A 140,990-nucleotide genomic window follows, 5' to 3' on the forward strand; every position below is an offset into this window, starting at 1 on the left:
AACTGACCTTTTCAGCAAAAACCTCAGTCTCAGGCGCTCTGCAACCATGAAGCCCAGGTAATGTCTTGTAGTTTCGAAATGTGCAATCCTGAAAGGAAGAAAATGCAAATAGATGTCTGAGGTCTTTTGTTTTCTACCAGTTACAGCTACTGTCTGTTTAGGAACAGGGCGAGAGGTCTCCTCCTTAGTAAGAAAGAAGAGTACCTCTGTGGCGGAGCCAGCCTAAACCGTGGAAACTGGGAAGCAGCTACAGATGTTTTGGGGCCCTGCCGGTACGCAGATAACAGCGGTTTGGGCTGGGTGCGACAGGGCTCCTCAGCAAATTCAGTCCCCCCGGTGTCCCCAGTCACCCCTGCTCCTGGAGGATGTGGGGGCTGCTCTCCATTTTTATTTTAGGCCCATTATTGCAGAGTTTGAGCAACTTAACAAGCACTTCCATCCTGCTGATATGCCAGAAAGCAACTGTGGTTGTGATTTCACCTATTTCGGCATTCTCCTTTTTAATTCACCAATAAATCCAACATCACAGGGCTTGGAGTAACGCCTTCCATGCAGCGCCGTGTGGGATTTTGCACTGCCAACGACTTCCACGCTCGCCTCTCTCACCCCCTGCCGCGCTCCTGTCCCCCGCAGCCAGCGGGACGACACCGGAGGGGTCCCGGGCGGGAGGGGGGTCGGGCGTAACTCACCCAACTTCACAGGCACCCGGGGCTTCCCCTCAGGCGGGCGCTGCTCGCCCCGCTGCGGGCCGCCGGCTCCCTCCTGCCGCCCCTCAGCTTCCCGCTCTCGCGGCTGGGCTCCCCTCAGCGCCCCGCGCCGCCGCAGGAGCGGGGCGGCCGCGTCCCCTCGGCGGCGGCAGCGCAGCCGCGGCTGAGGGGAACCGGGGCGAGGCTCGGGGGCAGCGGGTCCCTCGGCGTGCGGCAGAGGGCGCCCCGCATTCCGCCAGAGCGGGGCCGGGAGGAGCCTCCGGCGCGGCGCGGCTCGGCTCGGCTCGGCGCGGCCGGGGAGGGAGCTGCCACGTCCTCTGCGCCGAGCGGCGAGGGAAGCCAGCCCGCGCCGCAGCCCCACGTGTGGCTGAGCGGGGAAGTTGCCGGCGGCCAGCTCGGACTCTGCCCCTCTCCCGCCGCTGCCCGTCCCTCGGCTGAGCGCAACTCCAAGTAAGGGAGCGCGGCGGCCCGCTCCCGCCCGCTGTCCCGGGGGAGGCCGGCGGGGCGGTGGGTGCGGGCGGCAGCGGCGTGCTGGAGGCGCTGGGACGGGGGCGGCGGGGAGCGCTGAGGGGGCAGGGGTCGAGCCGGCGCTACACCGGGGGAGCGGCGGGGCAGCGGGCTCGGCTCCCGGGCGGGCCAACTTCCTGCGGACTTCGGCTCCGAGCGCTCCTTCCCGGGGCAGCGGGAGCGGCCCGGGGTCCGGCGGCCGGGGCGCCGCGGTTAAAACCGGAAAGTTTTAGAAGCCGGTGTGCGGGCTGGGTGCGGCGGCGGAGAGGCGGGAGGCGAGCGTGGCTCGGCGGCGGGCGGGGGAGAGCCGCCGCCTGGCCGTGTGTGAGGCGAGGGGGGGGGGGGGCCCCGGCCGGCGGGCGGCTCGGGGCGCCCTCCCGGCGTCTCTCGGCGGGGCGGCCCGGCTGGCGGCTGGCTCCGGGCCCTGACAGGAAGCGGCCGCGGGCAGAGATGCCGCCGCGGGCGGGGAGCTCAGGTGTGCCGCCGGCTCAGCGGGGCGGGAGGCGGGCCGCGCCGCTGGGGTTCAGTCGCAGCCCCCGAGAAGCGCTGCGGAGAGATTGATGAGGAAGATAACTCTTAAAAAGACCCGCAGACGACTTTCGGGTTTTATGTTTTTGCTTCCTCCCCCCCCCCCCCCCCTTAATTTCGGTTCCCCAGTCGCGAGTACAGTCGTGCTGAGAAACGACCGAGACCTGTGTTTAAGCAGCCTGTTGAAAAAAAAAAATCTCAGGAAAGCATTAAAAGGTGACCCAGGAAAAAAAAAATCAAGATAACGCGTTCTGAATGTAAAAATGTGGCTTTTGTCTCTTTTTTTTTAAGCACCGTGCCTTCATTTGTGCGTGTTTTGTTCCTCCGATGTGCTGGCGTGAGTTTGGTTTGTAGCTTTTTGGTTCTCCTTATTGTTGGTTACCTAAAAAAAAAAAAAAATATTTTCTGTTATGTTTCTAAACCGGTTATGGTTCAAACCTTCTTTTAAAGCACTAAAGAAAATAAATGTTCTCGTGTCACAGATTTCCATCCCGGGGTCCCGATCCTGCCTGAAATTTGTGTAAGCTTTTTTATCTGCCTGTGTGGTACCACCCGGGGCTGGGACCCCCTGGGGTTTCCATGTTTCTCTCACTTCTGAAAATGTGATTGTCGGTTATTTTTAGCTTTGTTAAAAATTTCCTCCTTTAAATGAACCAGAAGCCTCGTAGGAATTCCCTGATGACCTGTTAAAAAAAAGTGAAACGAGTTTCTCATTAGTACATTTTTAATAACTTTTTGCTCTCGCTGTCTCTCTTAACTGCCTTTTAGTGGCCTATTTATAACATACAGACCTCCTAGACTGAAGTTAAGAAGCAAGCTGATTTTAGACCGTTCTCAACCTTTGTATGTAGAAATTTCACTGATCTTTGTCAGATAAATGAACTGCTCCTTGTCACAGCAATTTTAGTTGCTGCTTTCCTTCATGTTTAGTGGGAAACTGAGAAGGGACATCTACCAACAGGAATTTTGGTTGCAGCTGTCAAATACCCCTTATCGCATGGGAAACTCTAGGAACTACCTGTTTCTTTAGTGCTTTTTTCCAGCGTGGACTTGCAGAGGTCTCTTATTCTGCTCCTCGAGAGGGTTTTGGTGGAGCTGTTGACCACAAATGCAGGGTGATACAGAAAAGCATGGACAGCACTGGCACATGTACAGAGATAAAGACAAGCCATTTGCAGAGCCAGACATCTTCAGACACTGCCAAGGTGGACATTGGAAAGCCCTCCTTCTAGGGAGTCCTTAGCATCCTTAGCACCCTTTTGGGATGTGACTGGTGTTCACAGACCGATAGGACTGCTTTGTGTGAGACCTAAGATACTTAGCAGGGACCGTAAAATGTTTAGCAGTGGCCGCATGCCCACAGCTCCTGTCTGTGGAACACCACCTGAGCTTTGGAGCTACCCCGGGGCATGAGGCTTGTGTGGAAGTTGCCCCGTGTGAGGTGACAACCCTCGGTCACACTCCCTAGCTGACCACTGGTTTGTTGCTGCTGGTTTGGAGGTGTGTATAGTAACAGTGAGAGCGTGGGCTCTTTCCTCACTGGTCGCTACTGTATGCTAGCAAAATAATCTCGATTTTTTTTTTTAAACTAATTGTGTTTTTCCGTGCATTAAATAGACAGTGAAATGCTTTTGCATGTAGATAAGATATATATGCTGATGAGGTGATATGAGCTGACTTATGGGATGGTAGATAGACTATACACTAAATCTTTTGGCCCTGGCACTTAATGTGTAATGTAATGCAGTTTCCTTGTTCATTTTTGTTACAAATTTTCCTCCTCCATCGTCTTTCTCCCTTGCCTGTTACTTTGAAGCCCCACAAGGCTTATCCCAATGGTGTGTGCACTACCAAGAAGCAGTGGTGTAGAGGAGCTGAAAGATTTTCTCCATGAAGAGTCACAGGAGACCTGCCCTGGTTCAGCAGGTAGCACCGCTGTCATGAGGACTGCCCTCAGAGAGAAATGCATTGATCTTCTACAGTGGTATCAGGGTTTGATAGAACTGAACACTAATTCTCTCTGCTGAATTGGGCTGGGTTTTGCATTTACTGTTACAGCTGTGCCCCAGCTGCTCCTAAAGCCATCTGAGCCCTTTGAGAATGGATCTGGCATCTCTTGATTCAACTACTTTGGTCCGGGTGCTCCAGAATAAAATGATCTCTGTCTCCGTATTAGTCTCTCTGTCATGCACTGCAAGAAGCATCTATGGGTAGATGTCCATGATGTCCAATAGCAATTTGTGTTGCATGCCAGTCTGGATTTCTCTGTGTTTTGACTGATTATGGAAATTCTGTCATGCTTGGAGAAATGTCCTGCAAAGAGATCTTGGCTGTTGTCTTCTGTGGAGATCCCTTAAAGTGGATTGCTGTACAGGCCACCAGAGCAATGGCAGGGCGGCTCTGTAAGACCACAAGTTCTGTAACCAGGTGGCATTTTTTTCACAGGGTCAGAGATCCTGAGGGGTCTCCATGATTGTGCTGTTCTGTGTTGCTCCCTTTTTGTTTTGTTTTTTCTTTTTTTTTTTTTAATTATTGCAGTATAAGCTTTCCAGTAAGTGCTCAATAAAGCTGAGAAGTTACCTTCCTTTCTGCCCATTATGGGAAAGAGTTATGTTGACAGATGTGGGCTGTGTGAGGATTTGCTGAGCTCTTAATCCTGTTTGTGGCTAATAGGCCATGCTAATGTGGAAGGGCATCTCTTTCAGTATATAAAGGTCTTAACTGCTTGCTACCTTAGGGAAATGTGCTGTTAAAATGCTGTAATTGTCTTAGCAGTGGTGTCAGGTCATGAGGTTGTCGATGTAAAACTCTGCAACGGTGCAGCCCTTCTCCCCCCACTTCTTTTTTTTTTTTGAGAGAGAGAGAGATTTTTACTTGTTAAGACAAACCCTAAAATAATTGCTGTAGCAATAGAGGAAGCAGGCTTTGTATGTTGACTGTGGCAAACAGCCAGAGATCAGACATTTGTGAGCCCTTTAGGCACACGTGTACCTTGAGGGGATGAGAATGTGTGATAATATTCTCTTTGTTGTCTTTTGCCCTACCACTGGTTTAGTTTCAGGCTTTTTTTTTTTTGTCTTCTCCATCCTGCTTCATTTGATTTCTTGTACACCATTTTTAGTTGCAAAGAAGTTAGCCACTCCTTTCTCTCTTTAAAATGTGAGCTCTGTGCCTTTAGATGTCAGCGTGACTAGAAGTTTCTGGCCACTTTTGTAATTAGAAGTCTTGTAGAATTTCTCAAAGTGCAGGGTGTGCCCTAGTTGAATTATTATGTATTAAAGTACTGAAAGTATAAGCATAATTTTAAGTGTACTAGCAACTTGGCAGAGACTTCTCTGTCTAGTCCATCAGTATGCTGGTCAAAACTTAATCTAAATAAAGGGTGTGCACTGGTAGGACTTTCCCCTGCGGTTTCATGTGAGTGGAGGAATCACCACTTTCCACCTCAGATAATTAAGGTATACTATTTAAGCAGCTACTTTATTAAACAGGGGGCTACATTCTCGGGATGAAAGGAGTTACGTTGTATAGTTTGCTGGTGAGATTCTCTGGGGCTGAAAAGCTGCTGAGCAAAGTAGCTGCTTGTCTTCGTGTTTGCTAATATGCAATATTAAAGACATATGCGAGATAGGGACCTTGGCTCCATGTTAACCAAGCGTTTGGTGGAGGATGTTGATAAAACCAGAAACTGGAGCTGGGTTTGTAGATGGATGACAGAGGGTAAATGATTTGCAGTATGCGAGACACTTGATTTTTAGGTTTCTCCTGAGCGGAGGTTGCTAACAGTGTCAAAACACTTGTATTTTCCCTTTTATATCAAGTACTATCTGTAACAGCTGCAAGGGAAGGCTGCTTCTGTGACCATAATGTATTCTCCCTCTAATTGGTGTAGAAAAATTAGACACAATAGTAGGGAGACTGAGTGAAAGTGTCAATCTCGAGGAATTATTTTTTTTCTTTAAACAGGTGGTAACAATAATGCTGGGCTTTTCTCAGTCCTTTCCAGGTGCCTGTGGACTTCCTGAGGTGAAGGGACTTAGGAAAGGAGTCTGACTGTGTGCAGAGTGGGTGGGTTTTGGTCTGCTCAGGTGGGTATTGACTTTCTGCATTATGGCAGAAGGTCAGAGGAGACGAGTGTACAAGGTTTTGTGAAATGGCCAGATGTGTGGTAGCAGGAATGCTGAAACTCATTATCAGACTTACCAATGCCTGCAAACCAGGCTAGAACGTGAACTCATGACTGGTGCCTTAAGCCTTAGTGCCAGCTAGCCTCTTACCTGCTCCCTTTCATGATTTTTGTTTTGTCTTGTTTGGATTGCGCATGTTTTCCATTAGACTTTTTCTAATGATCCTTTTCTTTACACTATAGTTATCTGTATTTTTCTTTCCTTTTTACGCCCAGCTGTTCTTTGTCAGTTTGTCTGATTTTTTTTTTAGTGCATCGTTAGATTTTTCTCCTTCTGTGCACCCCCCCCCCAAGTTGTTTACTTTTGTTCTTCCTTTATTCATCTTATATTTTTCCTCTTTTAACTTTTATCCTTAGAGGAACCAGTTTTACTCTTGGAGACCAGCCCTTCCTTATTGATTGCCAGCTGCTTTTATTGAAACTAATTTGCATTCTCTCCTCTTATTGTGCTAGACAGAGGACTAGTGATTTTGAGTAAAGCTCTTTCCCCAAAGGCTTTGCTCAGAAATTGTCTCTGTATTTCACAAAAAGAGTGGAAAATAAAGAGCAGCATCATGGCAAAAGCTGCTTCTGCCTAAACCAATGTGTTTGTGTCTTTGTCACATGAAGAGCAGAAATGCGGCCTGCCCTGCTGCAGGCACAAATGACTTCTCCAGGCTGAAATATGCTCGTGGGTTGGGGGGGAGTGCAGAATGATGTGGCCTTATATTTACTTATATGGGCAGCCCTTAGACTCTGGCAGTAACCAACCCAATCCATTTTGATTGGGACTCTGTATTGCCTTGGTACTTCTGTTTACAAGCACTTGTGTAACTGTGAGGGGTTTTTTTTATATATTTTTGGCCATAGGCAGCTCTAAAAAAATTATTAAGAGTAAAGATATGCTATGGTTAAAGAGTTGAAGAGCTGTTGATGGTAAACTTGGAAAAAAATTAAATCAGAGCAGGTGGCTGGGGGGGCTTTAATGCTTGAAATACTATCTGCCTTCCGATAGGCTCTTTGACAAGGGTCTTTAATGAGGCTCCTTGAGCCTTCTCAATTGCTAAATATAAAAACCTTGTGTTCAGGCTATGTTGATTTTGGGCTTTGTATCATGCTAGAGGTATGGATAATCATGATTTGGACGTACCAAACCTTAGTGTGCATATCTGTCTCCTTCTCAGGCTGGTTTCTGTTTATAAACTGGTCTCACTGCTTTTTCACCCAATGTCAGTTTGTTTTCGTTTGACACCTTGGCTTTGTTTGTATATTTGGAAAGGAGTTCTCTGACCATGGTGCAGTGCTTAGTATCAGGTCTAGAGAGGAGGTGTGCTATATAAATCTGTTATTAAAACTCCCTGAAGTGCTTTGCCTCTAAAATGTTTGTTCCTAGCATGGCTGCTTACTGGTAGCTAGATGTCAATAGCATCTTACACTTTATATAGCATCGTTGCGTCATGAAAGATCTTGTGCTTGACTTTGACACCTAACTAGAAGGATAACAAAAATAAGGAATCGTTCAGGTGAAGCTGCAGGATACAGCTTTTAGTTATAAAAGTGCACCCTCGAACATAGCTTAGGTACATGGCTGTCATGATACAAATAAGAGTCAGAGCCTTTTATTAGGCCTTACTGGTGCCAGTATAAAATATGGCTCTGAGCCTGCAGCTGTGCCATAAAAAGGCTCAGGGAATTCACCTGTAGTTGTTTCTGCAAACTTAGGGATGCTTAGAAACCAGTACACTTACTTTGCTGGGTCTCATCATCAACCCACTGCGCCCACCATCAGGGTGCAGCCTGCTTTGGATGGGAGAGCGTACAGTTAAACTCTAGCAAGAGTTTAGGACAGAAACTGAAGGATAAGCATCTGTCCTAAGTGGCTTGAGGGGTTTAGGTGGCGATGCTGCATAGCATCAGAAAAACTCAAGTTTACTGAATTGGTAACTGTTTAAAGGAATGGATTGCAGTTATACTGTTATGATCTATGAGGTATGTTTGAAGGTTTGGAGACTTGGAGTTCCTTGTGGTGAAGGACTTCAGCATGGAGGAACGGGGTGCGTGTCAACTTCTTGCCCAAATGTTTGGGTTTGATACCGTTGTTCAGAAGTCTTGATGCTGGTTCTGGCTGCCGAATGGAGATTATTTCAGTCTGCAGAGCAAGCCTTAGCCAGTTTCCCTCCATTGTTTAAGTCTTTCCCACAGTGGTAAGAGAAATATTTAACAGGATAGGAAACCGTGTCTGTAAAAGTAAGATTTGCTCTGAAATATGATTGCCTGAACTGTTTCTTTTACATTTCTAAAAGTTGAAGCTGACTTACTTCTTTCTGTTGATTATTTATTTAGCATGTTAACTCATTGTACAGTAATCTCCAACAAACATGCTTTTGCCTTTTTTTTTTTTTAAATGACATTGCAAATGGGGGAAGAGAAATGGAAATATTTGCATACAGTCATTTTATTGTTTTTTTCCATGTCTTCCAGCTATAGCACTGCTTTCCCCAGTAGGAGAAAGTGAGACCTTTCTGTTCTGTGTCCAAACAGAACAAAATGCAGAAGCCAATAGTAGAAGTAGGAGTGAAAATCCATTTGACTTTTCAAATCCTTGCCTTTGTTAATAACAGGATGGGTTATTACTATTGAACATGATGATTTTTTTAAAAAAGAAAGTTATTAAATTTAGTGTGTGCTTAAGGGGGAGCAAGGAGAGTTCCAAACACCCAAAGAAACCTATAGGAATAAATCTTTGGAGCAAATTCAGTAACAATGAGAAATATTCAAGTTGGTCTGTATGTCTTAACGTTGATCTCCTCCTGGACTAATCATGCCCCTCCTAACGCAGATAGGGTGTAGCTATGCAATGCCTTGCAGACTGACCTATGCTTCTCTGCCCACACTCTCAAATAATTAGACAGGAGTTGGATCTTCTCTGTAAGCCTTCTAGCTTTGTTATTTCAGTGCTGTGCTCAATTTAAAATGCAGTGCTGAGAGACTGGCCTTTTTTAGCTTAGGCACAGCACCAGTCTAACCAATCACTGCAGCTTTTGAACTGGAGCTGGTTTGCATCTGATCTTCTCTGAACAGAAGTGAGAAAGATTGGGTCTGCCTGTGGTGTACTGCCCCGTCATGCCCCATGACTGGTGCTGGTAAATCAAAGCTGTTGACAGCTGGCTTGGCTGTTTTTTCATGTTCCCTTCCTCATTCTCTGTGCATGCTCCTGAGATGCCCAGGTGCCAGTGGGAGGTTAGTCTCGGCTCTCCTTTGTGACTTTGCAAAACTTCTGTGGGGTTTTTTGGGGGGTTGTTTTTTTGGGTGTCGTTGGTTGGTTTTTGGTTTTGTTTTGGGTTTTTTTTGGTTGGTTTGCTTTGGGGTTTTTGGGGGGTTTTCAGAAGAAGGTACCTATGCGCTTGGTGCTTAAATTTTTAATATCTGCATGTGTTTTCTTGGCAAAGATTGGTTTTCCAGTGCCTCTTGTGACAGTGGAAAGAACCCACTTGCCCCTAAAGCTTTTCTACTTAATGCGCTTCCTTGACCTTTTCAACCACTTCATGCCTTTCCAAGGATATAATCCTGGATATTTTACATATCCCATGTTGCTGGACTAAATCACAATTTTGGGATTTTGAGAGGTATGAGCTTTCATGATAAATGGATATTTTTTCCCTGAATAACTTTACCTTTATGCTCTGTGCTGGGCACTCCTGAAGGAGAAATTCGGTGTGAAGAGAAGTCTTCTGACAGTTTTGGCCTTAGCAACCCTTCAAGGCACAGGAGAGGAAGAATTAAAGGAAAGAGCTGCAGTGTGCAGAGTCTGAAGAATTAACATCGGTATTTTCAGTCCCTTTTTCGTATAATGTAAGGAAAGAGGTGACTGGAGGAAGAAATCTTTCCTGTGGTACTAGCAGAGAAGCACAGACAGTATTTGAGAGCCAGATAAGAGCCCAGAAGCAGCAGAAACATATTACACTGCAGAAGCTTTCTGGGCTGTGATCAGTGTTCTAAAACACAGTTTAAGAAACAGTCAACAAAACACGTTTTCCAGGGGTTGAAAAGACTTCCAGGTAGTGATGCCTCTTCATCTGTAAGCTTCAAATGTATTTGATAATCCCCTTATAATGCAATTCAAAAGTATTTTTAAGCTTAACTTTAATTAAAAAGAGGCATCATGGCAGGATATTCCGTGTTGCATGTTTGTTGAACAACATATACTATCTGGATAAATGACTGAAAACGTTGCTATATGGCGTTTATTTGCTGCTGTCTTCTGTGCTGAATTTCAGTTGTTGCTGGTTTTTTTTTCTTTTTTTGTGAAATGAGTGGGTATGAATTTTTGTCTGAATATTTTCATTCTGTTTTTATTCGTTGTGTGAAAACAATATGATGCTGTGTTACTAAAAATAAAGAAAATTTAGGTTGTAGGCATATATTGCAATGTCATCTGCTTTTTTTTTTTTTCCCCTGTAAGAATTACAGTAGATGCTGAAGGTTTGTTAAGCTTGGGGAGGGATATAGTTGCTTTTCAAATTAAATACTACTTATGAAAGTTTATTTGAAGTTATCTACAGGAGAGTGAACGTGCAAGGAGGGGGTATATAATGTTTTCTTTGGAACATACCTTTGCTAAATATATTTTTAAAGGTTGCTAATCTGTTTCCTGCCTAGGAAACCAAGGAAGTCAAAGAAAGAAGGAGATTATGGACATATCTGTTACTTCAGTGCTGTGGCGTTTCTATGACTTCCATCTCCTACGCAGTTACAAGCTCTGCAGGAAAGGGATATGTGACTTGTGTTGAAAACTTTCAGGTTTCCTGTTTCTCTGAGCAAGCTGGTTTCTGGCTGAGCCAGTTAACTTTTACTGCGGGGCCACCTCTCCATATTTTCCATTGCCCTGGAAAATTGGTTGTCTCCACTGTTGCTGACCACCCTGGATAGTTAGTGATCTCTTCCCTCCAGACTCGCAATACCAGCAGCGTAGTGGCATGAGCTATGTGCAAGTCCCTTTGAATTCTGCTGTCAGTTTTATTTCTTGTGAATAAAGTGTTGCTGTTACAGAATTCCAGGGAGCCCTGAATATAAACGTATCAATTATGTGTCAACACAACAGCATCTGTCGTTGAAATTGGGTATCATTTATTTGGCATCAGCATAGCAAAGATTTGGCTGACAGCCAGAGTAAAATATTCCAGCAGAAACTGCTGCAACAGGAGCCATCTCTGAAGTAATTCTCTGAAATTTAGGTGCTCTAACATCATCTTTTAATAAATTCTTAAGACATTAGGGACCTTAAGCAAAAAGCCTTTCAGGGTCCTCGTTCTTGTCTACTTTTATTTCTTTTTCATGTCCAATTTTTTTTTTTTGTTCCTGCTCTCTGAAGAGATACATACAAGGTTCTGGGATGTATATATCCTGTGATTTAATACCCTTTTTTGGCTTTCCATTTCATATTCCAACACTCGTTTACATAAAAATTCCAAATGGATGCAATCAGTGATGGCTTCTTTGGGGAAACTTTGTTTAACTGTGAAAGAGGCAAGGCTTTCAAAACAGGAGAGTAAGAAATTATATCCCTTTTCTTATAAAAGATATGTAGTTGTTTGTTTGGGTTTTTCTATTTTTCTTTTTTTTTTTTTCTGATTAACTTAGTCTCTCTAATGTTCCTTGCTTTTCCTTAGACCGTATCTAAGTAAGTTTCATGTTCGCAGAGATGTGAGTGAGTCAAAACAATAATTTCAGAAAGTTAGGAAAGCCCCAAGTTCTGTAAGACGCCCCATTTGTCAGGGGCACAATTGCTATGGTTCGGTAAATATTTTAGAGTACCTGTGGGAAATTGGAAACTCAGAGCACTTTGCTTTTGTAGATGATCCTTATCATACTTGAAGGAGGTAAAGGACTAACTCTTCTGTTTAATGGTATAGCTTGTAATAGTCAGCTCGTTGATTCTGATGTAAATAACTTTTTAAAAATTAAGATGGGAAGATCAGAGTTGGAAAGCAGAAAATATGGCAGAAAGACTTGGGGTCATGTATCCAAATGCTTACCTCGTCTTTTCACTGACTGGGCTCCAAACAGTCCCTGTCCCTTCATCAAATTAAAGTTTTTCACTTGTGTGCTAAAGAAACTCCTTTCTAGGAAAGCATTAAGAACAATAAGGAGATAAAAGTAGTTGGGAGAAAATATGCATTGAATTTTCAGTGCTGGAAGAAAAGCTTGTAGAATAAAGATAAATAAAATAATAAATATAATAATAATAAATAAATAAATAATAAAGCTCTTTTTTTTAAGGTTTTTTGTTTTGTTGTTTGTTTTTGTTTTGTTTTGTTTTTTTTCCCTGAGGTTTGAAGTCCTGTGAAGTTCAGTTTCTCTCAGAGGGGAGAGAACAAGGAAAGGGAGGGAGGCCTATCATATTCTCTGCATTTTAAATGGGTTGGTTTCTGTTTGGGTAGAAAAGAAATAGTAAATTTGGGTTAACTCTTAACTTCATACTCTCAAAAGAAGTCACAAATCTAGAGTTAAGTAATGAAACCTCTTTAGGAAAATCAATGCTACCTCTATCCAAGCTCAATTTATTCAGGAGGTCAGCTTTGTTGCTGCCCTGGCATAGCTTGAATTTAATGATTAACCTCTTTGTGACTGTTCATGTAACTTCTGGCTTTCCATCTGGTACTTTATATAAGCATAAGCCAAGATGATAACAGAAAGCTGTAGGAGAGTGGTATGTGCTATTTGGGGAAAAAAAAAATCTCTTTCCAAATCCTATATGCAGTATGCATCAGCCCCAGTGAAACTGAGAGAAGCCCATTAAGAAATCCGATTAGCTGTTTGCTCTCTAGATGAGTTAAAATCTCTGTCCAGTGTGGTAATCAGTGATGTCTAACTGGTAGCTTATCTGGTAATAGTGCTGTCGCCTTTTACAGAGGCGTCTTCTCTTGCAGTTCTGCCAGGCACGTGCATTCATTTCAGCCACGTATAACATTGAGCGTCGAAGTGATACCCTGTAATAAATTTTTAAATCCTCTTCAGTGCTGAACCTGGTGCTATCTTGTTCTGTTGTGTCGCCCTTCCATTCAGCAGATTTCCTTGTGAGATCTAAAAGTGTCATGTAAGCAGTAGCATACAAGAGGAGGGAGAGTATGCTTTGTGTGAAAGCAGCACTGAAAAGTGCAGCATTAGGTTCAAAGTTCAAAGCAGAGTATTGTCAAGTACTAGACAGTGTGCCTGCTCTAGCGGTAATCATCTTTGTAATTTTCTGCAGGTTAAAAAAAATCCATATAATTCTGGGAAGTACATAATATGAAAAATATTTCAAAAGTAGCTTTAGTTAATGTAATAGCCTGTAAAGTCTAAATTGTTTTCCTGTTAAAATGGAGTATGTGAGGAAGAGCAATTCTAATGCCAGCAGTCTTTGATGTATTTATCTCCATAAAATACAGATCTGCTGTCCATTCCATATCCATAGATGCTCGTGTCCATGGAGAGACCTGGCTGAAACCTGTGGAGCACTGTAGTAGCAACTGACACAAGTTGCCAGGTGGGACCTGAACTTCTCATCAGCTCTTGCCACATGTACATAGTCCTGTATCTTTTGAAGGTGTCTTCTGTTGGTAGTTGTTGATTCCCATCAGTGTTTGTTCATCTTCCATCTTTCCTTTCACTTGATGGAAGTGAATTTTGACTGTAGCTGTCCTGATGGTTGGGTTTTTTTAAGTGCTGTACACTTTTTGCTCTTGGGTTTCGTCAAGTTACTGTGATCTTAGCCATGCTTTCTACCTTATTTGGTATTTCATTCTAAACTTGCTATTCTGAAATATATTAATATTGTGTCATTTCTGTCTAGAGGTTTATGAACTATTTCGACCTGTTGCTACCATCCCCAGTTGATTGAAATTTTAGCATGCTCTCAAGGAAAATGAGATGATACCTATGGTACAGTACAGTAGATGAAAGGCTATGCTTCTCCCTTCCCCTTCTCAAAAATCTGCTTTGTGGTTGTAGTTCTAGTTTCAAGGCTTGGTTAATTAATGAAAAAAACCTCACTTCTCTGTTGGACAGAGGGGTAAGCAATCATTGATGGCCTGTATGATAGGAGAAGTAAGTAGAACTAGATATATTCTGATATCTCTATATCTTTGTAGGAAAAAGATGGTTCTCGGAGTTCTCCTGGAGGTGCTATGTCCTGTCCTCGCCTCCAAATGCACAGAATGTGCTCGTTGATTCTCTTGGGTTTTGGAGAGCCTATGCTCAAGAGTATGGGTGCATTACACTTGGCTTTATTTAGAATATTCAGGTTCTGGACTGGTTAGTAAGAGGCTCTGCTAAACCACCGCCTCGTTTTCTGTCCAGATATTTGGTTTATTTGCCTCTCTGTGTTGAATGACCATCCCTTTTCTTAGTCTCCTCTCTTTCTCCCAGTTCAAATTATTGGCAGTTTGTGAGGATAACAACATTTTCCTTTTCCTTTATGCTTGCACTAGAAATTCAAAGGACAAAATGCCCCTTCTTCACTCTCAGGAGTGAAGTGCTATTTTATAGTATCCTCAGATTAAACATTGGGGTCGCTGCGGTTCTGGCACCACAGCTCTTGTATTGAGGAACAGCCTGCTTGGAGCAGTGGTTGCAAACCCGTTTCAGTACATCTCACTATCACCAAGTCAGTACTGCAACCTTATATAAGCCTGTCTCCATCCACTTAACTCCAGGACAACTTCGATGATTAATATTTATATAAAAGCTTTCATGTTTCCACAGTGAAATTGTCTTACTCTCAAAAGAAAAGGTGGCTTTTTCCCTGTTGACTCGGTGTGAAAAAGCTTGCAAAGGCTTTCAGCAGCACTGCATCTGAGACTGGCTTCAGCAGAAAAACCAGGGTCGTCTTTAATTTGGTATTTCATTTTGTGAAATTGCCTACTCTGAGAGAAATAAAACATTTACATGTATATTAACCAATGTTTGCCAGCTCTTGGAATAAAGCCAGTTCTCTCAGGGCCAAACAAATGCTCTGAGTGAATGAGTAATAATCTGCTATTGTCACTCCTAATTTATGGATGGGTAGATAGAGCAATGTTTGCCATTTTAGGCTGTCCTATTTGCTTGAAAAACTAAAAATCGCGATTAGCTGTCGGCTTGGAGTATCTGTAGCATGTCTGTTTACAGCTGATTTACTCAATATAGCTGTTGCAAAAGTTCAAAACCTCCCCACGTGATAAGAAGTAATTGTGGAAGAGGATGAGAATGCATGAAGGTTACAGATGTCTTGGGACACTAATTTGGAAGCTGGAGCCAGAGGCTGAAAAGATATATGGCGGCATCTCTTTTTAAATGACATGCGAGGTCCCCGTGGCTCGTTTATTTTCTGAGGAAATCTGTATCACCTCTCTCATGTTAATAGAAAGTTAAAAATCTATGGATTCCCAAAAGAATGGCTGTATCGAGCTTTTGTTGTTGATAGATAAGTAAGAGGAGGGCATAATCCTGAGTACCTTACAATGATGTTTTTCTGTGTCTCTGAGCCTTTTAATTTGCTTAATTTTTCAACAAATGCAGTTAAAAACAATTTTGAAAACTTGGTCTTATGCATTTACGAGTGTGCTTTTCTCTTGAAGTTAACAGGAATCTTGGCAAGACTGGGCTGAATAAAAACAGCAACAAGACTTTCTTTTGTTGAGAAAGATGTTTGTTGTTTGGGTTTTTTTCGTTGGTGTTTTGTTTTTTTTTTTAATGGAAGCACTTAAAATCCCACCCCTTTAAGGCCCATATTAAATGTTGCAGAGAGGCAAATAGCACAGCATCCCTCTGGAGTAGGAGTTTGAGGCACCGAGAGTCACTCTTGAGAAGAAATTGTCCTCAGAATGTCCCGTGAAGTCTTCTGTGCGATCTCCTGGCAGGTTGTGGAGGAGTGTGCTATATCACACCTAAATACATAGGTAGGAGATAGATGAGAAGTACAAACCTTGCTTGTCAGCCACTAAGAGTAAATAAACACAGTGCAGAGATAAGAACGATAATTAATGTCAGTCTTCTCAGATGGATTGACTCTTCCATCTGCTTCTTTTAGTCTTTATTTCACTTCCATGCGGCTTTTCTTCCATGCACTGGTTTCTTTCCTTTTGTTTCGCTTTCTCTCTTGCGCACTAAGGGGGCTTTTCTGCTCTTTCTCTCTGGCCTTCGTTATCTCACTCACCTACTTGTGCTGCATCACAGTTTGGTTTTTTTTTTTCTTTCTTGCCCCCCACTGCATTAAACTTCCTACCTGTGGTCTTGTTAAATGAAGTAACAGCAAGAGCAGTTGGTGTTGATGTTGCAGACACCAGGATGTCCACAGCCCAGGGTGCAGCCATTAATATTCTGTCCATAAGCTGTGGAAGACAGACTCCGAAGAGATGCCTAAGGACATGATTCCTCAGCCCTTCTAAAAGGTCAGACGTAGGACTTAACTTCTGTACTGTGCAGCCTTAGCTGTCACTTGCTGTTCACAGGCACTTAGATAAGATTAAAAACTAATATATCCCTGGTTTGAGAGAAGGTCGAATAATACGTGATCCAAACCCTGCGTCTACTGGATCACGGGCAGGCGCCTTTAAACACCCATTCCCTGCACACCCACAGTTCCCAAACCGTCTGTGGGCCCCAACGCTGACTTGACTTCCATTGTTATGGGTTCAGGGTACAATGTGAAGTGGTTTGATTGTTGAGTGCCTGCTGTTGCATTGACAAGAGGGATCTGCTGAATATGCCAGAAGACATACTATCAAATTTGGCTGATGTGAACAATGAAGCAAAATGAATCGTATTTTTAAGAGCCGGTCAGCAGCATCTTAATAAAAATGGGAGGTGGGGGGGAGAACTGACTGCACCACAAAAGCAACAAAAAACCCCTAAGGACAAAAAAAAAAAAAACCAACCCAAAGACCAAAAAAAGCAAACAACCCACCCAACAGCTTGGAGCAATGTTTCTTGAAATTGCTCTAAAATATGAAACTATTAAGATTAATCTGAATTAATCTATACAAAGTCAGAACGATACCTGCTTAGATCTCAGCAGCAGCAGGTGCTTGCAGTATTATAAATAGAAAGCAATACAAATTGAGGTGCTTATTAAATTTGCCTTTATGATGCTTTGAAGAATTGCAGTGGAACAGAAAAGAAAAATTACCAAAGGCTCTGGCTTAGAAAGGTGACTTAAATAGCTGTGCTGCCAAAGGAAACGGAACATAAACCAAGATAAGTGATAGACTTGTTCAAAAAAGGTTATCTGACAGCAATTTGTCCCTAGCATGGAGAGACTGGCCGAGAGCTTTGGAGAGATGTGATTGAATAGGGGAGGGCTTAATTTTTTTGGACAGTTTTAACACAGTATTGAATTTTAATATATTTTCCAGCAGATTGCACTGTAATCCTTTCTAGTGCTCAGGTTTCTCAAGTTTTTCCTTGTTTTCCTTTTCCCCTTCCCCCAGCTGACAAAAAGTAATTCGTTGGGAAACGTTCATGTTTGGGAAATGGGCTCAATCAGGATTTTTGCTGCCTTTTTGGATAAGGCTTCAGTGAGGATCCTGTATGTCATTAGGCATTTTCTAAAATTCTTGAAACACTGCAGGGCCTCCGCAGAGAGGTGGCTGAGCAGAGCAACTAACAAATCGTCCAGTAAACCAGATCAGAGCAGCAGGCTCAGTTGGCAGAGAGACTATTAAAAATGAATCAAAATCTGCAATGTTTTTTTCTTCAATAAGATACACAAATTGATTTAATTTGGCAGGGAACATACTAGGAAATCGTAGCTTGGGAAAATCGGTGCTTTGGGGAGCAGTGAATTGCCCTGCGTGAGATCCGAGATCCTACTTTTTAATGTAGCAAAACACAAGCAGGCTTGCTGGCGGGCTGGTGGAGAGGAGGTCTGCTCCTGCACCCCTCTTGTCTCAGTTGCTCTCCCGGAAAACGCCTGGCGTACAAGGAGCGAAGGCTTCTAGGTTAGAAATGGTGACAACACACGTGCACACGCAGAACAGGTAGAGTCGTCATCGCAGAGCGAAGGGGGAAAGGGAACGCGTGCGGGCAACAGGACTTCTGGCATCCACGCCCGGATCGCCCTGGCACTGCACACGTGGGCTTACGCAAGCTAAAGTGGCTTGTGTGCTATACCAACCATTTAATATAAGTTACCCGTGATTAGGAATTCAGTTGCATCTGTATGCTTATGAGTTGCACAAAAAGGATGACTTAGTAACACTAGCGTGACTACCCTTGGAAAAGTTTGGATCTGTTCAGCAGGGAATGAAGCTGGTATCTTGCGCTAAGCTTATTAGGATTAATCCACGGTTGTGTATCGTTGGTGACTCTCTGAGAGCACTGTGAATATAGCGGATTGCTTTAAAAATAACCTGAGTGGAAAGGAAGGCTGTACAGGAATAAATGAGAAGGGAGAATATGAGCACTGTTACGTAGGGAGATGTACTGTTTTAGTCTTGATAAGTGCTTTAAAAGAAGGTCACTTGTACTTTGCAGTGGTTGAACTATGGTACTGATCGATAGCTGTTCGCTGAACGTTGTAGAGGAACTTCTGAGACATCCTTCTCCGACTGCCTGGGCGTGCTTGTAATGGACTTCGTTACACACATGGCTCCATGGCGTGTGCTTTTGCTTCTGAGTTTTTGAGCTGGTGGAAAGTCGTGGCAGTAGGACTGTAAACAGGAGTACAGAAATAGGTGGGGCAAGAACCAGTGTTGCAGAACTGATGAGGCAAAACCAGGCTTGTGTTTAGAGGGTGGCTTTGCTGGGCAACTCCCTTCGGTTAGACTGTGCAAAACTTTTTTGCCCTCTGTCCCTGTAATTTTATTAAGTCTTAATTAAACTTTCTGCAATTAAATTAGTTTACATTATTGTCACACTGTCTTATTATGTGTATATTGACAGACACTAACAGGGATTTGATCAGCCTAATCCAGCTGTATGTAATTATGTGCCTTCTCCTTAAATAATTGCAAACCGAGTCTATCAATCATGGCAGGAAAGCCTGCTGCTTTATTATAATGTGGGATTGTTTAGTGAAATGTAATAAGACTTCAGGTTTAAGCTGGGAGGTAAACAGAATGAGATTTTAATGAGACCAGCGGTAGGAATAAAAAACTCTCCCCACCCATCCTGTGTCGCAAGTCTCAGTTCTTATCTTCCATTCCCCCCCCGCCCCCCCCAAAGGTGTCCTGATTGCATTGTTGTCACGCTGATGTTGAGAACATTTCTGTAATTTGAAAGGAATTTGGGAAAGGCACAGATTTCTGGCTGCCGGAGGAAGAGCTCTAGCCTAAACCTGTGGTGCTGTTCCAATGTAAGGTGGAGGTTTTTATTTTATTCATTGATAACTTGATTACCCGGATCAGAGAGCGTGTAGAGGCAACAGAGGTGGGAATGAAATCTGCTAAACTGCAGCATTGCACAAGCTCTAAAACACCTGCCCCCATGGAAAACAAGTAAGTAAGGGAGTAACACCAGCACCCACTTCTGTGATTGTATTTGGGTTGATTTCTGTGTGATCTAGTTACTCTCCAGTGTCATGCAGTCCTCCCCTGGCGCGTGTACGAGCACGGAGAGGCAGGCACAGTGCCAGCAGTCTTTCCTCGGCCTCCTACTGGAAGACCATCCGTGCCAAGAAAAGCTTGAAAAACCAGAACTTTAGAGAAGCCCTGAAGGGGGTGAGTTGGAGATCTGAACCCCTCGTTCAGTGTGCGCTGGCACTGCGTCCAGCTTGCTTTAAATCTGCAAGTACCTCCAAGTTACTTCATAAAATAAAATGCGAAGCGCCGCTGTCGGTGAAGTGCTGTCCGTTTTCCCCTGCAGGGCTGTCTCAGGAGGGGTTCAGCAGTCCAGGTACACACCCATCGTTTCTCCTATTGTAGGTAGTTCTGTGTCTTGAGCCAGAAGAGGGAGATTTCCCTTTGTGGCCTCTGAAGAAACACACTGTTTCACAAGTAGTTTGAGTACAGCATGCACAGATTGTCTTGTGGTCAGGAAGTGCAGATGTTGTTTCTAGATGTTGCTGTGGTGTCTTGGGAGCTGTTCTTTCAGCTTTTCTCTTCTGTCGGTCACTCTCCATCCTTCCCCTCTCTGGGGCACACAAAAGCACGTACACGCACCCCCCTGCTGCCCCAGGCTCATCCCTTGCCTCTGCGTTTTTTGTGGGTTTAGATTTAACAACCCGTTCTTGCTGTGGGCATGGATTTTTTGCCTGCCAGGTTTTAGCCTGGACTCAATTTTCAGTGCCAAACGTTTAATGACAGCAGAATTATAATGAAAAGCAGTGTCAGTCCCTCAACTCTTCTGTTTGCATTACAAACCGTAACATCAGGCATCGGACCTGCTGGCGTTCTGCCGGGCGTGTGTCTCGGGGATCTGTTTCAAACCTGTTTACGGTGATGCTGTCTGACGGAGTGACTGTGCTGGGAACCCGGTAGTTTGAATGGGAGAAGTAACAACCAGACGGCACTCTGGATCGTAGGAAAAGTGTTTCCCATCTAGGTCATCACCAGCTCAGAGGATGAGCGCTGCTACCCTCTGGTGACAGTTCAGCTTGTGGTGTGAGTTAGCAGCCGCAGTCCAGGGCTCGGTGCGCTTGTGACCCTGACGCAGCTGGACTGGAAAACAGAAATGCTGTTTTCACACCGGATTCCTATTCTGCACCTTCTTGCAGATGCCAAATGCTTGGGGTTGGTCTGGGAGAGCAGCACATTAATTTTGAGGAGCTTGGACACCAGTGACTCATTTATTTTTATTTATTTATTTAGCATAGCTATTTAGAAACTGACTGAATTTCCGTAAGTACACTGGAAAGATAAATGTTTTGTATCCAAAGGAATCGTGTCAGGAAGAGCTGAGAAAATTACTTTTTAAGAAAACAGCTGAGCAAACACATACTATGAAGTCATATGCTAGGTGTTGTGGTTTACTGCATTTACGCACAAGATCATCTGCAGCTGTATGGATGGCGAATGGCAAGCTCTTCTCTTCCAGGCTCCCCTAGGAGCTGAATTCATGCAGTGACAGAAATTACATGTTTGTTTTTTGTGTACTTTCAGTAAACATTAGTGGTATTTCTTCATTGGACTGCCTGTTGCAGAAGTTGTCCTGATGCTGGTTCGTTATGTACAAAGAAGAATACAGGTTATTTATCCACCTGTTCGTGGAGCAAAAGGACTTGCCTTTTTTTTTGTTTTTTTTTTTAATTTTTAAATTCTATTCCGTTTCTTTGCTGCATTCAGGGCAGATCGGATTGCACTGCAACGCCGTATGCGCCAAAAATACCGTCACCTCGTCTCTGTTTAACAGTGCCTTCCCAGATGCAGAGATCCGTGGCTTTTTGTTTCTAATGCAGATTACTCGCTATATCAAGGTCCTCAGAATTGTGAAAATCGTATTGAAATAGCTTTTTGCTTTGGCGGCCTTGCTCTCTCTGACTTTCTGGCAGCATTCAGTGCTGGCTTTCATTTTCCAAATGGTGTGTGAGTATTTTGGAGACTCTCAAAGCTACGTTTACAGTAAATGTGATGTTGCAGTAATGATCGGTCAATTCAGATTTAGGTCTGTAATTTGGAAAATAAACCCACCATCCCTCACTAAAAAATAATGTTAAACTGTCTTCAAACAGCATCTTAATAGTTCCATATTGTTACGCATGTAATTAAAAGCTTTTACCCTTGAAAACAGGGTTGTTTTGATTTGCTAATCATAATTCCTTGCTACAGTCAAATAGACTGAGGTAAAGTTTTATGATATTAAGAATTGGCCTCATGCTGTAACGTGAAAATTCATTTTTCACAGAGCAAAAGATTTTCTCTTAATGCTTTTCTTCATTTGTAGCCCACTCTGAAATCATGACAGACAGTGTCACCGAAACATGAACATCTCAAATTTAGCATTGCAAGCATTATCTTCGGCTATGCGTCAATTCTGCTGTGCAACTTCTGTTTAAAAGTAACGAGCTGGGTGACCCAGAGCGTTTGACAGTGCGGAAGCCAAAGTTATTTGTGTGGCTGTTCCTGCAGAGTCCTTGCTCGCTTAGGTTGCTCTCGTTTTGTTAGGGGGGTGGCTTGTACAAATGGAAAGTTTATTTTTTAAGCAGGCAATAATCATTTTCCCTTGGTAGTGGTCGCACAGAGCTGTGTTTCGATACGAAAAGGAACTGTCCTGCAACTGGAATATTCACTTCATCATGGGGCTGCTTTTGTGTTGTTGAAAGTGGGTTGGCTGGGGAGGTTTAGGAGAGGGTGGCTGTGACTGGGATTAAAGTGTTTTGTTAATCCTCCGGGCAGGCTTGCTCTTTAGAGTTCAGCTCTCTTACTCAAATTGGCAAATCTCTGCTCTATCCATCCTTGTCACCCACACAAGTGATTACACAGAACATTTTGCTCCTTTAGAGCCTGTCAAATAATGAAGATTTTTTAACTATAATTTTACATTTAGTGTTTAAAATGGAGTGTAATAATTGTGCTTGAATGCGATGGAAATAGTGCTGGACAATCACTACTGCAGTTGCATAAAAACTGTTACAATCAAGCTTTTTTTGTTTGTTTGTTTTTTTAAAAGCCACCTCCTCCTCTGAGCCAGGTTTGCAAGGCATTAGGTGCCTAATGTGTCTGACACAAACGCAGGAGCAGATTTAGCTTCTGTCTCAGCATCGGAGTTGGGCACGAACCGGTCGAAGTGCTCGTGTAAATCCTACCCAGGTAGCAGCCATCTGAAGGGGTGAAGGCGTTCTTCATAAAAGATATGAGGATTGTTATTTTTCTCTCTTACACCTGCCAAAACTGAAACACAAGTTAAAAACAAGTGATGAAGTTGGACCTGTGTGCATGGAAAGGCTGCATGTAGAACTGAGGTCTCTGGAGACCCCATCTAGAACTCAGTGCACTAATATTCCTGTTTGTAAATCTGTCCCAAGCTCCTACTGAAATACTTCTTAAAATTCCCATTTAGCTGTGTTTCTAAGCTGGCTATATCACCTTAGAAAATGGTGACCTTGCTGATGCTACTCTGGCAATGGCCAGAAATTTGAGCTGCTGGAAATAAAATTCCCTGTCCAAAATGTGGTATTTCACCTCGAGGTAAAATCACGTATGGAGTAATGATAAAAAAAATAAATCTGCGTTCCATGGGCTAGTCTAAAACAAGTCTTGTCCTTTATTAATCGTACCCAGGGTTTGTGTAACAGTGTTACACGCAGTTCAATCATTTATTAAGAAAAAAACCCCAAAACATTTGCATGGTTTCAGAGGTAGGAAGTAATGTGTTATCTGCTGTTTAGATGCCACTGTAATTCAGGGTAGAAGCAAGAATGATATTACTTCAGCCAACTTGTTGGTCCCAGGCTCCTGGTGCTGGCTGGGGCAGCCCATGAGTTTCCTTCTCTTCTGTCAGGAGCTGCCATCTCCTTGCGGTGGCCACCAGCTCGGCCGCAGTGAAGTGGAAGTTGCATGAGGTAAGGGAGGATCAAAGCCTCACGTGCAGAAGACGCTGCACAGCCGCTCCTGGCTGCCCAGAGCCGCTGTGTCCGTCCTGCTGGGACTGTGCAAGCGGAGCGGCCTGGGGCTTCGGCAGCGCTGCAGGGAGCGACCCTCGTTCGCTGGTGGGAAGGCTGGCTCTTCATCAGGAGGCTGGGGAGTGCTCCTGTTGTAACTGCTTAGTTAGCGCTGGTTCCCTGCTACCCAGGCTTCCCCTTGCCCCTTGGGTCCTCACCTTCTCCTCTTTCCATCTCTTCGACTCGACTCTTCTCCCAGCCGCTGTGCAGCAGCACCGGCTGCAGTACCCTGAAGTAAGCAGCCCCGTAGCAGAAGTAACAAGCTGATAAGATTGTTGGGTTTAGTTCTTCTTGACTCGGATGCTGGTGTGTCCTGGTTGTTGGGAACTGCTGGTTTTGGGGCTTTTTAATGCTAAAAGAATCTGAAGAGTATTGTCTGCTTACGTGTCTTGTGTCCTTTTTCCCCACTGCTGGCAGGCAGTTTGAATACAGCGTGTCCTGATTGTCTGCTGGTTTGTTGTCTGGTTTTGTTTTGTTTTTTTTTTTAATGTGTGAGTAACATCCATGGCCCTAGGGGAAAATTCAAATGATAAAAATTAATTCTTGTCAGATTGTTTGAATTTCAAGATGTTTTGCTGTTCCACAAGTGTTACAGTATCAGTAGCAGGTTAGACCAGGTTAATCCAAATTGGCTTGCAAACACTTGTAATTTTGGATTTGGAGAAAAATTATTCAGCTTAAAATGGCTAATACATTCATGCTGTAAGGTTGGTGATAATAAGTTCTTTAGACGTCTAGACGTGCGATTACCCTAAATGCAGATAAACAAAATCTTTTGTGCACGTGTTGCATGTAGAAGGAGATGCAGAACTGCAATACTCGGCAAGCGCTGGTGTAGCCAGAGTCAGGGCTGCCGTTCCTAGCTCGCAGGAACAGCCGTGTGTAGTGTGAGGGGCTTTTAATTGCTGCTTAGTAATGGTCAGGGTTAATTTTACAAAAAAAGGGAGACAGCCGATTGCCATAAATTCTGGTTGGAAGATTGTTGATATATTTTGAAGGATACCAGTCCGCACAAGTTTCACTACAGCCTTCTGGTACAAAATTACCCCTGCTTAACTGTAGCTGACTTGCTTTAAGATGCTGGCAAACGCTTCAGCGTTGGTATGAGTGCCTTCAGCAAGTCCGCCGATGTATGCTCGTAGGTTTTGAGGTTGGCTCTGCAAAACAGTTCAGAGTAACTTAACCCAGAAGACAGAATGAAGAGCACTTTTAGATATAAAAAGCAATTTGGATGATGGGCAAGGAGGAGGAATGTAATTGCTCTAGACGTCAAGCCAGGGTACTAGATTTGTGAATTTTTATTATGTTGAAGAGTGATGTCTTTGCAAAAGCTTGAACTACTTAATGTTTTGTTCTGCTTGAAACCTTAGCTTTTCAGTGTCAGGTTGGAGCACTGCAATGTCAGAGAGAAGAGGTAGTCTCTCTGAAATAGATGTTTCAAACAACTACACCAAGCCAACACTCATTTTCTTGACTTGGCAATCGAGACGGTTTCTTTCTAGCCAGCAGATTCCTGCTTTTGGGGGAAGCTTTGCTATAGTGAACTTTATCTCATCACCCCATGCAATTTTATTATCAAATTTTAAACTGTGCAATTCATAAACAGAAGGTGAAGTTACAGTCTCTGGCTAGTGCCAGACTGCTGTCACACTATTGCGGACTATGGATATTCCACTTTTGTGAGAGTCTGTTAATCCCTTCTATGCTGTTCCTATAAACGTCCCAGTTGAGGGGGTCGCTCACTTTCCAGTAAAAGCAGGAGTTGAACTAGTTTGGTGCTTGTTCCCAGCCTTGGCAGATACTTGGGCCAGGTTGAGCAGTTACTAGAAATGGGAAGCAGCCTTAGGAGGATGAGTACAGTCTGCGGCAGCGAGCCCTCTCCTGTTCAGAGAAGACTAGGAATGGAAAGGAGACTCTCAGTTTCTGTTAGAGGAGAAAAGGTGAGTTTCCAGTTCTGCAGTGGGAGGTTAGCTGATCACCAAGGTTCCAGTTCCCACAAGACTGAAGTACCTGGGGGACATCACTTTCTCATTGCCCTTCTGATAGCTCTTTGCTCTGAGGCATTTTAAATGGGCAGTGCTAACTAGACTGTTAATTACACCCATCCCAATGCTGTATTATTTCCTTCCTCTCTTTGCTTGAGTTTTGCCTTCACAGTGTGCAAGCAGGGTGACTACTGGTTGAAGGAGGGGGTAGCTCAATAACGTGAGACAATTTGTTCTCATGGGCCATGCACGCCACGGGGAACGAGAGCCTAACGTTGTAATCCTGGCCCTGACTTGCTCTGCTTTCTGTATCTGTTTCTTCCTTTCTGTAATTGTCAGTAGTCACCGGCCTTCCAGGGAAGCCCTTGGGCGGCCGGTAAGAGGCTTGGCAGCAGACGGGGATAGCTGTGGCTCTCTTACTCCGCTTGCACAACATGGGCCATAGAATTTCATCTTACGCAGCTGCGCGCTGGTTTTTAAGTGCTGTTTCGTACCAGCGTGAACACAGCAGCACGTACAACACCCCGGACCTGTCCTGTGGGGGAGTGCTGTCTCTTGCAGCAACTGCCTAATGCTGGCAGCCGCGTCCGGGCTCCTAGCGGCAGCAGGGGCCTGGCAGCGACTTGCAGAGATTCACTGCTTCCATTTTATGGTTCAGTTGAGATGAACCCTAAGGCTCATATCTCTGAAAACCATGGGCCAGTTTCTGTGCAAGTCCACCTCTGCCAGTTGCAAAGCCAAGTAACCCAGTCTACTGGAAACGTATTTGGAGATTGATGCCAGATTCCCAAACTGGAGAGCATCAGCTTGCAATTCAAGTGGTGCTGACATTTGCGGGAAGGCTTTCTGTTCTAAGCCATCAGATGTTAGCTAGTGTATGTAATTAACTTGGTATAATTTTGCTTCAAAATGAAATATTCATTCAAAAGAGACTTAAAAAAACATCCTGATGTTTTTAATGTCTGGGTAGCAAGTGGTGCTGCGTAGAGCAAGGCACGCATTTATTGTTAGAGAGATTGGTTTCATGGCAACTCCTGTTTGTTACTATGGTACACAGAATGTCCCAAAGGCTTTTAGTGTCCGTCACTTCTTGGGTCTTGCGAGTAAGCTGGATACAAAACCCACTGATGTACATTAACAGTGGAGACGGAGAACAATATGAAAATACTACAGCCTGAAGTGCCCTGGTTGTCTGGTTACCCCACAGGGCAAATGTAAAACTTTATTTTGCATAGTAGTTTTTCTAGAGTTTGATAATAAAGCTTGTGACCAGAGCAGGAGGAGAATGAAACAGAAATGGAAGGGGTAAAACAGGGTTTTCTTTTGCCCCAGAGGAAATTCAGGAGTTAGAGAAGTGATAAGCAACAAAACCAAACCAGAAACCCATAGCTTGCAGAAGGAGGAATACCAAAGGCTCTGCCCTGAAGCAGTAAGAGAGCTGAGGATTTGCTGAGAAGAAACCGTTTGGAAAGTTTAGAAATGAAGTAGCCCCATTTGGTTAAAAGACTGGAACAGGGTGTCGGGTGTAGTCGCGCCATCCAATTCCTGTTTACCTCCCCGTTACGAAGGTCACTGACCACTTCTGGTCTCTCTAAATCTGTTAGGTATTTCGATTCTAATGCTGCAGCTTGCAGAAGGAATTGGTTCTTTCTAAGACTTGAGCTTTATTGTTGTTTCTTTTGAAAATCATCCCAATCACCAAAATTTATCAGAATTGAAGTGTTTGCCTCAGAGTCCAGGTGGAATTGGCAAAGTTTTATGATCAGAAGAAACCACCGCTTCAAAGGTGTGTGTGCATGGGATGCAGAGTCGGTGAATCCAGCTGAACACTGAGCTCCGGTCACCCGTGATGGCTTTTTTGCTGCTGTTTTTTTAGATTGCATCCAGGAAGGACCATGTAAAGACAGAAATACCGACCCATTGAATTGCGTTTGGTTTCCCAGTCCCACATGGTTGCTGTGATAGTCTGGCCGCTTCCATAAGTTTGAGTTAGTAGAGTTACTCGACATTTTACGCTACCTGATGCAGTATTTCACCAACCTAATTGGCTGGGTGAGATTCACAGCAGGCAGGTCGCTGCTGTTACGAGAAAGGATGAAAACTCCTTTGTAGTTGCATGTAACCTGTAGGCGGGGATTCTTGTTTTGTACGTGAGCGTTTTAGTTTGGTTTTGCTTCTGTCAGGCTCACAAATAAGGTTGAGTGCTAACACCAACAGAAAGCATCCCTCTTTCAGTGAAAACCACTTCTCTTTTCTTAAAAAGTAGTCATAAGACAACTTGTAGTATTGACCAGAGATGACATATCAAGAGGAAATTGTGTCTGTGGTGAACTGAGCGAGCTTTGCTTGTTGACACATGCTCCTCACCTACAGCAGCATGCTAAAATCATCTTCATGTTTTGATACAAAGAAGGAAAAAGACGCAGTCGCGTTAACCCACAAATTTCTTCATACGTTTTCTTCTGAGTATGTTAGGGAGTGATGGAGAAACATCAGTTCATAGTTTACTTTCAATTCAACTCAATATTTGACACCAGTAATGGTTACCCTCCAAATTTGTGTTGAGATACCTCTGGCCTGTATCCAGCTATTGTGCCACTGCAGAAACGGGGGATGTGGCGAGGAGGGAAATAGCCAAACAGTTGGCATCCTCCCTCCTCCCCACACGGTCAGGGAATTACACAGCTGTAGGCAGCTTAGGAGCAAAAACCTTAGGGTATGGAAGTATTAAGCACCTACTAGTTCTCCGTATTTCAGAGAGGCTTTCATATCGTGCGGTGTTTTTGTTAGTCTCACTTTATAGCTACTTCTGCTTTTAAAAATTGGTCTAGTAGATGCTTCAGAGCAACTACCTTATTAATGACTGCTTGTCTACGCCAGTGATTTGTAAGCAGGCTGGTTATCGTTTGGGATCTTTTTCTTATAAAAAAGTGTGACAGCACTGAGTCATGTTATGATTTAGACTTTGTTCTATGGCAGCAGAGCCAGAAGTGTACGTTAAGGAGCTCTTTCTCCACATTTCTTCCTGTTCGAATACCCTTTATTCCAATAAATACCCAGTGAGGATGATAAACGCTTAATGCTTTGCCTTACGGCGGGGTGCGTGCTCGCCCCTCCTTGTGCTGTAGGTTCCTGGGGAGCCACAGACGTTTAGTTGGGAGCCTGCTGCTGTTGCAAGAAGGGGCAGCTGGTGCTCTGTGTTGACGCAAGACTAATTCGTATTATTTTCATGAAGTCTTTAGCTGTGTTACCTTGTTTGAAAACGTATGGTGCTGGGCTTTGTTTCTGGCTTAACAGAGTGCAAGTTCAGTGCTCTGGGACAAATACGCGCACCGTGATGAACCGCTGTAGTTTTTACGGGGAAAGTGTTATTGATGAGCTGAGTGAGTGCAGTGCGATTCCGTTTCCTTGAAAGAAGCTGCATAGATATTGGTGCCAGTTGGATAAAAGACATACCAAGTGGAGCTGCAAATGGTTTTAATAACTAGAATATGTGTAGATCTTGCTCAAAAGAATTGTTTTTTTGCTTCTCTTCCAGTTTCTTGCACAGCCAACCACTTGAAGAAGGAATTCTTCAACCCCTTGTTTCCAAAGACCTTGGACTATTTTCTGCTGCTCAACTCCCTTCGCTCCCCCGTTTCAGTGAACAAAAGGTCCTAAGAGGAGGATGAGGCAGCTAAGAGGAAAACCCAAAAAAGAGACCTCCAAAGACAAAAAGGAGAGAAAACAGGCAATGCAAGAGGCCCGGCAACAAATCACCACCGTCGTGCTTCCCACGCTGGCTGTTGTAGTACTGCTGATTGTTGTGTTTGTTTATGTAGCGACTCGTCCAAATACAACTGAATGATGCAGCGTTTCAGACTTCCTAGCTTTGGGGTATTAATAATTCCGTCAAGAGCCAAAAGGAACTCGCTGCCACTCTTTTAGTACTTTACAAAGGAACTTGCTGGTATTTTCAGTCTTTCTCTTGGTTAGGATCCCGCAGTTTCTCTTTAGGAATGTAACATAAAACGTATTAGTGAATGTGCCAGTACGTTTTATGGTCCAGTTCATGTGCCTTTCAGACTTTTAAAATGGTGGTTTTCTTAAATCTGTTTGAAGCTCTATATTGTAAAAGGAAATCGTGTTCTGCTATAAATTTGTAAAAAACCCAGCTTTCAGCTTTTATCACTGTTGTGGATGATGTTGCTCCCATGAGCTCTTGTGTGTCTATTTCAGAACTTCCAAAGAAGTACATTTCTTCTTTGTACTTCACGTCATATGAAGTGCTTTGATTCAGAAAGGATATATTTATTTTTTGAATAAAAGAGAGAAGTCTTACTTGGAATCTTCAAATTATTTTGCAAAAAATGTGACTTATTGTGAAAGCCTACATTGTGTAATAATTTTTTCATTAAACACTATATAGTTCACTCAAAAAGAATTTCTTCAACATGCAAAGTGAATACTTCAGGATCCGCCGGGAGGAGTCTTACAGAAGTTGGAAAGGGCGATCCTACCAGTTTATGGTGAAGTAACTAATAACAAACTACATAAACACAGAGGCAGTTGTTTATCTGAATGCTAAATATTTAAATCTGTATAAAGTGGCAATAAAAAGGTGATTTTGGATACAGCCCTTGATTTTTTTTTTTTTTTTTTTTTAAAGGAAGGAAAAGTAACATTAGTGTAACTTAGGTCTCTGTTGCTGAAGTGAGCTGCTGTCCTGTGACATCCCCCTCTCCCCCTCACTTAACGGAAGCTGTGAGCACAGCTTGGGCAGTTTATTCTAGGAAATCAAGCTATAAATTCTGATCAACATGCTTCAGTAATCCTCTATTCTTCTACAGCCCTTTATCATCCAAATATTTAAGGCACTCAGTAAGCATTAACCTTCAGAAGACTTTGGGGAGGGAATCTGAGAACTCCTGACTGCTGCTTAAATACAGGCCAAGCATGGCGATGGTACAGCGCACTGAAGCGTAGCAGGAAATATTTCTGTGCCAAAAGTCAAAAGACCCCTCGCATCTTTACGTCACCCTCTGTCTGCCGGCACGGGGACAGTCCCAGGGAAGTCGACGGGACTCTTCATGCAGGTGCCAATGAGAGACCATGCCTTGCTTCCTGCGTTAACCCTGCGCGTTGTTCTGTGCAGAACGCTACTGCCAACCAGCGTGGTGTTGCAAAGAAATAATTTAGGCAAGCAAATGCAATTCCCTGCCCTGAGGCACGTGTTCCCGAAGTGGGACGAGTCTACGGCCAGCTCTAAACTAGCCCACTTCAGAATGAGACCGAGACCCGGTGGTGCTGGGATGGCCGCAGCTCGTGACGCTTGCTGTGCCACCGCTGTCGCTAGTGCCTAGGATTAAACTGGCCCTGCGGACTAGGATGCTTTTGGAATACAAAATTTGCTAAAAACTAAAAGGAAGAGTTTGGATGAACTGTTAGGTTGGGTTTTTGCCCCCCAGCTTGCAGCGTGGTTGGGATATATGCACAACAAACTACGGGGACAAGATGGCCATCGTGGTGTGCCCAGAAGCATCTACCCACCGCGTGACCACCGGGAAAGCTGCTGGGGAACCGCTGTGCTCGCCGTGCCGTGCACTGAGACTTTAAGTTACCTGTGCTTTGGTACTGCGAACCGCCTCCTTCAGCTGGAGAGATCCGAAATGATGCATCGGTAAAAGTAATTGCTCAGTCTGTGTCGTCTCCCAGCTGTTTCTGTTCTCCCAGGCACCAAATCCTTTTTGTCCTCTTGTTATTTTATCCTCAGTGGGGGATGGCTGCGATGGAGCTCTGATAGTTTGCCCCTTTTCTGCAAGGAGGTGTTCAGCTTGAATGAAATTGGTGTCTGAGGAAGAGAACAAAAGCGTGTGCGGTTTAAATAAGTGTGTTCTGCAGGGTACCTGGCGTCTTGGGCGTCTAGAATAGAAGCAAACTTTCCACTAACCTCTTCCATAGATTCCTCTTCCTCATTTTCCTCTTCCCCAGATCCTTAAGGAAGGTTTTCCTGTCCCTGCTCGTTCTGTGATATTTTCTGACGGCTCTAACAAAGTCCCTGGGACTTTCCCATCTCTGAGGAGCGGATTTATTTCAGTCTGTTCCACCTGCAGGGCTTTTTTATCAGTCCAAGCAATAACTTTAGAATTCGGAAAGCCTTCCCTGAAACTGTTCAGAGTCCTTACGTGAGGTTTTTTCCCTTCATTTTCTGCAAGAGTGGAGTCTGTGACACATAAGAGCAATTAACTGGCTGATAACATCTAAATAGGTAAAGGTCAGTTGGGTTCGATAATATTTAAGATTACCTCTCTAATGAGATGTTTCATTTCTGCTGCTTTTTCTTATGTCCTCCCTTTGTCTCTTGTCATCTGCAAATTCTTCAGGTGGCAGTAATCACCCTTTCAGAGCCGAATGTTTATTAATATGAACCTATGGCTTAATGCTAATAAAAGACTGTGTATTTCAGTTCCCTGAAATGTGCAATTTTACTGAGTGCTAATTGAGAGGAAAATAGCGTTACACATTCTGAATTGTTTCTTATGCAGAAGCTAGAATTGATTTCACAGTTTGAATCTTTAAAAAAAAAAAAAAAAGAATATATTTTTCTCTAGTAAACAGGTTGGAGTCTGACATTTTCTACCAAATTCCCTTTTACTAGTATCGGATGTGCGAATGCGCAGTTGGGAGGATGGTATGAAGCCTCTGTAGACAAAAACTGTCAAAAATCACTGGGAAATAATCGGGAAGTAAATTAATGGCAGTTGCCCAAATGTCAACTCCTGTGAACTTCTCAGCCAAAGGTATAACCGTGTCTCTGGTTTTTACCTGTATGTATTACTTCAAGTGTCAGTTGCCTTCAAAAATGTTTTAGAAATAGGGTTTCAAACCTTTTCCCAGCATACAGTAGCTTGTGGGCAAAATGGAATGATTTATTACAAGCGTTTTACCAGAAAACTCATGCTGAGATACTTCTTCAGCAGTGTCTTAAGATACGGTTTCCAAGAGTGCTCATTATCAGGTGAAGTCATTAAAAACCTGCCATTGCCCTCTGATAAATCAAGTTACAGAAGCAATTTTTTAAAACCAATTTTTCAACGCATAAATCAAATCTGAGTCAAACACTTCAAGGTTTGAATGGAGTTTTAGAAACGTCTTCGAAGTGCTAAGAAAATAAAGGAGCCATGCCAAGTATTCTCACCATGGGGAGATGCCCGTCTGTCTGCTGAATGGCCCCAGCCCCCAAAACCAAGCGAGAGAAGCCAGCGACGCTGCCCGTGGGCTGAAGGAAGAACTACACGGATTTTCAGAGCTCAGAGAAATCGGTTCTCGGTCTTCTGTTTCAGTCCATCGACCAGAAAATGTTTACTTATTCACGCTGATGTTCAGAAAACAGCGCTTTTAAATACGAGGCAGAGAAAACGCGCCATTCTTTTTTCAGATTATTTATGTTCGGTGCCCGAATGGTGCGCGTGCAGGTTTGAACACTCCCGTAGCTGTGGAAGATGTGAACTAGAGCCTCTACTTTGGTTCTCTGTTTTGGACCTGCGTCACAGAGACGTTTCTTAGAAGAAGTTTCTTAGCAGGGAGGTAGTTCCAGCTCACACGCTAGGCACCAGCAAAGCAATGTCCTGCTGTCCCTGTCCCAGCTGAGTCTCTTCATCATCACTACAGACGGGGCTGTTTGCTGATGCTGTCTTCTGTCCACCACCTTTATTTGGTTGAAAAGTTTCAACCAAAAAAATTCTTGTTACGGTGCTTACGTGGGATACGGAGGGCCAGGACTTGTGTAGGATTTCTTGCTCCCTCTGGGATTGTGCAAGGGCTCACGTCGAGTAAATCCTATATCTGTGGCAGGGAATCCCGTGACGGGATGGTTTAGGACTGTTCTTTGCACACAAACATGTTCTCGTAAGGTAACAGGGCAAACACATTCTCGACAAATCTGTTTCCAAGCCCCTCGCAGTTTGGTTAAGAGTAGATCGGAGGAACAAACCGCTCGGTTTGTTGGTTTAGGAAGGGACACCCGAGCGCAGTGTATCAGTGTCTCGGGGTGTTGCTCAACTCACTAGCAGAAATTTAGATGCAGTACATTAAATTGCAGCCTATTTATGGATTTGAGGGTGTCCATGTGATTAAATAGTAACTCGGACACAGTGAACTTTGAGATCTGAACCCTACAGTGAGTTAAAACCAACACGCAGTTCCCGCATTGGTTTGGCCAGTTCAAACAAGCTCTGCTAGAACAATCTTTAACCTCGCATTTCCTCAGCAGGCTGCTGCGTCTGAGAAGAAAAAAAACTTCCCTAGCACAAGGCAGTTGGTGTAAAATCTAGTGGATAGCTATTTTGCATAGAATTAAGTGGAAAAAAAAAAAAAAAGTGATGAATGATCTAATTGGCTGTTGTAGGTTGTAAAGCCCGATGTAATCCCATCACCTGTGTAATCCAGGGTAGGGACCTTCCCCTGGTGCCCTCTGCCTCCCTCCAGCCGTTTGGTCTCTGGGAGACCCACGGGCAGAGGAGCAGGGCGGAACGGAGGTCGCTTTGGTGACTGTCATGACGTACGATAGATGTACAGCCACCGGGGCTCATCTCATTAGACAGTCTCTGTTGATGACTTCCTTCTTTCTCATTCCCACTGGTGGTGGTTCGTCCAGTTTTGAATTACTAAGTGGTGGTGGGCTTGATTCTGTGTGCTGTCGTACCACTGTTAAATCAGGAATCATAACCAATTACACGATGATAAAGCCAGAACAGTGAGACTGGGGTTTAGGCACTCTCTGTAGCATCTCTGATCACAGCAGAGGTGTCTTAGCCTTTGGCTGCGTAAGCTAAAGCCATCGCTTAAGTCTGCCCATCGGAAAAGCAAGAAAGCCGTGCCTGTGATTTTTAGAACGTTTGCCCATTTTTGTGTTCACTTGGCACTGTGTTCTGCCGCCGTTGTTTGCATTCCTCTCTACACGGCTCAGAGCACCCACCGTCTCTCTGACGCTCTCCCATTCTTATACTCTGAAATTTCCCATACAGAAAAGAAGGGCGTAAGAGATGGTGGCAAGAAAATGCGCTAAATGCCCAACTTTCATGTGAGCCACTTTAAATGTTTCTGTTCAGTTCCTGTCGTTTCACCAACAGCCCCATCAGGGTAAGTTTTGGGAAGTGAATTGGGCAGCAGTGGGCTGGCAGCTCTTATACCACCAACTATTTCAAAATTATATCTCGATGAAACATGTTGGCAACTGGGTGTACATGACCTCTGTTTTTCCTTCAGTGAAAAAAGCTGGTGGCAGCCTGAACCATTGTTCTTTTTATTTAAAACAAGTCTTTCAACTGGGAGCCAAAAAAATGCTTTTCCGTAAAGCTTTGAAAAATCATAAAAGAAGTCCAGCAGCTTACAGGAATTTTCCATTCACAAAGTAGAATAGAAATCTTCTGTGTTTTTTGGCTAGTCCGTAGCTCCCGAACATTGCACCTTGTCCTGTCAAATGAACTTATGATTAATAATTCATTTTTTTCATTTTTATTAGTGCTTTCAGACATTTATAGCCTTGGACCCTTCTGATTATTCCTTTTTTTGACAATATACATACGTCTCCAATCCCTCCTCGTAAGGTATATCATTTCTCAGTCTTTCTTGTATCTGCAGTCCCTCATTCTTTAAAAAGCTTTCCAAACTTGAAATGTGGTACATGTTGTACACGCTATTTTTGGCATGATAACATCAGGAATACGTATTTTCCTTCAGAAACCTCTCACCAGTTCAGTCAAGCTGCTACCTTTTAGTACAGTTAAAGTATCCAGCCCCAGCGGCGTGGCGCTGGCTATACCTGGCAGCAGTGGGCTCTTGTTTAAATTGGGGACTGTCAGATGAGGAACTTCTGCTGATTTTGGCTGGCGAAGAGAAGGGTGACCTTTCAGCTAACTATGTGTTAAAAAAATGGCACTTTGATCCGCGCTGCCTCAGGACATTTGTGGCGTAATCCGCTGTGAGCAGGAAATAGCAGTAAACAAGCGGCTGTTCCGATACAGGTACTTTGCAGTTTTCAGTGCTTTTCACGGGGAGTTTATTATATGGCGTGACACAAAAGCCAGGCTGAAACTCACTCAGTCGTTTCATTAGCCAAAGCTAGTACCTTGGCCAGATCTTAAAAAGCTTTAGAAAAAAATCTTACTCAGTTTTTGATAATTTCATTCATTCACTCTGGACCATCACACAGACCTGTATCATGAGAGGGATCCTCAGGCCTGGGACTGGACTCAGACACAGATGTTTCTTTGAAGATCTGGAGCATGCTGTCTTGTTGTATGCTTAAATTTTGCAGTGGCAAAACAATCCGGCTAGCTGGCTAATAGCCCATATTTTTTTTTTCTCTTGCCCTTCTGAAAGACAACATTTTGCTGTCTTTTTGCTTGTACAGATCTTTCCCAGCTTAAAACTTCGCTTCATTTCCAGAGGTTCCTAAATTTCTTCCTTAGTTCTTTTAAAATTCCCAGATGCATCTCCCCTTAAGTTAAGGACACATATATATTTAGTTCGTTCAGATGTCCTTCCATCATCTCTTTATTCCGTCCTCATTCCTCCAGCTGAGTTTAGTAATTTTCCTGAATTTTCCTGTAAAAGGTTCTTTGATGTCCTCATTTTCATTAGTCATTTTATTGCAAACCGAGCCAAACTGGTATTTAAAATCTTGGTATTTTGTGTAAGTGTGATGTAGTGTATTTTGCTTTAATGGAAATATAGCTTCCAAAAACAATTTACATTTTTGCTGTGGCCTTGAATATTAATGAGACTTCTTTTACTCACAAACTGGAGCTGTTTGACAGTCTGGTATTATTTTTATCCGGATTTTTCCAGGAAGTTGGCAACAGTATATGCTGGAAAGCACTTCTTCAGTATCTTTTTCACTGAAATTGGTGGTTCATCAACACTGTCTGTAATTTCTGTTTCGCTTGCACAGCAATAGAATTCAGTATGAATTGCAAATAAAAGGAATCTCAACATTATGCATTTTTTTGGCACATGGAGCTGAATTAACTCTGCTCAGTTTTATAATGTTTTCTTATGTTGTAGAAAAATATAAAGATTTTAGGCCCTTACCTAAACCAATTTGTCTGAAGCTAAAGGTTTTTTCCCTATTCCAATGTAGTTAAACAACGAGCCAACAGGCCAACATAGTATCAAAACATCGGTACTAAAACAGGTGCTTTTGAAGACAGGATTTAAATATCATAAAGTATTAATGTAAAGCATGTAAAGCACCTCAGATCAGGCTCTGCCCCAAATGAAGTCTATACGTCTGGTAAAAGGGGCAATACAGGTGGCTTCAAAATATCTGCTTTGTCTATTCGTGTTCCCCTCACGGACCTGCATGGCTTAGAGCATAAGAAAGAGCGAGCTCAAACTTCTCATTTCAGGAGTCCCAAGGGCAATTTCTAGAGCCAAGAATAACCAGAGCATAGATAAGCTCTTTATGCTAGGAGCTATGACATGGCTAAAGGCCCCTGTTATTCTTGTTCTCTGCAATCTAGAGAATTTCTCTTGGCTGATTATATTTTCAAGGGAATAATTCCACTTATTAGCCCTCTGCACATCACAGAATTGAAAGTATCTTTCTTAATTTACAGTGCTGCAGCAGGGTCCCCGCTGCACACAATTGAACTTTGCAAAACCAACCAGTCTATTTTAGAATATGTTTAGAATACAATATTTTGTAATATAGTCAAGTTACAATATACCTAAACCTGTAGGATAATGATTACCTTATCGAAACCTTGGTGATAAAAATACTTGCTATTGGCAATGTGCCTAAATACATTAAACAGCTGTTGCAGATTTTAGTTCTAAGAAACTCATGGGTGATTATTCGGTTTTATTTTCTTAATTGTGTGACTGGCTTAAGTATGCCCGCTTTGCTGGATCCTGGCATATTTTTTGAGAGTATTTTCAGAATGTCTTTGCAGTTCTTCAAGGTGCGAATTTAAACGTTCTTCAAACTCTCTTGTATGTCTCTCTTCCTCTTGAAGGAACTTTTCTGTTGTTGCAAGGAAGGACATCTCAGGGGGAGACTGAGAAACGAACAGAAAATCATGGTTAGTAAAAACCAGCAAGTACTACAACATGTTTGCATTATCACATTTTAGATTTGAAAAACATCTTAACTCATAGCAGCTAATAACGCTATAACACTTTCTATCTCTCCAAGAAAACATGAATTTGGGCATCCATTTTTAAAGGCATTCAGGTGCGCAGGTAGCACGATGTGAACATGATGTTTGAATACCTGTGATATTCACAGCATTAGGATGTAGATTTGTCATTAGAAATGTAAATATCCCCACAGACAGAATGAAGCTGCTTCAGAACCAAAATCTTTGGATCAGCTAAAGGTTATGTTAGTCGCTTGTATAATTTAGACCAGGACAGAGGACAATAGTCTCGTTTTTGGAATTACAGTTGGGTACTGCTGATTGCCTCCTGTAATTTTAGCTCTCTGCTTCTGTGATGTGATGCTTTCTGAGGAAAGGAAGAAAACCTATGCTCATTTCAGTACTATCAACTTCAAGCCCTGATATTCTGGAGAATGTACTAAATTTTATTCGCTGCAAGTAGTTCACTGAAAAATCTTCTTTCCATTTAACGAGCATTTAGTAGACTGAGACATAAACCATGCCAAAATCAGTCTTAGAATGGTTGTCATGGGATGCAGAGTTGTATAAAGCAAAGGACATGAGTAAGTCTTTGCTGGAACAAGTTCTAAATTTTTAAGCAGCAATTTTTGTTAATTCTTTTTGCTAATACTTAAGATGCATTCATTGGAATGTCTTTATCAAAAGAAATATGAAATAATTTTTCTTTGCCTAAAGATATTATGCTTGTCTAAATAAATTCCATGTTTATTTGTATAGATAAATACAATTTTATGACATGAACTTTTAACAGTCAACTGAAAAAACTTAGTATAGGAGCTGTAATACTGAGTAAGAGAAAGATAATTTTCTGTCTTTATATGATCATATGTTGAAAAAGATGATTGACATTTATTATCTTAATTAAACCATATGTTAAATAGTCTTAATAACTGATTGTGTTATTAGTCTAGAATCTCTGGTTTTGTTTTTCCTAGAATGTAAAAAGGAAAGTTTATCTGTCAGCGTATCAAATAGGAATCATAGATCATAGCATGGTTTGGGTTGGAAGGGACCTTAAAAATCATCTGGTTCCAACCCCCCGCCATGGGCAGGGACACCTTCCACTCAGAGCCCCATCCAGCCTGGCCTTGAACACTTCCAAGTATGGGGCATCCACAGCTTCTCTGGGCAACCTGTGCCAGTGCCTCACCACCCTCATGGTGAAGAATCTCTTCCTTATATCTAATCTAAACCTACCCTCTGTCAGGTTAAAGCCATTACCCCTTGTCCTATCACTATGCTCCCTTGCAAAAAGCCCCTCTCCAGCTTTCTTGTAGGCCCCCGTCAGGTACTGGAAGGCTGCAATAAGGTCTCCCTGGAGCCTTCTCTTTTCCAGCGTGAACAACCCCAACTCTCTCAGCCTGTCCTCACAGGAGAGGTGCTCCAGCCCTCTGATCATCTTCATGGCCCTCCTCTGGACCTGCTTCAACAGGTCCATGTCCTTCTTATGTTGGGTGCCCCAGAGCTGGACACAGGGCTCCAGGTGGGGTCTCACCAGAGCAGAGCAGAGGGGCAGAATCACCTCCCTCGACCTGCTGGCCACGCTTCTTTCGATGCAGCCCAGGATACAGCTGGCCTTCTGGGCTGTGAGCGCACATTGCTGGGTCATGTTGAGTTTCTCATCAACCAGCATCCCCAAGTCTTTCTCCTCTGTGCTGTTCTCAATCCACTCTCCGCCCAGCCTGTATTTGTGCTTGGGATTGCCCCGACCCATTTGCAGGACCTTGCACTTGGCCTTCTTGAACTTCCTGAGGTTCGCATGGGCCCACCTCTCCAGCCTTTCAGGGTCCCTCTGGATGGCATCCCTTCCCTCCAGTGTGTCAACCACACCACACAGCTTGGTGTCATCTGCAAACTTGCTGAGGGTGCACTTGATCCCACTGTTTGTGTCGCCGACAAAGATGTTAAACAGTGCCGGTCCCAATACGGACCCCTGAGGAAAGCCGCTCGTCACTGGTCTCCACTTGGACATCGAGCCATTGACTGCAACTCTTTGAGTGCGACCATCCAGCCAATTCCTTATCCATCCAGTGGTCCATCAATCCAATCCATGTCTCTCCAATTTATAGACAAGGATGTCGTGTGGGACAACGTCCAATGCTTTGGACAAGTCCAGGTAGATGATATCAGTTGCTCTGCCCTTATCCATCAACACTGTAACCCCATTGTAGAAGGCCACCAAATTTGCCAGGCATGATTTGCCCTTAGTGAAGCCATGTTGGCTGTCACCAATCACCTCTTTGCTTTCCGTGTGCCTTAGCATAGTTTCCAGGAGGATCTGCTCCATGATCTTGCCAGGCACAGAGGTGAGGCTGACTGGCCTGTAGTTCCCCGGGTCTTCCTTTTTTCCCTTTTTAAAAATGGGGGTTGCGTTTCCCCTTTTCCAGTCAGCGGCACCTTCACCAGACTGCCATGACTTCTCAAATGTGATGGGTAGTGGCTTAGCAACTTCATCTGCCAGTTCCCTCAGGCCCCGTGGATGCATTTCATCAGGTCCACTGAGCTTGTGCACCTTCAGGTTCCTTAGATGGTCTTGAACCTGATCTTTTCCTACAGTGGGTGGTTCTTCATTCTCCCAGTGTCTGCCTTTGCCTTCTGCAATTTGGGCAGTGTGGCTTGAGCACCTGCTGGTGAAGAGTGAGGCAAAAAACTCATTGAGTACCTCAGCCTTCTCCATATCCCAGGTAACCAGCTCTCCCATTTCCTTCTGGAGAGGGTTTACGTTTTCCTTAGTCTTCCTTTTATCACCAGCGTACCTAGAGAAGCTTTTCTTGTTGCCCTTGATGTCCCTGGCCAGATTTAATTCTATCAGGGCTTCAGCTTTCCTAACCTGATCCCTGGCTGCTCGGAAAATTTCTCTGTATTCCTCCCAGGCTCCCTGTCCTTGCTTTCGCACTCTGTAGGCTTCCTTTTTGTGTTTGAAACACAAACCCCTTTTTGTCCAGGAGCTTCTTGTTCATCCATGCAGGCCTCCTGGAATTTTTGCCTGACTTCCTCTTTGTTGGGATGCATCAATCCTGAGCTTGGAGGAGGTGATCCTTGAATATTAACCACCTTTCTTGGGCCCCTCTTCCCTGCGGGGCTTTATCCCATGGTACTCTACCAAGCAGATCCCTGAAGAGGCCAAAGTCTGCTCTCCTGAAGGCCAGTGTAGTGAGCTTGCTTTCAAATGATTTAAATGATTTAAATATTCAAATGTTTTGTGGAAAAGGCCAATTCTATTACACCTGTAAAATTTTATTCTAGGCTCCATTGTATCAGAATATCCCTATTCCAATGGCAACTAGAGGCAGATTTGGTCTTTGCTTTCAGCCTGCTTTAAAATTGCCCTTTAGCAGCTTTTCAGGCCAAAAGATAGTAACTCGAGAAATGCTTTGAAGCACTATTCTATTCAGACTCTTTGCAGTAGACCTTGAGATGAAATTTAGAGATTTCCTACAGGAAACCCCTTTTCTTTTCAAAGTACAGCAAGTAAGCGATAGCTAGAAATAAATTCTGAATGTAATACCATCCTTCTAGAGTGAAACAGGCTTTCTGATGCATACAGCTCCTAAAATGAAATTCACAGATAAAGCAGAATCTTCCTTTTCTCAGTCCCTCCAAATTAGTGTTTTGACAGGGCAGGGAAGAAAAAATGACTTAATTTGCCATGTAGGAATAAGGAACCCAAAGGTATCGGATCACTTTGTGCCACAATGCTCTTCTGTCAATCCCTGCACTAGCAGGGATAAGAATGTTAATCTTCTGATGTTTGAGAAACTCTGGAGGGAGATCACCTGCCTCTGGTTTTCCTCATAAACATGCATGATTGCCCATCCATAAATCATCATTGTTGTGATATGAAGAGTTTTTCCTGAGATTTTGAATGCCATGGCTACATGCACATTTATTCCTTCATGGGCTAGGTCACAAGTATATCTCCTTGTGATGTTTGGATTCAATGACAGAGCTGGCAGTACTATTTTGAAGTACTTGAAGAAGGCTTTTGTATTATGAAGAAGACACTGGTTTTGGAGGCTTTACTCACCATGTGTTTCGCTTACTGTATACAAGCTCTGAAATCACTGATTCAATACTGAGCAAATAAAATACTTCCAGTGAGAAGCATAAGAAACTGGGAAAATATGAATCTGAAATATGAATTTAATAGGTATCATCACCTAGAGAAAAAAAGTCATGTTGGGCTTTTCCATACGGACAGCAGATTTATACGAGTGCTAGTCTTCAGAAACGTTATATCAAGTTATGAGAGATTCTCAGAGATTCATCATAACAATGTTTACAATTGCTGACTTGTCATTAAAAACATATTGGCCTCACAATCAAACTATCTTCCTAAAATGCAAGTGTCCTTTGCTTCAACTGGTACTTACTTTGATGTGTTTTTTCTTGAAATGCACTGTAAACTCCAAATGAGACATTTCTGAATTTCCTCAGAGTTGAGAGAAGAATGTTTATCACTTAGAATAAGCAGATCATGGTTCTCCACAGCTCCTTACCCGAGGGTCAGACATCACTGACTATCATTTTAGATAGGTCCCTAATGCACTGTTTTTTATGCACTCTGAGAGAAGGTTGTATCTAAACAGATCTAAAAGGCAACATTTCTTGTTAGCAGCTAAGCTTTGCTATCCAAGCCTCTGGTCTGTTCTTTCACTATGTTCTTTGTTGTCTTTGCTTTCAGTGCCTGAGGAAGAAAAACCATAAAGAAACTGCTTGAATCCATGTCTCAGACAAGATTCATGGTCCCTAGTTTTGAATTTCTTTTCCTCAGATAACACTTCTTTTATGTCTTTCAGTTTTCTAACTGGAGCTGGATAGAAATGGGTTCATTGGTAAGCTTTCAGCCCAAGTTGTTTGGGAAGATAGGCAACAAGGACTCTACTTTTTGATTTCTACAGTGTCAGCTGATCCCATATTTCTTTGGTGTAGACCAGTAATGAGGATCACCTTTTTGCCTCATCATTTGCTGGAAATGAAGGAGCACACCTGATAGAGATGCATATTTCCACACATGAAATATGTGCTAAATTTGTCTTCTCCTTAAGCAAGAACTACCCAAAGCGCTTATGAACTAACTCTGGATTGCTGGGGAGAAGCACTTCAGGAAGCTAGGTCTGTTGTCTCTCACAGACTGCCTAATTAATTTGCCTAGAGTTAATCTCTTTCTTGCCCCATGAGTTGTCCCAGCATTCTTGGATACACCTTCAGCAGAGCAGCAAGAAAGCTTTTAACACTTGTGATATTCTAACATTTGGTGGTCAAATCATGAGTGGTCAAATCCCAGAGTGTTAAAGTCTTCTCATGTTTAGCCCCTTCTACTTTCCAGGAAAGTTCTTGTAACACTAAGACTAGAAATTGGTCTGGCTAGTTTTAGTCTCACTGTGACTAAATCTGGGGGCTTTTGGGGGTAGTTTCCTCTAACCCTACACTGCAATACTGCCTACTGTACATCTTAGGCAGCAGGTACAGATGCCTGTTGGCAGCATGCTCCTGCTCATAGATGAAAATCAAAATTGAGGCGCCTAGGAAATTGCCAGGCCATATAGGAGGGTTTTTAGAGGGCCTAAGTACCTAACCAGCTATGTAATAGTAATACCTAAGAGTGAGAGGCATGGACCACAACATGCCTCAGGGTAGGCTCAAGGCTGTCAAAATCATTCCTAATAATGTCCAGTGGCAGAACTTCCACAACTTTCCATTGCAATCTATTTGTTAAGCAATTTCCCATCATTAATGTTAGAAAGTTTCCTGATGCTTACTTTAAATTTTGCTTGCTACAGCTTAAGTCTTTATTGTCCTTCAAAGTCTTGAAAGCAAGAACAGACAATGTCTGTCCATCATCTGAAGAGAAACATGAGAAGGTATTTGTGACGACAAGTTAAAGACCCAGATTGGGAAGCACAATGTACATAACTGCTTGCTCCAGCTGAAATAGAGAAACTGTGCAGAAATGGCCTATTCTGAAGTCGAAAATAATCTTATTGCCGATTTTTATTTATTTATTTATTTATTTATTTATTTATTTATTTATTTATTTTCTGTGGGAAAGATTAAACTTGAAGCTGGACATTGGACTGTTCTATGGAATAGGGTTCCCAGAGACAGGGAATGGATCAGGCAACTATTTTCTGAAGTTGCTCATTTCAGAAAGAGAGCACACCCCAAAGTACTGTTCAGAGGAAGAATATTTCCCTATATTTGAAAAGCCTTGAAACAAGAATTTTGGGGGTTATGGGAATTTCCAGTGAGTCCCAGCTGAGCTTTCTACTTTACTCTAAGGTAGAAATGACTTTCTCTACACATGTAACCTCTAAGTAGGAACGTGAAAGGGCAGAGGTTCCAGTGGAACATTTACTAAGGTTGTCTGAAGACTCTCTACTGGGAGGAGAGATATAAGTCTTTGTCTAAAGCCCTAGAAACTATTTTCTCTCTTCCCTAAATACCAACAGAGTTATTTTGGTAGCTATCAGGACATCATCTGCAATTCCGATGTTTTCAGTTGGTGCTGCAAATATTCTTCAGAAAAATGGTCTGTTATAGCATCTTCAGAAGTTTTGAACATACTGGAGATTTCACTTAGGTGAAACATCAGTCCTGGAAACTCTGTCTAAGAACTCTGGTTTACAACATATTGTATGTTTTTTCCTCTTTCTCCTTGATGCAATGGCTTTCCATTTGAACACAGAGCTCTAGAGTAACAGACTGTTGAATCATCTCTGCACTAAAGCTGTGGTATCCAATGTCAGTCTGAGTGATGATTTAATTTTGGCCATCTTCTGAACTTGTACATGCTTCAATGCCACTGATTTGGACTGTATGAGAATTATCACTTGCTTAATAGTTTCATTATGTACTTTGCCCACACACCAGCTGGAAAGTGTTTTCCTTATAATCTAGTCAACTGCCTTGGCATCGACCCTGTCCTGAGTGCCAGCTGGGAAATAGTTTCCCTGCAGCTTGCAAAAGTGTCTCAGAATGGACATTTTCCCCAGGCTGGCTGGAAACAGAAGCTTTGTGGTCTGTTGTCTCTGACTGACACTTCTGACAGAAGAGAGGAGGAGAACTGGTGTTTATCAGACTCTCCTGAAAAAGTCCAAACACTTATTTTCATGATTAGCAGTTTAAAAGAGGAAGGCTCCCAAGCCATGAGAAACCAACAGCCATTTACTTAAAATTCCTGTGAAGCATAAGAATAGAAAAATGGAAGTGAGATCCAACACCCAGGCCTATGTGGTTCTCTCCTTGTTCTCTGACTACTGGGACACAGCTGCCGGGACCATGGTCAGTGAAGGCCTGCACTGCAATCCCTGCTTCCCAGGGAGGCCAGCACTATGGTGCTCCCTATCTACAGTGAGATTCTGGACTATGAAGACAGTCTTCCAGCAGCCATGTCTCCAATAGGAAAGGATGTGCATCCATTTCTGAAGTGGACAGCAGAACCAGGGTACGACAACCACAAACCGCTTGAAGATGATTGTTGGTGTCATGATGCTTCTTCTCTCCTACTTCAGGTGACGAATGGCAAGAAAATTGCCTATTGGTTCCCCCCAGTAAATGCTGAAGTCTTCACCCTTCTCTCTTGACAGGCTCAGCCACACCCCTGCAGTTCAGGATCTCCTGGGTACAAAGATGCACGCATCACAGCTGGACAGAGAGATGACCACACTCCATTCCTTACTAATCTGTTAGTTCCGTTATTTAATGGTGGTGTGGTTGCATGGTTTGAAGTCTGGAAAATAAGTGCTAGGTTTTCAAGTGGAAAAAAATAGTGGCCTGTAGTGGAGGCCTAAGGAAGAACAGAAGATACTAAGGAAGAGGATAAAGCTCAAATTTAAAGAGAGACTTAAAGTCAAAGAATTATGGAAAGTTTTTCCTAAGAAGTTGCCCTAGGCAAAGTGAGATTTATTGCCCTTGTCATGGAGGTTGGTAAGCTCCAGCCTATGAAGACTGAAAGAAAGAATGCTGCACTATTACTCTTTCATTTCAAGAAAAATAAGGATTACAGCAGTTATCGTTTCTGTTCCTTTTTGAGTACAATAGCTAACACATAGAAAATAGTTGCTGCAATTCCTCTAATTTCATCCATCAATTGAATGCTGTAGAAACTTGATTTGTCTAACAGCACTTAAGGCAGTAAGTTTGCAGGCATTATGGAAATACACTTAAAGCAGAGTGCCCTTCCAGAAGGCAATATGAAGCAGAGTGCCCCAATACAGAAGGCAATGAGCTAAAATGTAGAAATCTCTCTCTCAATCACATAATGGCAGGTAATTATCACCATTGTTATTAGTATAGAGGTATGGCCCAGTAGGGGATGTATACTCTCCAGAAAAACTGCATTTATGTTAGGGTAAGGTATTTCCATTTTTGCTGGGCTGGCACTGTATAAATAATAATGACCACAGCGGTGATCTAATTTTTGGCTCCTCCAAGGCTGCATTTCGTCCACAGATGGATCTTTGAGAATAGATATGGTACAGAAAAATAGTTACTTACTGATAATTCGGTTTCTCCTGCATCGTAAGCAGGGCTCAGTAAGCTGCCTGTTGTGCCTTTTTCAGAAAACGGCCCAAAGCCCAAAGGATACCCCACTGGTGGTGATGGAGATTTATAATCTATTTTCTTTTCATGACCTCTGTCAAATGTATGAGAAGATAAAGTGCTATCACTTTTTGGACCAGTGGTATTGCCTGGGCCATATAAAGCAGGGCTACAGTTTCTGTGGTATCCACTGGCTGTGAACATAGCAGGCTGTTGATGTTCCACTTGCCATGCATCTTTCTTTTGTAAAGTTCTAAAAGAGAAAAAAAAACAAAGTATGAAAACCAGTTAAAACTCTAAGCTATCACAGCAAAGCCGAGGTTGGTTTTATTTTATTTGTTTGTGCAATTTTGATTACTTAGCTGTGCAAACTGCTTCATGCATGAGGTTATGGGCATAAGATTAAGCATTACCAAGTTGCAGCAATATAGCAACTTTCCACCTACGTTACTGTAAATGTCTGAGTGTGCATTCTCTGTCTGCTTCAGCTGTGACTTAAATCACACTAATTTAAACCCTTTCATTGGAGCTAAAGTTGAGTAGCCTTGCCACATAATTGTGGCAGGACAAGAGCTAAAACACAGACTTGCTTCAGATAGTGAAGATACCAATACTCCTTAAGTGTTTGTTACCCATCCTTTGCCAAAGGTTATCATTCCTTTAGCTTTTTGGTGGAAGAAGCTATGTAGGCACTCTTCAGCCATGCCTTGAGAACTTAGCTTGTATTATGATAGGAACTAGAGTGAATTCAGCCACACAAATAAAGGAAATGAAAGATGAAAGTCTAAGTGAAATGGAAAACAAAAACTGTTATTAGTGGTTGGATAATTAGTCAATTTTGATCTAATATCACCTTAAACAACTATGTTCAAATAGCTAGAATTTAGAATAAATGTTTAAATAAGTTAAATAAAAAAAATAGTACAGGAATCTTTGATCCTGCGTTTTTACTGCAATACTAATTTTGCCACTGATTTAATGATAACACGTTGGAGATTAATATGAGAAATAAAGAATTTTTTAAAGTACACTTTTTAAAAATTGTACAAGAACATGCTTTTATAACAATAAGCTTACAAAAGAATTTTTAAGTATTTTATGATGATGTTCCATAACTCTTGTATCCCACTTATAGTGACCAGAATGGATGTGAAAGCACATATTTGTATTAATGTGTAGTTCTGTAAAGCAAAAAATATTATGGTTAACTTAAAAAAAAAGAAAGCTGTTTTCTTCCCATTCAAAATATCTTCTTTTCCTGACAGTTAACTGAACAATTCTGAAACCGTATTGATAAGAGCAGAGAATTTTGAGACTAGCTTGCCCAGATGTCTGCTGAATTAGACTAATTTTCAATTGCATCTTTACTTGTATTATATACCAAACCATGCAAAAAAATTAAATTATTTCAGATTTTATTACATTTCTGTTACGATATTTCTGACTGAGGTAAAAATTTCCATTGTACCGAGGTCTGTGCTTATGATAAAATTGAAATTTTAGTCTTGGGATGTAAGTGCTATACTTAAACATGATAGCTGTTTGAAAAGATCCTATCACTGCAAATATCCTAAAACACTTTACTAATTTGAAATGCAGCTATAAAAGCTTTTAAAGATCAAGTTCTCTGCCACTAAAATATAATTATTATAAACATTCAAGAGTATGCAATGCTGCTCAGAGCCAAGGAAAAGAGCTTTTCTTTTTTTTTTTAAATAAAAAAGAAGAATTTGCCAAGCAGAGGGAAACGGCAGTGTTTTCTGCAGAAAGATCACACCATCATTTTCTAATCTTAATTTAAATATTTGGTGTTGGGAGAGGGTGGCTGTGCCGTCTTAATGGACCCTGCTTGTACATAAGCCCTGAAACATGAAACTGAGTACTCCACAAATAGACTGTGCAGAACAACTCAGAGCACTAATGAAGAACATATTTTTCTCTGATTACAAAAGAAGTAGTTATTAAGATACTCTGAATGCTACAGGAAAGCAAATTATAAGCATGATGCTATAATATTATTATTACTATAATATTATTATTACACATTCTGACATAAAACTCTGAGAATATTCACCAAACCTTCCAGTTTTCTAAATCACCTAAAATGTTTACTTTTATGGGGGCAGAGTTTTTCTCCTTTCTTTCATGCTTTTCTTTAAATAAATACACTCTGCTCTTTCGGCACAGGAGAATACCTTTTTTCTTTTTTTTCCCCGTGTTTTAAAGTCCATTCCATCTATTGTTTGGATGAAGGGCACAGTGAAAAAACCTGCCACAGTTGAAGATAGATGGCATGAATAATAAAATCACAGATTTTTTTTTCATCTTGTGTTCTGACCTTTTTGGAAGTAATTTCCTCCGTAAACCCCCAGTAAAGTCTACGTGGTCTATGTTCTTTTTCCCCCAGAACTGCTTCTCTATGTATTTAATAACAGTTATTACTCTTACGTTATAGCTTCCTTCACCAAGACCAGAATGTTCAGACTTGGGTGCCTACAGTTATGCTAGCTTTTAGATAGTAAAACCAGATATCCCCCCCAAAAAATGACTGATTTTTTAAACGAACTCCACTTCCTACTCTAATCCATAGGATTGCTGAGGCTGTTTGCTATCTTGGAAAAACATGACACCTCCATTTAGGTGCTTTGATATGGATACTGTGCCTTCACTTCAGACAGATTTCACAGTTGGAGTTTAAATTTCTGCCAGTTCAGTGCAAAATAATATCTAAGAACAGAGTTGTACTTTGAATACAAATGTAAAGGTAAGCAAATGTCTGCAAATTTGTAAAAAACTGTCCATTTGCTAACACTGGCAATGCAAATACACTATAACTGCAGTTGAGTAACTTATGCTTTCAGTGGATTTACTGTCACAGAGTATTTAACATATACACACACTCCACAAAAATAATATCGCTGTTGACATGGCGACATATGGGACAAGAAGTGAAAGAACAATGTCCTCGCAAAGCGAATTTATATAGACAGGATCGATTTTTCCAGACTCGTATATAAAATCAGCCTGGTCCCTATGCGATCAATGACTTCAATAGCGCAAAACAAATTCCTTACGCAGCTTGTGCTGGTTGACATACCTAGTCTCGGGAAAGAAAACAACAGATCTTTAATGATTAGAATGTCTTCAGCATTCTTGTTGATGCCTTTACTTTGCAAGTATAACTGCTAGCTTGATTTTAAAAATGGTTAAAAAGTACTTTCCTGAAGAGATCATTTTCACTGCTTCCAGTTTATTTATTGCAATAACTGATACAGTGCTGAGTATGACTAAGGGTGTGTGACCTCCAAAGGGTAGTGAAAACCTCCTTAAGACAGATACTTCACTGTCAACACAGATCCTTTTATGCAATCCCCAGCTACCTTAGCAGGCATTCAGTCCTAGCCTTTACCCCCTCACTTCTGCCACGTGATGAAAGTGCACTTTGGCTTGACTAATTACTTATTTTGTGTATATTTTTATGGTAAATAAGTAGCCTTTCATTTGGGAACTCACATGCATGTTTTAATTTTGGAAGAAACAGGCTAAACACATCAGCTTCATCAGAGAAAGCCCTCTTCAACCATGTCAAAATTTAAATTAACTGTATGTGGGTAAGGTCTGAATAAAGGAGTGAAATCTTGAAGGTGGGGAAAGCTTATGTAAATGACAATTAGAAGTAAGTCATTTATCATATATGAGAACAGTAATTAACTAAAGTGGTTATAGCTAGGATGCGACCACAGTCTTTTTTAGCAAAAAGATGCCACTCCTGCATATCTTACTTTGTGATGTTTAGAAATTCACTGTATACTGAAAGAAAGAAGAAATCATGCCTCTTTCTAAATCGCCAGTATAACTTCCTGCAATTTCCTGTCTTTTCTCCAGAGGTCTCCTATCTAAGTAATGACTGTGCCCATGCCTAGGATTCTAGTACTGATTGTGAGGCATGACTGAAAAATATTATAGAACATGCTTAGTCGAAGACCTTTTTTTTCATTGTGCAAACCTTTCTCGGTTTCTGAATGCAAACAGGAAAAACAAAAAGTACAGCTTCTGAAAATTACTATTTAAAACGCAAACACACACACCCCCCTTGCACAAACACCATGCTTTCTATTTTTTTACTCTGTAAAAAAAAGTCTTTGTGCCCTTTCTCCAGTGCCATAATTACCATGGAAACAGAACTGCAAATTAAAAGAGAAATAACATGGTTTATGCTCACAATAAAATAAAACATACCCCAGAGTTTAACTCAACCAACATAAATTTCCTGGTTTATCTGCATACATTTGATGGTTGAAAATTTAATTTTAGTTTTCTGAGAAAATCTTGAGGTAGTTCCCTGTTTGGGAACAGAGAACTAACAGTATAGAGAGGGCCCGATCTTAAAAAGACTGGCTGGCTGATGTGTATATACAGTACACGTGGAATTTGAACATTTTTTTAAATCTGTGTCTGTATTTATTTAGCTAAATAGCTTTTCGCTTAGGAAATCAAATGCATGTATTAGATCCTGAAAACCAGGCTCAATATATCTGTTTCATCAGATTAATTAGAATAATAATTTGTGTTCAGCACTGTGGCTGAGATTTGTGTTATGAGGAAGGTTAGCTCTCCCAGGTTTCTCTCCCCCAGTTTTAGTTTGAGAGTGGTCTTCAGTGGCTATGAAATCAAAATCCTGCAAATTACCTGCATAGTTCTATTGCCTCTTACATTTAAATTCTCATGAATGAAATTTCACAGTTCCTCATGTACAGCAAGTGTAATTCCTGAGAAAATGGGAAAAAAATCTTACTTTTTCTCACCTAAGAGTGGAAGGATGAGCAAAAATTGCGTTGACCAAGTTTTGGTGAAATTATGCGACCTACAGGTGCAGAATAGTCTGTATCTTGGTTTGTAAATGTTTGTTTCAGCAAAACCTTCAACATAATTTTAAACTTAGTAGGAAAACAGCCATACCTGCCTCTTCCATATATATACATGTGTATATGTGTGTATATATATGTACATACATACATATAATATATATATTTACATACACATGAATACTATCCACAACACTAAACATCACATTTAAAAGGAAATTTTAGGCAGTAATGTAGCTACGTATAATGGGGTGCCTTTCTGTTTTGTAGAAAGAAAATCACTTTACCTTTTGCCAAAGACGGAATGTGTAAGTTCGAAATCTTAACCTGTACAATTTTGGCTCCAGTTATGTAAACTTTGCTTCACAGAACTGTTTTACATTAGCATTATCATGTAAGTTCTGTATTACAAATGGTCAAAATATTTAGCTTCCTATTAATTTTTACTCTCCTGTACTGTGAAATATTGTTTAGCAGGGAGTTTAGTTTTCTTTTTGTTACTGCAATGCCATGATTGTAACATGTTTGAAGGTAATTCAGTGTTTCACTGAATACAGGGAATTAAGAAGGAAGTCATCACTACAATATGTTTTCTACGAGTCTGAGTATTCTTAAGCCTCATTATTTTTCCCTAACAAGGAGTTTATTGTAGTAACGATTTATTCAGGGCATCTGAAATTACGTTTCTTTTAAAAATCAGGTCACCCAAGAACACCAAAACTAGACAAGGCATTAAAATACATTTAATGAAACTTCCAACAAATGAAACTGGCGGGACACAAAGCTTTTCAGCAGGAGTTGTAGTTCAAACTGCTTATTAAGATAACCTCCTGTGGAGCAGTTTACCTCTCATGTTGGTTTTTATATCCTTTCCTTGTCTTGTTTTTATTTGGCAGTAAAAATACATTCTGTCCTGTTTTGGAAAACCTGGAACTAAGAATAACGTAAGCAGCACATAAAAAGTTTTTAAAGTTTTTTCATGTGACAAATATTAAAATAATGATCAAACATTTGTGGGACTTTATTTATTGCCAGATTCAGTTAGCCACCCAGAAAAATGTAGGAAATCCTTACAAATATACTAGCTAGGTCTGATATTTATGTTGGTGAGAGTTCTGAATGAACAGAAACAGAAAAGCAGCTTAACACTTTGGTCCAGCTAGATGCTTCCAGAAAACTTACAGGAAGTTTCATATATGGGTACAATCTAAATATTACCTGTCTTCCTTTTCTTGCATCTTTGAATGGGTTTGGTAGCTGTGCTGTGTTTCTCTATATGTATCCATATGACCCAGTATCGATGTTTCCGTGTCATTTTGTAGTATAACAAGACTATTTTGTAATCTTACATTCTCATGTTCCAGTTTGTGAATGGAAGCTGTGAAATTTCCATGTTCTTTGTTAGATAAATCTATACTCTGTGAAAGGAGATAAAACCATCATTAAATAGTTATTTTTTCCAAAATAAATGGATGTTAGTATTTTTAACAAGCAAACACGAAACAATGATGTTCTATGCTAAAGAAAGACCTAGCTACCATATATAATCATACAGCACTTATAGCAAACCAAGAGAATTGCTTCCAGAAAAGAAACACTGTAGATAAATGGAAAAGAAGGAATAACAGCCTCTATAACACAATAAAACAAATTAAAATTTCTCAACAAACATGCATTCAAAATATTATTGTTGTAAATTCATCACTTGCTTTGTGAAACCGATGACATAAAAGCAACCATAATAGCTATAGCTGCAGACTGTATTGCTCCCTCCAGTAACAATTCCACCAAAAATAACAAGAAAAATTATAGAAGTTCATTACTATACTAGATACAGGGTATGGCTCCAGGCACAATTTAATATCTGTGCCGAGATACAGTCACCTTCAGTTTCAGACGCAGTAAAGTAAAGCCACATTAGCACAGTGCTTTCTGTCTGTGTTACTAAACCCTGCTTCTCGGTTGGGTTAGCCCACATGGTATACAAGTCAAAGTACTGAAAGTGCAAGCAACACGTGCACTGCGACCAGGGGCTAAAGAGGCCCATCTGCTAGGGTATCAAGAGGGGAAGGTGGAGATTAGCTCTGGAAGTTGACTAGCCATTCCTTTTTTGTCCTGTCACTTATTCCATGAAGCCTATGCTGCACACCTGAGCTAGCTAGCTAATTTGGAACTACCTCTCTGCAGAATACTGCATTGCATGGTGTAAATATATTTGCAATAACAGTATACTGTCAGCAACAGAAAATTCTCAAAAAGTTTATCAGATTATACACAAAAGACTAAACCCCCATACATTTTATTAAGTTGGGCTTTCATATATTTCTAGATTTACCTTATTCTTTTGGAACCCAGTAACTCATGAGTATTAAGGATTTGGTTCTTAGTATACTGCTAGCACAACTGGGCTCCTGCACCTGAAAGCTTGTCAGTTCCTTGCACTAACTGGTCTGATGTCATCTCTTCCTGTAAACCTTGCCTTGCTTAGCTAGTTTTAGGGGAAATTTATGAGCCAAGCTGACATGGAAGGGCCAGAAAGTATACAAAAAGTTAATATTTTGTGCAAGGCTAGGGAGCAGGGGCTCAGCTATATCTCCCAAGTGGAGAGGAGTGGCAGAACAGAGGCAGAAGGAGAGTGTTAAGTCACCGCACCACTAATAGCTGTAGAATCAGCAGTACAGTTATAGTGGCATGAACCCCAAAACTGAGCTGGCACAGCTACATTGCTTTTGGAATCTAAACAAGTAACCCTGCCTGATGATGCATTGCACCATACTGACTTAGGCTGGCACTCGTTTGAGGGGTTTGTGTAGTGCTCTACTGTACAAACACATCCATAAAAATCTCCTTGCAATCTTATTATCAAATACCTCACAATCTTTAATGTTTAGATCCTCACAATACACCGGTAAAGTAGCAAAGAATTATTAAGTCCACAAATGTATTGATATGTGTAGTGACCTTGATATACCTAGTAACTGGATTTTACTGTTAAAGTTGAACAAACGTGATATCTACAAGGATTCTTGTCAGACAGCTCTTCTCAGTCTTCATGAAGAATATCACTGTGGAGAAGAACTAGACGTGCATACATACATCCATCTATGTTTCCACAATAATATATCATATATGCACACACATATATCCATAATTTTGTACATGTCTGTATAGGTAATACATCACTGATAGACGTATATGCTATTTTAAGGGTGCGGAAAAATGTGATGTTCTTTCATGCATTTCTCAGTCCACAGCAAGACAATTAACAGGCTACAAATCCCCCAAAGATGTATTTACAGCAGTATTTACAAGCAACATTCCAGTGATAGATACGATAACTGCAGATGTTCTGTAAGCAGGGGACGTTTTAAAGCTTTTTGTGGAAGGCAGCATATGTAATATTTATTATATCCATATAAACTATAGTTCTACATGATATTATGGCACACTTTTTATGAATGAAACTTTAAATATCCCCTGTTTGGGGAGAAATCAATACTAAACTGAAAATAATTTGGGTGAGGGCAAAATGTGTCCGTTTTTTTACACTGTTATATCATATGAACAAAGGGGTAAAACAGTCAAAAAGGGCCATATTTTTGTATCTGTGAGAATGATGACTGTTTAAAAATAAATATTTTCTGAAACACGTGATGTCACTCACAAAAAATAGGCTCCCAGAAACTGTTTAGTGTCTAGTTACTGAAAAATTTAACTTCTAGTTTACTACAATTAAGGTCAAAATTATTCCTAGCTATACCCATCTTCAGGCTGTGTGTGAATACCACTTGGTTTTGACTATGTCACACACCTTATTTTTATTTATTTTACGCAAGCCAGAAATCTTTAAATCTGCCATGCTCTCAATCTACATTTACAATAAATGTAAGTAACTGTTCTGCGTATTGTATAGATTAAAAAAAAAATTACTGTGCAACTTTTACACTCCTGGTTTTCCATGATCTCTTTTAGATGTGTGTTTTCAGATTTGATAACTTTGTATTGGAAATCCAACAACTAGGAAAAGATTCAGTTCTTAGTCAAACACAAGAATATTACTGTTAAACTGAAATAACACTGAGTATAGATATATGTAAGTTTAATTTTACAAAATATACATAAAGAATTATTAAACTAACTATATATTTTTTTAAACACAGCAGAAAGAAGTCTTAAGCCATCTATAAAAGATACACAAACGCAATGCCTCTGATTTTATTTACCTTTTTGAAAGACATAATCACGTAGAAAAATAAGGGAGTTCACATGCAGTTACAAGACACAAAGAAGGACAGATTTTGCAGGCCACTGAAACTGGATGAAATCCTAGTCATGAAGCCTAGGAACGACATCCACTCTTTTAGTGATACGATAGGGAATATGGCCTGGTAAAGAGTGCCACACAGTAGGAGATGTCTCTCATTTTCCCAAACACTAACTTTCCTATTGTCAAAAGTAAAGTATTACATTCATCACAATTTTCAATATGCAGCGACCCTGTCAGAAAACGCAGAGATACCCAGAAACCTCTAAATATGAAGGTTCTTTTGGTTTACAAAACTAAGTGATGAAGATAACATATTTGTTTTTAAAACTGAAATTTGCCATTAAAACACTGGTATCTTACAGTTTTCAGCTTTGAAATTACAAGAATTTTCTAAGCAGATTTGTAACATTCTTCAAAAAGCCTTAAAAAAACCTGAAAAATTAGGAAACATTCTAGATAATCTAATAAACGGTTCGAATGATGAAGTGCACATAATAACAACAAACTGGAAGTTTTCAAGATCTTTTGCATGTTAAAATGGTAACTACATTTGATGGTCAGAATGAATTGCAATTTAGATGTACAGTTGGCATTTACTGGTGCTTTCTTGTTCCAGCATCAATTTGGCTGCTTTAGTAATACTTCACTGATATTACAGCACTGCTGATGAAAACTACAGCAAGAAATGTAATGTCTTTTTTCACAGATAATGTACGTCATTATCAATAGCGTGGAGTAAAATGATCTAGGCTTGTTTTGTCTGCTTGCATACCTGTTGTTTTGCTAACAATTTGTCTTTTATCTCTAACTCCATTTTTAACTGTCTTTCCAGAAGACTAGCTTTCTCCATGATAGTTGCTATAGTGATCTCCTTCTGATGAAGCTCTTCTGTCAGGTCAGAGATTTCTGTCTTCATTCTTTCCTGCTCAGAGCAATGGGACTGCTCCTCTCGATAAACATGGTTTCTTATCTGTAGCAAATATGTTTCAAAAAGAAAAAATGTTGTGCAGTAAATACGATTGCATCACTTGCTACCTATCAGTGACTTTTTTTGCTGTTGCTTCCAAGACACCAACTCTTCTAACCGAATCAGAGATTTTTGAGATTGTGTAATAAAATGTCTTCATGAGTCAGTGCACATAGCTTTATTTATTTTTACATCTTTTTTCAACGCTTCTCTTGTGCTTTCATTTGCCTATTTAGAAATATTTTAGAAATATTGCCTATTTAGAAATATTTTAGAAATATTGCCTATTTAGTATTAGAAATGAACAAAATATAAGGCATTTAAATTAACATTTAAAAAGAATGTAATAAAACTAATGTTAATTTTAAGAATTGGAATTTATGGCAAAGATTATCCAAGGAAATATCCATTCAATAAACCTAAGTATGATTTATTTATATTGCTCCTAAGTTAATTTAGGTTTAAAAAAAGTTTAATGAAGCCTAAATTAACTTAGGAGCAATATAAATAAATCAATCTAGAGACTTTTTAATGAGAAACTATGTTAGAAATAGAGAGTGTATATGGTAAATCACTTTATGAGAATTTTTCCTGCCATTATATGTAAAATTTACGGTCAAACTTTCTGCACTATCTCCTGTACAGAGTTCTCCAAAGAATCAACACAAAGATTGTTTTCATTGTTTTTCATTGTTTTTATTGTTTTTCTTTCTACTATAACCAACAATTCAGTACTGATAGATTTTTTTATTATGTAAGAAACAAAACTACAAAACCCAGCATAACAACCTTTGAACCCGTTTTAATAATTCCTTGCAGTACTGTACACAATCAGTAACAGATGGCATTTCATTTTTATTTATGCAAACTACACAGAAATACTAGAATTATAAACAAATAGATGCAGATACAAAAAACCTAAGAGCTAGATCATGACTATCATGCCAAAATTGCTGCATCCAAGTCAGCTGCATCCAATTAGAGATATTCCTGCTTACATTGCTTCTCAGCAAAACCACAACATGCCTGTAAGAGGAGTTCTGAGCATCCTCTACTCCCAAAGTGTTTTGGCGTGCCAAGCCATATGCCATTCCGCAGTGCCACGCCACTACTGCCTGCACACAGCACTTCTGAAATGTGCAATGCAATGTGATGCGTAGTCCATAAAGAGCACTGCCCTAAACTGTGCAGCACGTGACTGATTAAGCTTAGCCTGGTGTGGCTACCTGCCGTAGTGACTTGTATCCGTTGATCTGTTAGCATATCTTACATCTGAGACCACCTACAAACTACTACTTACCTCCTATAGCCTATGAATTACTCATAGCCTTGGCGGGTTCATTACTTGCATGGTATTATCTGAATCACAGTGATGCTCAGGTATGGTCTCTTCCATTACTTCAATGAGGTAGCTAGCTCTGTGGTTAGTGCACAGAATCAGAATGTCAATTTTACAGCTATACAACTACCTCCAGAAACGCAACCGTATAGGAAAACTTTTTCATATATGAAAACTTCATGCTCTCCTAAAACCACAATTTATCCTCCTGCTCTCTTCTGCATATGCGCATGCCCAAAGCCAGTACTTTGCTCTCTTCTAAAACTCCCATATTGCAGTTAAGATCTGGAAATACTTAATAATATGAAATACCTTGTTTAGCTCTTCTTGTTGGCATGCTTGACTTTGTGCCAATAGTAATAACTCAGCGTTTTTATTTTCTAGTTGCTCAGTAAGTTGTACACAAGATGACTGATGCCTTTAAATAAGAAATAAACAAAACATGAAACAAGCAGAAAGTTCAATAACCTTTAACTTACAGTATCCTCTCCACAGTGTAAAACTGTGGAAGATCTTCTTGCTGATAAAAAAAACCAAACACCACAACTAGAGATTTGGCCTAAGCCAGGTTGGATCTTGGGAGATTTCTAGAGATTAAGGACCATGCAAGTGCATGCAGAAAGAATCCTGAAATCTCTCGTAGATTGGTATTTCATATAATCTCAAATAGCTACAGTAGATTAGATAAACCATAAAAAGATGAAAATTCCACTCAAAGGAGGTTAGTGACAATCTTAATCACACTACTTCCAAAGTGTTTTAATGATGAGAAAATGAAAGAGACTGTAAACATATAAATAGAAATATATGAAATGCATTGATTTGTAAAGATTTGGGCAGCATTAAAGCCTTTTAACAGAGCCTGCATCTATTGCTTGCAATTTTGTCATATATAATTGCCAATGAAAGTTTATTCTAAAATTGTTTCAAATCTGACATGTGAATCCAGAGTATCTTTTTGAACAGACTTAACTTAAATCAAATGTAAGAAAAATGTTATTAGCTCAGAAATACTTGTTAATTTAAATATTTTCTTTAACATACATACTTTATTTGAATTTCCTGCATATCTTTATACTCTCTGATTTTCAATAATTCTCTATGCAACTGTTGGCATTCCAGTTGTATCCTTCTCCAGAGAGTATCCCGTGACTGCAGCTCATTTCTTATTTCTGAAAAGCCTGCCTCTATATTCTAAAGAAACAAGCAAATAGATAAGTAGTTAAATAACATTAGACAGCTCAAAATGCTGTATTATAACACATCATTTTCGATACCTGTATAATTTGTATGAAAGCACAGACATGCTTTTTTTTTGAGTTTCATTTCTGAAAAAGGCATTGCTTTCACGTCAGTTCCTTTCTCCAGGAAGGTCATCTAAAGATCAGATGCAGAATATTCTTTAGCTCTTGCAATGTTCCAATGCATCTGTCTCTGAAACTATCATAGGAAACATCATTCAGAAGTTCTTTATTGTACTAAATGCATCTAAAATACACAGTTTGCTTGTTTCAGCAGGTTCTGCACCCTAGAACATGTTTCATATGCAAGAATTAGTGCCATAAGTAATTTCCATTTTCTATATTCCTAACACCATTTCCAAATTTATAAGCTTGAAAACTACCAGGCTATAGAAAGGCAGGATTAGGTGCATGTCTTCATTAAACGTTGCCTGGAAGCTTGGAGCAGATACATCTAGACTTAAGTACTCAGATCAGGTGTCTGCTCAGTCATCTCCAAAATTAGTTCTACCTGCATGGAGTTGATTGCTTATTTAAATGAACATCATAAAATTTTCAAACAATCACAAAAAGATTTTTCTTAGGGACTCCACAAATCTTATGTCTATTTTACCTTTAACTTCTGATTGATAATGGGATAGACAACCTGAAGATGCATGTTATATTGGGCAATAAAATATATAAAATATATTTAAATATTGATATAATATATATATTTATTTATATATATATTTATATATATAAATATAAAATATATAAAATCTGATTTCCCCCAAAAAATCTGAATTTCCCCAAAATATACTGAAAACATACTAAAGATAAGAACTTGGAAATATAACCCACAAATAACAAAAGTAGCAATAATAATCAGGTTCTTGCAATAATAATATCTGGAGAATATTTATTTCCTCTCACTCAAGATCCAAAAGCACGTTCCAGATTAAAAAAAAATAAAATTCCAATGATGTTGATCCTTTGCCTTTAAAACTATTACACTAAAAACACTAGTATTTTTTGTAATTTCTTCATTTTATTTTAATACAGTTTCCATGTTTAAAAGCAAAAATAAAGTCTTTAAACTTTCAAAAGACAACTAGAATCCAGAAATGACACCACAAGCAAGGAACTTCAAAGGTTTATTTGCCTTAAAGCTTCATATTAGAATGACCTTCCTTCCAAGAAGCCTGTGGTTTTCCTCTGGCTGAAAGGGCTGCCGAAGACAGATATGAAGCGCTTTTGCATTTTTTTATAGGGACTGCATATACAGATTCATTCATCTTATCCTTTGTTAAATAAGGCTGAGAGAGCTTTTTTAAACTCTGAAATGCAAGTCTGGGCATATTCAAGTGAAATAAAGCTTAATGAATTGTTAAAATTGTCTGCAAGACTTGCTTGTGATCATCTTCATGACTCCAACATTCAAGAAATAGCCACAATTCTTTTATAATACATGAATTTGGGGGAGGGTTACCCCTCTGGTTTCATTCGGAGGTGGATAAGGGGAATGAATGCTGCACAATTGCGTGGTGGTAGTCACATCATCTGTGGCAGACTGCAGTCATCGTACATATTTACATAAATTGTATTTTCTTCTGTGAATTATAATAATAGCAGGAACAACAGCAGCCACAGCAGCAGCACAATAATAATTGAAACAGAACTTGAGGTCAAGAGTTTCACACGTCACTTCAAAAAAATCATTTAGAGATGTACCACTTATTATTTTAGGAAATATCTATTGCAGCTAGTTAAAACACCAAAATGAAAATTAATTTTGAACCAGAAAACTTTGGGTTTTGTTTAGAACATATCTAATGAAACATAACTTTTTAAGAGTTTGTTTCAATTTGAAAAATTTACCAAATCCTCTCTTCTCTTCTGTGAAAAGTTTTGCTTCAACTAGCTTGCCATGTTTGATATCAAAATGAAGTCTCAAAAAATTCCTCTTCAGCTCCTGTTCTAATTCTACTCAAAGGTGTTCAACCATTTTAATACTATTATCTGCTGTGTTTCTATGTAAATTAGTGTCCAGCAACTGACTTAATGCAGACTTTCCAAGAACCAAGCCTCCCATGTGATGTTTTCAGGCTGCCTCTCCTGTATGGCTGCAATTAAGTTTGTCAGATCATTCATAAGGTAGAGAAATAGTCTGCAGTCTTCTAAAGTTCCTATTTGCTGTACAGCCAAAAAATTGGTCCTCATACATTTCACTTTATCACTGTTTCCTTACTGATTATTAGTATGAGAGAAATATTTAGTAGCAGACATGAAATGGTCATAGGCATACAAGTTATTTGAGGCACAATACTAGGCTTGCTGCCATCAGCCTTCTCCCCACCAAGATTCCCATCTACTGCTTCCTCCTTTACCCACATCAGGTCCAACTGTTCCCATCCTCCACCTAGCACTCCTTCACGCAAACCTGCTTACCTCTTCTGGCTGACAACAGGCCTTCCACTTCCTTCTTTCTCATACAGAAATTTCTAAAAAAATATTTTCTCTGAGCTACACGTTTTCACCATACATCATTGACTTTACAGCAGTGTTTCCCTTCTGCAGCTATTTGCAAATGCAGCTTTTCTAACTAACACAGCGGTATTCCACACCACCAGCACAGTTATTCTGCAACTTTCTGCCCTTTAGCTTATAATGGTATGTACCTCTAGCTCCACTTCCACTTAAAATGTCGTCAGTGCTTCCTACAGCTCCTGTACTCTATTCACATGATTCCAAAAATCCTCTTGCTTGAAGATTTTCTTAAAGGCTACAGCACAATGTCATTTGCTTTCTCCATCGTACAGCATCTATCCACCTGCTCCAACTGCCATAGAATAGAATAGAATAGAATAGAATAGAATAGAATAGAATAGAATGGAATGGAATGGAATGGAATGGAATGGAATGGAATGGAATGGAATAGAATAGAATAGAATAGAATAGAATAGAATAGAATAGAATAGAATAGAATAGAATAGAATAGTTCAGTTGGAAGGGACCTACAACAATCACCTAGTCCAACTGCCTGACCACTTCAGGCCTGACCAAAAGTTAAAACGTGGTATTAAGGGCATTGTCCAAATGCCTCTTAAACACTACCAGGCTTGGGGCATCGACCACCTCTCCAGGAAGCCTGTTCCAGTGTTTAATCACCCTCTCGGTAAAGAAATGCTTCCCAATGTCCAGTCTAAACCTCCCCTGGAGCAGCTTTGAACCGTTCCCATGCATCCTATCGCTGGACACCAGGGAGAAGAGGTTAGCACCTCCCTTTCCACTTTGATTTGTTCCACTCCATATTCTAGTCCCACTACTTTTGATGGCAGCCTTTTTAACAGGCCCTAAAACAGAGGTTTTTGCTTGCATAACGAGAACTTGCATACAGGCAAATGACTCAGTGAAATAACGTGCAAATGAAATGTATAAACAACACATGTGCTAAATTTGGCTGTTCTGACAACACCTGAAATTAACCTCCACCCCATATATGTTAATTCCTAACAAGTATATTGCATATGAAGTTATAACTCTGCAAGGTTGTCTATGAACAGAAATAGGTTATCTTGCTCCAGAAAGAGTCGAAGTCACTGTATGCCATTCAATATATTACTGAACCTTGAAATGCTTAAATAAATAAGCAAAAGCATTATTTATATATGTGACCAGAAAAAAATAGCAATGAGAATCTCATTCCTGATCTGTTTCAAACATAGCTAATAAAAAAGGCTGTAAAGTTCTTGTATTATCTCAATCTTGTCAGAACTTATATATCACGACCAAAAGAAGAGGCCCAAATGGCTGTCTTCATAGATCTGTGCTACACTGAAAAACGGTACACTAGGGATAAGATAAAAACTGATGGTTCTTCACATGGCTGGCAACTTAAAAATTCATTGACTGCAAAATCTGCTTTCAATAACAAAGTATACCATACACTTTTCTATGTACTTATTTACTAGCTATATGTCACAGTATACAACAAGGTATAAATCAGATAAAGAGATTTCATAGAAGTCATTTATATACAAGGAACCAAGTGAATGAGACTACGTTCCCGTAGATGCTATAGATACAGGAAAGTTATAAAACCCTAGATAGACAAGAATAAAATATTCTGCTACATATCAAACATATTTCTGTTTTCTCTTTAAGTGTTACTCAAAAAATTGTACTGTTCACAGCTCATTCTGTGTTCCTGAAAAGAATATACCTAATGTACAGATCTTTTATATAGGCATCTCAGTACAACTTTTTAAAGTATACTCCTAAGTAATTAATACACCAACATTAATTCCACAGTCATCATGACAAAGAAAAACTATTACTACCTGGCACTGGTTTTGGTACGTTTTTAGTTCCTCCCGGAGTTTCAGATTTTCCTCTTCTAGTTTATTCTTGTTTATTGCTATTTCATTCACAGTTGCCTTTAGCTTTTCAATAATCAAGTCATCCTTTTCACTTTTGGGCTGGCCATAGGTAATCACCTCTTCTTGGTTTTGTTTCTTATTGCTTATTGGGAATTGATAATTCTGGGTCTGCTTCTATAAAATAAGAAAATCTTTTAAATGACATTCAATAATTACATGTAAATTGTCAGGACCAAAGCATTACTACTAAAATCATAAAGCTATTTCCATTTTCACCAGTATTTGCTGAGAAAAGATGGCACAATTGCAACAGTTCGCATTACTTCTCTAAAGGATACTTCCTTTTTTTTAGTCTCGAGCTCTTTGCTCTCAGTAAGAAAAATGTTTCAGAAACTTTCAAGGGCACAGAATTTTTTCAAGGATTTCTCTCCTTTGCTGTGTATTTCCCTAGCACTTAACGTTAATTAGCCCCAAATGTGAAAAAGGTGATTATGATGACCTACTCAAAGCAGTTACCTATAAAAAATAATATAAAAGACATGTTCTTCTTTGATTCATTGAACTCAGTAGGAGTTGTGTGTGTGTGTGTGTGCGCCTCAGGATAGATATTAACCTTTGACTAGAGGGCTAGCATTACATAGTTCATGTATAAACAGCTACAGTAACTGTACTTCTTTGATACCATTATCCTTAAACCTGGGGAAGAATCATTTGCACATTCTGCAGAGTCCCACACTCCATTCAGTTTCTTGTACTAATTACAATCCTAAACCCAAAACTTCAGAAAATTGGTATTGCCGGTATTTGTGAATTCGCAGGCATCGTGAAGAAGCATAATTACTATGGTAACTGTTTTTGCTGTTTAAAAAATTATCCACGTGGATCCTTCTACTGGGAGATTAACAAGCAGAAGTAATCTTCCAGAAGACTGAGAATTAGCTGAAAAATGATGACAAAATATAACCTGGAAACCATATATCATGTGCAGAGATCAAGTTGAGCAACAAAATGTATATTAAAAATAAATAGGGTTACAAATACTGTATTTCATTGATAAGGACTGCAAAAAGGTGTGCTTTAGATAGCTTTTGATGTCATTGACTATGTTCCCATAATTTGTGTTGGCTGAACACCTAAGTAGAACTGACCACTGGCTGCATATCAAATAAAAAGCCAAAGAAATTTGCAGGTAAGCTTAATTTCCATAGATAATAAATCAAGGTCCCCCTGACATCTAAGTTATGGAGTCTGACACACCGAAATGTCAAAGCATCCTGTGAAAAATATAGTGCAAGACTCCAGCTGGAAATCAAAGACTCACAGAAGAGGAATTGGAGACAAAGACACTGGACCAATTTTGAAACAGTTAAGGGGTAACAGTCCATCAGACTTCTATTTAATAAACTAGTTGGTGTTACAATTGTGAAGAAAATTGTCTTCAAAGAAACTTCACCGATGGCAGTGATTTAAGCCACAACAGAAAAATGTGGATGATCATTCTATTTTGACTTGTCTAACTATATAATCAACATGCATCAGTCAGTAGTTTTTCTAGTCAAAGCCTTGCTTTTTTAACACATTTGTATGGAAGTTCAATAGTTGCAATATAATGCTTTCAGCATCTATAAACAAAACTTAACTGTCATCCTTGGAAACTCTGGATATGGGTAAAGAGTCTCATAGGAATTGTTAAGAAACTTTTTCACTAGATTAAGATCCAATGAGCTCAGTAACAGTGGAAAAGGGGATTACCAGTCAACAACATAATTGGCTTCCCCTTACTTAATTTTTGAGCTGTCTTGTGGCCCAGTTAACTTGTAAGTTATTTTCTAATTTTTTTTTAGAGTAGGATAGGTCATCAAGACATCATTAAATCAATATTATGTTCTGGATTGGAAGGAATTAAAAAAATAAAAATATGCTAGATCAATAGGCTATATAAAAAAGTAATAAGCAAATTGGCAAGTGAAAAAGAATCACAAAGTCAACCAAGGACTGAATGGTAACTTGAAAGCTGAAAAATATGACAAAAAATGGATAAGTGATCCAACAAACAACTCTAAATGTGATTTTGGAATAGGATATAGCAATTCATTTTTCTGCATAAATCATATTAATGTATATTTATGATCTTCAAAACATGAGGGCTATCTTAGATTTGAGGGAAATTTATATTTGAGTCAACATAGTAATGACATGTATTACTTGGTGAGATACTTTTCAATAACTTGTCACCACAATTAATTGCATATTAGTAAACAGCATAAAAAATAAAAGTATCTCCACAGTATACTTAAAAAAGTAAAAAGGAACATGCCCTGCTTTTTGCAGTTTTTTAATCAGAAATATTGTAATTTTCATCATGATACTTATTCATTTTCTCATTGTCCTCAGAAAAATAAAATTAAAATAACTGTATGTATCATTAGATCTTTCAGTATGGGTCTGCCTTACCTAAAGCAATGTATTCACTATGAATATATCCATGTATTGTCAGATTCATTAAAGCTTAGTGGTGTTCAGAGCTTTTAAACTAAGTTAAAATAACTCTAGCTGAGCTAACAGCTCATTTTCTTCCTAAAGCAGGAAGGTAGGAATTTTACCTGAAATAAATTACAGTTCTTGGACAATAATTTTTGTTGAGCATCTACATAAACAAGATAATTTTGGCAGATTTTCCCCTTCTTATCCCATTCTCTTGATTTTGCCTTAAATTCCTGAAAGACAGCAAAAGAAGGCTCATAAACACAGGGAAAAGAACTTTTTTTCCTTAATTTAAATAACTTTGTAATTTGTATAGTTCTAAGAAAAATCTGTTTTTTTATTAATACATAATCTTTTCATAATTTTGGAAAGAGGAAAAAAAAAAATTATATAAACCAGCCATCCAGCTATCCCCATCAGAAAAAATCCAGTCTTAAGGGCTGTTAATGTGAAAAAACTGGGCAGTAAACATCATCATTGATTAAAAATGATAAAATATTTTAAATCACTTCCATTGCTGTAGTTCTTAAAGTTATGGCTATAATACATGCATTTTATTGGAGGGTAGTTCCTGTGACTTAACAGTTATATCAGTGTCAAGTAGAGTAATCAGCAGGGAATCAAACCCTTAATATTCAGACAAATGTTTTGAGTGCTTGCTTTTTCCCTTTTTTTGAATCAATGGGACAGCAGCTACTGTGAATAAATTTTACGGCTTGCTCTCTTTACAATAGCTGCTTCTGGTTCTGAGTTCACCTAGTTTAAACAAAAACTTGTTTAACAAATTCTATTATATCAGATTTATCTAATACTATTTTTATATTTGCACTTATATTCCTATTTATAGTGTATTTGAATTTGCTCTTAAGTTATACCAGCTCTTACATGTTCAAAACTAGACTTTAAAGGCAGTACCCTACAAAATAAGTAGAACTCCAGCTACTAGAGCTGTTGCTCTTTTAGTTTGAAGAATTAGCAAAATAACAGTATACTGTTTTATACAATGAAAAATACAATACTTATAAGCTGTTATGAGAATTTCCTTTTTCACAATGGAAATGTTGGTTCCAAGAAGATAGATAATTTTTTATAATTATCCTAAACTGGTATATTCCCCAAATATTAAAAAATAAGATTTTATTTGCTACTGAAACAAAATCAAATGCTTTCCAACATAGATTAATACAAATCTTCTCTTACAGCTTTCTTAATATCTGCTTTGGCGTTTCAAACCAATAAACATCTTCCCATATTACAAAATGTGACGCAAACGGAGTTTCAGACTACTTAATGAGGACTGCAGGTTCAAGGCCTTACTAAAGCACTGCTGAGCTTAGTAGATTTTCAACACAGTAATTATTTCCTGAATACTAGAATTTGCTGAATATGTTCCAAGCACTCATTTTTCATACTGCATAATTAATCAAATTATAGCATTGTGTTACATTATTTTCACATTTTAATCTTGAATAAGGTCACTCTCAAATTAGCTGGATCAGACAGTTTCACAGTAGTGATATATTTAGTCAATGATAGATGTATAAACCATTTATTATTCTAGTAGTAGCAGATGTTGGCAGCTATGCTGCAGTCCAAAGTGCAGTAGCTTTACTGATGGTAGAGGACTCTTCCATGCGGAAGAAACAGCAACATTATGTAGAGCTAAGATGTGTCTAGGATGTGTCCTGCTATGTAGGAACAATCACATGAAGGTCACAGAAGTTAGTCCTCTGTCTTACAGAATAACATAGAAGATAGGCAAATTCAAAATAAAGATCCTAAAACTCTTCTTAATTGCAGCTTAAGTATGAAAGTACTTAAAATCTATTAGACCTTAAATTTTTGATTGAAAAGTTCTCAAAGTGTGTAAATAATCTATATCATACATCTACATCAACCTACATCATAAGCCTATAAGTCTTCACAATGCTTAGCAACTAGGCAACTAGCTCACACTTTCAACTGGTGTTCCTCTGCTTACTTTCCCTACAGGAAGCAGTTTAGTAAACGCTTGAAGCACACACTACTTTATTATACTCTTTACAAAGGATGGCCAGAGAAAATGCACATTTTTTTTGTGATCCTCTTATGTTTCATCAGACTAGTGGTTAGACTGTTTTCCCCATATGTGGAAGACTCACTTTAATAATCTTCTCTCCACACAGAACCTGAAACCTTCCTGTGTTAATTTTCTACCTAACAAACAAATGCTATTTTTCAACAGGCTCTGGAATTCTTCCTTATGAAGTTGTTTCACTTTGCACAGGATACCAGCAAATTTATTGGATAAGTGAAAAAGAAGCAGCATAAATTAGTATAGCTAGAGATGACATCGCTCAGTTATAAGAAATGAGACTGGATTCTGCACCAGTGAATGTAGCCATAAGAGCATTTGGGGAGAAGCCACCACTTGGAGGCACACTCTCTATATGCCAGTTCTCTGGGCTGGCTAACTCTCCTGTTGACCCAATAAATATCTGATTATTCCACAGGCCATAAAGTAACTTCTAACTCTGAGAAGTTGAGGCCGGGAATTATGATCAGAAATCAGTATCTTCTTGTATCCAAGAATAAGTTGGCCAAAATCCATTCTGTGTCCAGAGGGACAGGGAATATGACTGAATCCTGGCCTCAGCATCTCATAGTACCTAGCCCCCACACAGTGTGCTGGACTCTGTGGAAAGTATTTTTAAGGGCCTCATCCTTCCTCATGTGTTACCTAAGGAAACTAGGTACTGAGGTCAAGGTTGTGGATTGCCTCAGGTACATGGGTGCTGACAAGATATGTGTATAACAAACAGTTTTCCAATCCTAAATCCTTTTTCTATCTAGCCCTACACCGTCAAAGTTGTCTATAAAACCTGAATTAATGGTACGTATTATGTGACAGTATCCTGCATACGTAAAAAGTCTCATGCCTCAACAGATTATATTATCCAGCACACATGTATTAATTAGGAAAAAAGTAAAATTTATTTATAGCTACACTTATGAAGAAAATTATCTATATTAACTCATAAAACTACTAAAAACACTAATAAAACTTGGATAAAAGAACAAAACCTGAATACTAATATATGCACCTTTTCTTGCTAGACTAAGAAAATAATATAATTTTTGTAGAATTATCAGGAAATTAAAGTTTACAACTGTAAACCACAAATTAGTTCTGAAGGCATATTAAAATTAGAATATAATAACAAAGTATTCTTACCTCCAGTTTCTTGTATAAATTGCTCAGTTCAGATGGTGCCTCTAGGCTTTCCTCACATTTTTCTCTGCTTTCAACTTTTTTTTGTTTTAACTGATGTGACTGTAGCTTTTCATAACTATGTGTCAACTCTGAAAACTAAAAATGAAAGCAGAGTTGAACATGCAGAATCTATCAAAGATGACCAAGTGGCCAAAGTTTTCTTTATGCTGGAATAGCCAACTGCAGCTTCACCATTCTAAATATTTAATCAATGTAACAAAGAATTAAGAAAGTTAATTTCTTAGACATGAACAAGACTAAGCTCTCATATAAATGTTAGCTAACTGATCAAATGGGTTAATTTGACAGCTACTTAATTCTGCTGAAGTTCTTTATGGCACTGTTACCCATAGTGTCATTTCCTCTACAATGTTTATATGAAATGTTCTACACTTGTTTACTGCCATCTTGTGTTGACATTTTTAAAGGGTGCTTCACTAGCCAGAATGAGGGATTATCATTAATGTATTTTAAACTTGCATGTTTCTTTTTTACCATGAAAATTGTTGAAATGTTAGGTATGTGATGATTGCATTCTCCTGGAACCACTGAGTACCAAAGACTGTCTATGAGAATTAGACACTTAATACTGTTGTGCCTATTGATCTTACCATGAAAGCGTGGCTTAGGAGTCAGAGGCAAAGGAATCAGAGGCAGAGAGGGGAAGGTGCCAGTAGAAGTTCCAGCCTCTGCAGAAGGTACCAGCCTCTTCAGAAAAATGGCCAGTCTGATCAACAGTTAGCTACACTGCACAAGCAAAGGGGCTAGTGGCCGTTAACGGATTTGATACACCAAACTGACATTGTCTGGTAGAGATACGTACATCTGGTTTTGAAAAAAAAAGGAAAACCAAGGATATTGACAAAAGAAACACTAAAAATATGGTCTTGAGGGAAGAAGAGTGAAAGAACTTTGCGAAGAATGTTGACTAGAAAAGAAACAACTATGAATACTAATCATGTCTCTTCCCTTAAATTCAGGTGTATATGATGGCTTACATTCTCTGTAATAATTACAGCTTCTCTTAAAAAATTCTGACTCTAACATAACGTTCTTTGCCTAACAAAACAAAATCCATAAAATCTCATATTTTTGTTAACTGCTCAAGTGAACTACTGTCTGGAAAAGAAATTACTCCAAGGAGGTAACTGGAAATGGAATGGAATTCTACTGGATCTACCTGGAATGAGCAATTGAGGTCTGTGCAGATAACAAAGGTGGCCAGAAAAGTCCAGAGAAGATACAGAACAGAAACTGGAGTTCAAAAATCATCTGGAAACTTCCTAGAGACATTTGACATGATTTTGGGAACTCATAAAATGGAACAGCAAAAAGAATTGAAAAGATGACCAGAAGATAGATTGTCCTAGACTAGAAAGTTTCATGAAATGGGGAAGTCCAGGGATAGATTTGACCAACTTCGAATTTCTGAATAGAAATCCTGTAACATGGCCTTACAGAGCTGAGATATCACCTTCAAAACAAAATCAAAAGTCTGGCAGAGAAGCTGCCTATTTTTGAAATTGACCTTGCCAGAGAACGCAGTTAAGATAAAATATTTAAAATGGGTCAGATTATCCAGGCGCAAACAACATGGAACTCATTGTCTTTGGAAGAAAGGTATGGTTTTTCAAATAACAGGATTTTTGCTCTTTAATATACTATGGCACATGTGGACTGCCTGGGAAGGGCAAACCCAGATGAAGACAGGTATTAGACTGTTCATGCTAAAAAGGCTAGCGAATACAGGATGCAACACTTCGGCAAATCAGTCTAAAAAGGAACAGAATGGCCAAAATGAGACAACTTAGTTTGAATATTAGATTTATTTAATGAAAGTAGAGTATTTCAGACAGATTATAGTCTGGATGTTATCACAACCAGAAACTAGAATAAAAGCCAAGAATCCTTCCATTTAATGCTATAATTTGCTTTAGAAATAAGGTCCAAGTTGTTCTATTTGCATGTTGTACAAGTAAATAAACTAAAAAGATGAGGCATTTTAGTGAGTTCTGGGGTAGGACTCATCTAAGTTTAGATTTCTGAAAGTTAGACATCCAAGCCTGAGCTACTCTGCGTTAGAAAAGGCCGCCTCCAAATGCTTAGTCATTTCAGCTATCTTAAATTCTTGTCATACACTGGCATGAATTATATTCTAAGGGTGTCCATTTCCCTCCATTGATTCTAAAGGGAGCCTGAGGTAGCTCAGACGTAGCCATATAGCTTTTTAATGTCTAACTGAGTAAATAAGTTGCTAAAGTGCTTAGAGCAAGAATGGATTCTTGTTCTTTTGCTGAGGGATTTCTGTCATTTTCAAAATGAGAATAACTACTAAACATTAATAAAGAAAAAAATGAAGGAAGAAAAAACTGAAGGTGAACCCCTAAAGTTTTTGCTATTTAATTATGACAAAATGTTGTACATTTGAATGAGTGCAGCAGTGTGGCCTAAGAGTTTCAGGTTACATATCAGGAGTTATTTCCCTAATACAAGAAAAATACAGGTTTTACTGCATTCGACAGGCACACAATCAATTCAGTGGGAATGTTGCTCATTAAACAGCTGCTTTTATCAGTAGCAAGGGTAAAAAGCACTGAGGGCCACAGAAGCAGTATATCAGAGAGAAATTTCTTTGGAATAGCCTAGCATTCTTAGAGCTAGTAAAAGTGATCCTTTCTATTTCTACCAAGATTAAGAAGGAACAAAAATTGGGAGAGATTTTACGAATACCTCTGCAGAGAAAGATACAATGCTACTAGTAAATAGTAACACTCACACCATTTGTGCTAAACTAAATTGTAGCTCTTAAGATTATACAGTGTAGAAGGAGGTATAACTTTCAAGTGAGGATAAGAACCGAAAGAAGGGAGACAAAAGAGATAAGGCAAAGATTAATATTGTGAGGGAAGCTCTACATTTTAGATATGAGTTTGTGCAGCTGAGAATCGGGGACATTAAAGTCATTCTATTGTAGACACTGCAGTACTGTAATTTAAGGAAGAAACTCAATAAGGAGACGTAGTAAGAGCTAGAGGAGCAGAGTGGGATAGTCCTGCTGTCTACCATAGGTGCTTGGAATTGTTCTGACAGGCAAACTTTCTGTTTATCACCTAGAGAATCCAGGCAGGCCTCCTAACTTAGCCACTCAACACTTGGGTCAGTGCACACTGGATGGATATTTCATGAAGAAATAAGGTTTGGTGAAAGGGGAGGAATGGGAACCGGAAAATAAAATGCAAATGGAATCAGTGCTGGAACCTTTGGTAAAATAAATAAGATGACTGAGAGAGAATGAAATGTTTGGAGGCATAGATTGGGAAAGGGATGTATATTCTTAAGAGCTAGAAATCCAAACTTCTTGCATAAAGATAAAAGGAGAAGCAATCGGGAAACTGAAATAAAGGTTAGGTTGTCTGAGGGGTAACTAAAAAGGAGAATCTTGGCAAGAAGTACAACCAGGTTTAGAGAGAGACGCTTGTAGGTTAGGAGGTGTCAGATTCTTTAAAAAAACACAAAGGGAAAACAGACTGTATTTGCCCATGTGTACTGGGTTTGCATGGCAAGGTTTTGGTAGTGGTGGGGCTACAGGGGTGGCTTCTGTGAGGAGCTGCTAGAACATCCATACCATCCATATGGTATGGATGAACATCCATACCATCCATACCATTAGGCATGTATAAGCTCTTTATCCTGCAATCATAAAATAATGAAACTGACATTTTTCTTACTTGAGATTTCAGTGCTTGAAGCTGAGTTTCATAATTCTGAGCCATTTCATATTTAGTTTTCTGTAAGTCTTCCAGTTTCTGTCGAAGTAGTCCCACCTACAGTTAGAATAAGCATTCAAATTTACCATTTCTGAAGGGTTCCAAAATACGTAATTTTTGGAATAGTAATTTGAAACTTTGAAAGAAGACTGTTGCTTAAAAGATAGATATTAAAAATGTATATTAATTCAGTAACTTAACAATAAAACTGGATACCACAAACCCAGATTGTATCAACATCAAATTAGGGATTTTATAGTAAAAAATCTCATTGTATGCTTATGTTATGATTTAATGATAATACTGTATGATTCTGTCATGAAAGACCATTTAATGAAAGCACTTCTGACACAACTATACGAATGAACTGCTGTGCCCTTTTGTGAAAATTTTGCTTGAATAGTTTATATAATCACATAAACGACTTTCAACTACTTATGGAAAATTATTGGGAGACACTGTAGACTCATTTCAGCTCCCTAAGTACAGTGCCATTTGAGATATCTTGAATTATTTCAAGTTTAACAGAGATCGGAGAAATATGACAAAGAGCATACATGACACCTATGTTTTTCTGGAGGGGCAGCTGGAAGCTAGGTGGAATATGATAAAATGTTTCAGATTATGTCTCTGTACAGGCAAATAAATTGGTGCTTTAAGGACTGGCTAGCTGAATTATTCTCTTGGCTCCTCTGACTGCAGTGACTAAGGGCAAGTTCCTAATTGCTCATTAGGGAGAGTTATTTCATTTTCAAAACTCCCACTGGCAGTTTAGACACCTAGCTCACACAAGGATGCCTGTGTGCACACGCCTAACTTCAGATGTCTTGAACTAGAACTGAATGCTGTGCTAGGATTTACTGATGCTTCTGAATGAATATTCAGCAGACAAGACTGTGAAGTACGGACAACATCAGGTACACCAGGGCTTTCAGTTTGATAAGCACGTCTAAGTGGTAATACAATTCAAATCTTCACTATTAGTAATAAAATTATCATACAAAAACAGTATATCATGTAAAATGATAAAAATCAGGCATAAACAGGAATTACAAAGACATAATTTTGTGAAACTTTTTGAACTGTACATTTCCATTTAAAATTTCTGATGAAACTAGAAGTGTTGGCATTTAGAAAAAACATCAAATTATCTTTTTACAGCTAAACTGAGAATATTTAATTTAGACTTTGGGGAAATAGAAGAAATATGAGACTTTCAATGACATTTTTACAATCACTTTTCAGAACAGAAGCACACTTTAAAACAAAACACTAAGGATAATTAGTGACCTTTAAAGGGTGTTTGGTATTTTTACATGATAGAACAAACAGGCCTCTTTATAGAGCATTTAGAGCATACTATTAACTAACTCCCAGAATAAATACTTTCTTTATAGAATGTGATATTTTTAAATACCTCTTGACCTTTTTGATCCAGTTTGCTTTGGGCACTTGCTAATTCTTTATCCTGGATATCCATCTTTGCTTCTAAAGCTTTCATCTTCCTTTCCCATTCCACTTTCTTGCTGTTTACCATGATGTCAATTTGATGCACTAATTCCTGAAGTTCAGCTTCACATGGAGAAGGTCTAGTAATATAAAAAAAAGAGATTTATTTTTTTAAATAAAGAATAAGGGAGAAAACAAATTTTTATTCATTTCTGATAGAAATAACCACTTTTCAACATCGGAAAGAAAGAAATGGGAATGCTAAATGATGCCTTCAAATGTAGGTGGAATCTCACTCCATCTATAGGTTTGCCTGAAGTCAAAATCAGAGTATTTAGCATATTCTGGACTTTTTGCCCAGCTTAAATGCTGTTTGATACCCTTTCACTCTTTCAGGGATGAACTGTCAAATGAGCATAAGTTGAGTTGAAAGTATCCAGGCCCCAGCCTGGACAAGAGTAGGAGAAGCTGAATATTAAGTTGTTTATGGGCACAGGACTTCCCACTAAGGGCACATAATGATGGAAGCAGAGTTTGTTGGAGGAAGTTCTTGAACAGCTGGCTTGAAAGCTAGCCACAATTCTTAATTGCTAGTTCAACTTACAGTCTGTTTTCCCATTCTCTTTGTGGAAAATGGACTTAAATAACAAGGTGACTTGTATAATAATAGTAAGTTTTAATTCTACTAGGAAGTACAGAAATGAGTGCATTTTGAAAAAGGACTTGCCTTTGGGGGACCACGTACTGGATTTTATAGAGATTTGTACAATATCTGCAACATAAACATTAGATTTTTTCCCAAACTTCTGAGGTTAAATTTGGAATACATCCCTTACACGATGACTTCGTTGTCAGTAATAGACAATGTTTTACACTGTTGCTTTAGGAATATGTGTCCTAAGTAACAACATAATGATATATGGTTAATTTATGGCATACTAGAAGGGTCATCAGAAACTGAAAGCAGTCAAAGTTGCCCTCTTATAGAGCCCCGTATGTAGGAGCAGTATATTAATTTAAAAAAATGAAACTTTGTCCGGACAGCGTCAAACAATGTTTAAATCAGCTGGTGTACAACATTTAGCAGATATATACAAAGCATCTGAACTTTAGTATGCAGATTTCTTTAATCCATATCCATTCCAATTTTGTATTTGATGACGAATATAAGAAAAATTTGAAATAAGAAAGATACAGATTATAGAAAATTTGGCTGTGGATACTTTTTAATGTAAGAAATTGAATAATTCTTTCTACACTCTAAAACTTTTTATTTGTAGAAATGACTATGTCACATCAAAATTATACAGTCCTTCTAGAATATATTTTTCCTGAAGTATTTTGGAGAGTTTATTGCCCAGTTAACCTCTATTGTTTTATGAACTGATAGCTGCTCTCAATCTGTAAATTTACAGCTGGCATTTCAGATTTGCAATGATTTAGTTAAAAGTCAGAATCTTTCTAGAACTCACGAATCTTTTCAACTTTCAGTGAAACATTCCAGTTAGAAAAAAAAATTTATATCATAATTAAATAAAACTGTTTATTGAAATGTTCCTGAATATTTTATTTTCCTGACTGACTGCCTCTTACCCACTTAAACCTAGGATTCTAAGGTTTGGGAAAAAGATAAAGCAGACAATGTACACTCCTGCCTAATTCCTCCCCATAAAATAAAGAAGGGGAATTTTATTCCATTAACACTCAGACCTGCTTTTGGACTGTTGCAAAGAAGAGTTAACTATTGAACAAATTGCTTAACAATGTATATGAGCCCATACATTTTCTATAAAGCTTAATTTTCCAGTCATATGGAAGAAAAAAATCAGACTGTTTTCTATCACTATGATTAATTACACATCACCAAAAAAACCCCGTCATTTGTCAATTGTTAAAGACTTCAATTTGATCTCAGTTTACTTAAATTGAGATACGAGATCAGAACTAGTTGATAGATAAAAGCCTTTAGCGGACTTACTCACCACTGCAATGCTTGCTTCATATCATTTATTGAAATAAAATTATTTTCATCAACTTCATTTCTTTTTGAAAATGCCACGATTTCTAACCATTTTTAGTCTGTTCAGAGTTCACAGAATTTTGGATGTAGATAACTTTTATACTAAGAACCAAAAGGGGCATGTATCTCACTGGAGTGAAGGAAAACCTTTCACTTACTGTTTTTAGGCAGTGGAATAATGTGTTGAATTTTTAAACTTTTGAGGAGTAGCATCTCTTTCATTTCACCTTCTGTAAATATTTACTTTCCACACAATTTTTTTAGTGGCATCTGTTATTTGCATATCCTGTTCTCATAGGAGTTAACTGCTGATAAACTTTTCCAGTTCGTTTTTGGAGCTTTTTTAATATCGTTTCCTGTTCTAGTTTTAATTGCCTTACATTTTTTTTCTAAGTAAGAGATTCTGTTTATAAATTACCCTAATATACCACTTTATTACTTTCTTTAGAAGACATACTTTTATCTTTATCACATATTGGAATGTATTGAAATGTGCCATCTTTAGTCGTTGCGACCTTATCTTGGCCATGAAAAAAAATTTCTCATTTAAAGTCTTCAAATTATTCTTTTCAATGGTATGATCTGATCATTGTGAAAATTTCTGCATTTTTCCCTCTGCAACAATTCAGAGATTAGTGTATTCAATTACTGCCATATCTAAATGAAGGTACAAATAAAACCAATGTTGTTTCTCACTGTCAACTCTCTCTCCCTTATCTCAACCAGTCATACTGATAGTACACTGTTAGTGGTACACCTGCTTTCTCTCACTTTTTTCATCTGTCATAGTGACTATTCATTGTACAACTGAAGTTTAATCTGCATTTAATTTCCATTTCCTCATACTGTTGCATAATTTTCAAGTCTCTTCTTTCTTTTTTTGGTTTTGATTAGAAGCCTATATTGAATTTCCTGTTGATAAAACCAGCAATTGTATTCTTTCATAAATTTGTTAACTACCCCTCCTGATATCTAAACTGATGTAAAAAATGTATTGTAACCTATTACTTTTCATTAGAATAAAATTAACCTTCTGATAAACAAGTTTCTTCACTTCAATTGAATACAATTCAATTGAATACAATTCAGTTGAATACAATTCAACAATCTAAGAATGCTGTGACATTGTTTTCAGTTATGACATGTTCCATTTTCCTTTTAATAATATTTTTTATCTCACTGACATTTTCTCCAACAGTAACAGTGATAGCCACTGGTTATAATTTAATTGGTTCTTTAATTTATAAAAATTTAAAAGCTATGTTTTCTCTTGACTGCTGATGGTACACACCTCTGTGGCACATGAAGTGCCTTTATGATCGCTAATCAGTTTGCAGTCATTCTAGTATCTCTATGGTGGTTTGTTGAAATGAGCATAGCTATTTCCTTAAAATGAGCATAGCTATTATTTTATGAAATAATTGCCATAGAGACAGTCACGCAGAGACAAAAGATGGTGTAGCATCTGAATAATCTAGCAGCAACCTACAAAAGGGTTAATGATAAAAAGCACAGCAGTATGCCTGTAACCTCTCCATCCTAGGAAGCGTTGGAGAGGATTTCAATACCCAAAACTAGCACAGAATGCCATTTTGTGTCACGAACATTACAATCTGGCATATGTTTTTGGGGGACATTGTAACCAAGAATGCGCCAAGCAATTAGGAACTCTGCTTTTGCAGAAAGGGTTGGGTTAAGACCCAACACAAGCTGAGCCATGCACTCAGAGGTAATATCCCTATTGCCAGGGAGCCTTCAACTGCTAAGCGTGCTGCCAGCACATCGCTGAAGAACAGTAAGCTAACATGCTCCTCTTATGTAAATGACTGTGCAAACCAAGCCTTAATGTAAGCAGATGCTTTTACTCCTGGTAGTTGATACCACCATCTTGTGTGAATGTTAGCATGAAAATGCTTCCTTTCTTTTCTGGCAATCTTTCACATCCCAGCGCTTCAGCCGGCTCTCCAAATGTCTGCTCTACCAGTGCCCATGCAGACATACTGAAGTCCCCTCTCTGTTGGCTGTGCTCTGGGTCAAGTGCTGGCAGAGTTCCTTAACATGGATATGTGTTTATTGAATATCTTTTTTTGGTGCTTAAATGGTGCATATCCCTTGCTTTGATAACTATTACAGGAAATTGAAGCAACTTCGTTAGTTTTACTACATCATAATTAAAACTCAACATGATTTTTTAAAGTAAAATTCTTTAAAACTTTTTTATATCAACAAATGCTTGAAACTTTATCAGTGTTAAGCTTGGAAAAGCTTTTTAAATACACATATAAATCTTAATGCCTTTTTAATGTTAAAACTGTTAACAATGCCATTTTAAAATTTAATATGAGTCATAGAATGATAATAACCAAAATGCAAGCAGGTAGTAAGTACACTGTGATGTACGTATCACAAAACAAAAACGCCCCCTCCCCAAGTGCCTGAAACGCATCTCAAAATAGCATTAATGATGCAACAAACTTTGATTCCCTCTGGATGGAATATAAAATGGGATTTAAAAAACAGAAGATGAAGCGATACTGCATCAGGACTACCTTTTCTATGATACTGCTACAAGGACCTGTGCCCTTCCAGCCTCAGGTATTGTCAGGTGGCAACACTTTGGTGAACCACCAGCGATGACTCAGCTATCTGATTTTAGCCTTCAGAAATAGGTAAGTTCGTTATTGTGTGTCACATGGATCATCTCAGTATTGTTATGCCAGTGCAAATGCGACCTCTAGCCTGGATCATCAGGTGACGCTTTCAGACCCACCACGGCTGACATCTTTCTCTCTTAAGTTTCACCTATCCTTTTCAGATCATCCTGCACAAGGCAAGTTCTGCCGCGGTTGCTAGAAAATTTTTGCTGAATAGTTCTCGCATGTTTCTTGAACCTAGACCCACCAATATATAAACAGGAGTGGCTGAAGGAAAAATCCCTTCTGAAACAGCTTCTCAGTCTGTCTCCACCTTCTCTGTCTTCCTCCTTACCTAGATCCTCTAGGTACATCTGCAGCTGAAAAAGGAAAGCTGTACCTGAAGCTGTGGATTACCGCTGCTGTTCTGCTACCAGAACTACTCTGCATCATGGCTGTGGCATTACAAACAGATTTGCATAAAGATGTATTTGGCGGTTATCCCCACCGACTAGCATAGAGGTACTACTAGCTGCTCTATTATTTTAGTCCCTTCAGTGTTTCGAAAAGAGTGCTAACTATCCCCCTCCAAATATTGCCAATCACATGGTATCGCAATCATGACAATTTATTTTGATCACTGGGTGTGGAATGCAGAAAACTCTGGTACCTTTTGTTTAATATGCCATCCGGTAAACAAACACACAAAGAACAAGTTTTCCCATAAAACAAAGAAGTACGGGTTTTTACCCATATGAATTCAGCATTCCTACTTCGCTGAATGCATGCATCAAATGGATTCTTCATACATGGAAGTAATGACTTGTACTTAAGCAAGTGGCAGCTATTTTTTTTTTTGGTTGCATTTACTTTGAAACAGCTCAAAACACTTAAAGGTATCTCATTTTTAAAGTGATGTAAGCAAGCTCTTAGTTTTCTTTTATTCTATTTCCATATTGGTGAAAAGAGAGATGATTCATATTCTGCTGTCATTAATAACTATTTATCTTCATGTAAAATCTAGATGTTTCCAAATTTAGACAAACCAAAATCCAGATAATAAGTTTTACCAACTCTAGGCCTTTATCACAACTGATTTTTGCACTAGTTAGACCTTTTTTTTTGCTCTATTTATCTGCCTTTTGCTCTGGAGTTCTGCACAGATCTGTATTTTTCTGATTGTTTCCTAATAGATATAGAAAGAATATTATTGTCCATACACTTTAGAATAAAGTTGTAATTTAGAAACTGACATTTTAAGAAATGTTTGGTTCATACTGTCAGTCTCTACTTCATGCCTTCTTCCCTTATTTCTCAGGTTTGCTGACAAATAGGAAAATATGTATGACCATACTTATGTAAACACAAGCAAAACCTATGCAGAACAATGTTAATAAAGATTTCCATCTTACACAGTACATTCATTAGTTTTTGATCTTTAACCCAGCTTGTGGAGCCAATATTAATTCCTTTTCTCTTCTTAAAACTTGCTTTAAAAATAGGAAATATACAAACTGGTTGTGATACAACAGTCCATTAGAATCTTCTACCCCAAAGTTCCATTATATGAACTACAACTAATTTATTTAACGATTTTCAGCCATACACAATCATACACATCTGTGGATGGATAACTTGTGATTTATGAGTTCTTGCAGCTGGGATGTAATAGTCATGATATCTACCACCATTATTCAACTGTCTTCCCAAATTTTAAAGCATTATTTTCAGCATACTGTCAGCATCGACTGAAATGAATGTCTCCTATCATTGGATGTGTCTTCTAAACTACTCTTCTAGATTCTTTGTATAATTAATGGAAATAAATACCTACCTAGAATATGTGGTTTATGATGAGTCAAATCACTCCCTAGATTCATCTGCGATGGCCTGAAATGTCACATATGCCGATTACAACAAAGGCCAGGCAGGACCTGAACTCTTGAAATAAGCTTCTGATTTGTTAAAAAAGTGTCCAAAGAATAGCAATATTTTGATTTTTTTTTAAATTCAAGTTTTTTAAATCAAGCTTTTATATGACCATATTACCAGTCATATCACTAACAAAAAGAATGCCCCTCAAAGCCAAAAAAAAAGGGCCACATTGTTCAGAATATAATATTTTAATGCAGAAATCTTTTTCTGTCATGAAAAGTGCACACATTATTCTTCAGTACAACAGAGCACACTTTCAAATCCTATTAAAACAGTATTGGGCCAGAATATGTGTGTTTCTGTTATTTTAAGAAATACTTTTACACTTAATATGCATCATATTACCTTGAACTGCTTCTTGGTAATAATGATAAAAGAAACTGTTTTATACGAAAAATAGGTAATAAGTTTATATACAAATTATGACAGATAAATATTCTATTTAGCTCATTATATGGGGAAGTACTTTTTATATTGCTGTGTTCCTTGAACAGGCTGGATGGGATGAGGTCCTACATCAAATCTCCCCCATGTTTACACTTCTTTAGAAAGATTTTGTGCTGTACTAATATTTTTTTAGATTAACACTAAAAGAACTAAACTTGGATTATGTCAAAAAAAGATGATTGTGTTGTGATGAAAAGTGCACTTAACAGTTGGTAAGAACAATTCTGGTTATTACCAGTGCAAAATAAGACTAAGGCTTTAGCAATTAATAGCCTTGTTTTTAAGATTTTTGAATGTTTTAAGAGCTGTGATATGTAAGTTTATACTGCTGTAGCCTAGCAACTTCAACTATTTTTTAAAACAATTTAAAATAACATTTCTTAGCATTTTAATAAAACCCCACATAGCTTTCGTTTTTTCCCCTTTTGTTCAGGTATGAAGATTTAAAAAAATTAAATAACTAACAGAAACAGTCAGTAGATTATTAGCTAAAGTAATAAGATGTGTTGTCTTAATTATCAGTAACCTCTCCAGTTTGCACAGAAAGCAGCAGAAGAAATTGAGAAAGAATCACGTTTGCTTCTAAAATCATTAATATTTTGTTTTACATTTTTAATAAAGCCACATAATTCAATTCCATTATATATTCAACTCCGAGAGAGTAAGTCATTACTTACTTAGCAACAGCTTGTTCCTGAAACACTTCTAAGTACTGCTCCATATCACTGATTGTTGTTTTAACCTGTTGAAACAACAAAAATCGAGTAATTCAGATTCTTAAATGCATACATTTACACAGTCAAGTAGTGTATACCGGATAGTTCCATACTTTCCTTTGAATTTCTGTAATTCTCCCATTGCAAACAAGAGGGGCAGGGGAATGTAGCTCTAATTACAGGTTGGAATGGGCAAGACGAAAACTTCAGGAGTAAGCTCAGCAGCTCTCGCATTTGATGTAGCACTGAGATTACTAGAGGTGGTGCTAGCTTGAGGATAGCCCTGGATTTCCATGAGGAGCAGTTTGTTTTGGGTCATTCCCTGCTGTGTGATGTCAATGATTTGCCAAGACACTCTAAAACACATGAACATAAATTTGTCATAGATCCATGGCTGCATTCATCAACCATTTCTCCTATGTTCACACACCCTAATTAACCTATACCGAGGCTGTAATTGCTTTCAAACACAATTTTAGACTCCCACTCACTATTCGCTCCCTTGCTTAGCAGATGCAGTGCTGAGGCACAAAGCCCTCAAGTACCTCAGATCAGAACAAGACTGCTGCTGGGACCAGTCTGGTTCTGTGGGTCCAGCAGGACACAAGGACAAGGGGCAAGCCTGGCTGCATGCAAGAACAGGAACCAGCCGCATTACGGGTGACAGGGTGGCATGAAACAGCCCTAATTCCTCCTGGGGGTGAGCAGTGGGGCTCTCCAGGGCACAGGTACCAGTACATACAGATGTGCGGACACTGCCACATGGCACTGCAGCCTTGGCTCCACAGGGGACCGGCACCTGAGGTGACGCTGCCACAGGGGCAGTGGCTCCACAGGGAACCGGCACCTGAGGTGACCCTGCCACAGGACCAGCACCCTTGGCTCCACAGGGACCAGCACCTGAGGTGACACTGCCACAGGGGCAGTCGTGGCTCTAACAGGGACGGGCAACTGAGGTGACACTGCCGCAGGACCACCACCCTTGACTCCACAGGAGGCCACCACCTCAGGCGACGCAGGCACGGGGGCAGACTTGGCTGCGCCGGGCACCTGAGGAGACCGGGGGACCCACCGCCGGTGCCGCGGCCGCCCCTTCCCCGACCGTTACCTGCCGCGCTGCCCCCGTCGCTCCTTTCGCACCCGAGGTACGCTGTGGTGGCCGCATGAGCTCCGCAGCCCGGTCACCCCCGCTCTCCCATCCCGCCCCAGCTCCCGCCTGCCGCCCTCCCCTCCCGCCGCGCCCAGCGGCCGTTGCGGATGTCGCCGCGGTAACGCGAAGGGCGGCAGGGCGAGGCGGGAAGGCGGGTGGCCGGCTGGGCAAGGCAGGCGGTGGGGCAAGGGGCGAGGCCGGGGCGGTGGCCCGAGGGGCGGACACAGGCTCCGGCCGGGTGCTGGAGGGGGCGGCGGGCAGCTGAGGGGAGGGCAGCGGGGCTGGGGCAGAGCCCGGCGGGCTCGGGCGGGACAGGGCTGCGGGAGGGCGCGAAGGGGCCCGGCGGGGCCGCCAGGGAGCTGCGGCGGCGCGGGGGGAGCGGCGCGGGCACCCCGGTGTCACCCGTGGCTGCCGCAGGGCCCTGCAGCCCCCGGTAGCCGCCCATCGGTTTGAAGGAAGCTGGAGTGAATTTCACCTCAGGCAATATCACCCGGGATAAAGAACACTTACTTTTGCTTTGACATAATTTAAGAAATCAGTAGGCAAAGTGGTTTGGTTTTTTTTTCTTTTTTTTTTTTTCCCTTTAAAACGCTATTATTACTACATAACGAAAAGGCTGAACATTACCCTTTTCTTTCTGAATTACTAGCTATGCTTTTGTAAAATGGCTTCAGATTATTGTGCAAACGGCCTAGATTTGGATGACACTTCTCTTTACATTTTTGTGGACTTCAGCCTGTCTTATTCAACAACAAAACACTTTAAGAATCACAGCTATTTCAACTTCTTAGAGTAATAATTTGTGCTTCCAAACTTAGGGCTTATAGATCTCTTCAAACACCAGGGAATTTTTCTACCAGGACAGTACAATTCACTTTGTATTTATTGTCCTCAAATTTCATGGAGCATTTTCGGGAGCTGCTAGTCTATTCATAAACATTAAATTTCGAGCTTTTAGTTTATTTTGCTTGGACTGTTTTCTCAAATTAGCTGAGTGAACTGCATTTTTAATATCAGTTCTAAGGAATAATCTATTTCATTTGTTTCCTACTGACTGTGCTAAGGCAGATGGTTTTCATGTCAGCAGAAATATTGTTTCAAGCTATGAATTATGAAAAATATTTTCTAAAATGAAACATTAAGATAAAATTATATGCAGAGTTTCAGGAAAGTTCCTGATAAAGTTTGCTTACTCACACTAGAAAATAAAAGATTTTCCTTTGTAGTTTTCTTCAAGATTACTAAAAATGGTTTTATTTTTGCTTTACACTTTTTTCATGGCTGTTTTTCATGTCAGGAATATCCCAGGAACACTGCAGATCTTTATTTGTCAGGCAGCAGCAGGAGCAGCTGCTGGGTGAGGGCAGGTGAGCCCAGAGCCGAGGGTAACGGTGCGGTGCAGGGCAGCACTCTCCTCGACACGGTGCAGTCCCACAGCACCCAGCCAGAAGAGCAGAGAGGGGACAGGGACGGTGACCGGGGTCCACCACAGCCAAGGGATGGCCAGATAAGCCCGCAGCAATGGGCAGATCTGAAGTGACTCCAGAAGGCAAGTCAGCAAAATTAGGAGTGGCGAGGTGCGGTGCTGAGCACAGGCACAGTACAGCGTTGCTCAGGCAGGGCTCAGGGGCATGGTCCTGAGCTACAATGCTGCTCCTGAGCTGAGGGCACAGGCCCCCAGCACAGCATTTCACGGCTCTGGCTTGTAGCAGCCTTGACTGCAGGTTATGGCTGCACCATGTCAGAGCTGGCCTAGAGGACAGGCAGCCAAGCCCTTGGGGAAGAGGGGAGGAAGCTGAGGGACCTATTGCTGCAGTCAGAGCCCTGAAAACATTTTCTTCATTACACTTCCGTAATTATACTTTTATTCATTATTTCCTTACTGTAATAGAATTAATGTGAAGAAATCACACTGAAACATTTGATTTTTGATACTTGAAATATTTCACATACAATTTCTTCTAATTGAAATACTGTTTTAGCATTTTTTTTTTAAATAGTGAAATTTAGGATGATTTATTTTAAATACTTAAATTTAGGATTATTTATTTTAAATACTTAAATTTAGGATGATTTACAGTATTATGTACTAGAAATAATTTTTAATGTAACTGCCAGCAAGTTTCCATTTGTTCATCTGGAGCAACTGAAGTGAACTTTTCAGCCATATTCCCAGTGCATATATTTTAATTTCCTCCCTGTCTCATCGTCTCTCAGTGGTAATCAGTTATTCAGAAATTTAACTTCCATCTGTCATGCCCAAATAGAATTGGGGGGGAAACTTAAAAAAATCCAGAAAAATAACTTTAAAATTACATATCAACATTTCAAAGCTTTTTAGAAGGACAATTCCCACTACCATTAGCCAGAGTTGTGTTTCTAACTCCCTGATGTGGGAATATCTCATTCACTATATTAAAAAAATCCCATATCAAATTGTTGACTTTTTCTATTTGCTTTTGCTCATCCACATCATCTCTTGACTAGAGCTTGTCTTATAAGACCCAAAACTTTTACTTGTTGACTTTAAAGAACATGCTTTACACATGCTTTACAAATTACGACAGCCAGCAAAAAAAAGGAAACTACTTTCAAATCAGTTTATAGATTAAAATGAATGGAAAGCTATAAGTACATTTCTGCAGAAAAAAAGGAGGTAGATGAGGGCAGGGACACAACAGGGTATGACCAAATGTCAAACAAGACAAGGTACAACATTGGTATTTGTATAAAAACAAAGGGAATTAGCTAGGAAGGTACCCGCTGTCACAACTAGCTGGTGACAAGAGAGTATAGGGAAAGCCAAGTAATGATCCAGGGGGTATAAAGTTCTATACCTTTAATAGCATGCCCCTTGCTCAGCCTGGTCCTGGGGTGCACACACCAAGGTGAGATTAACAGCTCCAGTAGAAAAACTGGAAGAAGTAGTGTAAAGAGAAATGTTGATCTTTCACTATCTGCAACTCTGAATTTGTTTTCCACTTTTTCTCTTTTATGCTGCATTGCAACACGTTATTGACAGGTATCCTGTCACCAACAGAGTATATGCTACAGATGTTCCTGTTTTGGAGAGAACCATGGAAAGCGAGTCTTATCATACACGATGTCTTTTGTCACTTTACATGAAGTTGTCGAGCTCTTATCGATAATATTTGTGAAGCACATAGCTATTTTAACAGACTTTGTTGAAAGAGAGGGAACATTAATTCTGTTAACAAATCCATTCCACCACCAAATTGTAATATGAGATTTTAAAGAAGTCCTAAGTAAAGCAAATGCTTTTAGTCTAATAATCATTCTGAGAATTTGGTACATTTCTAATAATAAATCAATAATATACAATTCAATGTAGCATATTTCCAGAGCAGAATAAAAGAAGTGGTGTTAAGGGAGTAGCATAACTGAGTTGTAATTTAAGTGATAAATGATTATATACCTACTGGTTATCCTTCCTAGATATTTGTCACTTGAATTCTTCAAGATATGTTATTTTTGTAGTGTAATATGTAATGGTAGGTAAAAGCTAAGTGCATTTGTGTATTTAACTTTAAATACAGTTTTTATTTACAGGATATATTCACACCATACCTTGCAATCTCAGATGACAAATTTGATTGAACATTTTGTTGCAATAGGCTCACTGTAGCTCTTATAAGAAATGCGCTCATTTCTTTAGTGTAGAAATCACATGGGTTTAGTGATATTTATGTGATGGATTCATAGCAGCTCTATTATAGTTTAATAATTACATTCTGTATGTTAGTTTAGATGTTTATAAACATACAAACTTAATTTACTCTAATAGAAGCTTGTTAGAAGTGACAGAAAGGAAAAGGAATAGCTCAGTATAAGCCATCCATCAACAGATATGCAGAAGTCACTGAGAGACAATAAAACCTACAAAAAAATCCCTAAGACATAAGCAATAAGAGAAGAATGACATTTAAAAAAGAACCTTTGCAAGAGGGATTTCCATTTGTGAAAATTAGACAGGCATAAAATCTGCCTGAGGATTCTGAAGGTGCCTAACTAATTTACTGGCAGGATGTGACAAATCCTGACATAATACAGACATAGCAGCAGAGTGCTGTTTCTAAATATTTTCTTTCTAGTTTAAACTGAAAACTACTCTTTTCTTAAGCAGCTTATGAGATCACTGAAGGGAAGAACAGAAAGAGCTTGGATTTAGTTGGATTTGCCAGGTAAACCAATTGATAAGTCATACTGTTGGCTGGGACCTAGTCTAAAAGTGGAGACCTGTAAGAATTTCTCTTGTAATAGGAAACCTGAAGATTAAGGATAGTGCTCTGAGAGAATGCAGAAAGGGGATGAAGGTGCCATTAGGCCTGTTGCTGTGACAATTACAAGTTAATCTTTCTGTGTCATTCTTTAATGATGACAAAAAATAATCATAGAATCACAGAATCGTTAAGGTTGGAAAAGACCCTTAAGATCATCGAGTCCAACCATTAACCCAGCACTGCCAAGTCCACCACTAAACCATGTCCTTAAGCACCACATCTACATGTCTTTTAAATACCTCCAGGGATGGGGACTCAACCACTTCCCTGGGCAGCCTGTTCCAGTGCCTGACCACCCTTTCGGTGAAGAAGTTTTTCCTAATATCCAACCTAAACTTCCCCTGGTGCAGCTTGAGGCCGTTTCCTCTCGTCCTATCGCTTGTTACCAGGGAGAAGAGACCGACCCCCACCTCGCTACAATCTCCTTTCAGGTAGTTGTAGAGAGCAATAAGGTCTCCCCTCAGCCTTCTCTTCTCCAGACTAAACAACCCCAGCTCCCTCAGCTGCTCCTCATAAGACTTGTGCTCCAGACCCTTCACCAGCTCCGTTGCCCTTCTCTGGCCACGCTCCAGCACCTTGATGTCCTTCTTGTAGTGAGGGGCCCAAAACTGAACACAGTACTCGAGGTGCGGCCTCACCAGTGCCGAGTACAGGGGCACTATCACCTCCCTGGTCCTGCTGGCCACCCTATTTCTGATACAAGCCAGGATGCCATTGGCCCTCTTGGCCACCTGAGCACACTGTTGGGTCACATTCAGGCGGCTGTCAACCAACACTCCCAGGTCCTTTACAGCTGGGCAGCTCTCCAGCCACTCCTCCCCCAGCCTGTAGCATTGCATGGGGTTGTTGTGACCCAAGTGCAGGACCTGGCACTGAGCCTTGTTAAATCTCATCTATCTAATGCTAGGTAATGTATGAACAAAAGAAAAAAAATCTCTTTTTTAAAGCTTTCTGCTTATGTTTTTTCTGGAAACTCATTATAATATTTAGCATTACTGCAACATCTTTTAGCATGGCATAGTCTTTCCTTTGTAGCTATTGCTACTGCAGCATAAAAATAATACTTTATGGTTTAGCAGCGTGGGGATGGTTTCTAGTGCTCTCTAGACAAGAATATTTATTGGTTATCTTGTTTTTACTTATAAAATGAAATAGTGTCTTGTCTGTGATCTTGTCTGCAATTAAAAAAAGAGAAGAGACTCTGTTAAACTTCATATCATACATTTCGTCTGTTGCTATATATCGTGCCAGAGTTGCTTCAGTTGCTATATTGTGCCACACTGACAGAAGGATTTATTAAAAATTATTCTAGTTAAAATAGGCAAGTTATAGAAAAATATAAGCTCTCTAAAGCATAAATTTGAGTTTGTACTGTCTGAAGGGATTACAGGAAACAAATTTTGCATTTTGTTTCATCTTAAAGTATTTTGTGATATCTCTACAATTTTAGTTTTCAATGGCATGAAATGTGATAAGGATTGTAGAAGCTACTTTTGGTCACATTTAAGTTTGCCAGCTGAAGGGTGGATAATTGGAACTTTCGTAATCTTGCATAGATTTACTTTTTTGACTCAAGCTCAGTGAGTGAATATTCTGTTGAAATAACTTGTAGAGAAATAATTAACAGTGCTGACATTTAAGTTGCCATTCAGGGTTTCAGAGTTAGCAATTGAGGAGATGACAGGGGAGTTCACATTACTCGCTTGCATAAGAATGTATTCATATAGAATGCTACACTATATTGGTTACATTAAGATGGTATTTTCAGCTTATGCTTGGATGGTCATGTACTCTGCCCTAACTAATTTTATTTCTTTTATCTTTGGGTTCACCGTTTAGTTTTCTAATGATCTGAATGTCGTTATTTTTAGAATTAGTATTGGGGTACAGCGGTAGAGCAATTAAAAGGTTGCTATGTTGCCTTCTACAGAAGTTCATTTTGAGACCTGAGCTATTTGGCTTGTCTGGCAAAGTTAAGGCCCCATTTGACTTGACCGTAAAGGGGTATTTGGTCAGTCAGGTTAGGGACTCAGAGGCAGCAGATATGATACTGGCTACGTCACTCTCTTGCTTTTCTCTCGAAACAGAAAACTGCTTTTTAACAATGTAACATCTAAACTCAACCTTCTGACCCTGAGAGTCCTCATTCTATTTAGAGCGCAAATAACAGAAATACAACATTTGCTTACTTTCTTTGCCTTCTCTGGGCTCTTGATCGTTTACATGCTCAAGGCTGAGTTTGGGCTGAGCAAATATTGCACCTACTTGAACATCAAGTTCTGCTTAATGGTTGGCAGTTCACAGTGATGAAATTTGGGTTAGTATGAGTGCTCCTTGCAGGACCAACTGCATTCAAATATATAACAGCAACAGCAGCAATGGAAACTTTGCTTCAGTTTGCTGGAAAAAAGCAAAAGCAAGCAAGAGTTTCCTATAGAATTTGAGCTAACAGAAATACTCTACATTTTCTAAAAACTGAAAATGAGGGTTGGAGTGCTCTCCCACTCTTCAGCAGAGGAACCAGATGACTTCTAAGGGTGGAGCCTTAGTCCTTGACTTTCCCTCCCAGCCTGAACACCACCACTTCATAAGACCACATTACAAGGCATCATTAATTATTATATTTTAAGCATTATGCTGTTATCCAAAAGAGTAACTGGTCAGATATAAGCCACAGTCAATTTAGTTTGTATTGAGAGTAGCTGATCAAATTAGAGGGGAAAAATGTGCAGGACCCATGGGAAAACACACAGACAAACACACATATGCAAACACACACAAACACAAATGCGCACTCTGAATCTTGTACCTGTTCTGGGTGATTGACTGGCCAGGGTAAAAGATTCTTGGCGAGGCATGGCTCTTGAAGCACCCAATCTCCCAACTCAGTAGGTGTGGGAAGATAAGTACTACAGCTGACTCTGACCTCTGCCCTTTCATAGCTTTGGGGTTGCTTGGCCAAGCTGCTGCTGGACATTTCTGGGGGGGCGTTAGGCAGAGTTCTCAAAGCAGCTGCTCTTGCTGACCTCCCTGGCTGAACTTGGCTGAGCCCTTTTGGGTTGGGGGCTGTGTTTTTCCTCACTGGTACATTCAAACCTGACTACTTCTGCTACTTGCTGTTTCCAACCTGACCTTGACCAGGTCTCAAGGCAAAGCAATGAAGATACCAACAGCAAAGACAGTGTATATCCAGGGAATGGTTTTCTGATGCTAGTGATATCAAAGGCTGATTTTACCTGGACATTGTTGAATTTTATGTTTTTCTCCTGAATAACTGGCCAGGGTTTGGGCCAGTTTTTCAATAGCACAAGAAGAAGCATCACTGTTGAATTTCAAGAACTTCAACCTCTGCTTAGTCACCTTTTCCATTACCCTTCATAGGAAACAGCAATTAGATGGGTTTTTCTTTTGTGTGCATACTTTAGAAGCTGATACCATTACTGTAAAGTGGTGACAAGAAAGTAGGAAAAAAAGTCAGCTCTGGTTTTATTTGTCACTGGCCTTTGAGCAAAAGGATTTATTTTTTGCTTCTTTCTTCCTATCTGAAACACAAGACTTGAGAAAGAAGACGGTCCTGTAGCAGCCCTCACAGGCATCAGTGTGGTGTGTGGAAAACACCAGGATTAAGGGAAGAGCTGAGACAGGCTGAGGAAGCACTAGGTGGATGAAAGAATAAGGGGAGTGGGAGCAGCGCTGGTGCAGACACAGAGCGCACGTGAGAAGGGAGTTGGGAGAACAGTAGTTTGCTGTAAAGAGAAATGAGATTCTGCCAGTATGGACCAAAATCACCTTTGTATATGTGATGGATGCACTCAACCCCTTAACCAAACTCGCAGTAGTTTGGTACAGGCTCCAAAGGAGGTAAAGGCCTGAGCTATAGCTGGGCCAAGAACTCTAGTTTCAATCCGTTCTCTAAAAACCCACAAAGGAGCAGAGTGACACAGTCAGCATCGGTGCATATGAGCTTGGAACACTGATCATGCGATTAACACGTGAATACCAGGTGGCTTTTCCCAAGACTCATTTATCAAGGAATAAAGAAAGTTGTGGGTACAAGGGATCTCATGCGTACCTTTCCCATCGCATGTAATTTCACTACGAGCCAACTACTTTATTCCATAAATATGACAGCATACGTGAGCCTTCTTTGAGCTCTCCTTGCTAGGCAGCGTGGCTGCACAGTGGTGATCTCCTGTTGAGCTGGGATGCCTGTCAAGGTTGCTCCTCGAGGCAGAGAGACCCTTCACCAACTGCAGATCTTTGGTAAGTGAGTGATAGCATGCTGAATTAATACTAATGAAACATTACTGATCCATGTAGCTATTAAATATTACTTACTATAAACCCTCTATAGATAATTCCATGAGACATAAACCATTGTCCAAGTCTGAGACTTAGACTGGACCTAGCCACACCTAAGCTCCATCAGGAGTTTAGAAAGCAAGGGGGTCCACTCTGAATGTTGTGACTCAATGGGAGGGTCCTCCTTACCCTTTTCATCTTCGATCTCTGTGTGAATCATTCTAACTCGATTCTAACTCAATTTTCCTTTGTATGTTTCTTCCATGCAGTAATTAATAAAGTGAACCTTGCCATCAAACTTATTGAACCTTGGTAAACCACTGTTAAACTTTGTTAAATTCCATAAAATTTATTGAACCCTGTCAAGTTATTATTCTACCTCAATAAAACGTATTGCTGCTTCTCTCTTTTGAGTGAGGTGCATTCCACTCATTCACAACAGTATATCTGGGGCTGTTTGAGATGCTTTTGCTAGCTATACACACACTGGTGCTGAGCAAAGGAGCATTCAAAAGACAAATTGTATCCATAATACAATGTTTATGCTTTTTGGTCCAATTTTATGTTGTACCTGTGTTATGTAATTGTCAAGTCCATCGAGCATGCAAGCACACTGCCTTTCATGGCTCCATTGCTGCTGGAGCAGGAAAGGATTACAGGTCAGCTGAAACAGAGGACTGAACAAATACGAAATGGAGAATCAATTCTCCTTTCCAATTTTTGCAACAGGTATGAAGGAGAAAGTTTGAATGGTGAAGATAGGTTTATTTCCAGAACTTCATTAGCTACTCTCATCACGTTCCATTAAAACCAGATGTACTGTGGACATAGGTCTGCAGAGAAGATCTTGGTTCACTAAGAACTTAATTGTTTTCTAAATAACATGGCTATTTAGTAACATGAGAGCTACTACGGAATTGTTCTATAATGATCCTTTCACAATCTTGAATATTCTTCCTCTGCCTTAAAACAATTCCAGTTCCATCTCTTTAAAATCTTCCATATCAATCCTTCACAGCTATCTTGCACATTCTTGTTTAGGAACATTCAGATTAAAAATTAACTTTGACTAGAAATGCTGTATTCTGCATCCTCTACCATCTCAGGAAAGGCTCCACTTTTGTTCTATTTCTGGTGCCACTTTTCAAATCCAACTGTAGAATAAATAAGTTATTGACTTTAAGGGCTGTCTAATCATACGCTGTAACCACAGGGGTTTGCATATGAGATCAGTGCCCAAAATGTCCTTGTTTAGTCTCTTGTTCTAACTGGTTTTGTATTCCTGACTAGTATTCAATTCCTGCAATCTATGATTGAGTGAATATACTTTTCTTTATGAATAGCTTGTCGATGTCCTGGGATCCTCTGGGACAAAGGCAGCTGCATACATATAAGGTGATATTAGTATTTTCCATCTTATCAGAAAAAGTCCACAGCTGGGGAGATATTAAAGCAATATTTTCAGCTCTCCACATTCCCAGTAGTTTAAATTGAAAAACCAAATATAAAATTGCTGACTAAAAATAGCTTTCCCACCTCGATTCATAGTATTATAAAGAACCTCCTGCATTACCTACTTCTCTCAAGGCCATAATGATCTTTAAAGGACAATTCTAATGATCTTTATATCCAGGCTGGATTTTATTGACTGAAACAGTGGCACCCTTCTGGAGATTTTCTTGAAAGAAAGGTTGAAATTTTATGGGTAAGAAGTAGAGACCGAGGCAACAAAGGGAGCCTTGTGGTTGGGGTCTACTACAGGCCGCCTGATCAAGGGGAGCCTATTGAAGAAGCCTTTTTTCTTCAGCTACAGGAAGCTTCACGCTCACAGGCTCTTGTCCTGGTGGGGGATTTCAACCACCCCGACATCTGCTGGGAAAGTAGCACAGCAGGCAGCAGGCAATCTAGGAGACTCCTGGAGTGCGTAGAGGACAATATCCTAAGCCAGGTAATAGATAGCTCTACCAGAGGGGATGCAGTACTGGATCTGGTGGTCACCAATGTAAGCGAGCTCATTGGTGGTGTCAGGATTGGAGGCAGCCTCGGCTGCAGTGATCACGCACTGGTGGAGTTCACAGCCCAGAGAGGTAAAGGTCAGGTGAAGAGCATAGTCAGGACCCTGAATTTTAGGAAAGCAAACTTCCAGCTCTTCAAGGAGTTAATCAACAGCAATTTTCCTGAAGCATTTCATGCTTCATGCCAAACCCATGTGCTTACGTCAATGGAACTATTCAGTAAGGTAACTGATCACCTGAAGTATCAGAGGATGCTTGAAAGCAGTCACTCTATGTGGTTTTTACAACTTCTTATATATGGTTACTGCAAAAAAAGAAACTATGAAGGCCAAATTTATACAGTCATAAGCTTTAGCAAATAGAGAAGGAGGGTGGTTCTGTGAACTCAGGAGTTCTGGACTCAACTCTGAACTTTGTCATAGGCTTCATATGCTTTTAAGCAAACCATTTGGATTAATTTCCAGATATGGAAAACTGATATGATACTAATTATATTCTCATTTGTCTCTCTATCCTTTATCTTTGGCTGTTGCAGCAATGACCGTTTCCTATTTATTGTACATGCAGTATTTAGGGAACACAGTCTTGGCTTGGTTAGCAAGTCCTGCCCTTACATCCAATAATTCTCTTGGCTGGGATTCAATAACTCAGTGGCCATGCCATTAATTATTCATATACATTCTTCATTCACAGATTGTTCTTCTTACTCACTTCAGCAAAAGTAGTTTAATGAAATTTCATCTTGCCTGACAGAGAAAGATAAATCTAAGCCAAACTAATGTTTCTGTTAATATGCTGTAATGAAAAGGCGTTCTGCATTCTCATCCCGTTTTCCAGTGTGGTTCAACACATTTCATTGATCATTTTACAAAATGATGGTTAGAGGTGTATTGAAATCAGAGGGATTGCATTCAGATTATCAGAATCAGTGGGATATTGGAATTTTTTATATGGCCTTTAAGCATTACATGAATGCTTTTCAATTTCTTTATTTAAATAGTAGTTTATTTGTGTAGAAACATTGTATTTAGGTCTTTGTTGTAGTTTAGCATCTTTGTGCTAAAAAGCAGCCAGTTTCCACCATTTAAGATTGTTGTGGTTTAACCCCAGCCAGCAACTAAGCACCACACAGCCGCTCGCTCACTCCCCCCCGGTGAGATGGGGAGAGAATCGGAAGAGTAAAAGTGAGAAAACTCATGGGTTGAGATAAAGACAGTTTAATGGGTAAAGCAAAAGCCGCGCGCGCAAGCAAAGCAAAGCAAGGAATTCATTCACTACTTCCCATGGGCAGGCAGGTGTTCAGCCATCCTCAGGAAAGCAGGGCTCCATCACGCTTAACGGTTACTTGGGAAGACAAACGCCATCACGCCGAACGTCCCCCCCTTCCTTCTTCTTCCCCCAGCTTATATACTGAGCATGATGTCATATGGTATGGAATAGCCCTTTGGCCAGTCTGGGTCAGCTGTCCTAGCTATGCTCCCTCCCAGCTTCTTATGCACCTGGCAGAGCAGGGGAAGCTGAAAAGTCCTTGACCAGTGTAAACTCTGCTCAGCAAGAACCAAAACATCAGTGTGTTATCAACATTATTCTCATCCTAAATCCAAAACACAGCACTGTACCAGCTACTAGGAAGAAAACTAACTCTATCCCAGCTGAAACCAGGACAAAGATTAAGCTGCTTTGATGGTTCTTGTTATAGAGTGTAAAGGCGTTTTCCCACAGAGTTTTCTGCTGGAAAAATTCCACAGATCAAAGCATCAACTGACATGCTAATAAAGATTTTTTTTGTGTTCTCCTTGCATTTTTTCAAACGTTGGGAAAAAAAAGCTTGCATTCTTTTGAAATGTTGAATTCTTTATCAGTGCATAGAGAGTAACCATATTTGCAAATTTACAGTGTGCTTTCTGAAAAGATTCACAACATTGCTCTCCTTAAGATTTGGGAAGTGAATGTTACTCTTTTTTTTAAGAGCACTCCCAAGCCACATGGCTAGTCATCTGTTACTGCCACATGGAGCCAAATCTGCGAACATTTCTGTTTCTGCCTCCTGCATCTTTTCAGGGTCTAGTAGGTTATTTTTCATAGTTATAAAACTTGACATGTGTTGTTGTACAAATGGTGGATTTGGAGGTATCTTCTATCACTTTTAGTGTGTACTCAGGCTTATAATTCTGCATCCTTCTTACTGTCTGGAAAGCCAGTTATTGTGGGTATACGTTTGGTACGTGCATAGTTTGTGTAAAGTATAGTGTGCATAGTTGGTGTAACACAGAGTGAAGTGGCCTAAGGTGAAATCTTTGAATCAAGAGGAGGATTTTACTCAACTGTATTTGAAAAACTGCCTAAAGGAATCACTGGTCAGTTGATAATACATTATTTCCTTATTAAGCGGTTCCCTGTTACAACTCCCTTTTTGTTATCTTTCATTTTGCACATATAACCCCTGTACTATTAGCTTCAGTAAAGACAGATAGCCTGTTGCTACTAAGGATTTTTCCCAGGCATTATCATCCTTTATACCTCAATAATACCTTGCAATGAGATACATTAAAAATAATTTTGTAGCTGTTTAACTTACACAAGGCCAAGCATAGATTTAAAAACTATTTTATAGTTCTTTGAGCCAATTGTGTGAGCATTTTTTACTTCAGTCAAGTCAGGTTCAATTGCCTTATGTTTATTTCATTAAATATCTTTTCTGTAGCAGTAGGTTCTGGGTGCCAAGTTGTGTTCTAGACTTTTTAACAAGTTATTGTCTAGCAGCTTGTTCATAGTATAGCAGCTGTTTCATAGTAATTTCACATTTTTGCGTTCTTGATATGCAACAAATGGGAAGTAATTTAAGCTGGTTTAGCCCTCAGTTAAGGAAGCTTATGGTTAGAGATGCCTCCCATAGAAATTTTGTAATTTAAGAAGATGAATCATAGAATCATAGAATCATAGAATAGTTTGGGTTGGAAGGGACTTTTAAAGGTCAGCTAGTCCAACCCCTCTGCAATGAGCAGGGACATCTTCCACTAGATGAAGACAAAGATAAAGATGAAGAACAGACAAAGGAGGAAAAAAAGAGATTGCAGTGATAATAGGCTTGCTGTATAGTCCATGATTTTTCCACTGTCTTTTTGAACACAAGATAAATGATACGTAGGAAGTAAAGAAGACTACAGACAAACCATGTGCAATTTTTTCACTTACATTATATCAATTTTCTAATATATGTATTGCATAAAAATATATTTGGTACATACGTGTGTTTAAGGTCCCTATACCTTTAAAGCTACAATTAACATAAATACCTAGATGTCATTTAGGTATGCAACAGATTCCTCAAAATCTAGTTAAAAATAATGCTTCTTTTCTATTATTCTGGGTCAAATGAAGTTAATCAAAGTCTCAAGACCATAAAGGTCTACATAGTAGTTGCCTACAGCTGAAATTTCTGACTTTCTGTCCCTTGGCAGTCCATAAGAAGGGACAAGCATTTCTAGGCCCAATTCATCTCTTCTGAATGTATATATCTAAAATGAGGTTGATGAAACTTGCCTTTAGAGTCCCTATTTCTGTCCAATAACTATAAAGGGAAGTTAGGATGCCTAGTTCACATATAAAACTGTGTATTATATGTCTAAAGCTAAGTGAAATGAATCTTAAACTCAGGAAACACTTTTCACATCAATGCGATACTTTCCACTGTCTAAAGTAATTAGAATAGCAGCAAATACTGCACAAGCAGTTTGAATATGTAGTCCTATTACTTAATGTGACATTCCTTTCTTTAAAAATGCTGCTGCTAATGAAGTGATATAGGGAAGCTTGTCAAAACAATGTCTCGGGAAGTGAAAAATGTGATTTAATAGAATTTTGATTCTTTGACTTGCTTTTTTTTTTTTTTTTAAGACTGCTTTTTGAATACAGTTTTGAATGCAGAGGAATAGGAAGCGATAGGTACTTAACCCCAGCTTGAAAAGTAACCTTGTGACATTTCTAAGAGTAAGTTATTCAAGTATTGTTTATTTGGTTTCACTGTAGAGGACTGTAACCTCTCAGAGGACTCCAAAGCCAGATAGTTATTGACATTTTATTTCTACATATTTCCTTTTGAAATCTAAGACTTTATATTGGGGTGTTTCTAAACAGCATATAATGAAGGAGAAGGTTTCCCCACTTAGAAGTTATTTTTTAGAGGCATTACACATAACTAATTCTGATTAAGAAGACAGTACTGCAGTTAAGGTTGTGTGACTTTTTCAGGCATTTTTATGTTCTATCGTTTTCACACTCTTTTCTGATACTTTCAGAAAGTGTTGCAGCTTAGATGTGGAGTGTTTGGCAAACTTGGCATTGGTTGCTTTGGACGGTATGGATCATATTCAGACATCAGTGTTTCTAGAACACCATTTATCCTCCAAGGACAGTCGTTTGTGAGTGGGACAATGAGCTCTATCTGTTGAACTTTTTTGTTCATTCTGAGGCATGCATTCTCTTTAAGTAAAAACAACTTTCAGCTTTTTTAGCCATTATAGTTCACTTTGGAAGCTGAAGGTTTTATTATTATTTTCTAACTTTGGAATACTTTTAATGAAAGGAAATATTAAAACAAACCCATCAGAGAGTTCTACAGTTCATCGCTCTGTGTGTGTCTTTACGTGTGAATTTTCAGTAGCAACTTTGCCGGTAGGGTCACTAAATCACTCTCTTTCTCTTGTATTATTGGCAGAGCTTTTGTCAGGGTTGCAGTCTTACCAATAATCAGTGTCTTCGATAATTCTGTCCTAATCTGTAAGTTCTTTTTCAAGAATCCATATATTACATGTGAGTATTTTTCTAACATCTTGAACAATCATTATCTTCTACAATATTATGGATTAGCTTTTACTTTCAGCACAAAGGTAATGTGAGTATATGCTGCTTTCTCAGATGATTATTCCTCTGTGACTGCCCTGCTTACTGAAATCTAAGGAGCTTTGCGTTATTTTTTTAAGCTCTGTAACTACCAATAATGCAATGGTATGTGCCACTAAATGATTTCTTTCTCATCTGGATATGTTCCTCTGCCCTTGATTATTTTCCTCTATGTTTCATATATGCTAGCAGATATCTCAGTTACCTTACAGTGTCTACTGTGGTACCAGACATCAGTGTCTAGGCACCCAAACCCTACCTTTTTTTTCTGCATGTCCTCAGCAAGCAGAACCAACTGATTTTTGCTCTTTTGGAAATGGCATAAAAAGATCACTTTGGCCTTCTGATTTATGGCTTCTACAGCTCCGCAAGTTACCTGGGTGTTCCAGCATGCTATGGCTCCCTTGAAGCTCATGCAGCCGTCTTTCATTCCTTTTCCTTTTCCATCCAGAAAGACTGACTATGCTTTCCTCGAGGCAAGGGTGTTACAGAGAGAAGAGAAAGCCGTGTATCTTCTGTACAGTAAGTTATGAATTGTCTTAGATATGTAATATTTTTTAGAGATTTTTCCTGAAATTTATTTTCACCCAGAAAGTCTGATTGATTGACATCAATTTCATTTCTATTATTTCTTTTTTCTATCTATTTTTCACCCTGTCCCCTTCATGCTGTACTTATTTATTTGCATTGTAGTGACTCCTACAGGATACACACAGGATCTGAAGCCTCATTTATCAGACATTATACAGAGATCCTTGCTCTAAAACTTTAAGAAACAGAGAAAACAGAATCAGAAAGCATGGACTTTATTCCTAGTTCAAAAATTGGATATTTTTTTATTTTGCTTATCTATGATAAACATCATAGGAGGTATGATACATTAAAAATGTATACTTTTTTAGCAGACTGTTCAACCTGACCATCTTCATTTGGCAGTTACCATTACATATCTTTCGCTTCAATAATAATACTTTCTGTAAGCTTTGAATTTTCTTAAATGAGAAAGAAAGGCTTTTAAAAGAGAGCAGAATTTGTATTTCTTTTGATTTAACAGTCTGTTATCTTTCCTCACAATAATATGTTCTAATGTGATTGAAGATGACTGATACTCATAATTCTACAGACGATTTTGGTATTTCTGTAGAAACATTGTGCTTTTATTTCAGTCCTTTGCGATACTGGTTTTCTGTAAGACCAAATTGCTATTTCATTTCCTGAGAATGAGGCATTCAGCATGTTTTTTATGTCTTAATTCATGAATGCAGTCACTTTTGGAGAAATTAGTTGATTTTTCATTGCTGTTTTGTCATAGAATCACAGAATTGTTTAGGTTGGAAAGGACCCCTTTAGATCATCAAGTCCAATTCCCTGCTCAAGCAGGGTGTGCCAGAGCAGATGGAATTTCGTGTTTTTTAATTTGTTCCCATTACATCTTGTCCTCGCAGGGGGCACTACTGTGAAGAGTCTGGCTGCCTCTTCTTCATTCCCTCCCACCAGGTATTTCTACACATTGATGAGATCTTCCTGAGCCATCTCTTCTCCAGGCTGAACAGTCCGATATTTCTCATCCTCTCCTGGTAGGAAACAAGTTCTGGTCCTTTAATTGTCTTTGTGGCCCTGCTCTGGACTCATGCCAGTAAGTTCATATCTGTCTTGTACTGGGGAGCACTGGACTCACTACTCCAGATGTGGCCTCACCAGGGCTGAGTAGACCCTCAGCCTGCTGGCAGCACTCTTCCTAATGAAGCCCAGGAAGCTGCTGACCTTTTTTGCCATGACAGAACATTTCTTGGCTCATGGTCAGCATTGTTGTCCACCAGGACTCCCAGATCCTTGTCTGCAGAGCTACTCTTCAGCCAGTCAGCCCCCAGCATGTACTGGTGCCTAACATTATTCCTCCCCAGGGGCAGGACTTTGCATTTCCCTATTTTGAACTTCATGAGGTTACTCTCATCTGATCTCTCCAACCTGTCCTGGTTCATCTCAAGGACAGCACACCAATCTGGTCTATCAAGCAGTCCTCCCAGTTTTGTATTTTTTGTGAATGTGTTGAAGGTGCACTCCGTCCCATCATCCAGGTCATTAATGAAGAGGCTAAAAAGTATAGGCCCCAGTATCGGCTTCTGGAGCACCCACTTGCTTCCAACTGGACTTTTTGCAGCTGATCACAACCCTCTGGACCTGGCTGTTCAGCCAGTTTTCAATCCACCGCTTATGTAACCTGTACTTTGTCAGCTTGTTGATGAGGAGACAGTCAGTGTCAAAAGCCTTACTAAAGTTGAGCTAAGCAACATCCACTCCTCTCACCTCATCCACCAAGCTAGTCACCTAGTTGTAGGTGGCTATCAGGTTGGCTAAGCATGATTTTCCCTTTGTAAATCCATGCTGACTAGTCCCAGTCACTTTCTTGTCCTTCATGTGTTTGGAAATGCTTTCCAGGCTTATTTGGTCCATCACCTTCCCATGGACCGAGGTGAGCCTAACTGGCCTATAGTTCCCTGGATCTTTCTCCTTGCCCTTCCTGAAGACAGGAGTGACATTTGCTCTCTGACAGTCTTCAGGAACCTCTCCCAGCTGCCATAACCTTTCAGAGATAATGAAGAGTGGCCTTGCAGTGACATCAGCCAGCTCCCTCAGCACTTGTGGGTGCAACCCATCAGGTCCTATGCACTTCTGTATGTCCAGTTTGTTTAAGTGCTCCCTCACCTGGTCCTCCTCCTCTGAAGGTATGTCTTCCCCCTGGTCTCAGAGGCCTGGGATTCCTGAAGGCCAGGCTTACCAGTAAAGACTGAGGAAAAGAAGGCATTGAGAACGTCATTCTTTCCCATGCCTTTTGTCAACAGTTCCCCTGCCCCATTCAGCAGTGGGCCCATGTTTTCCCTAGTTTTCCTTTTGCTCCTATTGTGGCTGAGGGAGCTGGGGTTGTTTAGTTTGGAGAAGAGAAGGCTGAGGGGAGACATTATCAGTCTCTACAGCTACCTGAAAGGAGGTTGTAGTGAGGTGGGGGTCTGTCTCTTCTTCCCAGTAACAAGTGATAGGACGAGATGAAATGGCTTCAAGTTGTGCCAGGGGAGGTTTAGATCAGATATTAGGAAAAATCTCTTCATGGAGAGAGTGGTTAGGCATTGGAACAGACTGCCCAGGGAAGTGGTGCAATCACAGTCCCTGGAAGTATTCAAAAAACATGTGGATGTGGTGCTTAGGGACATGGTTTAGAGGTGGACCTGGCAGTTAGGTTAACAGGTTGGACTCAATGATCTCAGAGGTCCTTTCCAACCTTAACAGTTCTATGATTCTATGATTCTTTCTTGTTGCTCTTCACATCCCTCACCAATTTCAGCTCCAGGTTGGCCTTGGCTTTCCTAACCCACCCCTGCTTCCTTCTCTTGTACACCTTTATGTCTGAGTCCAGTTAGGAGCTCCTTCCTCACCTGTACAGGCCTCCTGCTACCTTGGCTTGATTTCCATCTTGTTGGGATGGATCCTTCTTGAGCTTGGAGGTGGTGATCCTTGAATATCAACCAGCTCTGGTGGACCCCTCTTCTCTCCAGGGCCGTACCCCATGGGATATGGCCCATTGTCACATCTTTGTGTTCAATGGCTGCCACATTTTTACTGCATTTTGAAGCTTTTGGTTATAGTTTATTGTGTCCTATTTCTGATGTAGAAATTCTATGTACAAAAAGACTGACTGATATAATGATTAGAGGATTTTAGAAGTATTTTAAAATTATCGCAGTTTATTTAATGTTGCTATTATTTTCCTGTCTTCACTGCCAGAAGTATTAACATGAAAATTCTCTAACGCTGCTCCTTTACATTGCACTGACAGTCTTCTGACTTTACGTATCACGTTGAAGGGCCCAACTGGAAAAAGCAATAGGAAACACAAGATGCAGAGCTGTATTTGACCTGGAACCTGGCATTACCAGCGTGTGTGTCTGGTTTATGACTGATTCCTATGTCTTTCAGGAATCAGAGAGCCAAATGTTGGACTTTGACAGTAATAGTGTGAGCTATTTCTTGCATCACAACCTTTTGGTTAGAAAATTTTAGAAAAAAACAAATTTGCAAAACTGATCTTACCCTTCCAAAGGCTAGAGGATCTCTGGTAGGGTGCACTTTCTGTCACTTTTATTGGAGCTTAATCAAGGTACTGTGTGTAGAAGAATTCAAGATTAATGAGACCAGAGTCAAAAAATAGAGAGAGCTGGATTCTGCAGGTTGGTAAGAAAAGGACATGCTCTGATGAAAGGAGTCTTGCATCCTGATCCTTGTTGCCTGTCTTCATATATTTTATAAGAATTAAAGACTAAATAATGACTTCCAAAAAACTTATCTTTGGATTACAGAGCCTGGAATATAAGCATACCCATATAAAGAAGAGACAGTCTAATGGTACAGCACGATCTAAACAGGTGGGTTAGACAAAGGCTTGAAAGAAAATTAGCATGATGGTTACCCAGTGCCTGCTGGTTTTAGCTCCTGTTTCATCCACTTTTGAATAATTTTTTTTTTCTAAAAAGGCTGCCTGGGTTTCTTTGTGTTACTTGGGGAAGGTGGAAAAATTTTAGGTAAATGTGTTTGAATGTGTGGGGAATATGTCTTCATTACAAGTCATTAGTCTCTCTGGTCTATATTGCCACCCAGCTGTGATCAAAAAAACTAAGACATTACAGGGTTTGAATATTTTCTTTCGGTTCTGTACAAGAAACAGATTACAGGGTATTCGTTATTTGCAGTAGGAGAGAGTATGAGCAGACTGCAACACGAAGGATGGAAACAGGGCATTTTTAGCATTAGTAGTCAAGTCTGAACTTGTAAAGAAAGAGAATTCCCTCGAAGGACTCAGGGGCTGTGGGGATCCTTATCCTATATGACATTGTGTTTGAACATGACAGCTGTCTTTTGCTGCCTGTGATAGCTCCTCTCTTCTCCCCTTTCCTTTGAAACATCTAAGCTTGGGCCCATAACTTTAGCATGCATTTACATTTTAGTTTCACTGAGTCCTAAAAGCATCAAAATATCCAAGTGCTTTGTTCACTGTCGTTCATAGTGGATCAAACTGTGTATCAGTACATCTCATTCTGTGTTCAGCACTGAAGTAGAGCTGGAAGGAAAAAATGAACATATGTATATGATGAAATGCATACTAATCACTATACAAATAAGAATGTTGTAAAACATGCATCCAGTTTCCAGGTTTACGAACCTACAGGCTTAGAGAGTATAGAGAAAAAAATCATTACCCATATTTGATAAGTAGATAAAGTAAGGAATACAAAATAAAGACAATTATGCATCCGTGTTTTACTTACATCTTTTCCTTTCAGTTTTTTAGTTTTGTTGAAGCTACAAAGAGAAAATAAGAATTTGCTGTAGATTTTACTGCAACTGCAGAGTAGAAATTGTCTTGCCACACAGGTATGTAAGATGTAGTGCCTATATAAAGGTAGCCGAATTGCAGAAGTGTATTTGCTACCTTGCTAGCTGCATTATTGTGTCATGTGTTGAACCAACTATCTTCTATTATGATAAACTTAAAAATAATTATGTCCTTGTGACATCAAATTCCATGAATACAAACTCCAGTGTTAGTGGCTCATTTTTGCACAGGTTCTTTCAGATCACCTGCACTCTTCGATCAAGTGTTTTTTTCTATTTGTTCTTTCAGGCTCTCTTCAGAGTTTATCCACACCTCATGTTAAGTTTGTTGTATGGCAAGCTGATTTCCTTTTCCAAATTAACTGTATGTTGACTCTGAGATTAGTAGCTCTTGTGTTGTGATATGCCACGATCTCCAGCACAGGAAAATGAGTCAGAGTGGTTCAGAATGTTTCCGATGCAATATAAAGAGTAATTCATCAAGGAGCTGCAAAGTTTGGAAGTGGATGCAAATAAGAACCCTGAGCTGAGTTTTTCCAGAGGAACATTGACTCTTTTTATTTATGTTTGTGACAATTTCACCTGAAAAATCACTTAAATGTTGCAGGAAATATGTGGAGGTAGATTTCTAGACCGTATAATTTTGAGTCTTCCTCAAGTTTAGTTTCTTAAAAGCAGTATATAAGTTTATAATTAACAAAGGATTGAAACTAATCTTTCTGACGATCTGCTTTTCAATGTGACCATTACAGCATCACATCCTCAGTGGGCTAAATGCATCTGTGTCAAGGACTACTCTGAAAGTACAGTGAAAGTCAGGAAAGTGGACCAAAGAGAATGGTTACAGTTGTGTGAATTCAGAAGTACGACATATAGGAACCATGCCGAGAGTTTCATAGCACTTTCTGGACATGTAACATTGGTAAAGTTCTTTCAGTTGTATTTCTGCGAGGGCTGCACAGTAAGAGGCATTCCGTTCCTTTACTGCCACTGATAAATGAATCGAATTATTGAGACTGAAGACATCAGAAACAGAAAGAACCTGGCATGATTATCAAATCAATCTGCAGCAAGTTTTAGGACAAATAACAGTGTGGTCTTTCAAATATGCCAAAGTAAACAGCTTGCATTACAGGCACCCAGGAGACAATAAAAGGTGCATCCATACAGTGCCATTTGAGGTTTCTTTTCAGAATATTAGTTTTCAGACTATTACTGCCCTTCAAACATTATGACCACACTCACAATTCAGACATGAATTGTGAATACACCAGAGGGCAGATGATATTGGATATGAAAAGAAATGTGAATTCCTGAAAACAGTAAAGCCAGTGAAGTTCTATTACAACTGGGACTTTTCGGGATTCAAGGGTCTGTTCATGCCCTTTAGGAGATCACAGTATCCAAATACCAAACTGGTTATGAGGAGTTGGGAGTGCATGGACATCTGGTAATTAAAATCACAATATTGGGTAGAAGGAGTCTACCAATGTGTTGAAGGCTCTGTGTCTGCTTTGCTATAAGCCCTCCTGCCTGCAGAAGAGAGAGAGGATTCACACTCCAGGATGCACTGCCTTCGGAGAAGACAGCACCTTGTTTGTAGTTACATATACAGAGTGGCTCACCTACCTGTCACCAGAATTACATTCGTTGTCTCTGTTTTCCACCCTGTAATAAATCTGGCATAAAACATTTCCAATTATTAATTTGCGCTTCCTCTCATTTATTTGTCATATTCATTGTTTCCTCTTTTTTTCTTTGAGAACAGGTTCAGTTATTTGCTATGTGTTGCTGGAGTGCCTAACAGGCTGAAGCTGAGGCACTGCAGTATTCCTGCAGTACAACTAATGAGTAATAATAGTGCTCGTAGTAATAGAAGGACCGATTTGTTTAATACATTTAGAAGGGAACTGGTGTAGCTGACTTAGAGTGGAGTGAATGCTGCCTGACATTTTCCAGGGAGACGTTAATCATATTGTCTTCCTAGAAAAAGTAAGCAAAATAAGAGAAAAAAGAACTACAGACTACTTAGTGCCCTTGGGGCGGAGAGAAGATATAGCTCCTACTGTGAAAAGGTACAGGAGCCCAGATTGCACAGAGATGCTAAATGACTATTAGATACTAGAGGCTGTCATAACAACAAACTGTTCTGCACACCTTGATATCAAACAGAGGGTGTGAAGGATTCAGAAATGAAATAAAAAACACCACGATGTGCTTAGAGATATACTTTTTTTGAAAAATATCTTAGAGCTAACTCACTTCTCTTGATTGATTTGTTACATTTTCTTTTGCAGAGGAATATATGGATCCAATTTAATAATAATGGTTTTCAGTTGAAAACTTTTCACTGAAGCAAGCGTAAGACATTTGAGATCTATTTGCTTAACTACCTTAAGCGGGCCTCTGAGAAGCAGTGCAGAGATGCCCAGGCAGGCACTCAGTGAAAGCCACTGATCTAATAATGTGTCCTGGTTTTGGCTGGGACAGAGTTAATTGTCTTCCTAGTAGCTGGTACAGTGCTGTGTTTTGGATTTAGGATGAGAATGATGTTGATAACACACTGATGGTTTAGTTGTTGCTCAGTAGTGCTCACACCAGTCAAGGACTTTTCAGCTTCCCCTGCTCTGCCAGGTGCACCAGAAGCTGGGAGGGGGCACAGCCAGGACAGCTGGCCCAGACTGGCCACAGGGCTGTTCCATACCGTATGGTGTCATGCTCAGTATATAAACTGGGGGGAGTTGGCTGGGGGGCAGTGATTGCTGCTCGGGGACGGGCTGGGCATCGGTTGGCAAGTGGTGAGCAATTGCATCATGCATCACTTGTTTTTTATATTCTTTTATCATTATTGTTGTTGTTGTTATTATTGTTGTTGTTGTTGTTATTATTTCCTCTTCCTCTGCTGTCCTATTAAACTGTCTATCTCAGCCATGGGTTTTACTTGTTTTTTCCCAACACTCTCCCCCATCCCACCTGGGGCAGGGGAGGGTGAATGAGCGCCTGTGTGGTGCGTAGTCACCGACTGGGGTTAAACCACAACATAATATAACTTTATACAACTACTTTGTGCATTCATTAATGTCAACAGAGGTAAAGCAGAGGTGGACAAAACCTACTCCATGTGTTCTGCTAAGTGGACAAAAAGCTTTTGATTGCCACTGAGGAACCAGGGTCTGTTCCCATCTACTGTAGATCTGTTCTCATCTGCAGTTATCTGAGGGGCTTAATACATAGGATAGAGGTGTCATCAAGCCAGGGGACAGGCCATGATCAGCTGAATCTGAAGAAACTCAGATATAACTTATAAGGTATATCTTAAACTAGCAGCAAAATGTTAACAATAATATCCCCTACAGTGAAATTTTGGCCAAAGAGTTGGTGTACGCTCATTGTTAGGGTAATTTGGAATTGGAGTTGTCAAAGCATTGAGAAACATCCCCTAAGAACCACTCCTGAACGACAAAGAAAAACCGGACTTACAGAATGACAACTAGAAACGTTATGCTTTTTTTTTGTAATATTTAATTTCTATGCTGTAATAGGTATGGACGTGTCTAGCAATACTAATTCAGGAACCTAATACAGTTTTAAAACTGTTCAAGAGACAAAAAGATATTGAAGTCAGATAAATGTAAACTTAGCAAAGATTGATTCACTAGGCTTCACCAAAATGAAACTGTGGCTGATATGGTTTCATTTCTATAAACCTATTTGAGAGCAACCTTGAAGACTGTTTCGAGAAAACTATTTTCTACTCTGTCATTCAGAAAGCTTTGTATGTCTAGGCTGAGTGTGTACCATCCCAGGTAGTGACTGAGCACAAGAATAAAAACATTCAACGTGGTGTTTTATCTTTGGTGTGGAGTCTAACGAGACAGCCAAAGAAGTCAAACTTGCAAATCACTGTCTCTGAAAAGGCTCTCTGCCGTAATGAGTTTTCCACTCAACCTATAGATAATCCATTGTTATTTTTCTAAATATATGAAGGTGGACAGCAATTAAATAATTTAAAAATCTTTTCTATTCCTTAATTTTAATTAAAGAATCGGGTACCTCATTTAACGAAGTAATTACATTATGGAAAGATGGTATTAGCACAATGAGGTTTCTGTATTGTTACCTTGTCAAATGGAGATGCATCCTAGTATGGCACTGCACAAATAATATCATTTCCACACGCAGTTTAGAAAGCAAAATATCTTGCAGCTGACCTTTTCCTGCTTCCCTTGAGTCTGGCTTTCCCTAGTGAGGAATTCCACTTTCAGCTTCAGTGAATTGGATGCTCTGGAAGCTCGATCTGATCAGACACTATTATGAAACACCAAATTTGTGTGTTAAAATTGAGACAAAGGGCAGATGACAAGAAAAGTAGAAATGGCACACTTGATGGACCAGATTCTCATTTTATTTCTATCAGTTGTTGCAATGTAGTGGAATTACTTCAGTGCATTTCTGCCATAAATAAACAATCACGATGTTATCACTGTTAGGGGAAGCGCTATCTAGTGAAGAGAAAAGAATTATTTAATCTGCCCTAATGATAGCCACTTATTTTCTGCATGATCTTGAGAAAGTGCCTTAGTCTTTGTCATTCTGTTTTCTTGTGGTTTAAAGAGGTCACACAAACACTTTGCTACCTCGTTGGATTGTTGTGAGAATAATTGAAGTTTCTCAAGCACTTTGACACCTCCAGGTAAAAGGAGTAAATAAATGTAACTACATAATTTTTCTAGGTTGGATTGAAAAGAGGACTTGCAATTGCTAGAAGTTTATTTATAATTTTGGTGGCTGGCATAATGAGCCCTTTACATCAAAGTCTTGAAATGCGACTGGTTTTGTGAAACTTATGATTGTGTATATACATTAGATCTTAATGTCTTAAAAGGGACTGGATTAGTGTGGTTCAAAAAGAGACTGATTAATTTTTTTGTAAGTGAATGGGAAGGATGGGATAATTCCTCTAGGGTGTGGGAGATCCTGTATTATGGATTCATTCATAAGTGACTCCTTCGGGGGTACTGCCTGGGGTTCCAGTCCTTTTTGAACCCAGTATGTATCTCAGGAGGGGGATAAAGGGGCTGCCAATAACCTAAGAAAAATTGTCTCACAAACCAAATTCTACTTTCAACCCCCAAATTACATTGATTAACATAGCATAAGTGAGAATATAATCATATAATGATCTAATGAGAATATAATAAGGCCCCAAGTGATGCAAGCGTAGCCTTTTTGTATCCTTAACAGTAGTTCAGCGCTGCTAAATCCTAATAGTTCTAATAACTATGATTTGGGATAAAAAACCCTACAGATTTAATTGATCCTTTTGTTAGCTCTTTGGTTTTTGTCCCTTGGCATGCTGCTTTCTCTTTATCTCTAGGGATTAGAAACTTAATTTGGCTTCTGATGAAGTCTGGAATTACTACATTATTACAGTATTCAAAGAATCTGGAACTATAAGAAAAGCACTAAATATCACAAAATTGATGATAGAATTTAGAAAATTGGTAACATTAGTCATTTTCCTAAAAAATATCAATCTGACAGCCATTGATTTGTTAAATAAGTCTATTTGTATATAATTGTTGGCAATCTACAGAAACATTTTAAACTCAACTCAAAATAGCTTTCTCTCCTACAGTTTCAGACAGCAATGACGACTTTGTCTTTTCTATTTCATTCAGAATGTTGAAACTTAAGGTACATATTTTACCAACTTTCCCACTTGCTTTCAGGCCACTGTGTTTCAAGTTGAAATATCTATATATGAAATGCAGAAAACAAAAGATAAAACATGAAGAATGTTTATTTCTCTATGCAGATTTGCCTGCATATGCAGTTTCACACATCAGAAATATATTTATAACTTCCATAGGGTAGTTTTCCAACTGTAGGAGATATAAACCAATGAAGGATGATTGAGATTGCTTTTTGTAGTATTTTCTATTTACTATTAATTTGTTTATGATTCTGAAAGACTTGCTCCAAAGTCTATTAAAATACGTGGCAAGCTTCCACAGGCTTTGGATCCATTCTTAAATAACTAATAACATTGATGATGTATTTTCACTTGAAAGCATAAGGTTGGCATAGTATCTTTTGTTTCTCATATGGGCAAAGCTGTTGACTGAGAATTGCAGTTTGTCTAAGCCAGCTCAGTTTTAACAGAAAAATAAAATTTGTGACTTATAGCTCCTCCAAGGCTGGTACGTTTCTGTTGCTCAGCACTGGCCAAAATCTGTCTTGATTTACAGTCTATGATTTCTCAGTAAAATACTGAGATTTTACTGTGTTTATGTCAAGGCAGAACTTGGCCCAATATTCTAAAGTTTATTTACGTGTGTTCCGAAAGACCAGTTTCCATTCATGGATGGAAATCCACACATGCATTTTTTAGAAAACGGTGATAATTTGCTAACAATTTGACAATAATTTTGCATTTTAAATACCTTCTAGGCTCTAAAGCACAACCGTAGAACACCAATAATTCTCATAATATATAGAGACTATAAAACCCTCTAATCTAGGGAGCGTTGTCCTCTGTTGCAGAGTATTTGCCACTGAGGCAATAATAGTAACTTCACAAATGTTTGTTTTCAATATACAGAAGGCAAAAGCACATTTGAAATCAGTGGAACTAGATACCTATAGGCCTTTTTGAAAATCCTTTCAAGTACCCTAGCCGCAATTTTGCACATCTAAAAACCTGCAAATCTTGTAGCATGGCATCAAACAAATATAAAAACTCTAGTGAGCTGTGAGATGTCTACTGAGATGTATAGTAACATCTGTTAGTGCAAGGTGTCTGGTTCACAACTTGCTGAAAAAGCAAATTCTACAGCTGTGAAAAATAGTTTTGAGAACTGGGACGAGAAGTGAATACGCCAGAAATTTTAATGGAGCCAAAATTCCTCAATATTTAGCTGCAGATACATGTCAGGGATCTGGAGGGCTCCTGTTTCACAATATCCTACTTGGTAGCCTGTGATAGAGTCTGAGAGCTTTGGAGTTGGAGGTCCAACAGGCTTTCTTGTTTGGGACAGGATGAAGCTCTTAAGAACCTGAATGTAGGGGTAGCTACTCAAGTGCATGCTCTTTCATTAGTCAGCCAGCAATTTTCTGAAGACACAGTGAATTTAGCTGTCACGTTTAATCCTCTGTAGTCACAGAGCTGAAAAGTTGAGGAATCTGAAGTTTTTTGGGGTCTCTTGGTGGCTGCTGAAGAAGCAGGCAAGCTAGCATGAAGTCAGGCAAGTATCCATCAAAAAAGCAGTGTGAATGAAAGACTCCAGTACAATTTGTTACAGAAAATTTCTGACCAGATCAGGTGTCATTTACAGATTCTTGGTATGAATGAAAAGCACAGTCAAGAACAGTGTATCTGTACTGATGTATAAAATTATTAGGCACTAGAAGTTCTGATGCTTAAATTTGGTCGTGAAAGAGAAGACAAACTACGCAGAAATGCCTCTCATCCATCTCATCTTGCTGTCTAAGGTGTTATACTTACGTGATAATGAAGAAAACCATGTTCTGCTGCTCTCCAAGCATACAGTGTGGTAATTCTGAAAGCTGAAATGGAAGAATAGGAAAAAACAAGACCCAAGTAAATGTCTTCAAAGTGTTTGGTAATATTTCAAGCTGCTTGAATTATTTTCATCGTGTAATTGAAATTATTCGCAGTTATGTTTAAACACTGTGAAAAGACCAGACACCACTAAGAGTTCCTTGGTAATACATGATAGTACAATCAACTGGCAGATGGAAGCTAGGGCAAGGCTTTTGTGAAAAAAATCAGGGCGAACAGGCAAATGAATAATTTAATCTGAGCAAGCCATGCTAATTCCTAACCTCAACGTTTAGAAAAGTCTTGGGGTTGATCTTCTTTCACAAAATTAAATTTTGGCACATAGTACAAAAACTTCTTCTGCGCTTACTTAAGAGGTAGTTATCTCTGACATCTATTTTTAAAATGGGAGTACTTGCCCTTCATTGTCCATAGGGCCACAAGAGACACATGTTTATATTAGATTGGTAAGGTTAGGTGAAATTCATCCTACCTTCCTGTCTCTTAAGAAAGAGCAGCTTAAAAACAAGATTTCAGTTGTCTTTTATTCACTAAGTTATGAATATATTTCATTATTTGTTCTTGAACAAGTAGTAGGTCTGTTTTCTCAAAGCTGTGTGTGTGTGTATATATATATACACAACCAATTCCTTTAAAATCACCTTTAAATTGAGTTGCAAACAACAAATAATTAGAGAAGTTCTTTTCTTGTTTGTACTCTAAAGCTACGTACTGATCTTCGTTTCTCCAGTATGAACAAATGTTTTAAATGAACCTTGTGTCATGTATGACAAGTTAAACCAGCAGATGTTAAGCATTGCTCCAGTTATCAAAGAAACATGATGCAGATGTTGGTGAGTAACCAGTTTCTAGGTGTGTTTGTCAAAAGAACTGTCCATCAGAGAGCTTTGATATTATCAGGAAATAATATCAGAAGTTTATGACACTGCTACATTTCCATCTGTCCCCAAAACCGATGGTGGCACGTGTGTCTATCCATATGCCATTTCGTAATGAGCTGAAGTTTAGAACCATAAATCATTCTGCTGCCGCGATAGTGACAGGTGCAGGATAACAGATGCAGTCTCCAATATATTAAGAAAATGCCATGATTTATTTGCATTAGGCGGTCTGGGGTTAGCAATCTGCTTGAAACTAGATAACCATATGGTGCATGGCTGCTAAAGAAGAATATTTGCCTGTAATAATGTACTGTATTAAAATGCAAGCTCCAATATTTAGCCTTGGAAAGTGTCTCTTGACACCTGTGTCAGCTCCTTGAGATGCCTGAAGGCTACATTTTGTGAGCTAAAGTGTAGAATGTCCCTGATCTTCTGACAGCAAGCTTGGCAACTGGGTGCAAGTGTCCAATACAGTGAAGTGTTTAAACATGTAAGTTTTCCCACCGGCCTCTAAGTTAGGCATGTACCTAACAACCTAACTGAATGAGGATCTACAGAAAGAAGTTTTCTGATGAAGCATTAATTGTCGTTGTGCTTCTTAGTTGTTAGTAAAGACGATGATACTGAACATATGGGCAAAGGCAGGACAGCTCTGTGGTTAAGAATATAGAAATAAAAATTACCAGAACTGAGGTGCACACAAAAACGTCAGAGAGATTGATGGGTTCAGGTCAGGGAGAGAGTGTCATCTCCATTACAGATTTCTCTGTAAAGAGGCCTGAGAATACAGGAAGCAATTGATCTAATAGCAGTAATTCCAACACAGATCTCAAGTTAGGGAAAGCATGAAAACGCAGTGATGTTATTTAAGGATGGTTAAAAGTGGTATTTATGTAACTACAGGCCCATTATTCTCATCTCCAAAGTATGAGAAGTTTAAGAACATATCGTCGGGGAACAGCCAGGGCTGGTGGTTCCCGAAGGAGCTGTAAGGGGTGGGTGGAGGCCTCAGGCAAGGCTGGTCAAGGCAATTAAGGCCTATTAGTGCCCTCAGGGCCCTGACACATATTTTAATGGAAAAAGAAACCAGAGACAATGAAAAAACAGAGAATGAGATAAATTGCAGCTTGGGTTTGCTGAATGTGAATTGCATTTGAATAGCCTGACATCCTTCTTTGCTAACTCATTTTCTAGACAAAAGAAATGCCATCGATGTCATCTGTCTGGCCTACCTCACCATATGGGAAATTGGAGAAGATGCAAATTAGCAGAAGAAATTTCAGGTGAATAAGGAATTAGTTAGAGGAGAGACAGCAGTAGGTGCTTGTGAAGGGGAATGTATTGAGTGGAGGAAAGTCGGGAGTGGAGTTCCTCAAGGAGTAGCCTAGTGACTGATTTCTTAAATATTTTCCATCATTTTAATGTGGAAACATGCTGACAAAACTTGCTTATGACATTGTGTTATGGGAAGTGATTAATATAGAGGAGGTTTGGGATATCACACAAGAAAGAAGTACAGGATCTTTAGATTCAAAGTACTGGAAATGGGAAAAAAAAATCAATAGCATAAAATGTCAAATAATGAATTTAAAGAATAATAGAAAGAATATCTGCAGTCACCCAAGAGAACATCTCTTGAAAACGACTGAGAAGAAGGATTTCAGCAGACTACTTCTTCACAAAAAGATTAAGAGCAACCTACATATAATGCTAGGACATTGCAGTTACAGTCTGCTTAGTAGATGAGGTACCAGATAAAGATGCCATCGTGCAGGGTAGTGTCCTGACAGTTGGATGGACTGCTCATCAAGGAATCTGACTCTCTCCCTCTCAACTAGAGCAGGAAATTAGATGTCTGAGTTAGACTCCTACTTTCTAGATGGGTAAAACAGGTGAAATAAGTCACACTCCTAATAACTAGCTGGGAATCAGGAATGTTTCATTTGCACGGATTGTACAAAAGAACAGTAGCAGAACCTGACCGGGCACCCCTCCGGGCAGCTTCTAGCAGCTTCCCTCCTCTGCTGTCACCGAGTTCCTAGATTTGGTGAAATGAAATAAGCTGACCTTACAATGGTCTAATTTTAGGACTTATTTGTTCATAAACATTTAATTGTCAACAATCTGGTTCTAACAAAAACCACTCATACTTTGCTAAATCCTTTCTCATCTCTAGAGACAAAGTACTTTGCAGACAACAGTGAGAACCTGGTATCAATGCTCTCTTTATCACAGATAAAGAAACTAAGGCACAGGGGTGGAATAACTTGCCGAAAACCACAGAAAAGGGAGTCATGCAGACAGGAATAGATCCCAGCAGTCTTGAGTCTTAGTAGACTGCCTTGTCTACTGGTGCATGCTGCCTCCCACAGCAGCCTGGGTAAAGTATAGCAGGATACTGAGGTGGTATTAAAAATGCCAAGATTGCAGTTTTGCAAGTATACATGATAAAGACTTCCACCCCATTTTTCATGATCTGAAGAAGGCATTACTCTGAAACCTTATGCTTAAAGGGTTATGGGTAAAAAAACAGTTTGCAGAGATGACCAGTAGCACTCCTGACACAGTAACTATCCAGTAGGTATTTTTCCAGGCTGTTAGATGAATGCAAGAGAGGCAGAGAGGACAGTTTTTTGAAAGAAGAAATGTTTGTCTCAGAGAGAAAGATACAGCATTTTGTGGATGAGAGTTTTTAAATGCAAAGAGAACAGACAAGAAGCAGCAAGACCTTTTAGGCTCATTAGGCATTAATTCAGAGGAAATCATTACAAACCTAAAAGTGGAAATCCCAGGCACCTTAGGCACCAGCAATAAATCACTGAAGTGACTGATTACCCAGCCGTTTTATCCAACAACATCCACATGGATGATTTACAGAAAGTGTGTCTGGATATGAGTGATGATATAAAGAACTGAGGGACATCAGCTCTGGTGGGAATGGCCATTTTCAAGGAAAGACCAAAAGCCCCCAGATTTAAGAAAGGGAAAAGAGAAAAGGGAAAGGGGAAAGGAAACGGGAAAGGAAAAAAGGAAGGAGAAAAGGGATATGAGAAAGGAAAAAGGGAAAGGGAAAGAGAAAAGGGAATTTTCCATGGCAGCTAGCTGGGGGGTGAAGCAGCGGTGGTGGTGGGCATTCCCAGACAGTCTTCCTCTCCAGTGCAGCTGGTGATCCCTCCCAGATGTTCTTCCTACAGCAACTACATGGTTTCACCCTGATGCACTCCACCTCTTTATTAGCCACCCTTACTCATAACACTGATCATACTGCTCAGAGCACGTTTTGATCGTGCACGCACTGCCCATACTAACTGGCTCCTCAGCTTTTTGCAAATGTATTACTGGCCAATGCTTGTTGGCTACCCAAAACACTGCTATCTCCTATTGGCAGCTACTACGCACTTCATGTTCCCTAACGTAATGTTATACACTAAAAGCCACAAAACAAAGGGTGAAGAGGGAGAGAAAGCCAAAAAGGGTGGTTCACACAGTGGTAGCAATTGCTTCTCATGAGAAATCCAATGCAACAGCCATGGCTGTGGTCCAGAACTGGGAGTGCAAAGCTGGGAGGATGACAGCATTTTGGATAGAGGGGTACAAAACTCTTCCCCAGCATCCTCAGGGTATGAACGTGCACAGCTGCACGGAAAAGTGACCGGCAGACCGCAGTGTTGCAAGGGAAAAGCAGCAGAAGTGCACATGGAAAGCCCCTGGCATCACACAAGTTGCAGACTCCTCTGATCGGGGCTGGACCAGGGCAATAAACCCCCTCTGACCCTCCAGGGAAGCAGCTGATTTCTGCAATCAGGGAGAGACCTGGGGTGCTTTCCCTAACGCTGATGCTTGAACACTGAGAGAGGACTTCCCAACAACCTCCCCTCTCTCTGCCTGTCACACTTCCCATCGGTCTTGGCTTTTGGAAAACGATTCCATCTCCTACATCCTCCCTAAGAGGCACTTCCATTTTGCTCCCTACCTCGTGGAAGTTCTTTTCATGTTAGTATGTGCTCAAAACTTTGTGATTAAGGAATTGTTTCATTCAAACATGCCGTTGCCGCCTTCTGTCTTGTGATGAGAGTAAAACCAGGGCTCACATTCTGCAGCCACTGTTGCTGTTTATGTTCTGACAGAGCTGTGAGAGCTACAGGATTTATGTGAAATCCATAGTTTGGAAAGAAAGATTTGGTAAAAATAAAAGAACCAGGGCCTAGTCACATTCCGACTTTTGTCACGTGCTGGTAGCAGCATAGCTGCAATTCTGCGCACATACCCCAAGTTCCCAGCTTCCACGTAGGTCATCCAGAGGGTAGCAACAACTCACAAAGTCTCTGGCATATGATTACAAACTCTTCTAAGATGTGCAACTGGGCAGATAGAGAAGAAGAACATTGTCCTTTTAATGCTTCAGGAAACATAAAGAAGATCATGGTATGAATGACAAGCAGTTGGCTTTGCACAGGTGTCATCTGGTATTCATAGATTCACAGAGTTTAAGGCCAGAAAGAAGTCTTAAGTCATTTTTATTAACTCACTGCCTGTTAGAGGTTAATATGTTTCACCCGGAGAAGTGAGCAATTTCTTCTTTCAGGCTACAATGAATGCCATTGAAATACCTTTGCCCACTACAGTTTCAGGTGCTGCTAAAGCTATTTTTCTTCCACCAAGTTTCTCGGAGAGCCTTCTGTTTATAGTTCCTACAGGAAACTAAAAGCAATAGTGAAATACGTTCGACCTTTTGATCCTTTGGCCAACTGGGTTTTTTTTCAGCTCTCAAATATTCCATCTTCTCTTGTTAAGACAAATTTTTTAATACAAATTTTTGCCATTGCACTAACATAATGTTCATTAAATTTCTGTTATTGTTTTTAATTAGACCACAGAAATGTGTTACTGGCTCTGACTTCACATGCCATGGGATTCTACACAATGTTTGAATCTCAGTGGCATCCCATTAGCCACCATCATTTTGGCTTGGCTTAATTGTGGTCATCTTCAGGGACAGAATACAAAAGTGATCATCAAATATTCTTCTGTCTCCAGTCAAGCTGAGTAATGAGGGACTCCTTTGCTGTCCATTTATTTTACAGTTACTGCCAACCCCAAATGGCTCTTTCATTGCTGCACAGCAATGTACAAAGTGCCTGGCTTTGGAAAGTGTCCAGTTTCCCTAAAATAATGATGGGCAGCAGAGAATTAGCATTCACTGGCTTTTTTCTAAGTCATCTTCTTTTCTTTCAATGTCTCTGCTAATGACTGTTGTCCTCTTGTGTTCCTGTACCATGTGAACCTGGATTTTTTGTCTCACAGCATTCTCACAATCATAGCATTAATAAGACTACTTACTGTTATTGTAAGGACATCTTTTAAGATGCAACTTACTTTGTTTCCTAGGAGAACACAAATTCCTATATACACCTATGTCACACAAGACTTTTGGTATTGGTTACATAGGACTGTGTACAGGACAATGAATAAAACAAGATGATTTTTTATTTAATGAATACAACAACATGATTCAAGTTAGGGCACTATGATCTAGATGGGGGTAAAACTAAATGGGTAAAAACTGGTTGCATGATGGGGCTTGAAGGGTCACATTTAATGGGTCACACTCTACCTTGGAGGCCCTTAACAATTAGGATACCACAGGGGTCTGTCCTGGGACCTGTCCCGTTTAGCGTCTTTTTACCAACAATCTGAGGAGGTGACAGAGCGTGCCCCCTTCTCAAGTTTGCAGAGGCCACTGAACTGGGGGGAAATGGAAAAGGAAAACATTTTTAAAGGGAAATATGGTGCAGGAGAACATCACTGATGTTCTTTTGAAACTCTAAAATACCCTCAGTGAGAGAGACTCAGGCAAAGAGAGAGTTACAAGGACAGAGGTGGGGCGTGTGTGTGTGTGTGTACAAGTGCATGCATATGTGTGTGTCTGTTTGTATATGTATGTGTACATATGAGAAAAATTTAGATGTATTCATCAACCCTACCGTTGTACTTGTGACCTATCTGGTGCACAAAGCTACAATGAAGCAACCAGTAATTTCAATGCCCAATATGCTTACTGAGATACAAATCTCTGAAGTATTGGATAGCACCTTAACAAAAATGTACTTTCAAAAAAGTGCATCTTACTTCATGCAAAGACCTATTGCATATTTTAGATCAATTATGGAGTGAATGCTCTATCATTTAGTGATCTGAGATCTCTCTGATGTGTGTTACACAGTCAGAAGTAAATGAATGTTATTAAAATTGCAAGACTAGCACTAAAAAATGAAACACTGCACAATCCTAAGTCAGACTTCTTGTCCAGCTACCTTATTACATAGTTTTTCATTATCACCTGCATTACCAAATACTTTTTCTTTCTCTGCAGAACCTCTTTTATCAGCAGCTATGCATCTTGCTTTTCCCTCATTCAGTGAATGACCACCATTCCTCATTACTGTAGAACTTTAAAAACCTGCTCTGAAAACAAAAATTATTAATTTCCTTTTGAGGTTTTCCACTTGCCTTTTTATACCGCTTCATTTCATGCAGTCATTTCAGAATATCCAGGTATTTATTTACTGTCATAAAATTCTTTAGGATGTAGGGGAGCTATTCTCATTTTACAGAATGAGAATTGAGGAACAGAGATGAAACAAGGAACCTTCAGCTGGTGAAACAAAGGACCCAGGTGGGACTTTCTGAACACGTCAGTGTGACCCTCCACTTCAGAGTAAACCACCAGGACAGGCTTCCCAGTTGCTGCTCCAACACCTGACTTATTTTAGACCTCTTTAGGATGAAAGCGAATCCCAGCCTTACTGGGGGATCATAGAATCATAAAATGCTTCGGGATGGAAGGGACCTTTAAAGGCCATCTAGTCCATCCCCCCTGCAATTGGCAGGGACATCTACAACCAGATCAGGTTGCTCAGAGCCCCATCCAGCCTGGCCTTGAATGTTTCCAAGGATGGGGCATCTACCACCTCTCTGGGCAAGCCCTTCCAGTGTTTCACCACCCTCATTGTGAAAAATTTTTTTCTTGTGTTTAGTCTAAATCTACCCTCCTTTAGTTTGAGACCATTACTCTTTGTCCTGTCACAGCAGGCCTTGCTAAAAAGACTATCCCCATCTTTCTTGTAGGCCCCCTTTAAGTATTGAAAAGCTGCAATAAGGTCTCCCCGCAGCCTTCTCTTCTCCAGGCTGAACAACCCTAGCTCTTTCAACCTCTCCTCATAGGAGAGGTGCTCCATCCCTCTGATCATTTTTGTGGCCCTCCTCTGGACCCTCTCCATCAGGCCCATGTCCTTCCTGTGCTGAGGACCCCAGAGCTGGATGCAGTGCTGCAGGTGGGGTCTCACCAGAGCAGAGCAGAGGGGCAGAATCACCTCCCTCGACCTGCTGGCCACGCTGCTTTTGATGCAGCCCAGGATACGGTTGGCCTTCTAGGCTGCGAGAGCACATTGCCGGCTCATGTCCAGCTTTTCATCTATCAGTACCGCCAAGTCCTTCTCCTCAGAGCTGCACACAATCCCTTCATCCCCCAGCCTGTACTGATACCGGGGATTGCCCCGACCCATGTGCAGGACCTTGCACTTGGCCTTGTTGAACCTCATGAGGTTCACATGGGCCCATTTCTCAAGCTTGTCCAGGTCCCTCTGGATGGCATCCCGTCCCTCAGGCATGCCAACTGCACCACTCAGCTTGGTGTCATCTGCAAACTTGCTGAGGGTGCACTCAATCCTGCTGTCTACGTCACTGATGAAGATGTCCAGTCTAAGTGGCTGGGTCTGCATGGGAGCGCTAGGGTAGGCTACTGCAGTGCAGGGCAGTGGTGGGCTTCCTTCATCTTGAGCCCATCCTGTCTCTTGGCTGACCCCTTCCCGGCCACCTTCCCTGCAAACAGTGGCCACCTCACTTCGTTTCCCACACCTACCTGCCTCTCACTATTTCTCTAACAGTAGCATCTTTCTTTCTGTGGTGTAAATGCTTATGGCTGCACGTCATTCTTCTCCAGCGTTTTTCTTGACCCTGATTTTATTTCCTCATTTTCCCTCCCTTCATGCAGTAGCATGCACTGAGTTGAAGAACTATGCCCAGGTACTTTGGCAGTGTGTTTTGTGTCTCATTGGGCACATTTCCAAGTGTTTAGTAGCTGTAATTGGGGACACAAATTCAAGTGAGCTCAGTAGCTCTCAATATGGCACTTCAGGCCCTGATTAATATTTAATTAACATAGTCCTTAACCAGTGAGTCATTGCATAATGTTTTTTTTGCAGCCTTACCCTGCTTTTTGTTGTGTGATTCATGTAACCTTTTGTGAACTCTGTCACCCCCTTTACCATCACGGACAATAAACTCCCAATTATAGTATTGCACCATTCCAGTAACAAAACCAGCAGCTGCGGACAGAGAAAATAATATTTTGACAATATTGGATATTTACAGTTTTTAATGTAGCTGAGAATCAGAAGGTACTGACTGTATTTTTTTACCTCTACAAACTTCTAGCAAGTGATCCATGAACCAAGGCTTGAGAACCTCTTTCACTTTTATACTTACTATAGCATTATCATCTTTTTCTTTGGGAAGACACTTAATATGCTTCTGAAAGTGGCAAAAATAATTATTCTTATTACAAAAACAGGAATTTCCCCTGCTTAGCCTGACTTTTCTTGCAGTGCTCCATGCACTGGCTCTTCAACTCCACTGATAATGATTTCCACATGGTGCTTATGTGTCGCAGGGCAGATTTTCAAGTACTTTTTCAAGGCTACATATTCAAGTGAGACCAACAGCTGTCACTGTGATGCTTAAGAACACAACTAAAGGACTGAGCCTTCAAAACAAGTTTAATCAGTTTAATTTTCTCTCTGCTCATTTTAGAAGAGAAAGCAGAATAACGCTGCCAGCCCATTCTGTAAAGGATGCAATGAAATCAGCACTGAGTGGGGAGAGCTGGGTTTGAGGAGCAGCTTCAGCCCCATGCTGTGCTAAATGCAGAGTGAAGGAAAATATAAAGTATTGGTGTTTGATGGGCTTAAAGCTATTGAGTTAATGTCTAAATGAGGTTATATTAGTTTTTCCCCTCTCCACTTCTGTTCTTTTGCTTTAAGATCTTAGCAGGTTGCCTTCTGCTTATTTATTGACACTGCTGTTTTCAACAGATCTGCATCCCTACAAAAGAAGAAATAATGTAGACTAGTATGGTACAGTAAACAGTTTGATCAGACAAGCTACCGATAGGGAAATAAAACAGGTAATATCTGGGTTGTTAAAGCCTCCCAGAAGGGCAGCTGCTCACTTTTCAGTAGGAACTCAGAAGAGCATTGCAGACATCAAATGTGACATTTTTAATAGGGTTGGTACGGTTGAAACACAGCTGTGCTCAACAGGCAGAGCGGCCAAGCTTGGTTCTTTCATTAATTCTGTTTCTTTGCATTATTTGCACTAACGTGCTTCAGCACAGACGAATGAGTCAGATCAAAGGTCCGTCTAGCTCAGTACCCTTCCTCAGAAAATTTCCAGAAGTACATCCGCAGGGAGCAGAGAAAGCACGTGACAATATTTCACCAAAATATTCTTCTAGCCTTCAGCACTTTGCAGCCTGGGGACTTCCTCAGCCAGAGGTGATGTCTATGTTTTTAGTCATCCTCTAAGATTTCTTTTCCATAAATTTATCCCTCTAGCCCATGTCAACTTTTTAGTTTCCATAATTTTCTGTACAAAGGAATTCTACAGTGAAACTAAATTTTTTTTAACCTGCCATCTGCTACCTACATTTGATATTTCTTAGCTTTTGTATTGGGAGAAGAAGATAACAACTGATTCCTGTTCACTGTCTCCATTTTACTTGTCATTTTGCTGATACCGCTATCAACCAGCTTTTTTCCCAGGATAAAGAGTAAGATGAGGCAGATCCAACAGGTAGATATGGACCATTTTCTTTTCTGAGGATTGGTAACTTTTTGCCAAAACCGGACATTTCAGTTAAGCAAACTATGAGGTTGCATCAAATCTGATAAATAGTTAACACTGCAAAAGAGGAGGATAAGTTGTGAAAATGTCAAAACATTTCATTTTGACATTTTCAGAATGAAGTATTCTGTATTGCTGAAATGTTTGTTTTGACATTATCTATCTGAAACCTACAAAGTTCTGAATTCTTAAATGGCATCTAAAAAAGACCTCTTTTCTGAACCAGAAAGTGGAGCGCAAGGCCTACAAAAAGACCAAATAATCAAAAAGACAACCAAACTAAACCCTTCATTTAGGACTGAATAAGAGATTTCCACTTAAACCAAAACTATTTGTCCCAGTTTACTTTGTAGAAACATTCGAATATAAATGTTGTTATATTTTGATTCAGACCAAATTACTGCTGTGATTTTTTCAGTGTGGCTGTGGAACAGAGACATCTGTCATGTTCCCATCCCTATTTACAGGGCTCTGACTGGCTTCCCCTTTTTCCCAATATTTTTGGTCCTTATTTTCAATTGCCGTTCTTTTCCTTGGTCATACACATTTATGCAATGGAAGGCAAATACATGCTGAGCTGATACTACTAATGCAGAAAGATCTGGCAGGACTTTGGCTTATTTAACCTTCCAAACCAAAGGTTAGCAAGAAATATAGCTGCTCCATATAAATACGTCAGGACAGTCACGACAGGGAAAGGAAAAAATATTCACTGAGTGAAGATGATTTAAACTGAAAGACAAAATTGACAAAAAGTCCCAAACCACCTCATGTGAAAGAATTTAGTCAGGAAATTACAAACTTTTTAACTGCCTGAGAAGCAAATTTATGGAGACTAAAGGGGATAGAAAAGAGTATGTTTAGGATGGAACCTGATCAGTTTATGAAAGACTCATATGATATAGTAGCCTGGGATAAAAAGCAGAACTTTGTGACTGTTTTGTGCCTTATACACACTTTACAGAAGTATAAGGGTCCAGTTCTCTCATTTGCTGCAAATCCAGCATTAAATGTGTCAGAGGATCACGGCACTACTGCCACGCATCATATCAATATGGCATGGATGAATATTTTGCTGACAGGCATCTGTATGCTGGACTGAATCCTTGATGATTCAATCCTGGGTAAACATGAACCAGAAAAGCTGATATGTAGTCTCATTCCTAAAAACATTGAGCTTTGCAAAGCTGCCTTTGTCTCCCAGGAAAAACCTGCTGTCGAGAGATGAGCTGTCCCCCAGAATTACAGTTGTGAGAGATAACAGCTGAACAGTGATTTTACGTTTTAGGGTGCTTGGATGGTCACTGTTGGTGGTGGTGTGATTTGTGCTGGAGTGTTGGCCACCCTCGCACCTGATGTCAATGGGAAATGGGGCCGCTCCTGCCAAAGAAGCGGTTAAACGCCTGCTGTTGGCTGCTCTCCTTGCACTCATCGGATGATGTCTAGAAAAGATTTCTACACCATTTTCAGTCTTTGAAAACATATCCCATCCTCAGTAGTGTCTATATGCAATACATACTAGCACCTGTCCGGGTTTCAGCTGGGATAAAGTTAATTTTCGTCTTGGTAGCTTTCGTATGGGGCTGTGTTTTGGGTTTAGGATGGGAACAATGTCGATGATACACTGATGCTTTGGTTCTTGCTAAGTAGTGCTAAGCTGTTGCTAAATAGGCGCTAAGTGGCGCTCACACTGGTCAAGGGCTTTTCAGCTTCCCCTGCTCTGCCGGGTGCACAAGAAGCTGGGAGGGGGCACAGCCGGGGGGGCTGACCCAGACTGGCCACAGGGCTGTTCCATACCGTATGACGTCATGCCCAGTATATAAACTGGGGGAAGAAGAAGGAAGGGGGAACATTCGGCGCAATGGCGTTTGTCTTCCCAAGTAACCGTTACGCGTGATGGAGCCCTGCTTTCCTGGGGATGGCTGAACGCCTGCCTGCCCATGGGAAGGAGTGAATGAATTCCTTGTTTTGCTTTGTTTGCGTGCACGGTTTTTGCTTTGCCTATTTAACTGTTCTAATTTATTTTACTTCAATTATTAAACTGTTCTTATCTCAACCCATGAGTTTTTCTCCCTTTTACCCTTCTGATTCTCTCCCCCATCCCACCAGGGGGGAGTGAGTGAGCGGCTGCGTGGTGCTTAGTTGCTGGCTGGGGTTAAACCACGACAGCACCAAAAGTCTACAAGGCAGAAATTATTTTAGTCTTTTGGTTTTTAGCATATTTTCTTATTCACGTCTGTGGGGTGAATGTAACTCTAAATGTCGTAGCACACAGAAGCCAGCCACGTAAGTCTCCATGTGCTGTGACTGGTACAAACATGAAGTTGCTCTCTGCGCCAAAAAGATGATGTACGAGAAACGAGCGTGCCCAGAGGGAAAGGAAGCAACGGGGAGCACATCATTCTGCTGGTCCGAGTGCTTGTGCACGCTTTGTTGCAAAGCAGCTCAGCTTCAACAGTGGTGATGGGAAGGCATCACTGGGACCAGCCTGTACTTCTGTTGGTTGCTCAGGTTGGTGGGAAATGCAAACTTAATTCCTGCCAGACTGAGACCTGCCCTTCACTGCGGGCTGGGCTGGCCATCCCTGGGCTGTGGCTGATGCCGGTCACCGTCCCTGTCCCTGCTCTGCTCTTCTGGCTGGGCGCCATGGGACATCACCATGTTGGGAAGGACACTGCCCTTGCCCTCACTGTCACCCTCACCCCCCTTCTCGCCTGCCCTTGCCCCACGGCTGCCTGACTCTCTGGAGGGACATCTCAATCTAAAACATCATTTTAGATATATGTACATGTATAAGAAATGACCCTGCTGACTTGAACACTTCGATGAGGATGAGCGATGCTCATTTCTCACAAAGAACGGACTTGCACGACTACTCACAGGTTGCCCTAAGGCACAGTCCTCACTGCACCATTTTGGAGGAGCCGGCTTTGCCATCAGCGACTAAGGGCAGCTACGCTCTGCTGCGGGTTGTCCATCCCCGTGGCCTCTGGGCAACACCTGAGGCGTTAATACACCAGCACCCCCGGGTTTATGAGATGGGGTCCTTCGTGTTTATGCTGGTTTCCACTTGATGGCAGCAGAGCCCACAGCAACGGGGCACGGGCAGGTCTCAGCGGTTTTCTGTTTATTATTGATGGGGGAATGGAAGGGAATGAGCGCCCACAGCAAAAAGCTGGCTCTTAAGAAGAATATTCAGTATATTTTGGATTGCGAATGTAATGGCAATGAGACCGGCTCTGACAAGCCCTGGCGTCCTCCTGCTTGTTTCCCAAACTGAGAGGCACAAATACGGTGTCTTTTGCAAGAGGTGAAATCTCCACCACCGAAACTATGTATGAGACCAGATTTACTCTAACTCCAGTCCACGGTCTTAAAAAACTTCAGTGGCTTGGGGAAATATTTCTGGATTCAGGTTTGTTTTGCCTGTTTTCAGTACAAATGTTTTGTTCTGAATTTCTGTGTGCTGTGCAGAAAGCAGCCAGAAGTTTATAATTTCTGAGACTGAGCCAGTTATCGTTGTTGGCTTTACAGCTGTTTTCAGGCAAGTGTCCACAGAAGAAACTAAAAGAATAATTTCAGAGAATAAACAGAAGCACAGAAAGGACATATAGTTACAGAAAGAATATTTTCTGCAAGTTAATCAGCTGCTCTGTAGACAAGTCAGTGTTTTAATTAGGTCTACATTTGCAGGTGTTTCCTAAGAGCCTAATAAGCTTTTGGGGGAAAGCATTATTTGGTGTAAACCACAGGAACTTGAACTTTTCTCAGCTCTCTCTCCAGCTCAGGACCCAAATGTCACCTGGCAGCTGCATCATTTACTGTGGTGTTGGTTGAACTCTGCTGGCATATTGCAAGGTCTGGAATGGAGGCTGCTCTTCTCATTCTTGTCTTTGTTCCAAGGTTACTTTAACAGAAATAGTATATAGATATTTCAAGTCACATCACACACCAGTATAAAAATGAGAGTTAAACATTATTCTCATCTTCTTGGAAACATTTGCCATTGCTAATTAATTGGTCTCTGTTTTCCTGCCAGGATAAATAATAGTTTTTTAAAAGGCTGACTTCTTCCTCATTGTAAAGATATGTACTCTGTAAACTGAAGGAAAGAGCAAAATGTCAGCTGCATTCGACATCTCTGTTTCATGGATTCTGGTGGAATCACAGCTGGCATGTTCGGCCTGGTGCTTGGAAAGCAGGACAAAAAAGTTCTGATGGAGAAAATCAGAAGTTCCCAGAAAGCCCATCTACCGCTCTCCCAGACAAGTTAGTTTTTGAAAATGTTTGTTCTTTGTGAAGCTAGATACAATATGTCACTCCACCATCTTGTGTTTCTTCAAAAGCACATAAACCCTAGAAAAACAAAGCCATAATAAAAAGGACTTTCTTACAAAATTTGTAGAGGTAAACAGATGGGCATATAATCCCTTGTTCAGCCTTACCTTTGTTTATTGCAGGTCTTTGGACTGGAAATCTGGTGTTTCACATACTGAAGGGGCCATAGGAGGAGTTAGCAGGAACAGCAGTGATATTCAAGACTGTGAGTTACTGCTTTCAGGTTCTTCATCTGTTTTTCAGGAGAAAGGCTTAGGGAAATGGAGTAAGAGTGGACATCTCACCGCAGCTTCTCCTTTTGTTTGGGTTTCTTCCTGCTTCAAGTTCTCCACAGGACTAACTTCATGGAGACTTTGAGAGCCTAGGGGATGTGGGGTGGGATAGTGGTCAAGGGAGCTGCCAGAGGCACCGGGCTGAGAATGATGCTTTCTTTCTCTGAAGCTTTTTAAAATTACTGCTTCCAAAGATGTTTCCCTACTTTTTTTTTTTTAATTATTATTATTTACTGAAGCATATATTTGTGGTTTAGTAACTTCTGCACTCTACAGGTATCTGTTGCACTAGTCAGTGTTAACTCTGAATTGTTTATTCACTGCTTGATTCACTGCTTTGAGACAAGGTTATGAATAGTGGTGCCTGTGTGAGAAAATCTGTCCATCATTTACATTGACACACACTGCTTTTTGACCATAGAATAATTTTTTATTCTATGACTGCAGTGCGTGACACATTTTTTAAATTCCATGAATCACGATTTATTTTAGTCTTTGAGGAATGTGGGAAATACGTTACAAGCCTGTGACACAACTATCACAGCCAAGAATGTCAGAGTTTTAAACTTGCCTAGGTCTTTAGATTCTGTTCATGGAGGGTTTATTAAAGGGTTAATACATTATTAATCATTACAAACATATTACAGTTGTAAATCAAGCACAGGCACATCAAAAGTGTTTATAACCTGTGGTCATGGAGAAGCTGTTCACCTACTGGAGTCACAAAAAAAAAAAATCTATATTAGCTGAAATAACCATTTATTAGGACATTTATTGCACATGCAGTAACATTTACAGCCTTCCTTTGCAGGCAACTTTGATCCAGATTCAGTTTTTAAAGTCTGAACTTTCTTGGTACCAATTTCTGTGAAACTTCCCACGAGGCAATATTCCGTGTTAGTACCAGATCGCAAAATGCGGTGTTCATCAGGCAGCTGCGTTGGTTGTACAGCAACTGAGTTTCCTGACAAACACACAACACTACTGTCGGATCTCACACGATCTGAAGGAGGGTTGGTGGCATGTTCCAAAGGGTAACAACTGGAAAAGGCATTTTTTTCTCCTTTGCTCTACTGTCCAGATTAGTATGTTATGTATAAATAATTATTTAATGCTGCTGGCTGTATTAAAGTGTTGCCCTCAACTGAATATTTATTGCTTCTTGGTGAATATCAATCTATTGTTCTATGTTTAATTATGCATTAAGGCATTTAGAATTTTCATAGGTATCGTTTGATTGTTATTCAAATCAAAAGAATGATATAATAAAACTTTCCTTTGTCACTTAGTATAGTCTGCCTTACACATAATTATTTCTCCTTATATAATATTGTAATCTTTAATTTAATTAGACCCTTCCATATCTTTATTTAGGCATCTATTTGATCTTTGATATTATTTATAGGGTAACAGCCAGTAGTGTGGACAGATTTCAATTACTCCTACTCAGAAAGATTTGAAATTGTGGCATCAATTGGAAAGTGATCTGCAAAGGCATTCAGACTAGATGCTACTGTTCTAATAGGTAAAGAAATATAATATTAAAAAAAACAAACGGCCAGCTTTTTTCCACATTAAATGCTCAGATCTTCTGAACCCATACAGTTCTTTATGTTTTTTATATTTGTGAAAATATATCAAGAGATTTGGAGAGGTTTTTTAAATTCAGCAGAGAAATACAGAAGTTCAGGAACTTCAGGAAATAACGCCAAGTGCCTCAATCGGGACATTTTACCAGGGAAATGAGTTTCAGATACCAAAGAGCAGCTTATGTTGAGACCTGCGATGGGGACTGGGCCACCTGCATTTCGCTTTCTCTCTGACTCTGGTTTGGCAGGAGGTGTCCCAGGTGTTCCCTGGGGAATGACACAGCCTTGCCCACGGAGAAGCACAAAGCCGAATGGGAGCGAGGAATGATGGTGCTTCGGCACAACTTCTCAGCACCTTCTCTCGTCTCCTTGTGCCACATGCAGAAATAAAGACTCTCCAGGTACTTGTTGGTGAGTAAGCAGAGCTGCTCTTACAACTTGTTGCAACCACCCCCACAAACCAAGGTACGCCCTGATGCTTTCTGCTCCACTCGCCACCTAACATCTGTATAAAATAGCATAAAAATTCCTAATCTAGTTCTAGTCTTTTCTGTGGTTTAGTTGCTTAATTAGAAAGGGCTTGACGGAACTGCTCTTGGGGAGTTAGAAGTACTAAACAGCATATGAAAAGATGCAATCTTAAACTATCAGTCAGACATGGGCTCTGAGCTTTTTTTTTCTGGAACAGCTCTGGTATAAAATGCGAACAGACTTTCTACCTCCTCGGTTGCTCAGTGTGACCTGGAAATGGGTGGTGAAGAAAGCAATAGAAACACCGCTGCCTAATGCATACCAAAATCCAGACTCTGTCTCCCTATTATCTCGGGGAGCGACCGCTGCAACAGAACAAGGCAAACTGAGGGTTATTCTGAATAATGGCAACTGCTAGTTCTTATCCCAGGGCTTTGTTAGGCTGTCTTCTGAGAGACAGGCAGGCTCTAGGCCCCACTGTCTTACAAAATTACATATTTCAAACCTTTCAAAACATTACACATGGCAATCAGTCATTCAGACTCACCCAGCAAGGCAAGCCCCATATTTTTAAGTCATTCTTTGCCAAGTATGTAATTTTCTTGTCAGACTAGAGTCTTCTTCATACACATACACACACACATGTAGAAATCTGCTGTAGACTTTTTTTTCTGGAAAAAATTACTTTTATTTTCTTTTTAGGAATAGCCTAAGTAGCCTAAACACTTATTTTATCACTTACTTATTGCTGTGTGGGAGGTATTAATTATCTACCAATTCCAGCTTATAAGGGTGAAAAGTTTTTGAAGTTGCTTTATAGTGACAGAGAGATGAGAAACACCTAAGTTACAGCTAGGAAATTTTGGAGACTACATTTCTTTTATTCAGCTATTATAGGGCTTTGATGCCCAACACTTTGAATCGTTTCTGGGTAGATTAAATAACAAAGCTCCAATTTAATAAAATAGAGACTATCTTCTGCTCATGCAAAGTCCTGTACAGAGTAACAGGAGCAAGAGAAATTAGAGAAATTATTCTGGTCAGAGAAAAAAAAAAATACTGCAAAGAATCTCTGTATCATCCTAATTTCTTATGGAAATTCATTTCTCAGCTGGATTCCTTCAACTGAGGATGCTTTATCTCTCCTCATTCACACTTCTATTCATCTTTAAAATGAAACAAACAAACTCTTCTTCTTTCAACTTTTAAAAACAAAATATGTTAGAAGTTTTCATAGTTTGGATACTATTTTCTTTCTCCTCTTCCCCTTTTCTGGCGTTAGATGTAATAGAATGAAAAATCCTAACAGTTTTCAGTTTTCTTTTTTGCACCTTTGAAATTAAAAAAAAAAAAAAAAACCAACAGCTTGGCAAGAGGAAAACGAAACTCTTCCAAGTACAGAGAAGATAAAGTTACAGAAAGGAAAAAGAAAAAAAGCAGAAAAAATGGTGAAAACTTCCTGGGCAGCTTTACTCCACTGAATATTTTGGCCAACAAACCTCACCTTCCTGTGAGTTAAAAAAATTGGGAGTATGGGGAAAAAAAATCAAAATGCTGATGAATTCAACAAATACATGTTTGGAAACCAAATATCAAATATAAATAATGTATTTCCAAGAATATCTAGATCTCACTTATGTCATTGTAAGTCAGAAGTTGTTTAACTGAAGTAATTTACACTGGCACAAACTTTTTGTAGCACAGTTAAACTTGGCTTCCTTCATAGCTATTTGTCCTATCCTCATTGTCTGGATTTTCTGTTAGGAATTAAAATTCATTACTCCGCTAGACGTAAAAGCTGAACATCTCAGTGTGCACCTCTCGGTCTCCTTTCTACCTGCTCCAAGTTCTAGATTTTGTTTTCATGCAGGAGTGATATAAGGTGTCTCCAATCGATGTGCAACAAACACAGCTGAGAAAGAATCTTTGTCCTACCTTTAGTTAGAGAACAAGGATCACTCTGCTGGTCTCTACCACTTTCAAAACTGGAATAGCCTTCTTGCCTCCAGCTGCACTTGTGGAGAGCAAGAGAGCCACAGGATAAGATCATTTACTGCTAGAATAAAAGACCTACACATGTCTGAAGATGCTCTGATAAAATTATTCTCAGGTAATTCCAATTATCTATATTTTTAGACCATTATTGGCTTTTAAGTCTTAATTGGTGTCAGATGTGTCCATCACGTCACCTGTTGTATCATCTGGCTGACAATTTAAAAGTAATATAATGGGGCATAAAAGCCTAAAATTAAAGAATACTTAATGGTACTTACTGTATTGATCTAAAAATAAGAAATTACAAGGAAGAAATAGTACCAGCTGGGCTGGTACATAAAAGACCTGTGTCATCGATCATGGATGTGTCTAACAAATTGCTGTACTTTTACAAATGGACCAAAGCAGCAGCTGGTGTAAATTAGTTCAGGTCCAGTTACTTCAGCAGAATGAATGCAGCATTGGCACAGAATCTGACCCTTTAAACGCCACTGAAAGCAAGATGAGAGGTGATTGCTACCTAGCTTTCTACTGAAACTTTTATTCATGAACGATACATTACATCAGTAAAAATAAAGGGTGCTACTATAAATGTTTTGTTTATTTTATGTAGTACTACTGCAGGCTTACAGCCTGGTAAGGCTGTCACTCTCCAAACATAACTAAAACAATTCTCTTTGCTCTTGGGAGCTTCACCATCTAAATGAGAAGTAAGTTTGAAAATAGAAGTAGTTAAACTACTGTCCTGGTTTCACCTGGGATAGAGTTAATTTTCTTCTTCGTAGCTGGTATAGTGCTGTGTTTTGCATTTAGTATGAGAATAATGTTGATACACTGATGTTTTGGTTCTTGCTAAGTAGTGCTAAGCTGTTGCTAAATAGTTGCTAAGTAGTGCTTACACTGGTCTAGGACTTCTCAGCTTCCCATGCTCTGCCAGTGCACGGAAGCCTGGGAGGGGGCACAGCCGGGGGGGCTGACCCAGACTGGCCACAGGGCTGTTCCATACCGTATGACGTCATGCTCAGTATATAAGCTGGGGGAAGAAGAAGGAAGGGGGAACATTCGGCGCAATGGCGTTTGTCTTCCCAAGTAACCGTTACGCGTGATGGAGCCCTGCTTTCCTGGGGATGGCTGAACGCCTGCCTGCCCATGGGAAGCAGTGAATGAATTCCTTGTTTTGCTTTGCTTGCGTGCACGGTTTTTGCTTTATCTGTTTAACTTTTCTATTTTATTTTACTTCAATTATTAAACTGTTCTTATCTCAACCCATGAGTTTTCTTCCTTTTACCCTTCTGATTCTCTCCCCCATCCCACCAGGGGGGAGTGAGTGAGTGGCTGCGTGGTGCTTAGTTGCTGGCTGGGGTTAAACCCGACAACTATAAAACTCCAAAATTGAAGATGCAACCTTAACTTAGCAGTTTTATCATGCTTTATGATTCAACTGTTGTACATCTTGCTCCTGCAGGTTTTTTTCCAAGTTTTGGTACTAACTAGAGAGTACACCTCAAATGTGTCCCCAGGCTGTGAAGAGAGCCGAGGGCCAAAATCCTGAGACCTGTATCTCATTACCATCCAGACTGTATGGTGAGGTCATGTTTACAAGATTAAATGAGTGTGATCCTTGACCCCCGGGCCAAGTCCACATAGTTGAATGCAAGTTCCCATCTTCATCCACACTGCCTTGCACTTGGGCACAGGTCTTCCCTGGATGTCATTTGGTGCCCCTGTAGCCCTGCAATGAGGTTACACCTCATGTAGTACACAAGTACACACTGGGTACACTGAAGTCTTTCACTCCCTTGGTGGCCCAGGAGCATCTCAGCTGGTGTCTGCATTGACGAGACAATGGACGGACCATGGACAACGGACCCACCAGAGACTGAACTCCTGGCCCAACCAACTGGCACAACCAAGCATTTCACTAACTGCCACAAGAGCTCTCTCTCCAGGTGGGAATTTCAAACAGCCACGGAGATTCCCCATGATATCTCCTGCTTTGTCTATGTCAATCCATAGGCACAATTTGTGTGTTTCAGTGTGCTGACTAACATCCCAGGTGAAGTATCTGGCCATCCCAGAAACTCCTTCAGGTGATCCCTCCTGCAAAACTGACCAATCTCTACACAGGTGAGACACCTGCAAATAGTGTAAACTCTTCCTGCAGAAGGAGAAATGGTCAGACAGGACCATCTTCTGTTGACAGTTATGATAGTTACGAAATGTTTCTTACATAGTATCAGGAGTGATGGATCTTCTATGCGCTGGGGTGGTCACGCAGCAGCACAGGCCAGCTGGCTATGGGAACATTATACAGCTTTTACAGTTTGCTTAAAGGCTGTTTTAACAATTCTTTTCTGTGGTCAGTTTGTAATTTCTGAGGCATTCGCCTCTTGTTAAACATTGTTTTAAAATCCCCAGCTATTTCAGAACCTGTTTTGTCCTTTAGAGCAAAAGTTGAGGCATGCTTGGATAGTGTATCCATCATCATTATTAACACCATCACTGTGTTTGGAAAACTTGCATATCCACGAAGTCTGCCTGCCATTGTGCATCCATCGCTGCCACCATCACCTTGTTTCTTTTAAAGCTTTTTCTTCCCACCTTGCATAAGCTGTGAGCATCCTGGTTTGCAAGCCAGGTTGCCACTTAGCCTCTGTTCAGCCCAGCAATTTCCCTTTTAGTGGCAAATTACTCCTTCAGAAGGAGGATTCATACCCCCAAAGCTTCCCACACAGTAGCACACAAATGAAATGCAGGACAATCAATTTAACTCGTGCATAGAGACACTTTATTGACAGCTTACGAGGGGTGCTGGTTGCTCCCCAGGCTTCTCCAGCCTTTTTCCCTTCTCCCTTGCACTTTGCTGTCCCTTCTCTGTCTGCTCTGCTTCCTTTGCCTGCTGCAGGCCCAAACAGGGTCGTTAAACAGCCTTCGGTGCCTCAGCTGGCTTGTTCAGAACTGGCTCGGGTACCTCTCACTGAATTATGTTTTTGAGGCTGAACCAGTGGACTGCAAAGGAAGGGCTGAAGCGATTTCACCGGGCTGTCAGTACTACTTCAGTTATTGCAACTCACCTCTGGGGGAAGGTTACCCTCTCACAGCTGTCCTGTACTCTCCTAAAGTCAGGACAAAGAAAGCAAAAAAAGAATATCTAAGGGGTATCTAAAGTATCTCTGGAAGGGAGGGAGCAGCTATTCTTTTTGCTACCTGAAGCTGCTTCTGGTGGTTTACCTGAAAACACTTTATGGAACATCTCCTGCAAAACCTTTGCAATGAAAGATCTGGCCACCAGGATTCTTCGTTTCCTCAGAAAGCAGCGGTACAATCCACCACACACCTCTGTTTCACAGGGCTATCTGTTCACATGTCCTTGGCTGGCAATCAAGCCTTTGGCTTGGGTGGGTTACTTGGACTATAGTTAGATAAAGCAGTAGGAAGGGTGAGGACAGACGACTCTCGCGTGTATGTGCATATATGATGTACAAAAAAGTAGGCTGAAGTCCTTCCCTTGTCCTTTGTAGAAGACAAAAGACAGATTCACAAATATTCCCTGCCTGGTTATTTTCAGTTTGATCCTAACACGATGTTTTTCTCTGCAGGTCTGTGAGCCATGTAGTAGGTTCTGTCAAGGAGCATGTGCTAACCCTACAGATTAACTCCAGAAGGTCACCAGCAGCCCTTCTCCGACATATACAGAATTCATCACTGGCACTTGGGCTCTTCCCTTGGCTTTGGCTCTGCCAGCTCGTGCCATATGAAAGGAGCTATGCCTTCTGGGCATCAGACTTCTCAGCTGTGTTCATTAAACCCTACAGGCTAACCTATGTCAATATAATTTCTTTATATCTCATTCTAAATAGAGTCAGTAAATAGTTGGCAGGAAAAGATTTTTTTTTTCTGAAGGGGGTCAATTAGAGAAATAATTTGAGCATTGCCCCCAAGAATAGCTGCCATTATTGGCAAATTTCTACCATTCATCTGTATTAGCCGTATGTTGGCTTTTGTCAAAAAGATTTTATTTTTGTCTGGTTTTTCCTGATATATATTGGAATTCTTTACAGCCTGTTAGCCTACTATAAGATATATTTAGAAACACAATTAGTGATCCTAATGCTCCATTCCTCTGTCCCCAGGGGAATTCCATTGAAATTGTTTCAGGTTTAGGCCTGTGCATCAAAATAATATGGCTTATCACATGAGGGAAAACGTTTTGTGCAACTAAACAGAAATTAAAATATAGCCAGTGAAAACTGCATTCTTCCTGGGCACAGAGAGAAAAAAGATTATGTGGCCAGTGTTGTAATAAATGCATTGCTTTCCAGAACCAAATAGAACTAAAATGCAAAAGCTATATGAGAACTGGCTTTCCATTTCATGTGAGTTTGGAAGATTGTATTTCAAAAATAATTTCTGTCCAAATAGCTTCTCACCTAACTTTTAAGGAGATTTCTTACTTGTAACTTATAAGGAGATTTCAAACATAATAGCGAGGACTGAATAGCACAGCATGCCACAGCTTGACTCCTCCATCATAAATACTCTGTGACTTGTCCCCTGTGCCCCGTTCAACGCCAGGCTAAGTCACAGTGCAGAGGCGAGAGACTAGGTTATTGTGACCTATCTACTGCAGATCTTCTGTTGGTGGAAGACCCCTTCACTGAGCATTAAATAACATGATCTGTCATAAACTCAGGATTTATTTGGCCCATTTAATTTGGAATGACGGTTCCCACTGTTGAGAGTAGAACTGGATATTTTATCTTCCATCTCTAGGAAGCATGTGATAGACCCACCAGGGAACTATTTCTCCAGATTTACCATGCTTACACGTCCTGAAGAAGTTCTTTTCTTTGTAGCAGGTTGGAAAGGCAGAAGAGGCTCCCTTCTGGGATGAGTGGGATGAGCTTTATGGAGAAAGGCAGCATAGGAGCTACCTTTTCCATCACAGTGGAGAGATACTGGAAAGATCTGTGATGGCCTTAGGTTGGAGAGATCAAGATGGAACCAGGTGCACGCACATGTGTAAACACACACACACACACATATTATGTACCATACAAAATCTCTCACAGGACATGCTGTCTGCAAACTCAAATTTTAAAGATAACTGATGGAAAAAACTGTTTTGAAACAGAAGGTATAACATGACTTAAGGATCACTAGGATCATAGCATGGTTTGGGTTGGAAGGGACCTTTAAAGATGATCTAGTTCCAACCCCCCTGCCATGGGCAGGGACATCTTTCACTAGATCAGGTTGCTCAAAGCCCCATCCCTCAGCTGCTTTTCCCAGTCAACTGAGGACAATTATTTTTAGTGAAGCGAACTTTGGATTTCAGGACATGAAAATTTTAAATTAACTGAAATCACAGAAATAACTGACCCTAATAATTAAATGACTAAACATCTCCCAGTGAAAGGCTTTCCACTGAGAAAGCATTCACTGGAAAGAAGTCTTTGCCGCAGGGAGTGCTATGCTTGCTGCAGCAAGCCCCATCCATCCGCAAGGCATTCCTGGCCTCCCTCTCCCTTCCCTCCCTGTGCTGTAGCCTGGGGATCAGCCAGGGCCCCCTCAGGGCTAGGCTGGCCAGAGCACTGGCTGGGAGCAGAGGCTGACCGTAAGGAGTAAAGGTGACTCTGGAAGAGCTAAGCAAACTGAGGAGGGAGTAAAAGTGTTCAGATGTTGTGTATTTGAGAAGTTGAAGCTTTCTATTGAAAATTACTCTTTAAACATTTTTTTTAATGATTGGTTCTAGTGACAATGCAAAAGGAACAAAGTTAGGATAAACTAAACCTCTGTTTAAGGATTAGACAGGAGACAGGTACCACACGAATGCTCAGTGATCAGATGTATTTGCATCCCTTGCTAGCCATAGACACTAGATGGATAGTTTCGGTATTCCAAATATAAGCCAGTCAGAAGCCGTCTGCAGGCAGATTTGCAGAGAGGGAATAGTCTGTATAAATTCTTGCCCAGTGCACCTGTGTATGTGAAAGGCACACATAGAGATACAAACATTACTAAGAGTATGTGAGAAAAAAATGTGCAAAGTTGCTGGAATTAAAACAGAATAAAACGTCCCTGGAAATCAGTCAGGAAAAATTCTTTCTGCACTTACACTAAATGCACTGTCTTCACATTTGTGGAGGAGTTATTCTGAATTAAAAGTAGATTCTTCAACCTTTTTTTTGTTTTTAAAAACCTAATTTTTCTTAATGGAAAAAAGGCATTTTTTTCAGCACACTAGGTTTGGAATTGAAGAGGTGCTGTTATATTGCTGTGGATAATGTTGCTTTATCTATTTCTGCTGATTTCATTGATTTAAGGGATCAGGTTCTTTCAATTATTTATTTGATTTACGGGGTCAGATCCTCAGAAAAGCTGCGGATCCTCTTAGATTCTTTTAACTGAAGAGCCTTAAATTATTGTGCAACGCATCCATGCCCTCCCACATGGAGTAAGAGTTTCTTGGTAGCTGAAGTTTTGTAAAGCATTTTTTTGAAAAGATGAGAATGCATTACCCTACAAACTGTCGTGTAATAGTCACAACTCAATTTTTTTTCTCTCTCCTTTCCCAACAGTTTAATGAAACACTACTGCATGAGCTGGAGCAAGCCACACAACCTGCCAAGGTCTGACATCCTTGACCTGTAAAAAAACCTACCAAAATATCTCAACAGAGTTTTGTGGGACTCAGCCTTTCAAGCGCCTGTGAATTGCCTGGGGGCTGTTGCTGAGTGTTACGTACCCGCCTGCTGTTTCATGAGTTTTGTGTTTCAGGAGTGGCAATGCTGATTTACCTGTGGTCTGCATTCACTAAAATGCTAATCAAAGAAATATAGTCTCAGATGTAGATTTTCAATTTTTTTGACTCTTCCCCCTTAGCAGAGTGGGGCAATCCTCCAAGAGGAATCATCAGGAGAAGAAATCTCACTAGTTTGTGACCGAGCTCAATGAGTTTGTAAATGGCATTAAATGATAAGTTTAATGCCATCTGTCTGTAAAAAAAAAAAAGAATCCTCTAGTCTGTAAAAGACTCTAGTCTGTAAAAGAGTCCTCTAGTCTGTAAAAAAAAAAAGAATCAGGGAAAAAAAAGGAACATTTTTTATTGACTTGGGAACAGTTTTGCCAGGGTTCACCACCTGCATCACATTAGCACTTTGGGATAAACTTCCCTTGATGCTTATGATACCATTGCCATCACACTGGCCGGCTGATGACAGAATAGGGCCCTTAGCAATCCCCTTACTGCTGTCACCAAGTGGCACCACAGAGCAATACTGTTAGCAGCTGTTTCCCTCCACATGAGACATTTGCCATTTTGCTCTAATTTGTACAGTTTAACTTCTATAATGGGAGCCATTATAGTATTTCATTAGGACTGTTCCTGAGCCACGAACTCCTCAAGGAGCAGAACATTACCAAGCAGCCGTAGCAGCTAAGACCAAACAGTCCTGTTTATTGTTTAGTTATCCTGTAGGGACTAAACCCATTAGGATACCATTGAAGAAACTGGCCGAGCAATGACTGAACATTAATACAAGGAATTAGTAACCACAAAATAAAGCTTTATCTTTAAATAAATGCAAACGTGTTTGTTTAAGCAAACATCACACGAAATGCCATCAGAACCTCCAATTAATTTTCTTCCAGAAAAGTACCCAAACGTATGCATTGGAAGCACTATTGGCTTATATTAAAACGTGCTGTTACTATCCTGTCCTGCTGTATCTAGATAGCATTTAGACATGTGCTCTCTATCTAGGAATATTTAAACTTTTTTCTCTCTGGTTAGAAGTGGCCCCCATATTTTGTGGCCAGCAATGCACTGGAATAGATAAAGATATTGATGATTAAATGATGAACGAAACAAGTCTTACAAGCCCAAGAATGGCTACAACTACTGGCATATTTATACCTGTTATTGACAACTCACTGCTGAATGGAAGCAAATTCCAAGATCAGGCACGGCCTGAAAATTTTGGGTTTTTTTCAGGATTGCTTAAAGTGGGTATGGATACACATGGATGTTGCAAAGGGGTCTTTCTGTATGATGGGAGAGAATATTTTAGAAGGGATACAGCTAATTAGTGCTGGTACTTGCCTACCCATATCTACTGGTCTGACTGTCCTAAGCTTGAGATGGAGCAGCTCAAGACATAGAGGTGTACAGTTCCTATATGTAGACGTTCTTTGTAGAATATGCGTATATCTGAAGTAGGCTTTTTCAAGCAGAAGAAAGGCAGCAAGAAGGGCATGTACATAGTTCTTCACATACTGCTTATTAACCCTATGTTTGCCATGACGTAATTGCAAGCAGCACAGATGAGAGCTGTTTTTTGACACAAAGTCCTGTCTTTTATGGAGAGAGTAAATTTTCATAATACAGAAAAAGTAGCTGGTTCAGCTCTACAGAGGATTCAATAATTATTCTGCAGCAGAAATCAGAATGGTGTTTTACGGCTTTGCCTTCTCAAGGGTTTCCTTACACAGGCTTGTGCTTTAACACATCTGGTGTCTATGTAGAAATCTTGAGCTCACTTAAACTTGATTCCCAGAGCTTGACTTCGGGCTGTGAAGATGCTGGGCCGGTGCTCAGGAACAGAGTTCCGGTTTCCTGCATAATGCCACAGGAATATGAAAAACAGCTGATGTGCAGGGTCTGAGCAGAAACAGCACTTAATGATGCTGAGTTCACATAAAAATCAGTGCTGGAAACCATGCTTCTATAAGAAATATATTTCACTATATTACCCAAACTCTGGATCACTTGAAATGCCACCAAGTCTCAGCTTCTAGAGGTTTCCAAGATCTCTGCTTTCTTGTCAGTCTGCTAATCTCTAGCTTTAACATCTAATGGTGGTTTTTTTTTTTTCATACTTATTCAGTGTGAACCTAAAAACATGAAAGTGTATCTGCTTCCCAAACTCCCCTTAGTGGACCTATGAGCATCTCACTATTTATGCCAGAAAAATAGTGTTAACACCACCAGTGATTCCCAAGAATGTAATGTGAATTAATCAAACATGCAACCAAGACAAAGGACAGAATACCTTTATAGATATAAAAGGAGTTAAAAAGTCTTTGGAGCTAATTGCTTAGAGGTAGTTAGAAAGGTTAATAGAGTATAACATAGCTATATATTCCCTCCTTCTCAGTGGAAATAGCATTGCTTATCTGTATTTACAGTACGGTACACATCAGCACAAAACTATTATCATCACTAGAAAATCACATACCATTTAGACAGGCTTCAACACCTAACAGGTTGTATGGTTGGGATATAAACTCAATGGGCCTGACATGTGAAAATGAGCTTGATAGCTGTATGCTATCCTTGTGTAGACATCACACTAAAGACTCTCATTTGCTGAAATCTGCAAGGATCTTTTTTATTTTCAAATCGGTCTCAACACAAAACTACTACCAGAGATAAAGAGACAGCTGGGCCTTTGCTGCTAGCAATGCTTCAAACTCTTATCTCAAGCACAGCACCAGTCACACCCTGGCCACCACTGCAGAATGGTGTCTAGAGGAACTCAGTTTCTAGAAGAACAGGTGAATTCAGTGGAAAAAGGAAAGTATACCACAGCAATTTTTAACATGCTTTTACATTTTTTTCCAAACAACATAGCACAGGACAGCTACTGGTTGAGGGAGGTGATTGTGCCACACTGCACTGGTGTGGCCCCACCTCAAGTACTGTGTGCAGTTTTGGGCACCTCAATATAAGGCCATCAAACTACTGGAGTGTGTCCAGAGGAGGGTGACCAAGATGGTGAAAGGCCTCGAGGGCAAGACTTATGAGAGGCGGCTGAGGCCACTTGGTTTGTTCAGCTTAGAGAAGAGAAAGCTGAGGGGGAACCTCATTGCAGTCTACACCTTCCTCAAGGCGGGTGGTGGAGGGGGAGCTGCTGATCTCCTCTCTCTGGTGACCAGCGAT

The 140,990-nt window shown here is 40.1% G+C and overlaps 2 protein-coding genes across 2 annotated transcripts; one reads left to right on the top strand and one right to left on the bottom strand.

The window, feature by feature from the left end:
• The first annotated feature begins 930 nt into the window (after nucleotides 1-930).
• On the top strand, nucleotides 931-30,061 carry SMCO4 (single-pass membrane protein with coiled-coil domains 4). Its single transcript, XM_087759084.1, has 2 exons — nucleotides 931-1,157; nucleotides 28,985-30,061. The coding sequence occupies exon 2, from the start codon at nucleotides 29,114-29,116 to the stop codon at nucleotides 29,291-29,293; it is 180 nt and encodes a 59-aa protein (XP_087615210.1). The 5' UTR covers nucleotides 931-1,157; nucleotides 28,985-29,113; the 3' UTR covers nucleotides 29,294-30,061.
• A 6,987-nt stretch (nucleotides 30,062-37,048) lies between these two features.
• Nucleotides 37,049-85,964, bottom strand: DEUP1 (deuterosome assembly protein 1). Its single transcript, XM_087757701.1, has 14 exons — nucleotides 85,886-85,964; nucleotides 81,860-81,924; nucleotides 74,116-74,287; nucleotides 72,660-72,755; nucleotides 68,893-69,027; nucleotides 65,798-65,911; nucleotides 63,156-63,368; nucleotides 58,641-58,786; nucleotides 57,905-58,010; nucleotides 56,059-56,256; nucleotides 54,950-55,036; nucleotides 52,238-52,437; nucleotides 46,110-46,407; nucleotides 37,049-37,487 (listed from the first exon to the last, which is right to left on the bottom strand). Exons 1-14 carry the CDS (start codon nucleotides 85,895-85,897, stop codon nucleotides 37,317-37,319), a joined length of 2,013 nt encoding a protein of 670 aa, XP_087613827.1. The 5' UTR covers nucleotides 85,898-85,964; the 3' UTR covers nucleotides 37,049-37,316.
• Between the last annotated feature and the right edge of the window lie 55,026 nt (nucleotides 85,965-140,990).

The sequence above is a fragment of the Nipponia nippon genome, unplaced genomic scaffold (assembly GCF_047370975.1).
Source record: "Nipponia nippon isolate SJK-2023a ecotype South Korea unplaced genomic scaffold, ASM4737097v1 scaffold_2, whole genome shotgun sequence".
Taxonomy (NCBI): Eukaryota; Metazoa; Chordata; class Aves; order Pelecaniformes; family Threskiornithidae; genus Nipponia; species Nipponia nippon.

Coding starts and splice junctions, on each gene's coding strand:
- DEUP1 (XM_087757701.1), bottom strand. Junction 74,288..81,859: donor CAGGAACAAGCTGTTGCTAA/GTAAGTAATGAC, acceptor TTATATTACTAG/ACCTTCTCCATGTGAAGCTG. Junction 56,257..57,904: donor AACAAGAAGAGCTAAACAAG/GTATTTCATATT, acceptor TATTTGCTACAG/ATAAGAAACCATGTTTATCG.
- SMCO4 (XM_087759084.1), top strand. CDS start 29,114: ATGAGGCAGCTAAGAGGAAAACCCAAAAAAGAGACCTCCAAAGACAAA.